Source organism: Cotesia glomerata, linkage group LG8, assembly GCF_020080835.1.
Source record: "Cotesia glomerata isolate CgM1 linkage group LG8, MPM_Cglom_v2.3, whole genome shotgun sequence".
Classification (NCBI taxonomy): domain Eukaryota; kingdom Metazoa; phylum Arthropoda; class Insecta; order Hymenoptera; family Braconidae; genus Cotesia; species Cotesia glomerata.
The window spans coordinates 14,892,870-15,037,048 of NC_058165.1; the positions used below are offsets into that span (position 1 = coordinate 14,892,870).

At 32.8% G+C, this 144,179-nt stretch overlaps 6 protein-coding genes, 1 non-coding gene and 1 pseudogene across 14 annotated transcripts in view; 2 read left to right on the top strand and 6 right to left on the bottom strand.

Moving 5' to 3' along the window:
- Positions 1–21,348: 21,348 nt before the first annotated feature.
- On the bottom strand, positions 21,349–22,674 carry LOC123270164. The gene has a single exon (XM_044736105.1). The coding sequence runs from the start codon at positions 22,672–22,674 to the stop codon at positions 21,349–21,351; it is 1,326 nt and encodes a 441-aa protein (XP_044592040.1).
- Positions 22,675–24,744: 2,070 nt separating this feature from the next.
- Positions 24,745–24,867, top strand: LOC123271108. Its single transcript, XR_006510785.1, has one exon. It is a non-coding gene; the product is annotated as a 5S ribosomal RNA (ribosomal RNA).
- Positions 24,868–53,451: 28,584 nt separating this feature from the next.
- On the bottom strand, positions 53,452–83,464 carry LOC123270346 (gem-associated protein 8-like). Its single transcript, XM_044736345.1, has 2 exons — positions 82,972–83,464; positions 53,452–54,070 (listed from the first exon to the last, which is right to left on the bottom strand). The coding sequence occupies exons 1-2, from the start codon at positions 83,211–83,213 to the stop codon at positions 53,515–53,517; spliced, it is 798 nt and encodes a 265-aa protein (XP_044592280.1). The 5' UTR covers positions 83,214–83,464; the 3' UTR covers positions 53,452–53,514.
- A 4,239-nt stretch (positions 83,465–87,703) lies between these two features.
- On the bottom strand, positions 87,704–95,768 carry LOC123270539 (TBC1 domain family member 15-like). Of its 3 annotated transcripts, XM_044736642.1 has the most exons (9): positions 95,619–95,756; positions 95,374–95,385; positions 95,123–95,215; positions 92,007–92,514; positions 91,664–91,938; positions 90,220–90,418; positions 89,910–90,127; positions 88,290–88,604; positions 87,704–88,216 (listed from the first exon to the last, which is right to left on the bottom strand). In XM_044736642.1, exons 1-9 carry the CDS (start codon positions 95,643–95,645, stop codon positions 87,884–87,886), a joined length of 1,980 nt encoding a protein of 659 aa, XP_044592577.1. In that variant the 5' UTR covers positions 95,646–95,756; the 3' UTR covers positions 87,704–87,883. The 3 variants fall into 3 exon arrangements, with proteins under 3 accessions (XP_044592577.1, XP_044592578.1, XP_044592579.1); XM_044736643.1 differs by lacking the exon at positions 95,374–95,385 and having other exon boundaries at positions 95,619–95,768; XM_044736644.1 differs by lacking the exons at positions 95,374–95,385; positions 95,619–95,756 and adding an exon at positions 95,319–95,363.
- A 15,071-nt stretch (positions 95,769–110,839) lies between these two features.
- LOC123270547 (syntenin-1-like) lies at positions 110,840–119,117 on the bottom strand. 4 transcript variants are annotated; one of them, XM_044736656.1, is made up of 9 exons: positions 118,911–119,110; positions 118,471–118,526; positions 118,150–118,356; positions 117,949–118,056; positions 116,747–116,982; positions 116,058–116,211; positions 113,093–113,202; positions 112,260–113,030; positions 110,840–111,984 (listed from the first exon to the last, which is right to left on the bottom strand). In XM_044736656.1, exons 2-8 carry the CDS (start codon positions 118,519–118,521, stop codon positions 112,979–112,981), a joined length of 918 nt encoding a protein of 305 aa, XP_044592591.1. In that variant the 5' UTR covers positions 118,522–118,526; positions 118,911–119,110; the 3' UTR covers positions 110,840–111,984; positions 112,260–112,978. The 4 variants fall into 4 exon arrangements, with proteins under 4 accessions (XP_044592591.1, XP_044592589.1, XP_044592588.1 ...); XM_044736654.1 differs by having other exon boundaries at positions 118,858–119,110; XM_044736657.1 differs by lacking the exons at positions 110,840–111,984; positions 112,260–113,030 and having other exon boundaries at positions 113,089–113,202; positions 118,858–119,117.
- Positions 119,118–119,896: 779 nt separating this feature from the next.
- On the bottom strand, positions 119,897–123,883 carry LOC123270532 (trafficking protein particle complex subunit 12). Of its 2 annotated transcripts, XM_044736632.1 has the most exons (4): positions 123,793–123,883; positions 123,149–123,700; positions 122,803–122,952; positions 119,897–120,850 (listed from the first exon to the last, which is right to left on the bottom strand). In XM_044736632.1, exons 2-4 carry the CDS (start codon positions 123,610–123,612, stop codon positions 120,088–120,090), a joined length of 1,377 nt encoding a protein of 458 aa, XP_044592567.1. In that variant the 5' UTR covers positions 123,613–123,700; positions 123,793–123,883; the 3' UTR covers positions 119,897–120,087. The 2 variants fall into 2 exon arrangements, with proteins under 2 accessions (XP_044592567.1, XP_044592565.1); XM_044736630.1 differs by having other exon boundaries at positions 123,149–123,864.
- Positions 123,884–127,847: 3,964 nt separating this feature from the next.
- Positions 127,848–127,966, top strand: LOC123271109 (annotated as a pseudogene).
- Positions 127,967–143,670: 15,704 nt separating this feature from the next.
- Positions 143,671–144,179, bottom strand: part of LOC123270533 (bone morphogenetic protein 7-like) — a 3,837-nt gene continuing 3,328 nt past the window's right edge. For both annotated transcript variants that reach the window (XM_044736633.1, XM_044736634.1), the window contains exon 2: positions 143,671–144,179. This exon is cut by the window's right edge and continues 748 nt beyond it. In XM_044736633.1, coding sequence (XP_044592568.1) covers positions 143,726–144,179 — 454 coding nt within the window. In that variant the 3' untranslated portion in view covers positions 143,671–143,725.

Below are 144,179 nucleotides of genomic sequence, written 5' to 3' on the forward strand. Positions count from 1 at the left end.
AGTATTTGCCCGTTCGGGCATGACTATTCCATAGGCAGCACTCATCGCCGGTGACTTCTTGACACCAGACTCCGGAGCTGTTCCTCTCGGCGGCAAATTCTCATCATTTTTTAGCAATTCACGAGATTCTTTGGCACCAGACTCCGGAGCTGTTCCTCTCGGCGGCAAATTCTCATCATCCTTCAGTAATTCACGAGATCCTTCGGCACCAGGCTCCCCAGCTGTTTCCGTGGGCGGTAGACCTTCAGGCACTTCAACCAATTGATTAAATATTTCTAACTGTGACTCATTTAATTCTAAAATAACCTGATCCACTTGTTCCAAATATTCTTCTTCAAGTATGTTACTATTCGGTGACCTTATTTGTTTATTCATTATCGGCTGATCAGAATATTCATGTTTTTCAGGACTTTGAGGCTTTTCATCTCGATCATCAAGACTTTTTAGTCCCTCATCTTCATTCATCTTATTGTCGTTTGATATTCCTGGGATTATATTTTCTTTCTCCAGATTATTTGATTGAGGATCTGACTGCTTAGGACGTTTCTGATTCTTCCCTTGTTTTTCTACCGGCTGTAGAGGGTGATTGTGTTGGTCATTAAATTCGGTAATGACCAACGTGTTTCCATCTCTCGAGGCTTTTAAAAATAGCCTCACTGGACAATCTATTTTTTCGGATCTAAAATTACAAAAATTTTTTAAAATATCATTCAATTTTTTAAATATATATATATAAATATATTCGACGTGTCTGTTCATGCGTAAAAAGCCTTCATAAATCCACGCCGCGTGAATGGAAGGCCTTAAATCCACACCGCGTGAATGGAAGGCCTTAAATCCACGCCGCGTGAATGAAAGGCCTTAAATCCACGCCGCGTGAATGGAAGGCCTCAAAATCCACGCCGCGTGAATGAAAGGCCTTAAATCCACGCCGCGTGAATGGAAGACCTTAAATCCACACGGCGTGGATTTGTCGACTTACTAACGTGTGAACAGTTGCCTCTATATTTATTAAAAATTGTCATTAATTTAATTACTTACTGGCGTTGTCTTTTGTTATTCCCTTTTGAAGAGAAAATTCCAGCACGAGTACATTTATAATAACGCTTGTAGTACTTAAGGTCATCATTGATATGCATCTTTAAATTTGCCGCCTGGATGGTTTTGCTGTCTGATACTCCAAATGTTTGATGAGTTTCTTTACAATATTTTTTAAAAATTTTCTCAAAATCTTCCCACACATGGAAGGTGTCTCCAACCGCATACTTTGGGGATTCCATTGTTATAATGGAAAAATTTTTTGCGAAATTACTTTTAACTGTTTCTTTCTTCTTATATTTTTATTATAATACTGTTATAATATTATACTTTTATTATTAATAACAGTAGTAACTGCTTTTTGTTTAATTAATCTTGCACCGTAATTTTTAATACGGTTTATTTTATTTCACCAAGTAATATCACTATTAGAGGTCTTTGCAGAATGGCGGTTGCTCAACGAATGAGGTTTCTTTGTTCTTAACTATGTACGAGTTATCAGTATGTCGACGTTTTGCTTGTAACACCACGAAACCACGAAAAGCAGTAATCAGTATAACCAACATACACAAAAAAATATAAATTTAGAAATCACTGCATTTTAGTAAAAGTTACGAAGGTATAGTTAACTTATAAGCACATTACAGGGGAATGTAGCGGGTAAATTACTACTACTATTAAATAAATAGGTGATCAGTAAATTCGTGGTCTAATAAACTTTATTATAAACGAACACTTAGTTTAAACAATTACATTTGAATAAATAAACTTTTAGTGAGCCACAGCTGTAGCGCGTAATGTCGGTTGGTAATTAGCAGCAGAATAATAATAATAATAATTTGTAGGCGGGAAAGTCTGTAGTTTTCTCTCTCGTCGTTGGTGGTGTTGAGGTGTGTTTAGTCCAGTGTAAGGCCGCTGTGGCGTGAGAGAGGCGACCGGGCCGCCACAACCACTCCCCCCTGAGTAAACTTCCGCGGGAACTTTGAACGTTACTTTGCGTTGGTACGTTCGTTGAGGTTTGTCCATGACGGAGCCCCAGTGTTCTTGCGGTTGAACAGGTTGTGAAGTTGACGTCTCAGGCTCGGGTGGAAAATCGTCGTCGTTCTTGGAAATGTAAGCTGGTTTCAGTCGTTCGATCGAGATATTTTTTTCCTCTCCATCGATGTCCACCTTGTATATCCGATCCGTGACTCTTTGGATTATTTTATAGGGTCCAATGTATGGTGCTTCAAGTGGTGCCTTGACATGATCACACCGTACGAAAACATGTGAACATGTGTCGAGGTTCTTGAGAATAAAAACCCGGGCTTTGTTATGATGAGCCGTCGTAGTGGGTCTGAGTCCACGCATGTACTCTCGATGTCTTTCTACGAATATTTGAGGATTAGCTGGTAGTTCGGCTGATAAAAAGAATTCTCCAGGAACACGTAAGCAGGTTCCGTAGAGTAGTTCGGCTGGAGTTGCTTGAATATCTTCTTTAAAACTCGTCCGAAGTCCTAGTAGAACGGTTGATAATATTTCAGTCCACGGTTTTGGCGAACTCATGAGAGCAGTTTTGAGAGTGCGATGCATTCTTTCTACGATGCCGTTGGACTGTGGATGATAAGGAGTAGTGCGAGTTTTGCTGGCACCAACTAGTTTTGCTAGTGCTGAGAATAAAGCTGATTCAAATTGTGTACCTTGATCTGTGGTGATTTGAGTTGGAGTTCCGTAGTGAGCTATCCAGTGATCAAATAAAGCTGTCACTACAGTCTCAGCAGTCATGTCTTTAATTGGTACAGCGACTGGCCAGCGGGTGAAACGATCAATCATTGTTAGACAATATTGATATTCTCCAACTTTAGGCAGAAAAATGATGTCTAGGTGCACGTGGTTAAATCTGTTGTCTGGAGCATCTAGGTGATTTGGTTTAATTCTGTTGTGACGATGTATTTTGGTTCTTTGGCATGCCATGCACTCACGAGACCATTTTATCGCGTCTTTACGAATACCAGGCCAGATGAATCTTTCTCGTAGATTTCTTGATGTTGTTTTTCCACCAGGATGCGATGGACCATGTACTACGTTGAATGCGGTTTTTCTTAGAGTTTGAGGAATGTACGGCCTGACAATGCCGGCGGTTATATCGCAGAATATTTTTACTCCTTCAATGGTAAGTTCTTGAAGTTTTAGCGACGTTGAATTTTGAACCAGGTTCTTTAATTCTTCATCTTTCTGCTGAGCTTGATGAATTTCTAAAGGAGTGAGGACTGATGGCATGTCAATAGCGTTGATACGTGAAAGAGCGTCTGCCACAGTGTTATCTTCACCTTTTACGTAGACTATGTCAGTAGTAAATTGTGAAATGTACTCGAGTTGACGTGTTTGACGCTCAGAAACCTTATCTAACTTCTGTTTGAAGGCGTAGATGAGAGGTTTGTGATCAGTGCAGATGACAACTTTACGACAGTCTAGGAGATGATGGAAGAATTTTACTGCAGCGAAAATGGCGAGGAGTTCTCGATCGTAAGTACTGTAACGAGTTTCAGTCTGGCTGAGTTTGCGTGAGAAAAAACCGATGGGTTTCCACGTGTTATTTTCCAGCTGTTCCAATTTTGCTCCAATGGCTGACGATGACGCATCGGTGGTAAGAGCCAACGGGGCTGTTGCTGAGGGAAAAGTCAGAAGTGTTGTTGATGCTAGCTGCTGCTTGTATTTGTTGAACGCTTCTTCAGCTTCAGAAGTCCAAATGATTTTTGTTTTATCGTTTTTAATCGACTCTTTGAGGTAACTGTTGAGAGGTAGAAGTAATTGAGCAGCATCAGGTATGTTTTGCCGGTAGTAATTCACCATGCCGAGAAATCTACGAAGCTCGACGATGGTTTCAGGTTTTGAATAGTTGTTGATGGCTTCCACTCTGTCTGCCTTTGGTGTATAGCCGTCTGCGGTAATTGTGAAACCTAAGAAGTCAATCTGTGGCTGAGCAAAGACACATTTTTTTAAATTAATTATTATTTTGTGTTGCTTGAGTCTCTCGAGCAGTATGCGAATATGTTCTTCGTGTTCTTCTTCACTGTCAGAGAATATTAGATAATCATCGACGTAAAGAAATACGAAGTTGAGATCGCGGATGATGGAGTCACCGTAGCGCTGGTAAGTAGCTGATGCATTTTTTAACCCAAATGGCATGCCAAGATACTCGTAAAGCCCCCAGGGTGTTGTGATAGCAGTTTTTTCAATGTCGTCTGGATGCATTGGTATTCCTAGGTAGGCTTTCTCTGCGTCGATTTTGGAGAAAATTTTTTTCCCCGCTAGGCGTGGAAATAAATCATTTATGTGAGGTGGTGGATAATTATCTCGTTCAGTGATGGTGTTAAGGGGTCGATAATCACCGCACATTCTCCAAGTACCTTCTTTTTTTCGCACCAAGTGTATTGGGCTGGCGTACTTGCTGCTCGATGGTCTGATGATACCTGCGTCGAGGAGTTCGTTGATTTGTTGTTTAGCTGCTGCTGCTTTTTCACCAGCAAGTCTACGTGGTCTTGCTGTTGGTGGTGCACCGTGTGTAATAATTCGGTGAGCATAACCGTTTTTATTGATACACGATCTTGTGAGTGGCTTGGTGATCTCAATGTATTGCTCCAGTAGTCTTGCGTATTTAGGAGGTATTTCATTGCTAATAGTAGAAATATTGTAGTGTTTTATTGGTATTATTTCACCTTTTGTAGACAGCTGGGTAACTGTGTCTATGAGCTGACGGTTCCCAAGATCAATCAATAGATTATAATGTGTCAGAAAGTCCGCGCCTAAGATTGGTGTTGATACATCAGCAATGATAAAAGACCACGTAAAGTCTCAGCGTAGATTTAAATTTACTCTGACTGTAGTTGTGCCATATGTGGCTATTTCAGATGAATTCGCTGCGTAGAGTGTGAGAGAATCTGGTTTACGGTTGTTGCGAAACTTGTTAGCAGGAAGTATCGAGACAACCGAGCCAGAATCGATGAGAAAATTTTGTTGTGTTGTGCTGTCGAATATATGTAGACGGAGCTCTTGAGGTTGTGAAGACGCGCTGTCACCGACCGCTCCAACCGATGGCAGCGACGTTAATTTTCCGACTGGCTAGCCGGTTTCAAGGTACCAGAGAGCTTGCATGGCATCGTGCACTTGCGAGCTTCTGCCCCGAATTTTAGATGATAATAACAAATACCATTACGTGTAGGAGTATCTGACCTGTTCCTTGACCTGTGACCTTGGTTCTGATTTTGAATAAGCTGCAGTTGTTGCTGACTTTGATTAGCTGCCAACGGGAATTGTTGCTGCAAGGTTTGCTGTTGTAGTTTGAGGTCGCAGATCTCTTTAATACACGAGGCCAATGTTTGTTGTATTTCCACAAATTTTGCTTCGTGGTTACAAGTGTTGGTTTGCGAAAATGGTCGTGCTGAGGTGGCCGAGACCTGTAGACTGGGCCCCATTACTTCAACGAAACGATCTGCGAACTCAGCTACAGTGTCTAGTCCCAATTTGTCGGTGGTGATCAGGTGTGGTCTGATTTGGGCAGGAAGACGATCTAACCACATTTGTTGAAGCACTTTGTCGTCAATATCACCAGCAGCGAGCTCGCGCATCTTGCGCAGGAGTTGAGACGGTTTTTGTCCATCAAGAGTGAGGTCCCTAAGTAATCTTTTTAGTTGATTTTGTCTGGAATCAGATAAGCGTGAGAGAATGGCATTCTTTATGGTGTTATACTTATCTGTCGCAGGTTCCTGACGAACGACGTCTGCAAGCTGTTCAATGATCTCAGGTTCAAGTGCACGTATGACGTTGAGATATTTTACTTGATCATCTTCGGTGTTGGTGGTGTTAAATTCTGCTTCAACCATGATGAACCACAGGTCTGGTCGTGCTTTATTAAATGCGGGTAATTTTGGTTTTGTCGTTGCGACTTGCAGGTTTTGTTGAGCTGTGCGCGCCAAACCGGTGAGGATTTGCTCCAAGGTTGCAGATGAGATTGAATTACCTGGGCTCTGCTGGCCGAACGTTGGAAGTTGCCAGTTTAGATTTGGATTTGCTGCAAATGGGACAAATGTTGTCTTCGGCGTTGTACCAGTGCTTGTTGTTGGAGGCTGAGTAGTAAATAAAGTTTGATCCGATAACGGAAGACCAAATGCATTGTCCTCAGAAATTATAGGATTTCCATCTCTGTCGAAAAGCGGCGGCGGGTTTTCCTTTGAGGGAGAACGGTTCAAACCCATGACGCTGATTATATTTATCAGTCGTTTTTTATAAAAATATTTTTATGTAGAAGACCGTAGGCTTCGATTTTTTTTTAGGTTAGGCGTTCTTTGGCGCGAAAGTTTTTTTGGACCACTTTGATCACGTCGGGGTCACCAAATGTAGCGGGTAAATTACTACTACTATTAAATAAATAGGTGATCAGTAAATTCGTGGTCTAATAAACTTTATTATAACGAACACTTAGTTTAAACAATTACATTTGAATAAATAAACTTTTAGTGAGCCACAGCTGTAGCGCGTAATGTCGGTTGGTAATTAGCAGAATAATAATAATAATAATTTGTAGGCGGGAAGGTCTGTAGTTTTCTCTCTCGTCGTTGGTGGTGTTGAGGTATATTTAGTCCAGTGTAAGGCCGCTGTGGCGTGAGAGAGGCGACCGGACCGCCACAGGAACTTGTATTGAGGCCCATCTGTTGAGCTAACATATAACTAATTCAAGTGATGCAGTAAATTTTTATCGGTCAGTTTTATATCTATTAATTCTATTAACGTATACGTGAAATTCACTTGTGCATTGAGTTTTTATCCAAGAGTTATTGTACGCGCTGAAATAAATAATGGATTTTACTTTAAAAGACAAAGAATTTGTGATTTTTGAAGAGATGGAGATTTTTATTGATCAATATCAACAGCATGTACGACATTGCTATATCGTAAATGACAGTAAACTATTGCAACAGCAAGAAGCTTCACGAAAATTAAGATCTAAGTCTAGAAAAGATGTCTGTCGACAGCCAGAAAGTAATTTTGCTAGTGATGATGACATTGAGAGACTTAAATATTACATTGATCAGTACGATTGCAAAATGGGCGGTCAGCTGAAAAGCACATCTATTGGACAGAGGACCCTGAGGTGAGAATAATTATCTTTCTTAGATTTACATATCAATTTTTTGGTTAGAAAATAGTTGTGATTTTCCATTAATATTGATGTACAAATAATCAAGTATCTATTCACACCTGGAAAATTTTCGATAGATTAACGTTGATTGAACATTAATGTCTTTTATATGGCCGTGAAGTTAATGTCTTCGTATTACCACTTTGTAAGTTAAGGCAAAGTAACCTAATGTTGCTCCATATAATTTTATTAAAATTTCGATTTAAATTAATTTATTATAAATAACTATTCACTCGTACAAAAAAAAGTCCTAATAAATCCACGCCGCGTAAATTTTAAGGCGTTTATATTCAAGCAGCTTGGATTTATCAGGACTTTCTACGTATGATGTATAGACATGTCCTAATGTATGAACTTATTTTTATAGCACGTACAAAAATGACTGTCCTGCTTTCATACGGATTATTGCATCGAAAGATCGAAAGAAATTGGCCGTTAAAAGTTTCGATTAGAATCATAATCATAAGGGCACACAGGTAAATAATATTTAATCAAATGTTATGTTAATATATTAATAAAGGATAGCTCTATAATATTTTTATTTGCATTATATTGATTTGATATAAAAAAATCAAACCATAAATAACGGTTGAATTCTCATATAATATTATTTTTATAGTAATATAGTAATTTTTTTAATAATATTATTTTTCTTTTTTAATAAGGACATGTTTATTCATATACAAAAAAAAAATCCTGATAAATCTACGCTGCGTGAATGTAAAGGCCTTTATATTCACGCTGCGTGGATTTATCAGGATTTTCTTATGTGTGAATAAACAACTCTTTCTAATAATTATAAAATGATCAATCATGAAGTATAAGAACTTTTAATCGACTAAATCACTCTATTTTCAGGATTATTTTGAACATTATCCTAAAAATAGAAATATGGATGCTGAACAGAAGAAATCTGTCCTAGATTTAATCAGTATGAAAGTTCCGATACGTCTTATACAAAAAAAAATTAATGTCGAGTTTCAAAAGAAAGTAGGCTGGAAAGACCTTTACAACCTAGGTTCTTCTTTAAAAAAAGGGGATGATGATACTTTACCTGCAGCAGAAACTTTATTGAGAGAAAAATATGGTAATATTCTAATACATTAATTGTTATATTATTAAAAATTCTAGTGCACACTCAAGTAATTAGATTTTTAAAAAATAATCGCTTTGCACGATTTTTTTAAACCCTTCTACAATGTATAATTGGGATTCTGACATAATCGTATTCTTGTCAAAATATAAAATTATCTAAAAACAGAATTTAAAAATTTTTAACTTTTTTCATTATTTCGATATATTTATCTGATTATTTTTTTCGAAATTAATTTTAACATTATCAATTTTGTTCTCAAACGAATAAATTTGATTGAAATTGAATCTGTAAAATTAATAAAGTAAGTTTTATTTTATTATCAAATTATCATGTCATGCATATCAAATGTTTGGAGAGTGGATTCATTTTGATCTTGATAAAAAAAGAGCATTACTTTTTTTCAAAATAGAAGTGACTAATACTCACACGTGAAAAAAATCTTGATAAATCCACGCCGCGTAAATATAAGGGCTTTTACATTCGCACTGCATGTCTTTAAGACCCTTACACTCACGCTACGTGGATTCATCCAGGACTTATACGTGTAAATAGATATGTCCTTTCAAAATTAAAGCCCTATATTCTTTGTGGAGTTTCAATCACACGAAATCCGCGTTTAGCTCATGTCTACGCGACAAAAAAAAAAATATCCGACAAAAATTGAAATCTGTTCAAATTGAAAGATATTTTTTTTGTTTCAATTAACACCCCTACTATATTCTGTAAGCTAAAATTTTTTTATTTTGTTTTTTTTAGGAGCCGATGTAGAAATATTAAAGAACGACAAAAATGAGTTCATTGGTTTATTTTTCATCACTAATGTGATGAAAAATTGTATGAAATTATATCCGCAAATAGTTTTCATCGACGGAACTTACAAACTATTTAAGCGAAATTTTGTTTTATTATTAATCGTTGTGGAGGACTGTTATGCACAAACTAATATTGTATCAGTTGGAATATTAGCTAATGAACAACGAGATACCATGAAATGGATGTTAGGCTGTTTTAAAAGCTATAATGAAGAAGCATGTTCTAAAATAAGTTGTTTTATGACAGACAAGGATTTTGTTGAGCGTTATGTTCTTCACGAACTATTTCCTTCAGTGCCAACATATATATGTCTTTTCCATACACTAAGAACCTTTAAACGTGAAGTGTCAGTGTCGAAGATGGGAATAAAGCAAAAAGAAAAAGACACAGTCCTACAATACTTAAATAAAATGGCAAAAAGTAAGACCGCAGAATTGTATGACAATATATATGAAGAATTTGCAGCAACAGTTCCAACTTCGGTATTGCAATACTTCAATTTAAAATGGCACAATATCAAGGAAGAGTGGACTACCCATAACATGGTCGATGGTACATTGGGAAACGAGACCAACAATCGTTTGGAGTCGCTCAATGGAAAAATAAAATATGCCTTGGATCGATATAATACTCTTGTTAAGTTTATTGACGACTTGTCTGAATTTGAGGAATGCCGAGCTTATGAAGCTCAACATAAAATAGCAAAGAAGATTTTAAGGCAAAAAAAAAAACCGATATTGATTTGAATTCTGATGAGCGATTATTTAGAATGTGTCTCACTGAACCAGCATTTAATCATATAAAAAAACAAATTTCATTAAGTTCCCGTATTACTTATACAGTTGAAGATGTCGAAGAAATGAAAATTATGATTAAATTTTATGATGAAAAAATATTGGCAACACCACATGAATGCAGCTGCAAAATTAATAAATCGTGGCTTGTGCCGTGTTTACACATTTTTGCAGCAAGAAGACATTTCGGTTTACCTCTGTTTGGTCAAAAATTATGTCCAGAACGTTGGAAACAAAATAAAAATGTAGCCAAAATTAAAGAAGAACAGTTAAAATTTGGTTCAAAGACAGGGAGTCTAAAAATCAGCGGAATTGAAAGTCCAAAAAAATTATCGGAAGCTCAAAAAAAAGTCATGCTTTCTCAAGTCTGCAAAGACATCATCTTCACTGGATCCAAATCACCACGCCAGATGGCGGCACCTCCTGGGCGAATAAATTAAAATTTATTAGAAATAAGATTTAGTTTTAAGTTTATATTATTTACTTGTATTTTATTTCAGCCCAAAACGCGATCAAGGTGATTGCCGGCGACTGAAATTACTAGTGGACAAATTTAATTATTTAGTTTAAATAATTAATTTATTTAATTAAATTAATTTATAAAATGTGCGGGGCCCAATTAGACGGTCGACGGGCCTGAAGATGCCTGAGGTCCCCAATTTGGAGCACACGAGCCTGAAGCTCGGCTCAAATTTATGCATAAAACTCACGTTTGGGTATTTGTCGTACGATTATTTGAATAATGGTTATAATTGTTGTTAAATTGATATTTCATGCGGGTGCCGGCTCGATTCTTGCCCTAAAAGAGAATCATTTATCACGCGGTGGAATTGGATTTTTGAAAATAATACTGGCAATAGCCGAGGTGACAGAAAGTCCCTCGAGAGGGCAGGTCAGTATCTGCAACTGGTTGCATGCTGCCGGAAAAAGTGAAAAACAGTCACAGGCGTGAAATTGCATAGAGTGCATCGGTGTGTTCAAGCCAGTGCACAGTCTCATTTCATTAATAAAGCAATTGCTTATAAATATTTATTTGTTCCATCGAAATTGTTTGACCTGGTGATTGAACGTAATCTGGTAAGTCCTTGATAATTTTCCACCGTGGTGACTGTTGAGATTCTCCTGGGCAAGATCCAGCGCCGGTTTCCCACGTGAGGCGGCCATTTTGGCCACGTGGCTAATTGATAATAAATTAATTGCAGTGAACTGTTCGATAATAAAATTGAATTTATTAATAACCAAACGTGGGTTATATCGTTGAGAAACTAAATATAGGCCTCTCGGGGGAAATTTGCGGCGGTTAATCACCTGATTGCGTCCTGTGGCTCGTGCCGAAATTTTATTGCGCACTTACTAAGATCAAAATTTAATCATGCGATAATTTTATGATTACTTTTCTATATAATTATTATCATTATTGTTGTTCATGCTTTGCGACTAAGTTTGTTTATGTTATAATTACTAGTAATTTTTGGAAATTATAATTTAGCTTATAATTAGCGAAGCAAATCTTATTTTGCAATATTTATAGAGATTATTTCGCATTATTCGCATTGATTATTTTGCGCTGTTTATAAATAATTATTTGCAACATTTATAAATATTAGTTTGCATTATTTACATTTATTATTTTGCGTTATTTATAAATAGTTATATGCAATATTTATAAATCTTAGTTTGCATTATTTACACTTATTATTTTGCGTTAGTTGTAAATGATTATTTGCAATATTTGTAAGGATTATTTTGCATTTTTTATAAATAATATCATATTCGATATTATTTAAACTTGACCATTGTTAGAATTATTTTTGCGATTATTATTATATCCGAAGGCAGACATAACACATTTGATATTAACAAAAGTTAATTGTTGATTAAGATATTCAAAAAGAATTTTTTTGTATACAAAAATAGGAATAAGTCGGCCTGCGAGGATCTCAACAATCTCAACCTCTGAGGCCGTAATTAAAATAAATTTATATATGAAAATTTATTTAGTTAATTAATCTGATAATTTTTCAAATTACTATCTTTCTGCTAACTCTCAATTTCCTGTATCTTTCCTAATACTTATTTGCCTTATGCTAAGTACTCGATATAAAATATTACTCTGCCGTCTATTATCTATTACTACCTTCATTTGATCTCAATATTAGCTTTAACTATTTCGTAATTTATTTTTCATTCACATCCTTTCGAGTTGTTAATTGATCGTCCGGTAAGGCCCTTGGCACTTTATCATTTTGGTAATTTTTATACAAAATTACCTGGCGCCCTCATCGTGCACTAACCCATCCTGGGTAGTCTCGGGTTCATTTTGTTAATTTGTTGATTAGGGGCGAGCGTAGAAAACCGTACCCAGCCGGTATCTCCGCCTCCGGTGGGAATTCATTTAAAATTCAGGGGAAAGTTTTGTTACAACGGTACCGTAGGCAGTTCATCAAAAAAGACGCAGGATGACGGAGAAAGTGAAATATTATCGCTCAGTGACTTAAGTATTGACAACATTTAGTTATCAACACCTCTAAAATTGATAAGACGTTCCAAAACTGCTTTTTCAAAATCTCAAAATGTTCCGTAAATTATGATTTTCATGGATACTAATTATGATTGTTATTTACTGCTTAGAAACTTTCAAAAAACTATTTATTAACAAAGTGAACTACTTATGAATTGAACTACGTTTGAATATTAAACCGAAATCTTTAAAAAAAATGATAGTAAGATAAATTTATTCATGGCTAATAGAAAATTGAATTATTTAATATTGCTAGCATAATTTGTTTTTACTACAAGCCTCAGATCCACGCAGCGCAAATTAATACTTATATCTAGACGGCGACGCGAGTATGTATAAATTAAAAAAAAGTAAGAACGTTGAAATATTACTCCGAAATCTTTGAAAAAAAAAAATAATAGCAAGATAAATTTATTTATAACTAATTAATAATTGAATTTTTACTTATTGCCAGCATAATTTTCTATTTAATCCAAGCCTTAGATGTCCGCAGCGTTAATGGATGTAGATGCACGCTGGTAAATCCACGCAGCGTGGATTAACACTTACATCCACGCGGAGATGCAAGTATGTATAAATTAAAAAAAAAATAAGTACGTTTAAATATTACTCCGAAATCTTTAAAAACGAAAATTATATCAATTTATTTATGATTAATTAATAATCAAATTCTGTACTATTGCTAGCATAATTTGTATTTATAACGAGGCTTAGAGATACGCAGTATAGATCTGAGTATTAATCCACGCTGCTTACCTCTAAGGATTGTTATAAATATAAATTATGCTAGCAATAGGTAAGAATTTAATTATTAATTAATCATAAATAAACTGATCTTGATTTTTTTTGGAAAAATTTCGGAGTAATATTTAAACGTACTTACTTTTTTTAATTTATACATACTTGCATCTCCTTGTAGATGTAAGTATAAATCCACGCTGCGTGGATCTAAATCCATTCACGCCGCGTATCCCTAAGAATTATAATTTGAGTATGAATCCACGTAGCAAGGGTTAGTAGTTAAATCTACAGGGAGATGCAAGTATGTTTAGATTTAAAAACGTAAGTACGTTTAAATATTACTTCGAACTCTTTAAAAAGAAATAATAATATTAATTTATTAATGACTAATTAAAAATTGAATTATTTACTGTTGCTAGCAAAATTTGTATTTATTACAAGCCTTAGAGATACGCGGCGTGAATGAATTTAGATCCACGTAGCGTGGATTAATACTTATATCTACACGTAGACGCAAGTATGCGTGAACTCAAAAATTAAGTACATTTGAATATTAAACCGAAATATTTATTAAAATAATAATAATAATAATAATAATATACTTTTATTTATTCCTAAACTTATTAACTTACTAACTTATTATTAACTTTATTTCAAAACACATTTTATTTACTGACTCATACATGTTATTAATATCATGTAATTCTAATTATCAATTTCTATCAATTCGAATATTTAAAGTTTTGTTTTGTTATAAATTTCGCTTGGCGGCAGTAATTTAATTCAACTGATGCCATACTCGGGTGCTTTCGGATTTTTTCGATTCTCTTCGTTTTTCGTCAACACCAATGATAAGGTAGTTATTTATGTTATTATACTATTCGTATTTTTACTAGTTATTTGTGGGTTATATTTTTTTTTTTTAATATATTATTATATATCGTTACTACATACATACATTATTATTAAATAAATTTTGATTACAATTTATTACATTTATGCTCACAATCATTGATGATCATCAACTTTCAATTCGAGATTTTGCGTTAATTGTATTATTTTTTTATGGTTTTCCTGCATAATATATATATATATATATATATGAGTAAATACTCAAGTTCAATTTATTTTGATATTTTATCTCCCGTTCGATGTAGTAAACTCATTTTAAATTTACGATATCATCATTAGTGTTTCAGTATATAACTAATTTCTTATAGTCACGCCTAAGCTTATAGTCACGCTTAAGCTCAAAACAAGCTCATTTTTCCGATTTTCCTGAGTTACAGTATAGCCACGCTAGAGTCACGCTACAGACAGTTTTACGTGTGAATAGACACGTCCTATTAACATTCACAAACATAAATTTTAAATAACTTATTTAAATTATTTATTGATACTTAGTATGAGGAACTTATTTTAAGTAAACAAAATAGATTTTAGTCCAAAAACTCCGTACTCTGATTTACTTCATATAAAAATCTATCTCCGTTTTGGCATCATCTTAATTTTCACATTCAATTTTCTACAGTGTACACATAAACAATTCCCTTAGATATATATTATATAAACGTTCTGGGCTCAAGTTCTTTCATGAGGATGAAGACTATAAACATAATTTTATAAAGTCTACTTGATAACTGTATTTTTGTGCTTTTTTTTTTTTTTGTTATTTTATTTATTTATCACATGATTGTCCGAAAAATTTAAACATATCATGAAACTTATACATTTTTTGATGATATCATTAAAATTTTTTTTCAATCTATATACGAATTTTTATATCCATAATCTATAGATTATGTCCATTATCTATAGATTATCTATGATTAATAATCATAGATCCGCAAAAAAACATTCAAGTTAATGATAAAAAAAAATTAATAATAGAAAAAAGTAGTCAAAAAATTGTTTGATTAAACGATTTGCACGCATTGTATGCCAAGTTGAGATAGTACATATAAAAAATAAAATATAACTTTTCTAAGGAGGTTTTTTTCTTATATCGGTAACTTTTTGAAAAGAAATATAAACTTTTTGGATGATAGCCTTATAATTTGTCATACCACATATATCGTATAAAACGTCTTTTATTATAACGTTTATAAAAAAAAAATAAAAATAAAAAAAAAATTAACGATATACACGAAAAAATTAAAAGTAACATTAGAAGTATGTTTTTTTTTTTTACGAAAAGACACGTTAGTCTTCAGTAATTACTTCTGGCAGTCTTTAATACAATCATCTTTAGGATGTATATAATTTGTTTATTGACCATATAATCATCAATCTAATATTTTTCTGCTCATATAAACATCGCTTTACTAGTATTAGAAGGGTATATAAAAAAATTTTCTTTAACCAATCGATAAAAAAATGTGTTCAATGTATAAATCTATAGAAAAAAAGAAAAAAAAATGTTATCGTATTTTATGCGCGTACCTTCGACTGTGAGAATTTTTTCCCTAAAGCCAAAAGGGTGTAAGTCAAAAAAAAATTTTGTTACCATTTATTTACAAGCTGATGAATTATACAAAGTTTCTAATTGGTTAAAAGAAAAAAAATTTGTCATTATTACTAATCCGAAATGATTTAAAATTTAATTTACGGACTAATTTATTTAATAAATAAATTTTCAACAGCGAAAATGCGAGCAACTGCCAATTTTGAAAGTCGATCAAAGCAAGAAAAGATCAAGAGAAGACCAAGATCAAGGGATAGAACCATTAGAAAATGAAGAACAGTTAAACTTTGAACGATCACCACCGTTACACGAGCAACCGCAGGAAGACGATCAACAGCAAGAAGCGCAGCGATTGCAGAACTTCAGCGACAGGAAGCAGAGCAACAACAACAGCTAGAAGCGCAGCGACTACGAGAACTTCAGTGACAGGATGCAGAGTAACAACAACAGCTAGAAGCGCAGCGACGGCGAGAGCTCCAACGACAGGAAGCAGAGCAGCGACAGCAGCAAGAAGCTCTATGACAACAGCGTATACAGTTGGCCGCAAGACAGCAACTTCGACTAAATGCTCTACAACGAGAACGAGGTCTAAATCGAAATATAAATCATCTTCAAAATGATCAGTTCCTAATTGGTGATGCTTTATATATTCCAAGTGCTGCACAAAGAGAAGCCGCTAGATCTGATCGACCATCTGAATTTATCACGAAAATGACACATGCTATATGGCCGCGAGAAGAACTAATTAATAAAGTAGTCCGTAGGCAGAAAAATACAGGGGATAAACAAGCTCTGACACCTAGGAAAGTAGAGCTTCTAACGTATCATTTCGAAGAATTTCTCACCGACCGTAATTACTCGGAGGAAAAAATACAAATCGAGTTAAAAAAAATGAACACCTATTTGGGTCGAGCAATTACGACAATTGTGTAATTGTGCAATATTTACCATTGGAATATAAATTATTATTATTTTATTTTTTTTAAATTTAAAATATGTTCAGTGAACAGGCCCAGCCGCGATAAAGTCGCTCCTGGGGGACTCCCAATTTCACGAGCCGCACCTGTCTACCGCTAGTTCCCGCAAAAACTAACCGCCTATGAAAGCTTAGCTTGACATCACGCCATGGCGTGATTGGCTGATTGCTCTGCAGACATGCGCAATAAGCCTTCTTTCCCAAGTCGACGAGGAAGAAGACGCATTATTATTATTATCTTTCGCTTCCACGCTTTCGCTGCATCAAGTCGCCATTAGTATTTCTTTACTTTCGCTTTTTGTTAATAAACCGCATTTCGCTTATTTAATAATTTAATTTGCTTAAATTAATTGTTATTAATCCGCTTTAGTTTGTTACAGATAAATTGTGTTATTTGTGCAATTAATTCTCCGCTTTTCCAGTGCCGGCAGTGTGTTCAACCACGTGTCAACCGGCTTCGCTTTATTATTCACTTAGTGCTTTATTTATCCGCTTTTATTTAAACAATACGCAAATTAACATATTAAATATAACTTGTATTTAGTGTAAATAAATTTATAGTGTTAATTTTTAATAAGATAGATAAGGGTTTTATTTGTATCACAATTATGTGTTTTACAAAGTTTTTAACAATAATGTTAAATTAAATAATTTTTAGAATATAAATTATTTTATTTTTTGATTCTTAAATATATTTTTCCTTATAAGCTACAACTTTAAGACCACTTTATATTATTATTATTATTACTATTTCCATCTTTGGTATTAGTCTTTGTTAACAAATCATATTTTTTAAAATGATTTTTCTGCCTGACCAGCATTTTTGTTAATTTCCTAATACCCTAATATTTTTATATTATTGCTCTAGCTATACTTTTTTATATATTTCTTATTATTTTTATTATCACTTTTTGTTATCACAGACGAATCATTCCCCCCCCCCTTTTTTTTGCTTTCTTTCACTATTTGTCCCCACTGCTCTCTTTTATTTTTATATTCCAAACTGACTCTCACACTCGCCAATCTCATCCCCTCCTTTTAGCTTCTTTTCCATCTCTCTTATTACACTACATAGCTTTTTACATATTTTTCCCTTCAGTGCCCGTACTATTTTTTCCGTCACACTATCTCCCTCGTTCATTTCTATCCATCCCTCTAATTCATTTTTTACTTCCGCGCTTAAACTGTCCTTCATCACTTCACAACTCATTATATGCTCGATGGTTTCATTTTCTTTTTTACACATTCTGCATTTCCATTCTTCCATACCAGCTTTCCCTGCTCTTGTCAGGTTTCCGCACCTGAACCTTGTCCATACTTCTTTCATTCCCCCGCTGATTTATTTTTCATTCAGATATTCACTTCCCTCTTCCAGTAAAATTTCCTTGTGCAATTCATTATATCTTGATTTGTTGATTTTTTCTACTTCTACTTCTCTCAGCTTTGCTCTATAACATTCTAGTCCAGTCTTGATTTTTTCTTCTATCTCTTCTGTTTCCTTTCTGTCGTATATCATTTTTATTATTTCTTCGCACTCCATTTCCTCTGCCAAACCCTTCATTTTTTTGCCCCATTTCGTCGGGTTTTTATTTATAACTCCTCTTACCTCTTCTCTCAGACATATCCTTGGCCATCTTTCCTCTTCCATTTTTGTTATTTCCATAATGTATCGCCAGAATCTTTCGACTATTATCCATTTAATTTCTTCATCTCCTATTTCCCTTCTTATTATGTATTTCGGTGTATTTCTTGCTACTCCTAAAGTTGCCCTGTCCAGTTTATTTTGCAGGACTTCAATTTTTTTTACTTTCTCACATCCCCAGGTCTCTACTCCGTACATACATCCTGCTCTGACTAATGTACTGTACAAGTATCTTCGGTCTCTCATGTTATTTCTTTCCGTTCTTTTTATTAATCCCCAAGTTCCGTTTGCTACTCTGTTTGCTTTGTTCTTCATCTCCGTCATATGTTTCTCAGCACTGTTTTTTGTAGTAAATTTATATCCCAGGTATTTAAATTCATTAACCACTTCTAGTTTATCTTCTTTGTACTTCCAATTTTTCTCTATATTTTTTCCTCCGTTTCTGAAAATCATAATCTTCGTTTTCTCCGCATTTACTTTTAGTTTATTTTTGTCCACATATTTTTCAATTTCTCTTATCATCTCTTTCAATCCTTCCGCTGTGTTTGCTACTGCCGCTCCATCATCTGCATATTTCGCCATGAAGATTTTTTCTTTGCCTATCACTGTACCCCCAATGTTCTTCCTTACTATCTCATCTTCCATGTCATCAATGAATATATTAAATAGCACCGCACTTAAAGCACATCCTTGCCTGACACCTTGGTTTATCCCAAATTCCTTCGTCTTCGCACCCTCAATTATTATTTCACTTGTCGTATTTCCATATATCTCTTCTATCATTTTGTGCATTTTTCCTCTTATTCCTACCTTCCATAGCTTTTCCAAGATCATTTTTTTATCCACCGTGTCAAAGGCTTGTCTCAGGTCAATGAAGCATGCAAACAGTTTTTCTTTTTTTTTTCAGTTGGTTGTTAATCAGCGCATTGAGCATAAACACATGATCTCTTGTTCCCCTTCCTTTTCTAAAGCCAGCTTGGCTCTCTTTTATTTTTCCTTCTCTGTCAGTCCACCGCATTATTCTCTCCGCCATCATTGCTGTGAGTATTTTGTATCCTATGTCCAGCAAAGATATCCCTCTGTAATTTTCCGTCTTATTCTCGTCTCCGGCTTTGTATATTGGTATTATTCTTGCTTTTTCCCATCCCTCTTGTACCTTGCTATCTTCCCACATTTTGTTAATCACTTCCCTGACCTCTTCCAACACATCCCTGGGTAGATTTTTTATAAATTCCGCCGCAATTCCATCTTCCCCTGGCGCCTTCTTGTTTCCTAGCCTTTTCACTGCCTTTATGAATTCTATTCTCCCGAATGGTTCATCCAGCCTCACATCTTCACTTCTTTCCCCTTCTGTACCTTCTTCGTTATTTATTTCCGTTCTTATCACTTCATCTTGCTCATTTTTGTCTTTGTTTAGTAATTTGGAGAAATGTTCTACCAATCTATCTCCGTCAATCTTCATGCCTTTGTTCTTTTTCCTTTTGCTCCTGAATATATTTATAGCCTCCCACCACTTACTCATATCTTTTGCTTTCGATATTTCATTCTTTTTTTCTCTCCACCATTTCTCTCTAGCTCTTTTCACTGCACTTTTAAAATTTTTTTTTGCCTCGATAAATTCTTTTTTACTTTCTATGTCCTGCTCTTTTTTTAGCATATTTTTTAACTTCTCCCACACCACTGATCTCAGCCTTTTGCACTCATTATTGAACCATTCTTTCCTAACTTCACCGCCTTTTCTTTTCCCTCTGTTTGGTTTCTTGCTCATTCCCGCAGCTTTCGCCGCATTATGTATTAATTCTTTTATGTCGTTCCACTGTAGCTCATCATTGTTTTCTCTTCGTCTTTGCCATTCTTCATACGCCGCCTCCGCATAGTCCATCACATTGTCCTTTTTCCACACTAATCTTTCCTCCTCTAATTTTCTCAGCCCCTTACACTTGTCTTTATTCTCTTCCACTCCCACATTAAAATTATTTTTTCTCTCCAGCTCCAATACTATTGGTAAATGATCTGATTCTATTCTCTTCAATATTTTCAAGCTTTTAACCCCGTCATCATCCCCGCGATCTAGTGTTAGCACTACGTCCAATACCGAGCAGCAATTTTCACTTTTTCCCCCAATAAATGTTATTTCCCCCTCTTCATCTCCCTTTTTTACTCGATTTAGAATTTTCATACCCAATTCTTCACATAAACTCAGTAGTTTTTTTCCCTCTGCGTTGAGCTTTTTGTCTTTCGACTTTCTTTGCTTTTCACTCGCGTTAAAAATTTTAGTCACATCACTTTCACCAAGCCTTGCATTCATGTCGCCCAAAACTATTATCTTTTCTATTATATTCTCCATTTCTCTAACTTCTTTTTTTATTTTTTTTTCTATCGCATCCATCCCCACATTATTATATACTGTTACCAACATTTCACTCTCTTTTTTATTTATCAATTTAAAACCATAATCCCACTCGACCACTTCCCAGTCCTCACTCAACTTCTTTTTTATCCCAATCATATGTCCCCCACTCACCCTTTCTTTTTTACTTTGTTTCTTTCTTTCTGCCACCTTTGTATACCACACCTTTTTTTCACTCATTTTTTCCAATATTGCCTTTTTATTTTTTTCTTCTACCCACGTTTCTAGTAGCGACACTATATCATAATCTTCTATTATATTGTTTAGTTCTGCATAATCTTTCATCCCCGCAATGTTCCAGCAAAAAGCTTTACAATTTGTGTTATTTATATTTTTGCTTTTGATTTTATTTTTATTTTTATTTTTATTTAAATTTAAGTTTAAATTTAAATTTAAATTTTTATTTTTATTTTTGTTTATTTCTAAATTTTTATTTTTATTTTTATTTATGTTTTTATTTATATTTTTATTTTTATATGTGTGTTTATCCACATCTTTTTCACCTTTATTTTTTTCGGCTTCCTCATTACTCTCCATCCTGTCTATTTGCTCATCACTGTCATCATTTTCACTTTTTCCCCTTATCTCCCCACTCTTTTCTCCGCTGATGTTTTCTGCCTCACTGCTTTTGTTGATTTTTCCCCGCCCTGCTTTGTTGCGTCTGTGTTCGCTCCATTATTGATTCCCTCTTCTCACCTCCACCAGGCCTCTCATGTCATCCCAATACCACCATTTATCATTTATACCAATTTTCAAATAGCCCTTTTTTACTTTCACTCCTCTTTCTTTCTCTTTTTTTCCGAGCATTCTTATCCAGCTCTCTACCTCTTTCTCTCTCTCCGTGTAGTCATCATCTAGGTATATCTCCGTCCCTTTCAGCATATACCTATTCCTCATAAAATTTGACTTACTTTCCTTGTCAACCATGTTTATCAGTATCCGTCCCTTTATGGCTTTTATTTGCTTTTTGTTGTCTAAATCCACTTTCATCTTATCTTCTAAAATCGCTAGCGCCTCTGCGTTGCTTTTACATTTGTGTGTTATATAAACATTGTATTTTTTTTCTTCTCTCCTCTTGTGTTCATCTCTTAGTTCCTCTTCGCTCAGATTTCTCGTTCCATCAATTTCCCATCTACTTTCCGGCCTTTCGTTCACCCACTCCTTTCTAAATCCGAAACGCTCTGTGTCTTCAAAAGCGCCACTTGTTGCACCTCTTGCTAGCTCATTTGTTACCTCCTTAGTTACATAACTTGCATTATCGAATCTCGGTTGATTTTCTGTCTTCTTTTTCATCTCACTCATTCTTATTTTTTCTTCCGCCTTCATACATCGGTCCAACAGCTTCTCTTTCTCGTTGTCCCACTTTCTTTTGTCAGCTCTATATTTTTCTCTAATTGTTATTTCTCTTTCCTCTATATTTTTACACATCTCGCATGGTTTTTCATTGTACTCTCCAACTTTTTGGTTTATTTTGTCGCATATTTCCTTTTTTGCTATTTCGATGCTTCTCATCGTCTCTCCGATTTCATCCATCGCGCAACTTAGCATACCCTCCCATCCTACCTCTCTTCTTCTGTTTTCGTCATAAATTTTCTGGCTCACTCTCTCCGCAATCGTTTCTATCTGCCAGTCGTCAAGTATCATTCCGTCCGCTCCACCTATCGAAAAACTCTCTGAACTAACTGATGTAGTTTTGCGCGACGCGCTGCTCTGCTGCGTTTTCGTAGTATCCCCGCTATTTTTCTCGTCCGCCATCTTCTCCATGATTTGCGATCCCGCCAAAATCTTTTCATTTCGCGCCAATTTTAGCGTCTGATCCAATTCACTTTCAAAGCCCCCATTCTCATTTTCTTCATTTCCCTCGTTTTTTTTGTTTTTGTCGTCATCCATACCTATTTTGTTAATTATGCTTAACGTAAAATCCCTTATGTCTTGTTGACTTGTGCTTCTTGTGTAATAGCCGGGTTTTTTTGTCTTACCGGCGTCCACTTTCTCCGACATAACCTCAAAATTATTTCACTGCCTTTTCTTACCCTTCGGCTTTTAATATCACTCTTTCCCCACAATATTTTTTGTTATTCCGATTTATTTTTTTCTCCGCTTTATTTATTTCGCCCACACTTAATTATTTATTTCGTTATTTTAATCAAAAACTTATTAAATTCACACGCGACTGTAATTTTGCGTCTTTACGCTGCTAATTTTTAATAATATTTCCGCGTTTTAATTGAGATATCCAGACCAAAACCTGATCCTCCGCTTGCCCGCATTTTCAGCATTTTACAAAATATTTAAATGATTAATTTTTAAGCTTTATTAAGTTTATTGTCAGCTAATTTAAATTAATTCATTATTTATTGAATTATTCATTATTCATTGTTTATTGTCAATTAATTTAAATTAATCTAGGTGTCGCGCTTCATTTGATTGAAAGGCTGGTACATTAACTAAGTCATATGTTTGTTGACTCGCTAAATCCGAATATTCCAAAAGTTTTTGTGAAGACCCGGGTCTTTAATTATTTAAGAGAATTTGCTAGAATAATTGTTTAATTTTTTAAAAATTGAAAACAATCAATTTAGAAAAAATTTGATTATTTATTACAGGGTGAAAAATTTATTGGTGATAGTCTTATTGTGCAAAATTAGAAAGCGAATCCGTCAACGATACGCAATAATATATTTAAATTCTCATTTTGTTAACTCAATAATAAAAATAAAACATCAACTAATGTTGATCTATTTTTGTAAAAGTTGATACACTGAATATATATCAATATTTTCCAAATGAATCAGCTGCAATAGATATTTTATTATTTTTAAATTTGAAAAATGGCCACTTAAATATATCAAATATTAATTTTTGAAGAATTTGTTTTCTAATCAAGCCCAATAAGCTTATCATCATCAATAAATTTGTACTCCTGTATCAATATAAACCTCAATCAATATAAACCTGTACGTTTTTTTTTGCTTTAAAAACTGCGTCGAATACTTCTTAAAAAATGAAAATCGAACGACGCATTCAAACGTTACAGTTATTTAATAAATATATTTTGAGCTCGAGGAGCTCAAAATGTGAAAAACTCCATGGTTAAGAATACTGATTGAAAAGAATTGAGAAGCGGCCACTCCATGCAAACTGTATATCTATATATACAAACAAAAAAATTAAAATTATTGAAAAGAATTCAAATTTCATCATTTTTAATTCTTTTCAATCAATGTTTTTAAATAGGGCTGTGCTTCGAGTTTGAAAAGCTCAAATATTAACCAAAAAAGACTTTTTAAGGTGCTTCAAATGCAAACTTAGCGAGAAGTTCTCGGGTTGGCCTGCGCGGTCAACCGATTTCCAGATTTTTTTAATTATGTAGAAATAATTTTTTTATGATATTTAAATAAACTGTATTTAACTAGATAATGCATTATAATAAAACTTTCAATGTATTAAATACTTTTTTTTTCTATTATTAGTGTCGTTTTTTCTACAAACGTAGGATAACGCGAAAGATAAAATTTTTAGAAAGATTTTTATCTTGTAACGCCAAAGAAGTATAACTTCTTACGTGCGTACATAAGTACACACACTTTTATTTTTTATTGTGACTGGTGAGACAAGTACAAAATGTGCACATGAAGTTGTTTATTAAAAATACTTTTATATTATGTCAACCTTAGAAACATTATTGTTTATATATTTAACTATAAATTATTTAGGATAATTATAAAAAAACTAATTTAAAAACACAAATAAAGCTGACAACACGATCTTGGTAAACTTAGGTGTTAATTAATAACGAACATAAAAAATTTGTTCTTAAAACTATAATAATCAATATTCTAGTTGATAACAAACATGAAATGAATTTGTTCTTAAAACTATTAAAACAACATTTGATCCGGATACAAGTCAATACGGCTGAAAAGTTACTAGGAGAGAAAAATTTCACGAAGATTTTTAGCAAACAATTGTGTAAAAATAATGAAGGAGTAAACTCCAGTTGTGCGTCGGAGCTGACACACACGATTTTTTATTGACTTATTCAAGTACAAAGATAATTGATTAATGTTCGTCAACGGCCATATCATGCTGAGTTGAAACACCAGTTCTCGTCCGATCACTGAAGTTAAGCAGCATTGAGCGTGGTTAGTACTTGGATGGGTGACCGCTTGGGAACACCACGTGTTGTTGGCACACATTTTTTTTTCTTCAGAAATCAAAAATTCTTTTGTCTCATTATAAAACTCTATATAGAATAAAAAAGTAAATAACAAATTTTAATAAATATAAATTAAAAATAGTGTAAATAAGAAAAAGATGTATTTTATTAATTTTTTTTTTTTTTTTAAAGCGTGAGGTGCATGGTACCAATAGTTATAAATATTTTATTGAAAGATTATTGAAAGATTATTAAGTAGAAGGATTATTATTTCGATAATATCTTAAGAAGCACCCCACGCTTTTTTAAAATTAAATACATTTTTTTCTTATTTACAATATTATTAATTTATATTTATTATAATTTATTTTTTATTTTTTAATTTGGTTTTCTATATGAAGTGTGTTTTTTAGTTTTTTTAAACTATTATTTAAACTATTACATTTCATGATAAATATAATATATTAATCATATGGGTCATTCCACCAAATAAGAACATTTTTACGGGGCGACCCTCGCGGATTATGTTTAAAATTTATGGAGGTGTTCTCTATCATAAGACAAAAATTCTCTGAGAGTTTTAGCTCTTAATACGTAGCGGTCTTGAAGTTATGATTTTTTGAAATTTTGGAAAAAATTTTTTTGCAACTTTTTCGTCAATTTTTCTGATATGAAAAACATTTTTAAACAAAATCGACAAACATTGTATTTTGTAGGAAAAATTCTCAGCTTTTGAATGAAAATATTTATTTTTTCATAAACTCATCAGAAGACCCTTAAAAATCGAATTAAAGTGGAAAAATTGATTTTTTTCGGTGTGCAGCCCAAAATTCTTCAAATTTGAATTTTTTTTCTGAAAGCTGAGAGTTTTTTACACAAAATATAGCGTTTTGCCGATGTGCATATTTTTTGTTTCGTCACAATTAAATTAAATGTTAGATTCACTATGCAGTAATATAATTCAGAATAGTAATATAATTTCCTCTTTAATACTAAAATTATAGTACTCAGAAATTTTGAACCACCTGCTTAAAAGATGAGTCTATACTTCGTCACTTATCATGCAGATGGCGCTCACAACTCCCTCTATTTACTTTCATTTTGTGATTCTTTCTTGAGCGATTTCTTTTCGGATCGTTTGTTCTTAACAAAAATATAATTGCTCAAGTTTTTAAGTAATAATTATTGCGTTACTTTGATATTTCATCACCATGAGTAAACGTATACGGTCAATAAATTGTTGTAATCCATTCAATGAGTCACGTAAGTAACTAATACAGTGCACTTGACCTCTTATGTATAACCTCTACGTAGAACCAATGAAATTAATGGCCTTGTGTTTAATATTGACTTTTGACATCTATTTAAACGAAACTTTTAGATAAAAAAGGAGTTGAAGATTTAAGAAAATTTCCCGACGAAGATCGTTGGAAATTTCCTGACTTAGATGACACTTCAATGTTATATGTGCGTTGTCGATTCCGTGTCAAAGAATATATTCCGCCGGCATCAGAGGAAGAGGAAATTATTTCAAGTCAAATTAGTGTTGAAAGTCTGAGTATATCAGCTGAAATTTGTACTCAAGGAATCAGTTTATCTCGAACTGTCAGTAATTTTAGCGACAATCTATGTGATTACAATGATCATTCTTTAGAGCGATTTTTGAAAATTCCTCTTATTGAAAAAGGCAGGTAAAAATTTTCTATTGATTAAGATTTTCATTTACTGAGTGAAAACTTACTTAATTATTTTTCTATGCGTTTAATTTAAGGATTGGGTTGTAGAATCTCAGCCAATTTACAAAAATTTATTAAATAAATTAGTTTGTAACAATCCAAAAGATACGTGCTTTTCCAGAATGTGCAATAGTTATCCAAATAATGAAGAAATCGCTGATTATTTTCGTGTGTCGTTTAATGAATCTGATGTTAATGAAATCCAATATAAAATGTGGATATCAACAGACCGTTGTACTATTGTGAATGTTACTTCAGATTCCGAAGACTTCATCGAGACTTTAGTGACGCAACTTGATAAGCTTTTGAAACATGATTTTATTGCGAAAACACAAAGTCGATTTTTTTCTGATACAAAACTAAATTTAAAGAGCGGCGAATTCGCCGTAGTATTTGACTTTGCGGAAAATTATGCATTCGTTGTGCAGGAAGCAGCTCAAGGCTTTCATTGGAATAATGATCAAGCTACTATATTTCCAATAGTGATTTATTATAACGAAAATAATACTATTAAGCATTTGAGCTTTGCTGGTATTTCAGATTGTCTTAAGCACGACACAGTTTTAATTTATTTATTTCAAGAGCAATTGATTGCCTTTCTTAAAAAGAAGTTGCTGTCATCAATACGATTTTTTACTTCTCTGATGGAGCTCCACAACAATTCAAAAACAAGAAAGCATTTACAAACTTATGTTATCATTATGCTGACTTCGAAATCAACGCTGAGTGGCATTTTTTTGCAACTGCCCATGGCAAAGGACCATGCGATGGTCTTGCGGGTTCATTAAAACGATATGCTGCTAGAGCTTCATTACAAATGAACAATAAAGAGCATATACTGAAACCACAAGATTTGTTTTCCTGGGGAACGAAAAATTTTACAAGCGTTGACTTTACTTTTATAGCTAATGACGATTATTTAATAAAAAAATTAGGAAAACGGTTGACCCTGAAGGCCATCCCTGCAACTTCCCGCTAATTCCATACTTAGGCGCTTAAAATTGCACCAATGACGTTTTTGAGCTCTTCGAGCTAAGATGAAAAATTAAAAAAAAAACACACACACACACACACACACACACACACACACACACACACACACACACACACACACACACACACACAAACGGCGGAAAAAAGGAGGTGAATGAATGGCAAAAAGTCCAGTCAAGGAAGTCCAAGAGAGAGCAAGCAGTAGAAAAGCTCCAGAAGCAACCGCCGGAAGAGTCCAGGCCAGAGCCTAATCGGAAAGAACCGCGCAAACGGATTAGGCCGGACGCACTGATCATCCGCCCCGCAGAGACGGCAAAGTATGCTGAAATTCTGAAGCGAATAAAGCAGGACGTCCCTGACGAACAGGTCCGTACTACAGTGGATAAGATCCAAAGAACTAGGACCGGGAGCTTGCTGATTACGCTTTCGAGGAAGAGCGCTGACCGAGGCCAAGCCTTACAGAAGACCATCGCGGACATCCTCCAAGAAGACGCGAAGGTAATCTGCAAAGGGCCACAGGAAGACGTCGAAATCCGAGATCTTGACGGTACCACAACCAAGGAGGATATTCAGGCTGCATTGCAAACGGAAATCGGAGAAACCTGCGAGATACCACTAGGGACAATTAAGATTCATAAGGCCTACAGAGGTACTCAGACAGCTGTTGTGACACTACCAGCAGCTGCAGCGCGCAAGATATTGGCAGGAAGCGGTAAAGTCCGGATCGGCTGGACCAACTGCCGAATCAGAGCTACGAGGAGACCAATCCAATGTTTCAAGTGCTGGCACTTTGGACATCTTGGATCCCAGTGCAAGAGCAATGTGGATCGGTCTAAGCTATGTATTAGGTGCGGACAAGAGGGACACAAGATTGCTGAATGCAAAAACCCAGCGAAATGTGTATTATGCGCGGATCAAAGTGCGGAGAACTCGGCTCATCATGCCGGCGCATCCAGGTGCCCAGTATTTAAAGAGGCACTCCAGAAGATAACAAACAAACAGACATGAAGATATTGCAGCTAAACCTAAACCATTGCGAAGCTGCACATGATCTGCTTATGCAAACAGCAAGAGAACTAGAGTTAGACTTAGTAATGATAGCAGAGCCATATAGATACCTGAATACCCAGCCTTGGGAATCTGACAGCACCACCAAGGCTGTCATCTGGTCTTGTGGTAAGCATCCCTTCCAGAGTGTAGTTAACAATGATAATGCCGGCTTTGTAGCAGCAACAGTTAACGGCATCCGTTTCTACAGCTGTTATGCACCACCTAGCCTATCCATTGTTGAATTCACTGAATTCTTGGACAAACTGACCGAGGACGCCAAGCAGCATTATCCGGTCGCGATTGCCGGTGACTTCAACTCCTGGGCAGTAGACTGGGGCAGCAAGCAGACAAATGCGCGAGGAAAAGCACTCCTCGAAGCTTTCTCTACACTAGATGTAGTCCAGCTCAACAGTGGTGATACGCCAACCTATACTAAAGGGGAAGCAAGCTCTATTGTAGATCTCACTTTCGTCAGCAGCAGCCTCATCAGTGGGAAATACGACTGGAAGGTGATGGATATCTACACAGCCAGCGACCACAAGGCAATTCTCTGGGAAATATTACATGACCGGAATACAAGAAGACCAATCAAGTCACTCAATACCATTGGATGGAAAGTGAAGTCTTTTGACACAAGCACATTGATAATAGCCCTGAATAGTGAACCGATTACTACTGGACCCGCAGAAGAAATGACCAAGGACCTGATGAAAAGAGTTGTCCAGGCCTGTGACGCAAGTATGGTCCGGAAATGCAGCATAAGCCAACGCCCGGCAGTACACTGGTGGAACGACCACATCAGCGTTCTTCGGAAAGAGTGTCTAAAGAAAAGGAGAATATCCCAGCGTGGCTATCGACGACCTAACTCTGCGGAGCTGGTCGCAGAGTACAAAAAAGCCCGTCGATTACTGAACAAAGCCATCAAGGATAGTAAGAGGCAATGCTGGAAAGAGCTCATCAACGAGGTGGACAAAGACCTGTGGGGTAGGCCGTACAAGGTGGTCATGAATCACCTAAAAGTCAAACAAATGCCGGCACCCACATGCCCACAACTTCTGCAGAGAATCGTTACCGCGCTGTTTCCGCAGCAACGCGAGCTTCACTACCAGCTAGCTCAAGGAGAACTGGAGGACATTCCAACTGTCACGGAAGAAGAACTGACGGAGGCTTGCAACCGCGTAGGGAATAATAAAGCACCGGGATTAGACGGAATCCCTAACATTGCCTTAAAAACAGCTATAAAGGCAGCACCGGAATTATTCCTGGATGTTTACAACACCTGCCTCAAAGAAGGGATTTTTCCTCGAAAGTGGAAACAGCAACGGTTAGTGCTGCTTCCTAAAGGGAAAAAGCCACCGGATGAACCGTCATCTTACCGCCCACTTTGCATGCTAGATACAGCGGGTAAGATATTCGAACGCATAATTCACCAGAGAATTGAAGCAGTAGTCGACCCACTCCTGGCAGACAATCAGTATGGATTCCGGAAAGGACGATCAACCCTGGACGCAATCAAACTGGTTGTTGATACGGCCAAGGAAGCAATCGCAGGAACCAGATGGAAGGGTGGAACGAAGAAGTATTGCCTGGTGGCGACCCTAGACATCAGAAATGCCTTCAACTCCGCCAATTGGGAATGCATCATGCAGGCCCTCAAAGAGAAGAATGTACCAGAATACCTTCTTAAGATCGTAGCAAGCTACTTTGAAAACAGGGTCCTGAAGTATGACACGAAGAACGGTCCAAGGGAGTATGCTATTTCTGGAGGTGTACCACAAGGTTCAGTTCTAGGCCCGCTCCTGTGGAATATTATGTATGACGGCCTATTAAGACTAACTCTGCCAAGAAACGTCAAACTCGTAGCATATGCAGACGACGTAGCCGTAGTGATCGTTGCCAAACATCTTGACGAGATAAACCATGTGTTCGATCTCACTTTCGAGCGCGTTAACCGGTGGATGGACGCAGTGAACCTGCAACTGGCGCAACACAAAACTGAGGCAGTGCTTATTACCAGCAGGAAAGTGGTAGAGACAATTAAGCTGAAAGTCGCCGAACAAGAAATCACATCACAACCTTATATTCGATATTTAGGAGTGATGCTTGATGCCCGACTCAACTTTAAGCAGCAGGTAGAACACGTCAGTGCCAAGGCGTCAGCAGTGGGAACAAGTCTAGCACGACTGATGCCGAACATCGGAGGGCCAAAGCAGAGCAGAAGGGTACTGTTATCATCTGTAGTCACATCGGTGCTTACATATGGTATATCTATTTGGACCAACGCTCTCGAGATGCAAGAATCATGGAGGAAGGCTGGACCAGTATACCGACGGTGTGCCTTAAGAGTCGCCAGCGCCTTCCGCACAATATCCGAGGAAGCAGTGTGCGTTATTTCCGGAACTCTGCCTCTCAGAGTCCTCGCTGAGGAAAGACGGAACCTTTATCATCGTAAAAGGTCAACCATACTAAGCGCTGAAGAGCTCAGAACTGAAGAACGGCAAAACAGCTTCGACCGATGGCAGCTCCAGTGGGACGCTGCAGAAAAAGGAAGATGGACGTATCGTCTTATACCGAGGATCGACGACTGGCTGAACCGGAGTCATGGAGAGGTTAACTACTACCTTACGCAGATGTTGTCAGGACACGGCTGCTTCCGAGCCTATCTTCACCGCTTTAAGCACGACGATTCTCCGGAGTGCCCATCCTGCCCAGGTGTCGCTGAAGACGTGGAGCACGTGATCTTTGCATGTCCTCGTTTTAACCAACAGCGCGATGAATTAGAAAAGATTCTAAAAAAGAGAATTCAACCGGAGACAATAGTAGAAGAAATGCTGTCATCAGAAGCTGTCTGGAACGCCACGAGCACCTTTGCCACTGAAGTGCTTACAGAGTTGCGGTCCATCGAGAGAAAAAGAGCAGAAAACAGAAACTAGAAGGGAGATAGAAATAAAAAACATCTTAGCCACCAGAAGGAAGAGCGGCAGCTAATTCCTCCCCCCGCGAAGAAATGCCTTACGGCGGTACCATGGGGGATCAGAGGATAGAAGAGAAAGGGGTTTAGGGTTTAGTGGGTAGGGGCGTTAGTGTCGAGTTAGTATGACGCTGCGTCGAGTCGCCACATATCCAGGCCAAACAGCTATGCCTAGAATCCGTAAAAAGGATTCCCCCCCCTACAAAAAAAAAAAAAAAAAAAAAAAAAAAACACACACACACACACACACACACACACACACCAGATGGAAGGGTGGAACGAAGAAATATTGTCTGGTGGCAACCCTAGACATCAAAAATGCCTTCAACTCCGCCAACTGGGATCGCATCATGCAAGCTCTTCAAGAGATGATCGTACCAGGATATCTACGAAGGATAGTCGCTAGCTACTTCACGAATAGAGTCCTTAGATATGACACGAAGAATGGTCCAAAGGAGTATGATGTTACTGGAGGCGTCCCGCAGGGTTCTGTTCTCGGTCCACTTCTCTGGAATATCATGTACAACGGATTGCTGAGACTGAAACTACCAAGAAATGTCAAACTGGTAGCGTACGCGGACGACGTAGCCGTAGTAATCGTCGCCAAGCATATTGATGAGATAAATCATATGTTCACGATCACCTTTGAGCGAATTAACCAGTGGATGGACACAGTAAACCTACAACTGGCTAAACAGAAGACCGAGGCTGTACTTATCACTAGCAGAAAAGTGGTGGAAACGATCAATTTAAACGTCGGAGACCAAGAAATCACATCCCAACCATTCATTCGATATCTGGGAGTGATGCTCGATTCCCGACTTAACTTCAAACAACAAGTTGAACACGTGACCGCCAAAGCATCAGCAGTAGTGGCTAACCTAGTACGATTGATGCCCAACATCGGTGGCCCGAAGCAGACAAGGAGGTTATTGCTATCATCAGTAGTTACATCGGTCCTCACGTATGGGATATCCATTTGGTCCGACGCACTTGAGACCCAAGAATCATGGAGGAAAGCATGTCCGGTTTACCGACTGAGCGCGCTAAGAGTAGCCAGCGCCTTCCGAACAATATCAGAGGAAGCAGTGTGCGTCATTTCTGGAACTCTGCCGCTTAGAGTCTTAGCTAAAGAAAGACGGGCCCTTTACCATCGAAAGAGGTCAACTACACTGAGCGCTGAAGAACTAAGAACAGAAGAACGGCAGCACAGCATCTCGCGATGGCAACTTGAGTGGGACGCCGCAGCAAAAGGAAGATGGACACACCGCCTCATACCAAAGATCGACGTTTGGCTGAGCCGAAACCATGGTGAAGTCAACTATTACCTAACGCAGATGTTGTCAGGACATGGGTGCTTTCGAGAGTATCTGCACCGCTTTAAGCACGACGATTCTCCGGAGTGCCCGTCTTGTCCAGGGGTTATTGAGGACGCAAGGCACGTTTTCTTTGTGTGTATGTATGTATGTATGTATTTATTTAATATGCCAAGGCAATTAGCCGAATGGCAAAGGTTTGTACATAGTTTTATAAATTTTCACTTAGAATTTTAATACAAAGTAATAAACTTAGGTGTAGGTGTACATCAAAATCTTATTTATAAAATAACAATTATAATTTTATTTTAGATTTAACTTTTGTTTTAATTTAGATTTAAATTTAAATTTGATTTAATAAATAACAATGTAATATTTATTCTAATCCACGTATTTAACAATATAATGGTAGTTGCTTTGACTAGTAAGTAACAATAGTTTGTAAGAATATTAGAATATATACAGAAGCCAACGTGAAGGTAATTTACTGAAAGTCAAGTTCCAAGAAATAGTCATAGATCTTTATTTTAAACACTTCTAGACTGCTTGCATTTGCAATTTCTGCAGGTAAATTTTGCCACAAACGTATTGTAGTTACTACAAATGAATTTTCAAGATAATTTGTAGAAAAATTTGGCAATTCAAAATTTACATTATTCGTTTTTATAGCTAATCTTTCAGAACGTCTAGCTTCATCTTCAACAAATAGTTCCCTAAGGTAACTAGGTTTTCCTGTTTGCAATAGTTTATAATAATAAGTGATTAAATAATATAGACGTCTTGACTTCACAGATAACCAATTTAATTTACGTCTGTACGGAGTAATATGTTCATCTTTCTTTAGATTATAAATAAATCGTATTGAACTATTTAATGCTCGCTGTAATTTTAAATTGTTGTCAGCTGTGGCATCAATAAGCACTACAGTACAATAATCAATAAGAGGAAGAATAGTTGCAGTGACTAGAAGTTTTCTGATAGCAGTAGTATAAATATTCTTCCGACTTTTTAATGTATATAGAGCAGTATTTACTTTTCTAACAGTTTGTGAAACATAATTTTTCCACAAGAGATCATTATTTAACGATAAACCCAGACATTTTGTTTGGCTTACATACGGTAAAGGAACATTGTTGATAATAATGGGTGGTAGCGAGTCAATGTTTAATGATTTTAGTTTACTGTTTGACCCTATTATCAAAGATTTTGTTTTATTTAAGTTTACCTGTAATCCATGAACTTTAGCCCAATCAGCTATCCCCTGTGCATCAATTGTTACTAATCTAATTGCTTCGATTACTGAAGTAGGTTTAAAATGATAATATATATATTTGTCGTCGGCAAACAGACCATATTTACAGTGAGTAATTTGTCGTACTACCAGATTTATGACTATTAAAAATAATATAGGCCCTAGGACTGAACCTTGGGGTACGCCCGATGTTATATCAAGGAACTCTAATGGGTGGTTTAGATCGTTTAATATTGATTGTGAGCGATTTGACAAGTAAGAGAGAAACCAAGTCACAGTTTCAATCGAAAAACCTAGTTCAAATAACGCTACTAATATCACCTTCGGGTTGACATAATCAAAAGCCTTGCTAAGGTCAAATAATACCAACAGAGTTAATTCACCTCTATCTATTGCACATCTGATATCCTCAGTGAGCTTAAGAAGGGCTGATTGAGTACTATGGAACTTTCTGAATCCAGATTGATATTTGTCAAGCAAATTATTTTCTTCTAAGTATTCAACTACTTGATTTGCTATAATACGTTCGAATACTTTGCTTAAGTGCGATAAATTTGCAATTGGACGTGTATCAGACGGAGACTTTGGTGGACTAACTTTGCTTAGCGGTATAATAAAAACCATTTTCCAAATATCTGGGAAGATACCTGACTCAAGTGAACGATTAAACAGAAAAGTTAAGAATAAAGATATTTGCGGTATATGATCACGTAACCAACTCAGATTTAAGCCATCAGGACTTTTCCCTTTTGTCTTTTGAAGTGTTAGATGTAGAGCTTTTGTCACATCAACAATATCTATTTGGTGCCACTTAAAGGAGCAATCAACTTTTTTGTGATATAGGGAAGATAATGAATTTACAAAGTTAATATCACAAGGTGGATGTTTCCTTACTATATTAGCATAATGTTCATTTAAAAGACTCGCATCAAAGTAATTCAGGGGTGAAGTTTGTTTTGTCTTTATTAGTCCTAGGCGTTTGAGTTTATTCCAAATTGTTTTACCAGGTGATACAGTAGTTAGTTGACTTTTTAAGTAGTTTTCACGAGCATTATTTAATTCTAATTTTAGTTTCTTTCTCATATCCTTATAAAGAGCAAGTAAATCTTGATTTTTAGTTCTTTTTGCTCTCTTATAGAGAGAATCACGCTCATGACATTTATATTTAAGTTCTTTGGTAATCCAAGAGTTTGAATTTCCAGTCACTTTAATGGTAATTTCAGGGGCATATTTGTTTAATATCTCTAAAACTCGACTTAAAAATAGATCAAGCAATTCGTTTGGATCAGAATTTTTTATAATAATATCATCAAATTTTAAGGCAATAACTAAGGCATTTGCTAAAGCATCATGATCACAATTTTTGTAATTTCTAAAAGTTATAAATTTATCTGGTAGTTTAGGACAGTTTAGATGATATTCACAATACAGATAGTCATGACCTGCAATAAAGGGAGATGTTGACTTATGAAAGGTACCTAATTTACTAATATTGTCTACTAGGATTACATCCAGCCATGAATCGCCATGTCCACTATGATGTGTAGTATTATAAGGTATACAATATAGGGATGATTCATAAATGAATGTCTTTAGATGATTTGCTGTCCAAGTGTTATCTAATAGATTACAGTTTAGGTCTCCTGCTATAATTACATTTGTAAAATTTGTTGAAAATTTCATGAAGGTATTGAAAAATTCATGCAGCGTATGGCCATTTGGACGTCTGTAGACACCAGCTAGTAACATATGCGAACCACAGGACAACATAACGTCTAACATTATATATTCAGGTGAATTTATGTCATCAGAAACAGAAGAGTACAGTAATTTAGCTTTAATTGTTTTATGGATGTAGCAAGCTACACCCCCACCCTGTACATAACGACCCGTGGCTGGATGTATCAGATTTCTGTCTCTTCTGAATAAAGAATAATCATTAAAAGTGAGTAGATCATTATTAATGCCAGGTTTTAGCCAGGTTTCCACTAAAACAATGATATGAGGATTTTTTTCAATAATTTGCTGAGTTAATTGAGATATATGGCCAACAATACTATTTATATTAAAAACGTGTGTCCACGTTTCGATCCTCAGCGTGAGGAGTTAGAGAGGATCCTGAACTGGAGAATCCAACCAGAGACAATAGTAGATTGTAACAGGGAAAATCGAACTTCCCGGGGTCATTATCGACCCCGATAATTGACGCACGGTAGGTAAGGGTTTTCCCTTACTTTTCGATTTTTGACAAGAGTTTCGACTTGTCACCGGGCGTGCTAATCAAGATTCCCCACTACTGTTCCCGGAAAATGAAGCGGGGCGTAACAATAGGAAAGTTCGAGAGCCTGAGCTGAGGGTTATAAAAGAGCGAGCACGAAAAACATCGAGGCTTTTTCCCTTCTGGAAGCCAGTGGCCTTTTGCCTTTTGTGAATCAGTGACCTTGTTGAGATTAGATAAGTCAAGAGAGTGCAGTTTTGAACGCCGACGATAGAAAGCAACTACTGAGGAGTTTATTACGGTATTTGGAATTGGACAAGCCCTGACCGGAAGCTAACATAGTGGTTTGAGACGACAAGACGTCAAGCGGCGGAGCCAGCCAAGTTGGACCGGAGTATCAGTCGTCGTTGGATAAAACAATAATTGAGTCTCCAGGTATTTTCGATTTTTTTAGGCCAAAATTGATTATTAATTTAATTAAGAGGCTGAAATAATTAAAATTAATTTCTCGAGCGGTCATTTTTATATTAGCAAGTTTTGTACTTTAGAAATTCATGCGCCAAGGTCATTTAGCTAGTTTTTGTTATTGGATATTTATTTTAAAAGAAGGAGATTAAGAGTTTATTTGTGAATTTACTGTAGAGAATTTATAAGTAATTTATTATAGGCCTGTTGGCTATGATAAATTAATTTTAGTTAAGAATTTTCAAGATACAAAGAAAAGTAAATTTGAATAAGAAATGAAAATGCGTAATTAAGTCAGTGAAGGTCATTCTAGAATGTATGTAGTTAAGAGTTGTATTGAGACGCTTAGGATTCGAATAGTTGATGTTTAGAATTTTGTCTAGGAAGATTAAATTTAGTAAATCCTGTAATGAGTTCAGTAGAATTTATTAATTGAAAATATTAGTAGAAAATTTAGTAAGTGAACTAGTACAGAAATTTAGTGATTATGTAATGTAGTAAAATTTATTTGCAGTAAACAAGTGTTGGCGTAAAATTTAGTAGATTATGATAGTATTGTAAAGTTTTGGAAAATTAAATTTAGGCCGGTGGATAAATGTAATTGAATTGTTTAAGTTAGAAAAGTGCTAAATCAATTATTAAATAATTGATTGAATTAAGGATAATTTATTAGATAAATTCGATAAGAAAATTTGGTGAATTTGGTAAATTTAGTTAATCTGGAGATTAAATTTATTTAAGGAAAATTGGTTAAAATTTTATTTAAGAAAATTTGAGAAATGAAGTTAACGTCCGGTGGATGATTTTATATGGAATTGAATAAGATTATATGGTATTCCGTCAGGTAGACGAGGTTGTTTATGTGAAAGTAGTTCAGATAATTGAATAATTAAGAAGTTTTTATTGGGTAAAATATGTTGTTTGTTATTCCGTCAGTTGGACGAGGGTTTAAGAAATTAAGAATCTAGATGCGTAATGGTCTATGATTAAATTTAGAAATTAGGAATCTAGATGCGTAATGGTCTATGATTGAATTAGGAAATTAAGGATAGATGCGTAATGGTCTATGTAGAGTTAAGAAATTAAGAAGATAGATGCGTAATGATCTATAGTTGAAAGAATTTAAGGATATTTAGTTATAAGTTTTGGCAAGTGCCTGCGTAGGTGAGAGGTCCTCACAATTAAGTAATTGATAGGTTAATTTTAAGGGTAATATTATTAAGGAATTTTGTTAAAATAAAATTGTTTATATTGAATAAATAATTAAATTGTTAATAATTGTTTCTCAGTATTAATTTTTCAGCCTTTCTCAACTTCTCACGACCCGATCTTTCCTTCTCATGCTCCCCGGTTTCTGGGACACCGAGTATAAAATCCCAGTGGCGCCCTTTTCAAAGAGGAAAGGGGTGACCAATTGGACAGGGCTAACCACCCCGTTACAAGATGCAATGTTGTCGAATCAAACTGCTTGGAACGCTACAAGCACTTTTGCCACAGAAGTGCTTACAGAGCTGCGTTCCATTGAAAGAAAAAGAGCAAATGACAGAAACTAGAAGGAAGGAAAAATAACACCTTAGCCACCAGAAGGAATAGCGGTAGCTGGATCCTCCCCTCACGAAGTAATGCCTGACGGCGGTTTCCATGAGGGATTAGAGGAAAGAAGAAAAGGGGTTTAGGGTTTAGTGGGTAGGGGCGTTAGGGTCGAGTTTTAGTATGACACTGCGTCGAGTCGCCACATATCCAGGCCAAACAACTATGCCTGGAATCCGTAAGAAGGATTCCCCCCCCTAAGATAAAAAAAAAAAAAACACACACACACACACACACACACACACACACACACACTAGAATTCCATCTAGTTCCTGCGATTGCCTCTTTGGCCGTATTAACAACCAGTTTGATTGCGTCCAGGGTTGATCGTCCTTTCCGGAATCCATACTGATTGTCTGCCAGGAGTGGGTCGACTACTGCTTCAATTCTCTGGTGAATTATGCGTTCAAATATCTTACTCGCTGTATCTAGCATGCAAAGTGGGCGGTAAGATGACGGTTCATCCGGTGGTTTCTTCCCTTTAGATAACAGTACCAATCGTTGCTGTTTCCACTTATGCGGGAAAGTCCCCTCCTTAAGGCATGAATTATAAACGTCTAGGAATAATGTTGGAGCTGCCTTTATGATGGTTTTCAAGGCTATATTAGGGATTCCGTCCAATCCCGGCGCTTTATTATTCCCTACACGGTTACAGGCCTCCAGCAGTTCTTCTTCAGTGACAGGTGGAGTGTCATCCAGTTCGCCTGGCGCGAACTGGTAATCGAAGTTGCGTTGCTGTGGGAATAGTGCAGTGACGATTTTCTGGAGAAGTTGAGGACACGTAGGTGATGGCATTTGTTGTTTTTTTAGGTGGGTCATAACCACCTTATAAGGCCTACCCCACACGTCTTTATCCACCTCGTTGATGAGCTCTTTCCAGCATTGTCTCTTACTATCCTTGATAGCTTTGTTCAATGATCGACGGGCTTTTTTGTATTCTGCGACCAGCTCCGCAGAGTTAGGTCGTCGATAGCCACGCTGGGATATTCTTCTTTTCTTTAGACACTCTTTCCGAAGAACACTGATGTGGTCGTTCCACCAGTGCACTGCCGGGCGTTGGCTTATGCTGTGTTTCCGGACCATACTGGCGTCACAGGCCTGGACAACTCTTTTCATCAGGTCCTTGGTCATTTCTTCTGCGGATCCAGTAGTAATCGGTTCACTACTAAGGGCTATCACCAATGTGCTTGTGTCAAAAGGCTTCACTTTCCATCCAATGGTATTGAATGACTTGATTGGTCTTCTTGTATTCCGGTCATGTGATATTTCCCAGAGATTTGCCTTGTGGTCACTGGCTGTGTAGATATCCATCACCTTCCAGTCGTATTTCCCACTGATGAGGCTGCTGCTGACGAAAGTGAGATCTACGATAGAGCTTGCTTCTTCTTTAGTATAGGTTGGCGTATCACCACTGTTGAGCTGGACTACATCTAGTGTAGAGAAAGCTTCTAGGGATGCTTTTCCTCGCGCATTTGTCTGCTTGCTGCCCCAGTCTACTGCTCAGGAGTTGAAGTCACCGGCAATCGCGATCGGATAGTGCTGCTTGGCGTCCTCGGTCAGTTGTCCAAGAATTCAGTGAATTCAACAATGGATAGGCTAGGTGGTGCATAACAGCAGTAGAAACGGATGCCGTTTACTGTTGCTGCTACAAAGCCGGCATTATCATTGTTAACTACACTCTGGAAGGGATGCTTACCACAAGACCAAATGACAGCCTTGGTGGTGCTGTCAGATTCCCAAGGCTGGGTATTCAGGTATCTGTATGGCTCTGCTATCATTACTAAGTCTAACTCTAGTTCTCTTGCTGTTTGCATAAGCAGATCATGTGCAGCTTCGCAATGGTTTAGGTTTAGCTGCAATATCTTCATGTCTGTTTGTTTGTTATCTTCTGGAGTTCCTCTTTAAATACTGGGCACCTGGATGCGCCGGCATGATGAGCCGAGTTCTCCGCACTTTGATCCGCGCATAATACACATTTCGCTGGGTTTTTGCATTCAGCAATCTTGTGTCCCTCTTGTCCGCACCTAATACATAGCTTAGACCGATCCACATTGTTCTTGCACTGGGATCCAAGATGTCCAAAGTGCCAGCACTTGAAACATTGGATTGGTCTCCTCGTAGCTCGGATTCGGCAGTTGGCCCAGCCGATCCGGACTTTACCGCTTCCTGTCAATATCTTCCGCGCTGCAGCTGCTGGTAGTGTCACAACAGCTGTCTGAGTACCTCTGTAGGCCTTATGAATCTTAATTGTCCCTAGTGGTATCTCGCAGGTTTCTCCGATTTCCGTTTGCAAGGCAGCCTGAATATCCTCCTTGGTTGTGGTACCGTCAAGATCTCGGATTTCGACGTCTTCCTGTGGCCCTTTGCAGATTACCTTTGCGTCTTCTTGGAGGATGTCCGCGATGGTCTTCTGTAAGGCTTGGCCTCGGTCAGCGCTCTTCTTCGAAAGCGTAATCAGCAAGCTTCCGGTCCTAGTTCTTTGGATCTTATCCACTGTAGTACGGACCTGTTCGTCAGGGACGTCCTGCTTTATTCGCTTCAGAATTTCAGCATACTTTGCCGTCTCTGCGGGGCGGATGATCAGTGCGTCCAGCCTGATCCGTTTGCGCGGTTCTTTCCGATCAGGCTCTGGCCTGGACTTCTTCGGCGGTTGCTTCTGGAGCTTTTCTACTGCTTGCTCTCTCTTGGACTTCCTTGACTGGACTTTTTGCCATTCATTCACCTCCTTTTTTCCGCCGTTCTGTGTAACTGCGTTTTTCGGGGGACTTGGTTTAAGGTCCTTCTTCTTCTTTGTACGGCTGGTCATTGAGTCTGGGGAATTTCGTTCTTTCCTTTTCCCGGGCCTGATATCAGTTCCAGTTTCCTCTCCGTCTTCAACAACTGACTCGACGTCACCCTCGCCACCTGTGTCCATCTCCTCGACAAACGTGTCGGCTTTTGCTGGTGAAACCGCTGTCACACTCGTCTTCATAACGATATTACCGTGTTGTTGTTGGATCTCCTGCCATTCTTGGTCCAGTTTTTTGAACCTTCTCAGGGCACTGCAGATGTTCGTCGACTTCGACTTGATCTCCTTGTGGACATTTTGCTTGGTTTGGAGAAAGTCCTGCAGTCCACTGACTAGCTTCTCCAGATGTGCCAGCGCATCTGTCCTCTTCATCTTTGCACTAAGTAGCAGTGCGTCTTGCTGGGCATGAGGCCCGTTTTCACTCTTGTTTGTTTCCTGTGCATTACTCATACTCTTTAATTTACTAGCGCATCGTACGGAGTGGAGCGGGTTGCCATAACTAGGAACGGGTGTACCCTCGGAGATAGTACTCCTACCCCAGTTCCCTGAGGCCTAGCCGACACTTAGCCAGTCCCGGAATACACGGACGGACTAGACTCGCTCGGAGCGGTGAAGATTCCGATCTCTAACACTCACTGCGTACTTCCTGATCAAGGCCCGAAGTGGCTGGCTCCTGATCCACTGCTGCAACTTACACCTCGGTAGAGCAAGCTCACATCAGCCGTGGCCTGCATCGTCGGAAACTACGATACAGGTTCCGGTCACTCCCAGTGGGTCACAGCAGAGAACGATCGTCTTGTTAGGTCAGTTAGTGTGACCAACCCATTAAAGGGGAGTTTTGTCCACGGGAGCGTATTTTGTTTGGTTATTTTGCTTGGCTCCTACCCGCTGTACCTCATCAACTAAGAGATTAAGTGTCATCCAAGGACAGCGAGCGTTCTCCCATCCGCTCGGGGAGACGCGCCCGGTAGCAGTATCTCTTCTGCCCCGAGTGAGTGTGTGTGTGTGTGTGTGTGTTTTTTAGGGAGGGGAATCCTTTTTACGGATTCTAGGCATAGCTGTTTGGCCTGGATATGTGGCGACTCGACGCAGCGTCATACTAACTCGACACTAACGCCCCTACCCACTAAACCTAAACCCCTTTTCCTTCTTTCCTCTAATCCCTCATGGAAACCGCCGTCAGGCATTACTTCGTGAAGGGAGGATCTAGCTACTGCTCTTCCTTCTGGTGGCTAAAGTGTTAACTATCTTCCTTCTATCTTCTGCTATTTGCTCTTTTTCTTTCGGTGGAACGCAAGTCTTTAAGGACTTCTGTTGCAAACGTGTTGGTAGCGTTCCAGGCAGCTTCTGATGACAACATTGCTTCTACTAGTGAATCTGGTTGCATTCTCTGGTTCAGGATCCTCTCCAGTTCTTCACGCTGTGGATCGAAACGAGGACATACAAAGAAGACGTGCTCCGCGTCTTCAGCAGCTCCTGGGCAGGACGGGCACTCCGAAGAGTCATCGTGCTTAAAGCGGTGTAGATACTCTCGAAAACACCCATGTCCCGACAACATCTGCGTAAGATAGTAATTGACCTCACCGTGATTCCGGTTAAGCCAAATGTTGACCCGAGGTATGAGACGGTGCGTCCACCTACCCTTCTCTGCAGCATCCCATTGTAGTTGCCATCGGCCTATGCTCTTCTGCCGTTCTTCAATTCTAAGTTCTTCCGGGCTCAGTGCAGTTGACCTTTTTCGTTGGTAAAGGGCCCGTCTTTCCTCTGCTAGAACTCTAAGAGGTAGGGTTCCAGCAATGACGCACACTGCTTCTTCTGATATAGTGCGGAAGGCACTAGCTACTCGTAGGGCACTCAGTCGGTATATTGGTCCAGCTTTTCTCCATGATTCTTGGGTTTCCAGTGCATCAGCCCAAATGGATATTCCGTAAGTGAGCACTGATGTGACTACTGATGACAATAGTAGCCTCCTGCTCTGCATTGGGCCTCCGATGTTAGGCATCAGCCGTGCGAGACTAGCCCTCACTACTGACGCTTTGGCACTGACATGTTCCACCTGCTGTTTGAAGTTGAGTCGTGCATCCAGCATCACTCCCAGATAACGGATAAATGGTTGTGATGTGATTTCTCGGTCACCGACATTAATCTTAATTGTTTCAACTTCTTTTCGGCTGGTAATAAGCACTGCTTCGGTCTTCTGCTTGGCCAGTTGTAGGTTCACTGTATCCATCCACTGGTTGATCTTCTCAAAAGTGATGTCAAACAGATGTTGAATCTCGTCGAGGTGTTTGGCGACGATCACTGCGGCAACATCATCCGCATACGCTATCAGTTTGACACATCTTGGAAGCTTCAGTCTCAGGAGCCCGTCATACATGATATTCCACAGAAGTGGACCAAGAACAGAGCCCTGTGGCACACCACCGGTTATATCATACTCTTTTGGACCATTCTTTGTATCGTATTTCAGCACTCTATCTGTAAAATAGCTAATCACTAGTCTGCGAAGATATGTTGGCACGTTCTTCTCGTCGAGAGCTTGCATGATGCAGTCCCAATTAGCGGAATTCAAAGCATTTTTGATGTCCAAGGCAGCCACCAGGCAGTACTTCTTCGTTCCACCCTTCCATCTAGTTCCTGCGATTGCCTCTTTGGCCGTATTAACAACCAGGTTGATCGCGTCCAGGGTTGATCGTCCTTTCCGGAATCCATACTGGTTGTCTGCCAAGAGTGGGTCGACTACTGCATCTATTCGCTGATGGATGATACGCTCAAATATCTTACCCGCCGTATCTAGCATGCAGAGTGGTCGGTAAGATGACGGTTCTTCTGGCGGTTTCTTTCCTTTAGGTAAAAGTACTAACCGTTGCTGTTTCCACTTACGAGGAAAAGTCCCTTCCTTGAGGCATGCGTTGTAAGCGTCTAGAAATAATGTTGGTGCTGCCTTTATGATGGTTTTCAAGGCTATATTAGGGATTCCGTCCAATCCCGGCGCTTTATTATTTCCTACCCGATTACAGGCCTCCAACAATTCTTCTTCAGTGACAGGTGGAATGTCGTCCAGTTCATCTTGCGTTGACTGATAATTGAGACTGTGTTGCTGTGGAAACAGCGCAGTGACGATTTTCTGAAGGAGTTGGGGACACGTAGGTGACGGCATTTGTTGTTTCTTCAGGTGCGTCATGACCACCTTATACGGCCGACCCCACACGTCTTTGTCGACCTCGTATATGAGCTCTTTCCAGCATCTTCTTTTGCTCTCTTTTATGGCCTTATTAAGTTCACGACGAGCTCTTTTGTACTCTGCGATCAGCACTGCAGAGTAAGGTCGTTGATAGCCACGCTGTGATATTCTTCTCTTTCGATGACACTCTTTACGGAGGTTGCTGATATGATCATTCCACCAGTGTACCGCAGGTCTTGAATTCATAACACGTTTGCGAGGCATACTGGCATCACAAGCTTGTGTTACTCGCATCATCAGAGCCTTAGTATGTTCTTCTGCACATCCAGTCTCTATCGGATCACTATCGAGGGCTGTTAGCAATACTTCTGGGTCAAGAGATTTCACCTTCCAACCGACGGTGTTAAATTGCTTGATAGGCCCCAGGAGGTTCTGGTCGTTTGACGTTTCCCAGAGTATCGCATGATGGTCACTGGCAGTGTAGATGTCCAGTACCTTCCAGTTAGTGTTACCTTTAGCAAGGCTGGTACTGACAAAAGTGACGTCTACAATCGAGCTTGCGTCACCTTTGGTGTAGGTCGGTGTGTCACCACTGTTGAGCAAGACTACGTCTAGTGTAGAAAGAGCTTCTAGCAGCTCTCTTCCTCGTGCATTAGTCTGCTTACTGCCCCAGTCCACTGCCCAGGCGTTAAAGTCCCCGGCTATCGCCACTGGATGATGTTGCTTCGCGTCCTCGGTCAGTCGATCCAAGAAGTCAGTAAACTCAGCAATTGAGAGGCTAGGTGGTGCGTAGCAGCTGTAAAAACGGATGCCATCTACTGATGCTGCTACAAAGCCAGCGCTGCCATTGGTAGCTACACTCTGGAAAGGGAGCTTACCACAAGCCCAGATCACAGCTTTCGTGGTGATATCCGTCTCCCAAGGTTGTCCAGCTAAATGTTTATATGGCTCCGATAAAAGCACAACGTCGAGCTTTAATTCCCGTACTGTCTGCATAAGCAGGTCATGCGCAGCTTCGCAGTGATTGATGTTAAGCTGCAGTATCCTCATGTTCGTTTATTTGTCAGCTTCTGGAGTGCTTCTTGGAAGACTGGACATCGGCCAGAACCAGACCGGTGAGCAGTGTCCTGAGAGCCAGGTTTTTCCGCACATAACGCACATTTCACTTTATTTTGGCATTGAGCAGCTTGATGACCTGTTTGCCCACATTTGATGCAAAGCCCAGATCGGTCGACTTCGCTTTTACATTGGGCAGTAGTGTGCCCAAAGTGCCAGCACTTATAGCATCGTAATGGTGTCTTAATTGCTCTGACACGGCAATTTACCCAGCCAATCCTTATTTTGCCTGTCTTTCCAAGTATCTTCTGCACTATTGCTGCTGGCAATCGTACCGAAGCAGTTTGAGTACCTCTGTAGGCCGGACGAATTTTAATGACATCTTCAGGTATTTCATAGTCATTTCCAGCTGCCTCTTGTAAGGCCTTCCGGACATCGTCTTTAGTTGTTTCGTCGTCAATGTCCCGGATTTCAAGCTGTTCCTCTGGGCCTTTACAGATGACTTGCGCTTCTTCTTTAAGGATGCTCTTGATGGTCTTCAGCAAAGCTTGTCCTTTGTCTGCGGTCTTTCTGGAAAGCGTAATGAGCATATTCCCATCATTCGTCTTTTGAACCTTGTCAACGACGTCACGGGTGATCTGGTGGGACATCTTTTTTAATCCGACGCAGTATCTCGGCATATTTTGCCTTCTCAACGGGTCGAATAATTAAGGCATCTGGTTTGGTGAATTTTCGCGGTTTTTCCCGCTTAGGCTCCGGCCGAGATTTGTTCAACGGTTGTTTTGGTAACCGCTCTCTCGCTTGCTCCTTCTTCTCCTTCTTGGATTGGACCTTCTGCCATTCAGTCACCTCTTTTTTTCCGGCGTTCTGCACTGCCGTGTTTTTCGGAGGGCTTGGTTTCAGGTCCTTTTTCTTCACAACTTGGCAGATCGTTGGGTCGGGAGAAGATCGATCTTTTCTCTTAGTTGACTTGCTGCTAGTTCTGATTCTGTCTTCCGCGACTGATTCACCGTCACCTTCGGCTCCAGTGTCCATTGCCTCTTCATTGACGATAGTTGCTTGAATGCTTCTCTCCGGTGTAGTGCGAGAAGTGCGTCGTACTGTTAAACACCATTCTTCATCAAGTTTCTTGAATCTCTGGAGGGCATTGGCTACGCTGGTCGTCTTGGTCTTAATCTCCTTGTGGATATTGACCTTAGATTGGATGAAGTCATTTAGCTCACTGGTCAGCTTTTCAAGGCGTTCAAACGCTTGCGACCGCTTCATTTCAGCGCTTGCTTCAATCGCTGCTTGTTGGGCATGAGGCCCGTTTTCACTATTGTTGTTTTCCTGAATTTTACTCATACTTTTAAATTCACCAGCGCATCGTACGGAGTGGAGCGGGTTGTCATAACTAGGAACGGGTGTACCCTTTGAGATAGTACTCCTACCCCAGTTCCCTGAGGCCTAGCCGACACTTAGCCAGCCCCGGAATACACGGACGGACTAGACTCGCTCGGAGCGGTGAAGATTCCGATCTCTAACACTCACTGCGTACTTTCTGATCAAGGCCCGAAGTGGCTGGCTCCTGATCCACTGCTGCAACTTACACCTCGGCAGAGCAAGCTCACATCAGCTGTGGCCTGCATCGTCGGAAACTACGACACGAGGTTCCGGTCACTCCCAGTGGGTCACAGTGTGTGTGTGTGTGTGTGTGTGTGTGTGTGTGATTCCTAATACTTTTCAATCAATATTATCTACTGAATGACGATATACGATCGATGAGGACCAACATAAAAGTTTATAACAAAAACTAAAAATCAGTGATACTTGAAGGTATCCGACAATTCACTGTTTAGCTTATTATGACGAAAAAGTGGTGCTTACTGCTCTTACAGTTCTCTGACCAAAATCTGAAGTCCTGCGAAGATGATATTGATGATTTACGAAATCGAGTTTTCGATGGACTCGGAGAGATAACGCCTCGAATGTTTGACAACTGCCGAGTGAAGAATCCGAAAAAACAGTTTTAACATTTTTAAAAAAATAAATTGTAGATTAATAATTTATTGAAAATTGTTTGCATTGATCATTTTGTGAAAAGTAATAAATACATAACCTTACTATTAGCATTAGACGAAATACATTTACTGGAAAAGGTAAAGTTTTCATCTGGTGAACCGCTTTGCTAAAAATTTGCTAGTGATTTTAATTTTTTTCTCGCTGAAGATCATATTGATCATCCTGCTGATCGCCATGTTTAAGTTTCTTTCTGATTGTTTAACTGGTAATCATACTGAACATCTTACTGTTTATGTCACTGAACGTCGTACTGATTACCTCGTTCACTATATTACAGACCGTTTTACTAAATATCTTGCTAGTGATTCTGCTGACCGTGTTACTGGAGATTTTGCTAAATAGCAAAATAATTCAAGGCAATATCCAGTGGGACCGTCAGCGCAATATAAAGCAAGATTTAGCGATATATCGGAAAATTGTCTTACACGACCACGCGCATGATTCCCATCAAGATTATGAACACAATGCTTGATTTGGAACTGTCGAAGCAAGGCTTCGATTCCCGTTAAAACCGAGAATTTTGTTTTAACGTTTTTCAGCGATATCGGGCCGTTTTTTGGTCGCCTGTACCTAACCGAGATTTTTCTGCGGTTTTCCCAAATAATCATTTACTATGTCCCTATTCAAAGGGGTACAGGATTAATGGTGGTATAGTTTTCCACCGATAACTCGGCCTTAGCCGCAAGAACTCCCAACGTACCCAAGTTCCATCCCCCGGTCACCGATGTAAGCTTGATAATTAAAAAAAGACATTAAATAATTAAAAATAGAAAAAAAAGAAAAAATAAATTAGGAAAAAGGTTGTCCCTGAAGGCCATCCCTGCAACTTCCCGCTCATTTCGTACCTAAGCGCTTAAAATTGCATTTATGATGTTTTTGAGCTCTTCGAGCTCAAAACTACAGCCTATGTGTTATTTTGAGCTCTCCGAGGTGAAAGGGATAGCTTTCCTATGCTTTTGAGCTCTTCGAGCTCAAAAATCTTATCAAAGTTCGATAAAACACGATTTTATAAATTTTCAAACTGCTATAACTTTTGAATGAATTAACCGATTTGCACGCGGTTAGCGGCAATCGATGTAGTTTTTTGAGCTCTATAAATAATTTTAAACAAAAAAATTGATCTAATGAAAAATTTCGGAGTTATTACAAAAAAACACTTTTTTCGATTTTTTTCGACAAAAATATCTCACGAACGCATCAACCGATTCTGACGCTTTTCGTGGCGATCGATGCAGGTTTTTAAGGTTAACCTTGATTAAAAATATTGATTGAAAAGTATTGGGAATCAGTCACCCCATGTAAACTGTATATCTATATATGGGTCATTCCACCAAATAAGAATATTTTGACGGGGCGACCCTCGCGGATTATGTTTAAAATTTATGGATGTGTTCTCTATAATAAGAAATAAATTCCTTACAAGTTTCAGCCCTTAATATGCAGCGGTTCTGGAGTTATGATTTTTTGAAATTTTGAAAAAAAAATTTTTTTAACTTTTTTATTAATTTTTCTGATGAGGAAAACTTTTTTATTTAAATCCACGAAAAATCTTATCTTGTGGGAAAAATTCTCAACTTTTGAATGAAAATATCCATTTTTTCATAATCACATCAAAAGACCCTTTAAAATCCAAAGTGGAAAAATTTATTTTTCTCGGTGTGCAGTGCAAGGTACATCCAATTTGACTTTTTTTTCTGAAAGATCAGAGTTTTTTACACAAAATATATGGTTTTTACGATGTGCATATTTTTTGCTCAATCACAATTGAATTAAACGTTATATCCGCTAAGTGTTATACGATTATTCGGGATAGTAAAATAATTTTCTGTTAAATATTTAAAATTTCAAACTGCTCGTTAAAAAATTGAGTTTATACGATGCAGATGGCACTCACAACTACGATTTCATTTTCTTATTTACACAGAAAAAAAAATATTGTTAAAATGACTATCCAAAGTATCCTCAAATGACATTTCCTTAAAATAACGATCCGGATTGCTGATTTAAGGATCCATTTGTTTGACTTAAGCATACAGAGTATAGCTCTTGTCAATATATGTAGTTTCGTCAAAACAGGCAACTGTTTTGTTAACGTGAGGATCTGTATAGTTGAATTAACTAAATGTAACGCTAAAATAATGATATGGATCGTCATTTTGATGATCCGCTGTATAGCTGAATTGGCTATACAGCGTATATCTCTAAAAAAAATGACTATACGGCGTATAGTCAGAATAACGATACGTATCCTTTTTCTAACGATATTTTTTTCTCCGTGTGGGATGTAATTTTCCAAAATTTGCGAGAAATACTGATTGGATTACGGAAACTCAACCAATTTATAAAAATTTATTGAATAAATTGGTTTGTAATAATCCAACGGAATCGTGCTTCTTCAGAAGTTGTAATAGATGTCCAAACAATGAAGAAATCATTAATTACTTTCATTCATCGTTTAAAGAATCTGATGTAAATGTCACGAACGGAGTGAGTGATGGGCGCAAGGAATATGAAATAGAAATCTCAAATATCCGAACGTTGTCACTTTGTCCGTTCGGGAGCTAAATTAAAAATTGCGTTGGAGTGTGGAGCGGTACACAAGCTCGAACGTTATCTCTAAGTATTAACTTAGAGAGAGTAAGGATGATGGATCCCGCTAACTTCGGTCACGAGTAACCTATTCTATTGTTTAGTTGTTGCTTTATTTTGTAAAGGAGATCTTATTTTATTTTAAAAAGTAAAAATGAAAGAATCGACTTGTTTATTTGTTTGAATTTACTGAGAAAAACAAGTGAACGTGTTACAAATTTGGGTTTATAAAATGGTTAATAAAGATAGAGATAAAAAATAGGAACACAAATGTTAGAAAAATAATAATGTCTTAAAAGTAGATAATGTTTTGGGCTTACCCTGGAAGTCTGTAGAGAGGCTCAAATTTAATGGGCCCTTTCACCTTCTATGGGTAATTTCACTATCGAAATACCGTATCTCGTGTATCACGGAGAAATTAAATATTTACTAATTATGATATTATTTTTAATCTTCGCGACTTTACGCGGAAAACTTAGCACTCAATCGACGCTCAGGTATTTTCGCTACCGAATTACCGGATCTCGTGTATCACGGAGAAATTGAATAATTTCAAATAATGAATTAACCTTCGCGACTTTAAGCGCAAAAACCTAACACTACTCGACGCTCTTCGGCGGAAAACAATATACTTCGCGATTCTCGCGGAAAAATCAACGCTCAACGGCGGAATAATCAACAATCGACGCTCAACGGCGGAAAATAATAAAAATAAAGACAAACGGAATATAATTATGGCATATATCGAATAGCCGATGAATCTACCACGTTAGTGCTACTAAGTGCAGCCTAACCACGAGCAAGGCACTGTCTCATGTATCACGGAGTACTTTGTGCTTCCGAAGAATTTGATGCCCGGAGCCGATTGACGCGGAGCTAACCAGTGGTATCCTGGTCTAAATCGAACTGTTGAAAAATGATTTTCGGGCAGTTTATATATGGTTAGCGACACCGGCGTCTGTATGGGACTCATAGGAAAATTAATTCAAAAATTGAGGGAGAGCTCAAGGGTATTTTGCATCATCGCGTTTCTAGATTTTTCGAAACCCGGATAAACCTATGCGTAGTTTGAACTATTGCCTTATAGGTCTTACTTTTACGACTTTAAGCGGAAAACGTGATGGTGACTTCACCATATTACAAATTTGAAAGTTAGAAAAACAAAGTCGTTAAATTCTGATAGATACAAAGAGATCCGGGTAACTTGTGTGAGTGTCATCAAATCGTGGGAAAGATAGGCCAGATTTATCTTCTACAGACTTCAAGGGTATGACAAATTGTATACTAAAAATAAGAAGTTACATATATTTAAAAATAAACAAAAAATTTTGAATTTTAGCAGACGTCACATAAATGAAATCGAATTTAAAATGTGGACATCAACCGATCGATGTACCATAGTAAACGTTATTTCAGATTCCGATGACTTTATGATACCTTAACGACGCAACTTGAGAAACTTTTAAAACATGATTTTATAGTGAAAATACAAAGTCGGTTTTTCTCTAATGCGAAATTAAATTTGAAGAGTGGTGAATTAGCGGTAGTTTTTGACTTTGCAGAAAACTGCGTTTGTTGTGCAGGAAGCTGCCCAAGGCTATCATTGGAATAATGACCAAGCTACTATATTTCCAATGGTGGTTTACTAAAACGAAAATGATACTATTAAGCATGTAAGCTTAGTTGGTATCTCAGATTGCCTTAAACATGAAACAGTTTTGATTTATTTATTTCAAGAACAATTGATTTCTTTTTTAAGAGAAAAATTTTCTGTTATTGAAAGGATTTTTTACTTCTCAGATGGAGCACCTCAGCAATTTAAAAATAAAAAAACATTTACTAATTTATGTTATCATTATGCTGACTTTAGAATCATCGCTGAGTGGCATTTTTTTGCGACTGCCCATGGCAAAGTACCATGCGACAGGCTTGCAGGTTCAGTAAAACGACATACTGCTAGAGCTTCATTACAAATGGAAAATAAAAAACATATACTGACACCACAAGATTTTCATTCCTAGGCAATCATAAATTTAAACAGGCGTTGATTTTACTTTCATAACGAATGATGATTATTTAGACAGAAAAAATGTGTTAAACGTACGATATTCTTCATCAAAAACAGTAAAGGGTACACAGGCATTACACACTTTTACCGATAAATGACGAAATTGGATATGATTTTATTAAAACTGTATCAACATCTGAAAAAAGTTCAAAAATAAAAATATTTTAATTATAAAGATTTTACATTTAATTTAATTGTGATTGAACAAAAAATATGCACATCGTGAAAACCATATATTTTGTATAAAAAACTCTGATCATTCAGAAAAAAAAGTCAAATTCGATGTACCTTGCAGCGCACACCGAGAAAAATCAATTTTTCCACTTTAATTGGATTTTAAAGGGTCTTCTGATGTGTTTATGATAAAATTGATATTTTCATTCAAAAGCTGAGAATTTTTCCCGCAAGATAAGATCTTTCATGGATTTTAATATAAAAGTTTTCCTCATCAGGAAAATTAATAAAAAAGTTAAAAAATTTTTTTTTTCAAAATTTCAAAAAATCATAACTCCTGAACCGCTGCATATTAAGGGCTGAAACTTGTGGGGAATTTATTTCTTATTATAGAGAACACCTCCATAAATTTTGAACATAATCCGCGAGGGTCGCCCCGTAAAAATGTTCTTATTTGGTGGAATGACCCATATACATGAAAAAGAATTGAAAGTATTCAAAAGTATTCAAATTTCATCATTTTTAATCCTTTTCAATCAATATTTTTAACCAGGAAAGAGCTGATTAGTTTTTGAGGTCGATCGGTTCAGCCAATTTGGAGATATTTAAAAAAAAATGAAAAAAAAAACAACTTTTTTTTTCACTTTTTTTGCAATTTCTTGAAATCTACTGGTCCGAATCGGTTCCAACTTACCGGAAATCTAAGTTTGGCAAAGGCCTTTCGAATGACACCAACTGCGATTAAATCGGTCAAGCCGTTCAAAAGTTATAAGAGGTTTACACACACACACACACACACACACACACACACACACACACACACACACACACACTCGGCTACACCTCGGGCGTCATGGCGCGCAGTGCAGAAATCTCAAACTTTCTGCCCTAATAGTGTAATATACTATTATTATTTCTAAGTTCTTAAATTGCACGATTGATAATCCTTCACATACAACTCTGTGAAGAAATGAATAATTATTAAAATAAATGAGTACAAATACACAAAAGAACAACTTAGAAGTCTTACCGGAGGCTTAAATTCAGAAAATTGTCAATTTTTTTCAATAATCACAATAAATTACAATTTCAATAAAACAAGTCTTATAAATTCAGACATTTTATTGTTCTGATAAAAATCATCACTTACAAATTTATATTATTATTTAATTACAACTTAAGGGGAATAATGGGCCAGTATTCCGGCTGGTGTTGAGTTTTGTACTGATCAACCTCCACTTGCATCCTCGTTTCGATGGCAATGATCTTGGACTTGTCCTTTCCATACAGCAGCGTAGTTTCTTCTAACTTGATCTTATCGTCGTTTTCATGAGACACCCAAGTGACCTGGGCTTCCTCAGATTCCAACTCCCGTTTTCGCTTCAGCTCCTCTTTATGCCGAGCACTTTGCTCCAGGAACTTCATCATTCCTTCGTCAATCTCAAACTCTAGCTCTATCTCTTCATTATTTTCTTCTACTTCTTCTTCTTCAACTTGTTGATAAAAATTATTCTGATTTTGATACTGATATGGTTCTTGATTGAACTCTGAACGTCCAGCATTTTCTAGCTCTCCTAATCTATTTTCATGATTATGAACTTGTTGATGCTGATAATTGACATGATTGTGATTGCAATTATTGATGATCTCACGGATTTTATTTTTTAGAACCAGATTTTCGTGCTCTAATGCTACGCACTTGGACCTCCACCACGCAACTTGATGCCTGAAAATTGATAATTTATTAAAAATAAAAATTTAATAATAATAAATTTAAAAGATATTTTCAAAATTCGTGCTTAAAAGTTAAAGATGCAGCCCAAGAGCCCACGACGGCCAGATCTTCGTTATTTTATAAAAGCTGAAAGTTTTTCTGTGCATGTCCCCTATACAGGTAAGAACGACCAGCAACTATAGAGTTTAAGTTGTGATTACTTGGGCAGATAACAGATAGTAAAGGTGTATAAAATAGTACCTAAAATTCGTTAAAGTAAAAAGCTCAATTTTTTATATTTTCTTTGGAATAACTTTAGAAATTTCGTCGTCCATTGCCGGACACTTATGACAATTACTACCCCCTGCCAGACACCCCTAAACTTTAATAAATTATAATTATACTTTCGTTATAGTATAAAAGCTAAATTTTATATATGTTACTTGGGGACCCATAAAAAAATGTTACCTCAATAGTCGGACAATTTTAATGGTTTTTACATCTTGCCAGACACATTAAAAGTCCGCTGTAAGTGCGAGCGAGAATGCTTAGTCGATTACGATCTTTTAAAGGGTTTCATGGGTTTTCTCCGGGAAAAAATGGCCTATTTTCAACAATTTTTTCTTTAATATAAAAAATAAAATATTTTATTCAAACTTTTTACTGCCCCTCGCAACCTTGAGTTCACCGTGGAAACACTGTGTTTGTGGGAACACCGTGTAATCTGCGCAGTTTCCACGGTGTTTCCACAGTTGTTTTCCGTTAGACTTACGGCGTTTACACACCAAATCCACGATGAAAACACAATAAATAACCACCGCGATTCCACACTGGATCCACGTTCATTACATATCGAATCCACGGTCAATTCACCATAGTTGCACTGTGTTGATGTCATGGATCCACAGTGAAAATACAATATATTTACGATGGATACACAATATACATGATTATATACAATGATATATAAATATTAGGGTGTTTAAAAAAAAAAAAAAAAAAAATTTTTTTCTTCAATGGTGTTGAAAAGTTGAAAGTACATTCAAAAACAAAAATTTTGGTACCTATGAGAGCCTTTAGTATTGATATTAAGGTTTGCCTCAATACATTTCTAATTTTCCTATTTAAATAACACGGGAAAATATTTTTTTTTATTTTAGAATTTTAATTACTTCGGAATGGCTTGTTTACGCAACATCCCAGAGAAAGGATAAATAGGAAATTTTACGCTCTACAAAAAACGTTTGAAGGTCAAAGTTCCTCAGATTAACCGTTTCAAAGATATCCGCGATCAAAAATAACATTAATCATAATTTTCATATATTTTCCAATAAAACTGCAAAAAAAATCATACTCTATATTTATTTATTTATTTATTTATTTATTTATTTGGTGTAAATGCCAAGGCACAAAGCCGAATGGCAAAAATGATATACATAAAATTATAATTCACATAAGTACAGCTAATATATACATAATGGAAATATGAAATTTGCATGATAGTATAAAATATAGAATTTATATAATGTTCAAATGGACATAATGTTTTTAAACATATTAAACTTATTAACCAGCTCACTATTTTGTCATTGTTCGAGATTTATAAGAAAATCAAATACTTTTGTTTTGAAGGATTCTAGACCAAGAGAATTTGTAATTTCAGGAGGTAGATCTTGCCAGAACCGTATAGCTGATATAACAAACGAATGCTCGTAGATTGTGGTAACAAAGTTGGGTATTTTAAAAGTGACATTATTATTTCTGCTGGCTATTCTTTGTGATCGTCTGATAACAGGGTCTTCTTCAATAAATAAATCACGTAGAAATCACACAAATTATATGAGGCTGTGTTTCAGCAACTAGATGCTCAAATTCAGCTGCATGAGCTAAATAACTATTAATATTAAGACTTAGTAATTTGAGAGTAGTAGGAGAAATAGTAGGCTGGTTTAATTATGGCTATTCTAATTTATTTAAATCATCAACAGTATGAATGACAATTTTTCCTGAATCATCGTTCTTCTTTATATAAACAATGCTTTTATATACCCATGCATATTTGTAGCTTATTTCTCTGGCTCTTGCTTTGGTAAGCTTTAAAAGTTTATAGGTTTCCGTTTGCAAGAATTCATTTATGAAGACTTGTCCTCCAAATGCAGAAATACCATTAATCTTGAAAGTATCTTTAACTAACAGCTTCTGTGAGCGACGTTTGGTATCAATAATATGATCACGGATTTGCGGTGATTTAAGATTGACAATAAATGAAGTGAATGATGATTTTCTTGAATGATCATTCTTTCCTTTTAATATCCGAATGTTCAGGATGTCGTTTTCAAGGTTAGAAAGCTCAAGTTTATCCAGAATTTGTTTTATAATTGTCGAAGATGATAATTCAGACACCACTGTCTCAGGAACACCAGAAACCAATAATTGAGACGAAGAAGAAGAATCAAGTTGTTGATGAGCATTAGGTACAATTATAAGCGAATCCATTTTAGAATTTAGAGACACAATAGAATTGAAATTTTCTTCGCATTTCTTGGTATTTGAAGACACATTATCTGTCAGTTTCTTGATTTGTCTTACGGAAGAAGCATGTTGTTCCGAGACCTCAGCTAATATTCCATTTACAGTAGTTAAATCTTCTGATAGCTTGGTAATTTTATCGTTGCTCATTTCAAATTTCTCAGACAACTTCTTTATATCTTCACTATGTTTACTTAAGCTATCTGAGAAATTTTGTATTTGTTGACTGTTTTTAAACGAAATGTCAAGCAACAAATTCATTTTTTCGTCCATATTTAAATTAGACCAATCTGGTTTATTCTGTGAGGATTCAGTCATTTTTGGAGAATTTGAGATGATTGTTGGAGAAAAAACAGAATCCTCTCCTACAGATACTATAGGCGGTGTTCCTGGTGAGGAAGTTAACGATTTGAAGCTAGACTGAGTCGATGTGCTAGACAAAGTCGATTTTCGCAGACTAACACTAGAAACACTGGGCGGTCTTTAAAAGTTGAAACGTGAGGGCTGTATATGAGCAGTAGAAGTTGATTCAATCGGTGATGAAGGCGTAATACACGCTGTAATGCAGCAACTATTTGGTAATTTGGTTTTTAGTGCTTCTTTGTGACAACTGGGATGATATGCGGACTTGCAGATTTTGCAGAAAACAGATTTAGTTACAGCTCTCTTACACCTAACACAAATCATAACAGGGCCATAAGAATGAAAATGTAAACAACGAGCTGTCAAATTTTGTAGATAACAGTTTATGATGTGTAGTGACACCTATGAGGTATTAGCGGTACGTTGGCAAGTGGCGGTGACAGTAGATTTTCGTAACACTGTAGGCTGAAGTCACTTAAACAGAATAATGATCAACTAAAATCAACTAAAATCACGTCCAGATAGAATATAACCTCAACACAATATCTTGGGAAAATAAAAATTGATCTCCAGCTCCAAATTGAAAATATTTTGATAATTTTTAGCAATCTCAGAAGATTGCAAAAAGGCGCTTGCAACTGATATCTGTAACAAAAAGCCCGAAGGCAAAAAAAGCAGAAAAAGTGTTCTAAACGACGAGCGAAAAAATAGACGTGAGTTCAGTACTTACGTGAATTCAGAGGATGATTTATATTATTTTTTTTTGGAAAATCACTTAAATTCTGTTAATCTGAGACTTTAAACTTTTTTTTTGATTACTTACTCCATACGTAACTCACAAAAAACACAAATACATAAATATAAAGGTTAAAAATATCAAATAAATGATTTTTGGGTCCCCGTGAAAAAATAAATCCTTTAGTAAAAAGTTGATGTAATGTTTTCATTGTTGTCGCTTTTCGTTGCCATGGTAATCGTTGCTATGGTAACCGTCGCCATAGTAACCGTTGGTAGGGTAACCGTTGCTATGGTAACCGTTGCCATAGTAACCGTTGCTATGGTAACGGTTGCTATGGCGAATTTTTTCCATGAAAATAATCATAACTTTTATTAAAAAGTTGATGTAATGTTTTCATTGTTGTCGCTTTTCGTTACTACGGTGACCTTTTTTGGCAATGGTTATCATAGCAACGGTTAAATATTAATGAGTAAAATTTGTAAAAATATTGATTAATTAAATTGTCGATAATAAACATTTTGACAGAAGCGCGCAAAGCGCGTTCGATTTTCTAGTCATATTAAAAAAGTCGCAAAAATGTCGTTATTTTAAGATCTTAAACGTGACAAAAACTAAGACTGTTTTGAGACTCTTTTAAGACACCGAAACCCAATTCCGAGAGCAGATTTTTCAAATTTGGATCTCAAATTTGTTATGAAAATTAATTTTTAGACATTTTTTAGACGATTTTGCATGTTTTTAACCACAACATTTTTGAGTACGCTCTTTTCAAATCGACTTTGAAATTGTTGAAAAATTATTATCCGACAATTTTAAGACTCTTTTAAGGAGGTATTACGCCAAGAAAAAGACACTAATAGGTTATGGCTATTGGTTTCTTTCTCACATACTAGTGCTGCCTCTTTTTACAGACTATCGCTCACTTACTTCCACTCACGTAAAATATCGAAAGTCACTAACTTCAAACATTTCTTATAAAAAAATGAATACCGCTCGTTTGTGTTATTTTTGATAAAAAATACTTGTTATAACTTCAATTAAATATTTTCAGTTTTTCAAAAAAATCCTAAGAAAAAAATGGTTGTTATTCAATGAAATGTTTACTCTAACTACGGTCAGGTTAGGGAATACATGTTGAATATACGATTTTTAATTGCTAATATTTCGAAAATTAGTACCGCAAGGACTATTAAAAAAAATTTATTCGTATAGAGGACACTTAAAAGTACGCGTATTCAAAAATTGCAGAATATTGTAAGAAAAGTGATTTTGCACAATACTTCCTTGAGACGCTTAAATCTTTAAAAATTTTCTTAAGACTATTTTAAGATGATTTCATAGCGACAGAGCTCCGGAAAATTATTATAGAGCGTCTTTAAATAATGTTAAAAGGATTTTAAAATGGTCTTTAAAGAATCTTAATAAAATTTTCAAAGACTAATTTAAGACGAGCTCACAGCAACAAAGCTCCGGAACATTATTGTGGAGCGTCTTAAAATAGTCTTAAGAAAATCTTAAAATAGTCTTGAGAAAATCTTAAAATAGTCCTAAAAAAATCTTTAAAAAATTTTTTAAGACTATTTTAAGATGAGCTCAAAGCGACAGAGCTCCGGAAAAATTACTATAGAGCGTCTTTAAATAGTTTTAAAATCATCTTAAGATAGCTTTAAAACAATTTAAAAAAAATTTTTAAAGGCTATTTCAAGATGAGTTCATAGCGACAGAGCCCCGGAACATTAAAACGAAGCGTTTCAGAAAAGTCTTAAAATTGTCGGATAACAATTTTTCAACAATTTTAAAGTCAATTTGAAAAGAGCGTACTCAATAATGTTGTGGTTAAAAACTTGCAAGATCGTCTAAAAAATGTCTAAAAATTAATTTTCATAACAAATTTGAGATCTAAATTTTAAAAATCTGCTCTCGGAATTGGGTTTCGGTGTCTTAAAAGAGTCTCAAAACAGTCTTAGTTTTTGTCACGTTTAAGATCTCAAAAAAACGACATTTTTGAGACTTTTTTAATATGATTTATTTTTTCACGGGGACCCAAAAATCATTTATTTGATATTTTTAACCTTTATATTTATGTATTTGTGTTTTTTGTGAGTTACGTATGGAGTAAGTAATCAAAAAAAAAGTTTAAAGTCTCAGATTAACAGAATTTAAGTGATTTTCCAAAAAAAAATAATATAAATATAGAGTATGATTTTTTTTGCAGTTTTATTGGAAAATATATGAAAATTTTGATTAATGTTATTTTTGATCGTGGATATCTTTGAAACGGTTGATCTGAGGAACTTTGACCTTCAAACGTTTTTTGTAGAGCGTAAAATTTCCTATTTATCCTTTCTCTGGGATGTTGCGTAAACAAGCCATTCCGAAGTAATTAAAATTCTAAAATAAAAAAAAAAATATTTTCCCGTGTTATTTAAACAGGAAAATTAGAAATGTATTGAGGCAAACCTTAATATCAATACTAAAGGCTCTCATAGGTACCAAAATTTTTGTTTTTGAATGTGCTTTCAACTTTTCAACACCATTGAAGAAAAAAAAAATTTTTTTTTTTTTTTGAAACACCCTAATAAATATATATTGTTTTATATAGTTATCAGCAATTATACACAATCATACATAACTATATGAGAAGCTGAGTTTTGGAAGGGTATTTTTCACTTATTTTTTAATACAGAGCAATGACTATTTATTTCAAAATTTATTCTTTTTTTAATTTAAATGTATAGTGCTCTCGGTTATAAATCGTTATTTAATTTTCATGAAAAAAATTCCATAATTCATAATTTCATAGAAAAAATTCCCTGATAGTTTCAGCTCTTTTTTTCAATTTTTACTATTTTGTTTTCTAATTTTCTAATTTTTCAATACATAAAATCGAAATTCAAATTTATTCCAAAAATTAAAAAGACTTCAATCATAATCGATGTTATCGTAAGAAATTTAATTTTCTACAAATATTCAGGTTTATTTTTGCTGTTACTGCAATTGTTTTACAGTTGCATTCCATGTCCTCAAGTGGAAAGAAATTTCCCGGGAAAAAATGATCAGACCTGATCAGACATGAACAGGCATGAGTCTTCAAGCCTGATCAGACATGAAAAATAACCATGCCTGATCAGACATGGTCAGGTCTGAAAGCCCATTGTTACTTTTAATTAATTATTTTGTTTATTTTATGGATATAGTACTTGATAGAGCCATACGCAATTCTCTATAATGAATTAAAATAAAAAAAAAATGATTACATATAATTGTACGGCTGTAACACCAGCAGTCATTCATCCAACTACTAACCACGCTCAATGCTGTTGAACTTTGGTAATATCCGTTTGCCTTGAAGTTCCCGCCTGCTGTGCTGCTATCTTATGTGACAACAATTGGTTATGAAGTACACAACGTATCAAATAAGTTTATCATAAATATAATATAAAAATTGATTTTATAATATATTTTGATGGTCCTAATTTATTTATTTAACCGAATCTCATTATAACATCACATTTATTTAAATAATAAAATAAGTAATGATTTTATAATGATTTTAATATTAGGCAGGAGCATAGCAGACTAAAACATCCCATAGGAAATGTAACAAATTTTTTATTTCAAAATTATTCAAACGTAATGATAAAAATAATTTTGCACATTTTGAGATTAACAAAAAAATTTTTTTCGTCAAAGAAAAAATTTTTATCACATCTATGACTATGACTATGGAAGTCTGATCAGATCTACCCAGAAAAAAATGATCAGACCTGATTAGGCCTGAAATTAGACCTGGTCATGCCTGTTCATGTATGATCAGGCCTGAAATTAGACATGGTCATGCCTGTCCATGCCTGCTCATGTCTGAAACGTCAAATACGCTCAGGCCTGTTCATGTCTGATCAGACCTGTTCATGCCTGAAGGGTTAAATACGCTCAGATCTGATCAGGCCTGTCCATACCTGTTCATGTCTGAAAAGTTAAATACGCTCATGTCTGATCACGCCTGTCCATTCCTGTTCATCTCTGTTCATGTCTGAAGCGTTAAATACGCTCAGGCCCGATCATACCTGTCCATGCCTGTTCATACTAATAACCAAATATGCTAAGAAAAAATTTTTGAATATGCTCAGTGTATGTACATTAATTCCGACTAATAAATTTGTATCTTATCAATAAACGGTATATTTTATTATTCAATAAATAAAAGTATTTTGATTATCATTAAAAACCTACCGTAGAGTAAATTTAATTAACTTTTCTAGGCATGGACAGACATGAACAAGCCTGAGGATATATAATGCTTTAAACATGAACAGGCCTGAGCGTATTTCCCGCTTCAAACATGAACAGAGATGAACAGGGATGGACAGGCGTGATCAGACATGAGCGTATTTAACTTTTCAGACATGAACAGGTATGGACAGGCCTGATCAGACCTGAGCATATTTAACCCTTCAGGCATGAACAGGTCTGATCAGACATGAACAGGCTTGTTCAGGCCTGAGCGTATTTGACGCTTCAGGCATGAGCAGGCATGATCATGTGTAATTTCAGACCTGATCATACATGAACAGGCATTATCAGGTCTAATTTCAGGCCTAATCATACATGAACAGGCATGGTCAAGTCTGATCATTTTTTCCCGGAAAATTAAAAAAAAAAAATTCCAAATTTCCTATAAATTTTAAATGAAATAATTTTGAAATTGTAGAAAAAGAAATCATAAAATTTAAATTAACTTTTAAATCAAAGTTTAAGGAAATTTTTTTTAAATATATATAACAATTATCACAAAATACATGTCTTAAAGATACATGTTTAAGGAAGTATGGGACGTACAGGGACGTACAGTCCGTTCACTGAGTTTCATCTCACAATGCATATGTATAGTTATACTATAATACGTGACTTGAGAAGGATTAATTTTGCTCGAGACTGTACTTTCAGAAAACGTAACAAGTTTTTACTAGTGATTTAATAACATTTAGCTTACCGAAATAATTTTTTTATGCATTAAATAACTATATTATTATCAAATAATTGATAATTTATTTTAAATTTAAATAAAATAACAAGGCTTTAATTTTTAATATTTTTTAAAAAGTTTGGCTACGCAGTACATTTTATCGCGGTTGCGCAAGCGTTGACTACTCTATTCGCGTTTGTGATGTGTACGTGAGTGTTATGTTCACAAGTAATGCTATTCAGTGATATTTAATTATAAAATCTTGGAAGAATAAACAAATAATGAGTGACGGAAAAAAGCGTTATTTTTAGAAAGGAAGGCGAGTAAACGAAAAAATTTATAACTAACGTATTTCTCAATGCAAGAACGGACAAAAAAGAAAGAAAACATGTGATCTAACCTCTTCTCTGTTTGACATTGTACCGGGAAGGAGAATAATAGAAGTTACTCATTTAGCTAAACAACTAAAATGCGTACAATTGATTCAAAAACCTTCGAAAAATATGAAAATGAGATGGGAACAGCTGTTGAGGAAATAGCTAAAGAAAGTTGTCATAAATAGGCCGAAATTGAACGTAAATTGACGATTGGAAACATCAAGCTTCTCTAAACAATCTGATATTCTTCAAATCGCGGCTCAGTACAATAAATCTAAATTTTCAGTTTATGTAAACCCTATTCAAAAAATTGCAGCGTCTGAAGCAAATGGTTTAACAAATGTTAGAGGTGAATTAATGCTCAATGGTACCAGAGTACCATCAATTCCACTAAGATTAACTTAGGATGCTTTTCGTAACTTTCTTACGAAACTGAAGCATTCAGTGGTCTTAGTTGCTCACAAGTGCAAATTTGATGCTCCTATTCTTATTAATTCTGTAAAAAAAATTACTATGACTGATGATTTTGAGTATGTCGTTGTAGATTTTCCAGATACACTACCTCTAATTAAATCAGTAACAAATCGTAAAAAAAAAGGAGAGTGCACTCTAACTGGTCTAGCTTCGTGGCTTCAAATTTCTACGGAAAGTGCGCATAATGCTGTAAACGATGCTTTAATGCTAGTCAAAATTATTCAGAATCTTAAAATCAAAACGAAGCAATTAATCGATCGTAGCATAACTTGGACTGATAAAATTGCGAGTGTTTGTAATGCTGAAAAATCAGCTACACAGTTAAAAACACTTGATAAATTAGGAACTTGCATATCTAGTGACATAAAAAAAAATTGCTGATGCTGATATTAGCTATGAAGACTTAGTGAAAACTTTTTGTGAAGATGAAGATGCTGGAATAAAAAAATTATTAGCAAAAGATAAAAATAACAAAGTACGTGTTACTAAAACTAAAACTATTATTGAAAAGTTATTGCATCATTTAAAAGCTAAATCTTTATAAAATATTTAAGTTGTTGCAATATTAAAACTATTAGCATTAAAATATTTATTATTTAATTATGTTATGTTTTTTAATAAATAATAAAAATTTTATAATACTTTTCTTAACCTATTGGATAATTCATGTAACCCATTTGAATAATTACTGAAAGAGCGGAAAAGCGGGGATCAGGTTTAGGTCTGGATATCTCAATTAAAACGCGTAAATAATTATCAAAATTAACACTATAAATTTATTTACACTAAATACAAGTTATATTTAATATGTTAAATAGCGGATTGTTTAAATAAAAGCGGATTTATGATACACAGCGTGGTTAGCACAAGCGATACCGGTTGACACGTGGGTGAACACTCTGCCGGCACTGTAAAAGCGGTGAAATAAATGCACAAATAACACAATTTATCTGTAACAAATCAGAGCGAATTATTAGCGGTTAATTTAAGCAATTTAAATTATAAAAATAGCGAAATGCGGTTAATTAACAATAAGCGAAAGTAAAGCGGAATTAATGGCGACTTGTTGCAACGAAAGCGTGGAAGCGAAAGATAATAATAATAATGCGTCTTCTTCCTCGTCGACTTGGGGAAGAAGGCTGATTGCGCATGTCAGCGGAGCGATCACCACTTAGTCAAGCTAAGCATTCATAGGCGGTTAGTTTTTGCGGGAACTAGCGGTCGACAGGTGCGGCTCGTGAAATTGGGAGTTCCCCAGGGGCGAGTTAATTGCTACTGGGCCTTGTTCACTGAAAATTCTCCCCCGGGTTGGCGGCTGCGTTGACAAGATCATCTTCTTCATGCGTTAGCGGCAGGATACAGAGCTTTGTAATTGGACGAACCAGCTCTGTGTTAACTGTCTTAACCGTTACCACGCGGATTTGTCCATCTTCACCTGGATGGACAGCAATTACTTTGGCTAATGGCCACTTGGTTGGCGGGAGATCCTCAGTGGTGATCAGTACAACTGAACCCACCTTGATCTGGTTGCGTCGATGATGCCACTTTGAAATGGCCTGGTAGCGGTGGATGCAGTCCTGGTAGTAGCGTCTCCAGAAATGTTGAACCATTTGCTGGACTTGTTCCCAGTGCGAGAGCCGAGCAGGTTGTAAATCTGTCAGCGATGGCTCTGGGATAGCGGTCAGTGACTGTCCGATTAAGAAGTGACCTGGAGTCAGTACAGCCAGGTCAGCAGGATCTTCATTCAGCGGTGTGAGCGGTCTGGAATTCAATATGGCTTCAATTTGAGCCAGTAGCGTTGAATATTGCTAAAGCGTCAACAGCGAGTCTCCGATTGTTCTTCGAAGGTGAAATTTGATAGATTTCACAGCGGCTTCCCATTTTCCTCCAAAATGTGGAGCTCCAGGCGGATTGAATTTCCAGTTCGTGCCATCTTGAGCGGTCAAGGTTAATAATTCTCGTAATGTGCGGGATCCTGCAGCGAATAGTCGTTTCAGCTCTTTATCTGCTCCTACAAAATTGGTTCCACAGTCTGAATATAGCGTGTAGCAGATACCTCGGCGACTAGTGAAGCGGCGATGAAAGCGGCAGCGGTGTAGTCAGTTACTAGCTCTAAATGTACAGCTGAACTGAACATGCATACAAAGACTGCAATCCAGCCTTTGTATGTTTTTGCTCCACGTCCTTGAAACGTTTTCAGCGTGATAGGTCCAGCGTAGTCGAGTCCTGTATGCAAGAAGGCTCGAGTTGGCTGTACTCGTGCGGCGGGTAGTTGACCCATCAACTGTTGAGCGCGTTCTCCACGGTGTCTCGTGCAGATAACGCAGCGTAAAATAAATGATCTGACTGGAACACGGCCTCCAATGATCCAGACACTCTTGCGTAAATCAGCGAGCGTAAGCTGAGTACCTCCGTGAAGCGTTTTGCGGTGCGAATCATCAATCAAAATTGATGTAAGCGGTGATTGTCGCGGTAGAATCGCTGGATGCCTCTCTTCTGGGTCCAGCAATGCGTTTTTCAAGCGGCCACCGACTCTCAGGACCCCCTGATGGTCGATGAACGGAGTCAGCTTAGTGATGCTGTTATTTTTAGGCAGACCATCACCATCTTGTAGCGTGTGAATCTCTCTAGCGAAGTATTGTCCTTGAGTGAACTTAATCAAGGTCAATAGAGCGCGCTCCAGGTCTGATGGAGTAAGCGGGTAGGCCAGCGAAGATTGTGGAACTCTTTTAAAGCGGTCGATGGCACGATGCCAGATGCTGAGTTTCCGTAGCAGTGGAAACAGATGCGTGTAATGCGACAGTAATTGTTGGAGCAGGCAATTTTCTGCTTTCCAAGTTACTAGTGTCAGACCTTGGCGTTCTTCTCGATGCGTTGCGTTGTCGGTTGGAGGTTCCAGAGTGGGCCAAGAGGATTCTGGTTCATGAAGCCAAGTTGGTCCATGCCACCAGAGAGCGTGTTGTTTCGGTTTTAGCGTAGGTATACCTCTTGAAGCGCAGTCAGCGGGGTTTTGTTTTCCTGGAATAAATTTCCAGGAGACATCTCGAAGCGTTTCTTGGATTTTTCCCACTATATTGCGGACGAATGTCTTCCAGCGGATTGCTGGACTTTTAATCCATGCGAGAGTCACAGCGGAGTCAGTCCAGAGATTGATCCTGACATTTTCAAGCGACTGAACTTCTTTGACATGAAGTATCAGTTGTGTTAGCAACCATGCGGCAAATAATTCCAAGCGTGGGATTGTCATGGTCTTCAGCGGTGCTACTTGCGTTTTTGAACACAAAAGTGAGACCTTTGTGTTCCCATCAGCGTCAGTGACTCTCAAATAAACAGTGGCAGCCATAGCGTTTTGCGAAGCGTCTGAGAACCCGTGCAATTCCATAGTTGCTCCAGGTGCTATATTATTCCAGCGTGGAATGCGGATGGATTCGATGTTTCGAAGATCCTCGCGGTATCCAGTCCATTTATGAATGAGTGATGGTGACAATTGTTCGTCCCATGACACTCTATTTAGCCACAGATCTTGCATAAAGATCTTGGCTTTGACGACTATTAGTGCGAGAAGTCCTAGCGGATCATACAGCTTAGCGATTTCAGACAAAATAGCTCTTTTTGTCTTGGGCGTCTCTGGCGGTAGCGTGTACTTGAACTGGAGAGCGTCAGTGCGTGGATTCCAGTACATGCCCAGGACTTTTACTGGTGCATCACTGATTTCTTTAAGCGGTGTATCCAGCTGCTTTTCTGGAGCGACTTCAGCGAGTAACCATGGGCTATTGCTAGCCCATTTGGCAAGCGGGAAGCAGCCTGCTGCACACAGAGCTTTTGTTTGTACTGCAGCCTTGATAGCGTCTTCTTCGTTGTCTGCTCCACCGTAGATGTCATCTACGTAGCGTGTTTTCAACATTGGAGCAACAGCTAGCGGAAAGCGGTGTCCTTCATCCTTTACTAGTTGGATAAGCACACGTACTGCGTCAAAAGGTGCACTAGCGGTTCCGTATGTGACTGTCTTGAGACAGTAAGCGTCTATTGAGTCATTCTCATCTATCCAGAGAATGCACTGAAGCGGCCAATAAAGCGAGTCGACCTCAATCTGTCTGAACATCTTGGTGATGTCAGTAGCGAATAGAATCCTGTTGCAGCGGATTCTCAACATCCCGTCAAAAATGTCAATTTGCGTTTTGGGTCCTGCGTGAAGAATGTCGTTCAATGAAATTCCTGTAGATGTTGCACAGGAACCATTGAACACTGTGCGAAGCTTCGTAGTGGCACTATCAAGCTTCAATACCCCATGGTGAGGCAAGAAGTAAGCGTTTGCGGGCAATTCGTTGACAGGTACTCGTACCATGTGTCCTAGTTGAATGTATTCTGCCATGAATGCACGATACATGTCAGAATATTCTCTTTCTCGCGACAAGCAAGTTATTAATCTGCGGAGTGACCCCATAGCTGCGTTGATAGAGTCGCCAAGTTGACTCTCAAGGGCCTTAAGCGGTAATCTCACTACGTAGCGTCCATCAGGCTGTCGATAATGCGTTTGACGAAAGTGAACTTCACATTCGTCTTCCTCAGCGGTGTTGAGCGGTGAATTACCTGACGGAACCTCTTCCTGTTCCCAAAACTTAGCGATAGCGTCTTGTAATTCTGTATCTAATGACGCATGTAATGCTGCGTGTGACGTGGAAGCGTATTTAGCGGTGACAGCTCCATAGACAATCCAACCAAGCGTGGTGGATTGTGCAATAGGAGCATTGCGAGGTCCTCGTTGAATCTCTGCGTTCATGATCTGTGCGGCTGGTGATACACCTAGAATAATATCTACAAGGCGTGGCTGTAGATACTGCGGGTCAGCGAGCTTGAGATTCTCAAGATGCGGCCATTTCGGATCAGCGATCACGAACGATGGAAGATCTACCGTCAGTGTCGGTAGCTGTTCAATGAATGTGTATAAACACAAGAGAACGGCGGTTTTTCCTTGCCCGCGAACTGGGCTGTGATCTCGTTATGGTGGGAGTAGGACAAATATACGTGCGTGTATAGCTCTTTTGAGCCCAGGAAACGGCCTCTTCGGAGGTAGGCGAAAGCCTCGCCATATATTCTTCGTCAGTGTCGGTAGAATATGCATGGTGACATGCATTGATGCGGTCGTACACAGCGAACGAAGCTCAATTGTGCTCACACCTAGTGAGCTTCCTGCGGAGACATTGCCAATGCCCTTGAGCATGACCATGTCACGAGAAAGTGACATAGTCATGCCATGAAAGAGAAACGGAGGCTAGCCAAAGAACAGCTCCCAAAGGAGCCTCCAAAGAAGCCCAGGCCGGAACCTAAGCGCAAAAAACCGCTCAAATGGATCAGACCCGACGCACTGATCATCCACCCGGCCGAGAAAGCAAAGTACGCCGAGATTCTGCGTCGCATAAAGAAGGACGTCCCTGATGAGCAGGTTCGCACAACGGTGGACAAGATCAACAAGACCAGAAGCGGGGACTTGCTGATTATGATTTCGCGGAAGAGCGTGGTCAAAGGCCAAGGCCTGCAACAGACCATCGCAAACATTCTTAAGGAGGAGGCCAAAGTGATCTGCAAAGGGCCACAAGAAGACATCGAGATCCGAGACCTAGATGACACCACAACAAAGGAGGATATTCAGGCTGCCCTGCATACGGTAACCAAGGAGCTCTGCGAAATACCACCAGAGACAATCAAGATCCGCAAAGCCTACAGAGGTACCCAAACCGCTGTCGTGACACTACCGGCTGCAGCAGCTCAGAAGATATTAGAAGGAAGCGGTAAAATCCGAATTGGCTGGGTCAACTGCCGAATTAGAGCCACGAGGAAACCTACCCAATGTTACAAATGCTGGCATTTCGGGCACCACGGATCCCAGTGCAGAAGCAAGACAGATCGATCCAAGCTATGCATCAGATGCGGCCAAGAAGGACACAAGATTGCGGACTGTAAAAACCCAGCGAAGTGTGTATTATACGCGGAAAATAAGGCTGGCATTTCGGGCACCACGGACCCCAGTGCAGAAGCAAGACAGATCGATCCAAGCTATGCATCAGATGCGGCCAAGAAGGACACAAGATTGCGGACTGTAAAAACCCAGCGAAGTGTGTATTATACGCGGAAAATAAGGCTGGCATTTCGGGCACCACGGACCCCAGTGCAGAAGCAAGACAGATCGATCCAAGCTATGCATCAGATGCGGCCAAGAAGGACACAAGATTGCGGACTGTAAAAACCCAGCGAAGTGTGTATTATACGCGGAAAATAAGAGCGCAGAGAACGCTGCCCATCACGCCGGCACATACAGGTGCCCGGTATACAAAGAGGCACTCCAGAGAATGACAAGCAAGCAAACATGAGGATATTACAGCTTAACCTCAATCACTGTGAGGCCGCGCATGATCTGCTCGTGCAGACCGTGCATGAATTAGAGCTTGATTTAGTAATAATAGCAGAGCCATACAGACACCTGAATAACCAACCTTGGGAAACTGACAGCACCACCAAGGCTGTCATCTGGTCCTGTGGCAAACTTCCCTTCCAGATCATAGTGAGCAATGATAGCATCGGCTTTGTAGCAGCGTCTATTAACGACATCCGTTTTTATAGTTGCTATGCACCACCTAGCCTTTCCATTGCCGACTTTACTGACTTCCTGGATCGACTGACCGAAGACGCAAAGCAATACTACCCAGTAGCTATAGCAGGGGACTTCAATTCCTGGACGGTAGACTGGGGCAGCAAGCAGACTAATGCGCGAGGCAAGGCACTACGTGAAGCAATGACCTCACTGGATGTGGTCCTTCTCAACATCGGTGAGACACCAACATATACCAAGGGAGAGACTAGTTCGATAATAGACCTCACATTCGTCAGCAGCAGCTTATTGAAAGGAAACTATTCTTGGGAAGTCTTAAACACCTACACCGCCAGCGACCACAGTGCAATACTTTGGGAAATATCGGCTGGCCGAAACCCTCAAAGAGCAACTAGACAAAATAATGCAGCTGGATGGAAAGTGAAAGACTTTGACTCGGAAGCTTTGGTAGTAGCCTTAGACAGTGACTCGACCATCATCACAGGAAATGCTGTAGAGAAGACGAAGGACTTAATGACGAGAATTGCTCAGGCGTGCGACACCTGCATGCTCCGTAAGCGTGGCATCAATAAAAGACCATCGGTGCACTGGTGGAATGATCAGATTAACGCCCTTCGCACAGCCTGTCACAAAAAGAGAAGATTATCACAGCGTGGCTACCGACGACCTAACTCTGCGGAGCTGGTAGCAGAATACAAAAAGGCCGGACGAGAACTGAACGAGGCCATCAAAGATAGCAAAAGACGCTGTTGGAAGGAACTCGTCGATGAGGTAGAAAAAGACCCATGGGGCAGACCGTATAGGGTGGTCATGACCCACCTGAAGCGCCAGCCAATGCCATCACCTACGTGTCCACAGCTCCTGGAAAAAATAGTTTCTACGCTGTTTCCTCGACAAAGTAAGTTCGGCTATTCTTCATTGCCAGTAAATCGAGAAGACATTCCACCTGTCACAGAAGAGGAACTGATGGAGGCGTGCAACCGAGTAGGGAATAATAAGGCGCCGGGATTGGATGGAATCCCGAATATTGCATTAAAAACAGCTATTAAAGCAGCGCAAAATCTATTCTTAGATACCTACGATTCGTGCCTCAAAGAAGGGATTTTTCCTAGAAGATGGAAACAGCAAAGACTTGTACTTCTCCCTAAAGGGAAGAAGCCACCAGACGAGCCATCATCCTACCGACCACTCTGCATGCTGGGTACAGCGGGTAAGATATTAGAGCGTATAATGCACCAACGAATAGAAGCAGTCGTCGATCCACTCCTAGCAGAAGGCCAGTATGGTTTCCGGAAAGGACGATCAACGCTGGATGCGATCAACCTGGTAGTCGATACAGCTAAGGAGGCAATCGCTGGAAAGAGATGGGAACGTGGCAGAAAGAAGTATTGTTTAGTGGCTGCCTTGGACATCAAAAATGCCTTCAATTCCGCTAACTGGGACTGCATCATGCGAGCTCTCGAAGATAAAGAAGTACCAGGATACCTGCGCAGAATGGTAGCAAACTACTTTACAGACAGAGTCCTCAAATATGACACGAAAAACGGTCCAAGGGAGTACGAAATAACCGGAGGAGTGCCACAGGGCTCGGTTTTGGGTCCTTTGCTGTGGAACATCATGTATGATGGTCTCCTGAGAGTTGCATTACCATCAGAGGTGAAACTTGTTGCATATGCCGATGAAGTAGCGGTAGTGATTGTCGCGAAACACTTGGAAGAGATCAATCTGGCTTTCGATATCACATTTAGCCGGATTAACCTATGGATGGAGATGATGAAGTTGGAGTTAGCCAAGCACAAAACTGAAGCTGTGCTCATCACCAGCAGAAAGATCGTAGAAAACATCAAGCTAAATGTCGGCGAGCAGGAGATCGCATCGCAACCATTTATCCGATATCTGGGGGTGACGCTGGATGCCCGACTGAACTTTAAGCAACAGGTCGAACACGTAAGTGCTAAAGCATCAGCGGTGGTAACTAGTCTATCAAGACTGATGCCGAATGTTGGAGGCCCGAAGCAGAGCAGGAGACTTAACCGGAATCACGGCGAGGCCAACTACTATTTGACCTAGATGTTGTCAGGACACGGCTGTTTCCGGGAGTACCTTCATCGCTTTAATCACGATAATTCCCCAGAGTGTCCGTCTTGCCCAAGAGTTGCTGAAAATGCGGAACACGTTTTCTTTGAGTGCCCTTGTTTTAACCCACAGCGTGATGAGTTAGAGAAGATCCTGAACAAGAAAATCACACCAGAGTTAATAGTAGAAGAAATGCTGTCATCCGAAGCTGCCTGGAACGCCACAAGCACGTTTACCACTGAAGTGCTTACAGAGCTGCGTTCGATTGAAAAAAAAAGGGCAAATGACAGAAACTAGAAGGAAGGAAAAATAACACCTTAGCCACCAGAAGGAATAGCAGTAGCTAGATCCTCCCCTCACCAAGTAATGCCTGACGGCGGTTTCCATGAGGGATTAGAGGAAAGAAGAAAAGGGGTTTAGGGTTTAGTAGGTAGGGGCATTAGCGTCGAGTTTTAATATGACGCTGCGTCGAGTCACCACATATCCAGGCCGAACAGCTATGCCTGGAATCCATAAAAGGGATTCCCCTCCCCTAAGTTAAAAAAAAAAACACACACACACACACGCACACACACACACACACACACACACGCGCGCACGCACGCACGCATACATACAGCCGCACGGACACCATCGCGGGAGTAGTCAGGAAAGCTTCCTAAGACCTCAAAAAGTCGAGATCTGATAACAACTCGATTTTCGAAAAATGGGGTAAAAACAATAACTTCCCGATTTTTTTTAATTTTTAATTTTCTTAGCGGGAAGTTAAAAATATTAAAAACTCTGCCATTGTGAATTAAGACTTCAAACTAGGTCTTGAACGAAGGAAAAAAAAATGAAAACTGAAAATGATTTTTGGCCGAGGTTTTTACAAAAAAATGAAAAATTTGGATAAAATTTCACGGCATTTTTTTTTTTAATATTTAGTTGTCATTGGAAAAAAAAATTCTCCGTCTCAGATCTTGTAAATTATATCTCGAAGACCTATCTAAAATTTTATCAATATCGGTTGAGTAGTTCTCGAGAAATCTTCACAACTGTCTTTGAAAACATAGTTTTGAGAAAAACGCGTTTAAAATTTTGAGTGACAATACAACAGTGCCTTGAATCATTATCTTCACTAACATCTGGTTCACAAATTTCAATATTTTCTTGAGAAGTTGTAGATTGAAGTCCTATTGATTCAGAAGTTAAACTTGATTGCAGTATTATTGAAGATTCTGTAGAGGAAGACTGTAAATGAGATAGTTCTGTGGTCACCTTAGGAATCAACGAGGTTGTTGAGCTATTGTCTGTAGGTACACTGGCTGATTTTTGTTTTTTACTGTTTTTTGTTGAATTTTCAGGTTCAGAAGTTACGTATTTTTTCATAAGTTCTGTAAACGCTTTATAACATCCCCGGTGATACCCATTTTCTGTATACTCATCAGGCAAAATAATGTCTTTATATTTAAGGTTATGTTTTTTTCTGATTTTCAGAACAGTTCGACATTTTTTTAACGTTTCCTCCGAGAACAATATTATATTACCATCACTTTTTATTACAAACGAAACAAATTAATGTATCTCCCATGATAACACTTTTCACTAAAGTCACACTTTTATTTCACAAAAAAACTGCTCAAATATCAATTATAAAACGTTGGTTGTACCTACGCATAATTGTTCAATACATCACTAAATCCAGATGATGCGCAGTCGACTAAGCGCATTATTTCACTCGCACCCTCTTTAACAGTTGTTACCTCGCGCTCGCACCTACAGCAGACTTTCAATGTGTCTGGCAAAATGTAAAAACCATTAAAACTGTCCGGCTATTGAGGTAACATTTTTTTATAGGTCCCCAAGTAACATATCGATGATTTTCTAAAACAACCTCATATCTCAAAAATGACAATTTTAGAGATGAGGTAAAAAATAGCTTATAAAAAATTAATATTCATCTAAAAACAATATTTATCAATTGTATTTTCTAAAAATACTATTGTATTTATTATAATCTGGTTTATATTTTTTTTCAGTAACGCGTTTATAATTAATTATTAATTTTTCAGTAGAACCCTTTCATCTTAAAAATCGAGGTGCGTGGTTGCGTTAGAAAACCCTCGATTTATAAAATTTAGCTTTTATATTATAACGAAAGTACAATTATAATTTATTAAAGGTTAGGGATGTCTGGCAGAGGGTAGCAATTGTCATAATTGTCCGGCAATGAATGACGAGATTTCTAAAGTTATCCCGAAGAAAATATAAAAAAAGTTTGGAAAATCCAAAAGTGCACGCCTCATAACGCTCAATCATTTTTTAAGAAAAAAATTAATTGTATAATTAATTAAAAAAAAAAAATTATAATTAAGTAATTTCTTACAGAGTATTTTTTATCTTTTTGAAGTGAAACTTCTTTGCGCGCGTTGAGGGTAAAATTTCAAGGTCGCGTCACAATAATAATAATATGAGCGTCACAATAATCATAATATGAGCGTCACATTAAAGGACGCATATATGTACGTAGTCGAAGAGAAAAAGATAAAGATATAAAGGAAAACTATACTTTTACACTATAGAAATGTTATTTTCATGTGCACATGCGTTGTATTTTAGACTGTAGGTACACTGCTCTTAAATATTATTATTATTATGTATTTTATAACCTCGTGTTTGTTTATACTGTTTTATTCATTCAGATATTTTTATAGTAACTAGTGATAAATATTTATTGTTCGTTGACAGTTAATAATAAATCCTTGTTGATCAAGCAGTTGTTCGCAGTAAGTAATACTTTATTTATTTCTTTTTTCATTAATACTTGTTATTAGATTTGAAATAAATGTATATCAAGTAAGGTATACATTATTTAACTGATGTAATGTTAATAATATATTTATTTTTTTATATTTAATTGAATAATTAATTATTTTAATAATTACATTTTTCTTTTTATTTTGATCACATGAATATGCGCAAAGTACCATGTATAACCTACATTCTCTATATTGCATTCTATATAATATTTATACTATCACTGTTGCCTGTCATTAATTAAGTTCATTATCTATTTTTATTGTTATTAAATTTTTTTTTAGTAATTAAAAATTTCAAAAAATAAAATTATAAATTCTTTTTATTTTAGTTTAGTGTTTAAATAAAATTACTATATAACATAACGCATATGTAGTAAATTCGAAAATTTCTAATTTTATTTTATTTTCAGAAAATTTAACTACATACATTGATCAACAATCTATTAGCTGCACTCCGATGTCACCTAGAAAAAAACGTAAAACACCAGCAGAACGTACTCGTGAATATAGAGCTCGGAAGAAGGCCCGAGAAAATCCTGCAAATCCAGAGCCATCTTGCCCTACGTCGATTGATGTTCAAGTTGAAGTACATCAGGAAAATTCTGTTTCGGATCCACCAAGATAGTCAAAAACACCAGCAGAACGTAGTCGTGAGTATAGAGCCCGGAAGAAGGCCCTAGAAAATTCTGCAATTTCAGAGCCAACCTGCTCTACGTCGATTGATGTTCAAGTTGAAGTACATCAAGAACATTCTGTTTCGGATCCACCAAGAAAGTCAAAAACACCAGCAGAACATAGTCGTGAGTATAGAGCCCGGAAGAAGGCCCTAAAAAATTCTGCAATTTCAGAGCCAACCTGCTCTACGTCGATTGATGTTCAAGCTGAAATACATCAAGAAAATTCTCTTTCGGATTTACCAAAAACGTCAAGAACACCAGCCGACCGTAGTCGTCAGTATAGAGCTCGGAAAAAATCTACGATGATCCTTAAAAACTCAGTACTAAATGCTCCATCTACTGAAATCTTTTCAACAGATAATCCGTGTACTAGGGATCAAGAGGGTGCAATTTTATCTGAAGCAGATTTTATTATTAGAGACATTCCAAATACTACAACGACGCCAAGTATCAACAACGTTACGAGAGGCTTCCAGGCTAATGATTTGCGTGTACCTTATTCTACTTTTTATCATCATAAAAAAGCTCATGAAGAGTTTAAGACTAAATTCATCAATAACCCGTTCGGACATATTTGCTCAGTCTGTGATAGGTTGTGGTTTAAAAGAGATCTCAAATCTGCATCTAATCAACATCAACAGATTTTAAATACAATTCTTCCTCTTACATCTATAGAGAAGATTGCTTTATGCACTACGTGCTTTACATCATTGAATAAAGATAAAATTCCAATGATGTCAGTGTATAACGGGTTTAAATATCCACAAATCCCCGATCATTTACCACTATTGGATATTTTATCTGAAAGACTCATTTCACCTCGTCTTCCTTTTATGCAGATTCGACGTTTAAGGCATGTGAATGGTCAGTACGGAATTTTAGGACAAGTTATTAATGTTCCAGTATGCGTTGATACAATGATGAAAAGTCTACCAAGAAACGTTGATGACGATTACTGTATTAAACGAAAAAAAATTCATAGATCCAGTTATTTACACGGTATGATTAACAAGCGTACTATAAAAGCTTGGTTACAATTTTTGTTAAAATCTCCACTTTATACAATGTATGAAATAACATTGGATCAATCATTTTTTCGAAAACGACTCAATCCCAATTAACGTTCCTCTAGAAGATATAAGTGAACACATACCCATTGAAGAGAGTTTAACTGCTCAACAACATACACTGTTATGGAATGAGGATCAATACTTACGTATTGCACCAGGAGAACAAAATACTCCACGGAGTTTGTTGTTCGATGAACATGCGGAAGAGCTTCCGGTCATTCCCATCCATTTACTTGGGTCAATTTCGGAGCTTCAGAGAAGGAGTTAAGGCAACACCATTCACAATAGCTTCAAGTGAATTACGAAGATCTGATCGTCGAGCTGTAACACCGTATCATCTTTTATATGTTGCAATGAAAATTATGCGATTAAGAGTTCGTGATTCTCTTACTATTGCGTTTAAACATGTTGGTAATAATACAGCAGTCACTCGACAACAAATTGAGGACGAACAATATATTAATAACTGTATCGAAACCAACCTTGCTTTTCTACGATCAATTCCAAACTCGACATGGTATTGGTCTAATCGTAAAAAAGACCTTTTTGCTATGATTAGGCAACTTGGTAAACCAACAATTTTTTTGACAATTAGTGCTAATGAAATCGGCTGGACGGACTTAATTCAAAAATTGTACAAATTAAAACATTGTGGAGTCGACATTACGCTAGAAGCTGCCGAAAACTTGCATTATCTGGAGAAAACGACTTTAATTAATGAGGATGCTGTAACATGCGCGATTCACTTTAACAAGTTAGTGAATGTTTTGGTTGCTATTTTGCAATCAAAAAAATTTAGTCCTTTTGGGAAATATTACGTTGTAGATTACTTCAAGAGGATTGAATTCCAACATCGCGGAAGTCCACACGCTCACATGTTACTATGGTTGAATAACGCTCCGGTGGATGCTCTAAATAATAACAAAATTGATGCTATAGCATTAATTGATTACTTAATTTCAGTCTCATCTGAAGAAGCATCAGGTAACATGAAACTTCAGATCCACAAGCACACATTTACGTGTTTTAAAGAAATTGTTGCCAATAGACCACAGAAGTGCAGGTTCGAGGCTCCTTTTATGCCTTGTCAAAGAACCATTATATTATCACCTATGCAGAAAGAAGAACCGGATTTTCAACATTATTCTAATCATTACAAGAGTATAAGATTAAATCTTGAAAATAAAGACTATCTCGATATGGATGCATTTTATGAAGACAACGATATACATTCAGATGACCACTATCATAATATATTGCGAGCTGGAATCAATAGACCCAGAGTATTTTTAAAACGCCAGCCTCATGAGAAATGGCACAATCCATTTAATCCATTTCTTTTCAATATTGTGAAGTCTAACATGGATATTCAATTTATTACGGAAAAGTATTCTTGTGCCGCTTACGTCGCTGAGTACGTCAATAAAACCAACAGAGGAGTGAGCCATCTTCAACGTCTTATTATCGAAATTATGTATGAACATCCAGAGTTTGATATTGTTGAAGTTACTCAAAAAATCGGAGTCAATATGTTAAATAGTGTAGAGATGACAAGTCAAGAAGCTGCTTGGTATCTTTTACGAGAGCCAATGTCCAAATGTTCCACTGTTGTAACCACTATTCCCACAATGTGGCCTACTGATCGGCAGAGAATCCGAAAAACTCAAAAAGAATTAGACGCAATGGGTGTTGGAGATGATTCAACTGATATTTGGCGTGATGATTGATTCGACAAATATGAAAAGCGACATCAAGACTTGGAAAATGTCACACTCGCTCAGTTTGTTGCAAAATATACTGTTCAGAGCAACGGAACTTATTTAAAGAGAAATAAACAACGTATTATTCGCTATCGTAACTTTGATATGGCACAAGATTTAAACGAATATAAAAGAGAAATGGTGTCTTTACACTTTCCTTTCCGCAACGAAGATGCAGAAATTCTGTCGGAATTGAAATTCATCCAAATATATGATGAAAACGAGGATTTGATTTTAAATCGTCGACGAGAATTTGAATCAAATCTTGACATTCAAAAGACGATTCAAATTTGTCGCAATTTGTGTCGTAATGATATTAATCTTGCAAATGATGATGTTGAAGATGCAGCGACCAGATGCGCTGAACCTGATCCATATCAACATTTGTTTCAAAATGCGAATTCAGATATCAATGCTGACATTCGTTTGGCTGTACTGAACAAACTTGGACCCATTGCCAAGAAAAAAGAAAATTTGATGTCAAATGCAGACTTTTGTAAATTGATGAGAATGTCAAACAGCAAACAAATTGAACTGTTACAACATGTAATATCACATCTATTATCTCCAAATAAAAGTCCTCTTCAAATTTTCTTGACTGGCCCAGCTGGTTGTGGCAAAACATTTGTTATCCGGCTTATCATGGATATTTATAATCGTTTTACAAATACTGATGGTTTATGCAACGCATACATTGCATGTGCTTCGACTGGTAAAGCCGCTGTAGCAATTGATGGTACCACGGTGCATACAGCATTCAAGATTACTCTTTCAAAGTTACTTCCCTTAAGCATTGAAGTAGCTCATCATTATCGAGCACTCTTTAAATTTGTAAAAGTTATAATTATTGATGAAATAAGCATGATTAGTGCTGAATTACTTGGACACATTGATTCACGCTTAAAACAAATTACGGGAAACTTCGACACTAATTTTGGAGGATTGGACATGATTTTAATTGGTGATTTGCGTCAATTACCGCCAGTCAGAGCTACACCGATTTATAAACAGCAAAAACAAACAATTGTTAGTCCAATTCTGTGGAGAAGTCTTAAATTTTACGCTTTAGTCGAAGTAATGAGGCAAGCTAATCAACTATTTTCATCAATTTTAACCAAAATTGGTAACGGTGAACAACTAGAAAGTCATGAATTGGAACTAATACAATCGCGATTCTTTACTGTCGACGAAGCCAACACACAATGTCCCCGTGGAATATGTTTATACAACACAAACCACGCTGTCGAAACTTACAATAAAAAAATTTTAGATGAATCTTCAGAAAAACATATTTCTATAGCTCAAGACATTTATACTGGATGCACATCAACAGAACAACAAGCTTTTGTACGACAGAAATTGCACAAAATGTCAATTATTGACACTGGAGGTTTACCATATGAAACAGTATTTGTACAAGGTATTTTTTATATGATAACAACAAATATTGATGTCTCAGATGGTTTAGCTAATGGCGCTGTCGGAAAATTAGCATGCATTGAACGAGATGATTCAGGAGAGATAACTTTTGCATGGCTTGAGTTTCCCGATTCGCCGAAAACTGGTGAAAAAATTAGAAAAAAAGTTGCTGGTCATGTTGCGGCTAATAATATTAGTAAAACAGCTGTACCAATCGGAAGAAGATCGTCGACAATACCACTAAATAATAACAAAACGATTAATGTTAAAAGGTTACATCTGCCATTAGTTTGTGCTTGTGCGACGACAATACACAAGTCTCAAGGAAGCACATACTCTGAAATTGTCTACGAATACGATAAGAAACATTCTCAATCATTAGTATACGTTGCTTTATCACGAGTTACTAATATCAAAGGATTATTCATTACTACAAGTGGTAATGATTTGACTTTTTATCATGGAAGAAGACCATCAACGACAATGATTCATTTACAAGATGAATTCCGAAGACTTTCAATGAACTGTTTGGAAACAATAGATAAGCAAATTCTCAATTTCATACGCCAAAATAATGGATTAAATGTATACACTCTTAACTGTCAAAGTCTTCGAAGTCATTCTCAGGATCTAACAAATTCTGTTATACAGGCTTCAAACATCGTACTTCTATCTGAAACTTGGTTAAATGACTCTGAAGATATATGTATACCTAATTTCAACTGTATAGTAAAATTTAAACGACCAAATGTTCGAGCAGGAGGAGTACGAATTTACTCTAACGAAAATAATAATACGTGTAATATTGTCACGCCAAATATTCATATGACAGCAATGCAATCATCATCACAGCAATTGGGAGCAACAGTAACTGGTGATATTTGTATTGCTGAATGTCAATCTCTTGATGGAAAAAAAATTATCTTCGCTGCAGTGTATATATCTGTCAATCAAAAGCTTAACAATATTATTTCTTTTCTTCATCAACAATTACTTGCATATAGCCATGGAGGTGCTGCTCTTACTAATACAGATTACGATAAAATACCTCTTCTTTTAGGTGGTGGTTTTAACGTAAACTTTGCATCTGACGATTTGACACCATTAATTAACTTTTTATATGAAAAATTTAGTCTGCAATTAAATAATAATCCTAGCATGTCGACAACTAAATACGGAACCACAATAGATGCCATTTTTACACGTTATTTAGAAAATATTGAAACAAGAACTTATGTTTCATATTTTAGTTACCATAAGGCTTTAGTGACAACCATACCATTACAAATACCATCAGATAATGTTGTACATATTGAAGAAATAAATTGAAAGAATATGTGATATAACTAGTGTAAATTTTTCTCATTTAATCCTTTCAATACTATATATGCATAAATCCTTTATGTTCCTGTCTTTGAAATCTATTAACTATTAATTAATAAATTTTAAATTGAATTTGCCAAAGAAGTTTCACTTCTAACATGTGTACTCTGTACACACGCTCTTTTTTTTAAATATCGGCGCCCTTTTTTCTTGTCATATGCGCACGCAGTCTAAAAAAATCTAGCTTGATCAAGTGGCGCCAAAGTTTTCACGTGACAAATAAGAAAAGTTCGTTTGGCTTTGTACGGTTGTATCCGTGAATTTTAATAAAAATTCAATTTAAAAAAAAATACATAAGCTAGGCCACCGATATAAAATACGGACCCAGTTCATCGAATTCTTAAACTAATAAAAAAGGTCCGGTCTTGAAATATCAATTTGTTCGGGAGTAATCGTTGATATATCCAAAATGGGGTGACATCCGGACGTCCACGTAAAATTTTTTTCAAAACGTTTTTTTTTTTTCAAAATAGCAACATGAAATGATTTTAGAAAGTAAAAGATGGTTTAATTTAAGTGTTTTTCGGTGTACATCTACTTATATTATTGAATAAGTGTAATATGGTTGTGATAGAGGCATTTAAAGATCACAAAATTGCTTGATCTTGACGAGTCGAGTATAAAGCACAACCTCACGCGCTTCGCGCTATGAGGCGTGCAAAATTGAGCTTTATACTGTAACAAATTTTAGGTACTATTTTATACATCTTTACTACCTGTTACCTGCCCAAAGAATCACAACCTAAACTCTATACCCGGGAAAAAATGATCAAACCTGATCATACATGAACAGACATGGCCAGGTCTGATCATTTTTTCCCGGGTAGTCGCTGGTCGTTCTTACCAATATAGGGAATATATATACACAGAAAATAAAAACTTTCAGCTTTTATAAAATAACGAAGATCTGGCCGTCATAGGCTCTTGCTCTAATACGGTAAAATTGATAAGGACTTTTTTGTAGAAAATTTAATTCTCTATAAAAAAGTATTTCTATCATTTTTTTTATCTTCAATATTTTAGCGATAATAAGTACTTAAAACTTTTTAAAACTACAGATAAGTTTTATAATTTTAAATTCAAATTTTGGACAAAGAAAGCAAGCTATATCCAAATTTATGAGTGCCTTATTTGTAGAAAATTTAATTTTCTACAAAAAAAGGTTTCATATGATTTTTTATATTTTCAATATTTTAGCCATAACCAGCATTTTTAACTTTTAAAAGCTATGGATAAGTTTTCAACTTTAAATTCAAATTTTGATGAAAAGACGAGAAATAGGTCAAAATTGATGAGGACCTTTTTTGCAGAGATTTAAATTTTTTATAAAAAAGTTCTCTTACGATTTTTTTGTATTTTAATACTTGACTAAGAATTTTGAATTTGAACTTGAACGATCAAAATTTTGCTAAATAAACTAATTTTTCATGATACTGAAATTAGCAGACATTTGACAATTTTTTGAATTCTTATAACCCATCAATTATTATAAAAAACATATTTAAAAAATTTGCACTAATAATTATTTGAAGTTTCTACATGTGGATTTTTTTTTCTAAATTTTTTTCATTGTAATTTAATTGTTAGATGTCTGTTAAATTCAGTGTCATTAATTTTTTGTTTAATAATAATAATTTTGCAGAACATAATAATAATAAAAAATGATACGTACTTGTGTTGCCAATCCTGAGCAAATTTATAAGTCTCCCAAAAAGAGTCAGGTATTTGAAATCCCATTATATCTATCATATGTTTATTATCCAAATTATCATATAACTGACTATCATTAAACTGTTTATTATAATTATTTTTGATTTTGCATTTATTATAATACTTGTTTCTGTTTTTTCTTCGATTTTTATTTAACCTTTTTCTACGTTTATTAGTCTTTGCACATTTTTCAATTATTTCCATTTTCAACACTTGCCATTATTTAATATTATTTCTTCTTTGTTTCACTTTTCTTCACAAATATTTGATATCAACAAGCAAATTGTTTGTATTGTTAAAAACGTGTTTCAATGTCAACTAAAAATATTTTGCAAACGCAAAGTAGAAAAATTTTCTAGGTTAGAGTTTTAATGTTATTGCGCCAACTTCGGCGCAATGTAACATTTCAACAACTTAAAAAAAAAAAACAATTTTTATTATAATTTAATTTCGTTTATATTTAATAATTTTATAAATTTTTGTAGCAACTAAATCATTGCAAAAAAAATTATAACAAAATTATGAGTGTGAATTCAGCCGACATCCGATAATTGAAAACTTTAACAATCGATATCTTCATGAAAATATCGATTAGCACAATTTTTCAAAGTGATGATGGTGTGTATTTGAATTGTCTGTAAGAGCATTTTTTTTTTAATCTATTAAATTCGTTATTTGAGCTGCAATTTTGAAATTGAATTTTTGTTTGGAAATATTGGAAATATATATTTTTCAAAATCGATGAAATTCAACTATTTTTAAATTTTTTCCTTTATATTCAAGAGCATTTTTTCATATTACTCCCGAAATGGCTAGAATCGATTTTAAGCTTTCACGGTTAAAATAACGGTTAAAACAAAAAAAATAAAAAATTTTCTTGTAGATTTGATGAAAACCTACAAGAGCATTTTTTTATTTTTATAACCTCTCGTGGAAATAATAATTTTTTTCTTATTCGACAAATTTAAATTTTCACATATAAGCGTGCAAACACTCTCTAAAAATATAAGAATATGTAGATTTTGTTTATTTTTTGAAAACTCAAAAGAGCATTTTTGGAAAAAATTTTTTTTTTTTATTTTAACAAAAATATATCAAAAAATGATTTTTTCTCGGTTAAATACTTGTATATGGAGACTAGACACAAATTGGAAATTTTTTTTCTGAATATTTGCACGTTTCAGGCAAAACTATGTCGATTCCCAAAAAAAAATTTTTTTTTACTCTCTCAAGACTCTCAGTACTCACCTCAGGAGCCATAAGAGTGTACGATAAAGTTTTTTTTTTTTTTTTTGGGAATTAACCTACTTTTGCCTGGAACGTGAAAGAATGCCAAAAAAAAGATTCTTTGTCGAAGTTAAAATTTTTTTGGCGTTAGAAATTTTTTGGACTGAATTTTTTCATACTCTCTTACGGTATCTGTAATGTAATGTAACACAGACAAATATTTCATGGAATTAAAAAAATCGACAAACCCATAATTGTCCGGGAAGTAACCGTTTGGCTACCCCTAAAATGAAAATTGACCACAATCAGAAAAAAAATCTCCAAATTTCTACAAAATCATCGTTTGAAGCTTGCAATTTTTTGTGACACGCAAACATCTACCCTATTCAATGAAAAAAAATCGACAGACCCCTAATTGCCCCAGAAGTAACCGTTCAGCTACCCCTAAGACTGAAAATGGGCATAAAAGTCCTAAAAACATCTTTAAAATTTTTCGTTGATACCAGAGATCTTTTATATTACGCAGACAACTACTCCACACATTTTAAAAAATGAACAGACCCCTAACGACCTGTTTTAACTCTAAAAGCTTTCAGATTTTTTTTTCTGATTGTGGTCAATTTTCATTTTAGGGGTAGCCAAACGGTTACTTCTCGGACAATTATAGGTTTGTCGATTTTTTTAATTCCATGAAATATTTGTCTGTGTTATATTACATTACAGATACCGTAAGAGAGTATGAAAAAATTCAGTCCAAAAAATTTCTAACGCCAAAAAAATTTTAACTTCGACAAAGAATCTTTTTTTTGGCATTCTTTCACGTTCCAGGCAAAAGTAGGTTAATTCCCAAAAAAAAAAAAAAAACTTTATCGTACACTCTTATGGCTCCTGAGGTGAGTACTGAGAGTCTTGAGAGAGTAAAAAAAAATTTTTTTTTGGGAATCGACATAGTTTTGCCTGAAACGTGCAAAAATTCAGAAAAAAAATTTCCAATTTGTGTCTAGTCTCCATATACAAGTATTTGACCGAGAAAAAATCATTTTTTGATATATTTTTGTTGAAATAAAAAAAAAAATTTTTTTCCAAAAATGCTCTTTTGAGTTTTCAAAAAATAAACAAAATCTACATATTCTTATATTTTTAGAGAGTGTTTGCACGCTTATATGTGAAAATTTAAATTTGTCGAATAAGAAAAAAATTATTATTTCCACGAGAGGTTATAAAAATAAAAAAATGCTCTTGTAGGTTTTCATCAAATCTACAAGAGCATTTTTTATTTTTTTTTGTTTTAACCGTTATTTTAACCGTGAAAGCTTAAAATCGATTCTAGCCATTTCGGAAGTAATATGAAAAAATGCTCTTGAATATAAAGGAAAAAATTTTAAAATAGTTGAATTTCATCGATTTTGAAAAATATATATTTCCAATATTTCCAAACAAAAATTTAATTTCAAAATTGCAGCTCAAATAACGAATTTAATAGATTAAAAAAAAATGCTCTTACAGACAATTCAAATACACACCATCATCACTTTGAAAAATTGTGCTAATCGATATTTTCATGAAGATATCGATTGTTAAAGTTTTCAATTATCGGATGTTGGCTGAATTCACACTCATAAAAAATTAGCTTCTAGAAATTAAAAAAAATTAAAATTGCAATTTTTTTTTAAATATTTTTTTGAAACAAATTTGTCTGTCAAAAAAAATTAAACAATTATTTTTCAATAAAATCATTCTATCAAGATTGATTAATTTAAAATTATTGATTAAAAAAAAATTTTTTAAGTTTTTATAAATAAGACTTATTAAAATTATAATTATTATATGAAAATTAAATTATCAGACTTGTGACAATTTTTTAGATTTTTCTTAAAAAAATTAATACAAAAAATGAAAAAAAAAATTTGTCTATAAAATTTGAAAAATTAAAAGTGTAATTTTTAAAAAATATTTTTTTAATTCTAATTGACATAAAAAAATATTTTTTTTAAACCAATTTAGTGTAATACATAAATTTGACTTTTATTACATAAATGTACATAAGATAACATTTTTATATTTATATATAAATCTATAAAATACAATAGCTTAAACTTTTTATTAAAAGTAAATAGCATATTCAAAAAACAAATTACAAGTACAAGTCAACATAAAAATGCCTTAATAACATATTTATGTAATTTATATAAATATTAATATAAACTTCACACATTTTTAATAATTACAACCGAAAATGAGAGTTTAAATGATAAACTTTAAACATTGAAACACAAAACTTTTTTGAGTATGAACAATAAACAGTTAATTTAGTAGGATCAATAATTAACCCTGATTGAAAAAAAGTAATTCAGTAAGTTCCTTAATACGATCTCCGTTTCATAAATTTTTTTTAAATAAATAGAAATTTCTAAAAAAATGCTCCAAAATTCTAGAGATTATTTTTATAATTACTTTATAGCAAAGCGTTTTTTTTTTTTTATTTCTATGGGATAAAAAAAAATTGTAGAATTTCTTTTTTAAGAGGATTGAATTCTTCACAAAAAAAAGTCTTTATCAATTTTGCCTTATCTCTTTTTCTCTCTCCAGAACTTAAATTTAAAGTTATAAATCTTACCCGTAATTTTCAAAAATTTTAAGTGCTGTTTATGACTAAAGTATTGAAGATACAAAAAAATTACAAAATACTTTTCTTGTAGAGGATTAAATTCTATACAAAAAAGGTTGTTTTTAATTTTTACCTATCTCACTTCCTTTCTCCAAAATTTGAATTTAAAGTTACAGAAATTACCTTTAGTTTTCAAAAGTTTTTTGCTTATTATGCACGGAAAGAACAAGATGACACTGGATATCATCCCAGATTGTACTTAGTGAAAAAAAATTTCAGATAGTAGCTAGTATAATCCAGATTACAATGAGTATAATCCAGATTATAATGAGTATAATCTGGATTTTTCTAGCTACTATCTGAAATTTTTTTTCACCCTAGATATCACTGAGTATAATCTGGGATGATATCCAGTGTCATCTTGTTCTTTCCGTGTGGCTAAAATATTGAAGATACAAAAAAAATTATAACACCTTTTTTGTAGAGGATTAAATCTCTACAAAAAAAAGTCCTCAATTTTACCATATTTTCAATTCTTGAGCAAGAATTTTAAAAATTCTCAAATTTTCACCGTGTTGTATAAATGAATTCCGGAAAAAATTTTTAAGTTATCAAAAATTCATATTATTTTATTAAAATTATTATAAAATAAAAATTATAATAATTAATAATAATAATATTTTTTCTTTGTAACAAAAAAATGGAGCGATCATTTTGGGGGTACTTGTTTTTCAGGAAAGTTATGGGGGTGGATGTTATAATTTTTATTTTATAATAATTTTAATGAAATAATATGAATTTTTTATAACTTAAAAATTTTTTCCGGTCTATTTTTTCCGATTACCTGTATAAATATATACTTTTAAATTCAAAATAAAAATTTTTATAAATTGTTATTTGTTTAAAAGAAATTTATGAATCCGCAATGTCAGAAACTAGAACGTCTCTTAAAAAGAATTAAAATTTTCATTCATTTTGAATGTTTTTTTTTTCTAACCAGGGAATTAAATAGTTAAAGATCAAGATGCTTAAAAATAAATTACATGTAAGACATATTCAACCCGCGCTCAAATACAACTTCATCATTCCCGATTTTAATGTTACCGCTCTCGTTGCTGTTCTTCCTCTTAGCAGTTTTCTCGCCGTTAAAATTTTCACCATCGGCTGTTTGATCGTTCGTTACAGTAACATCGTTACTCTCTTCATCCAGATCGCTCGTCGAAGGCGACGTGTTGTTCAGTGGCTCCAGACCGATTACTGTCCGTATGTGGTCTGGCAAATTCGGAGCGACTGCCATTAATTGGTGGTAAATACCCTCGGCTTTTGATAATGTCCATGGTAATTCAATGTGAAGAGACAGATCATTAATGTGCTGTAAAAAAATTCATAAATTTGGTTTATTTTTTTAGACTTTTTTGAAAATAAAAATATATTTTTTATTCTACCTTTAAAATTTCAGTAAAGCCATAGCGATTTTCCATGAGCGCACTTTTTTCCGTGTCAAGTATCGCCGTACAGATTAACAAGTGAAAATTTTTACAAGGTAAATCAGTCCATAATACCTCCCAGAGTTTAATTATATCAATAGCATTGAACTCGCGCTTAAATAATACAAGCAGCCAACGGAAACAAAAGAACATGTTTCCGGATTCGTTTTTAATTAAATACTGCGCCAGCTGTGGCTCGGTTATCTGAAGTAAGTTATTTAATTGACATAATTGAGCTTTCATCCCAGCTTGATCCATTTCGAAATTTGAACTCTGAAATTATTATTATTATTATTTATTATACGTTTGAACTTTAAAATTAAAATTCAAAATTTTGGGTCAAATATTGAGAATACAAAAAAATTATATGAAACGTTTTTTATAGAAAATTAAATTTTCTACAATAAAAGTCCTTATTAATTTTGAACTATCTCGCTTTGTTTATTTAAAATTTGAATTTAAAGTTATAATCTCAAATTATAAATCTTATCCATAGTTTTCAAAAGTTTTAAGTACTTATTATGGCTAAAATATTGAAGATGGGGCATTCCATGCAAAATGGGAAAATGATTAAAATTTTAAAATTTCTCCAATTCATTCTAATTTAGTCCTAATTTATTATTAAAAGTTTATATTTTACTAATTTGTAAAGAAAATATTTTTTAATCAATAAGAAAATCGATTTTTCTCTCCTAGTAACTTTTCAGTCGTACTAACTTGTATTCGGGTCAAATGTTGTTTTAATAGTTTTAAGAACAAATTTTTTTTTGTTCGTTTTTAATTAACACCTAAGTTTATCAAGATCGTGTTGTCAGCATGCTAAATCCTTTATTTGTGTTTTTAATTATCCTGAATAATTTATAGTTAAATATATAAACAATAATGTTTCTAAGGTTGAAATAATATAAAAGTCTTTTGAATAAACAACTTCATGTACACATTTTGTATTTGTCCCACCAGTCGCAAATGCCTGTCCCACCAGTCACAATAAAAAAATTTTTTTAATTGTTTCTACATAGGTAATCAGTCTAATTCTTCATAATATTGAATTTTTATAGGATACATTTTGTATTGAGAGGGAGGCATTTTTTAAAAGTTTAGTGGTCGAACTGAAATTCGACTTTAAGTATACCGCGGTAAGAGAGAAGGATTTTTCGATGTCCCACAAGTCACATTCAGTCAAATCATAATAACGAGAAACTTAAAAAGTAATCGAGGTTTTTGACAAAGGGATGTTGTTAATTAGTAGTTATTCTTCTATATTATGAGATAAATTTGACTATAGTATAAGTTTCAGTCACATAATTATAGCTTATAATTGATGGAATTCCAGAGTCAAATGTCCCAGCAGTCACTATAAAATGCCTCAGATACAAAAAAATTATATAAATACTTTTTTTATAGAGAATTAAATTTTCTAAAAATAAAGTCCTTATCAATTTTACCGTATCTATAATTTTTAAGCAAGAATTTTGAAAATACTCAAATTTTCACCGTCTTGTACAAATATAAACTTTGAAATTTAATTAATTTAATTAACAAAGATATTTCTCAATAAATAACCAAGCAAATACTTACAACTTTGTCCATAAATCCAACGAAACTCCAAAAAGCGTCAACTTCACTGTCCATTAAACACAATATAGGACTAAGTAAGTCGCTCATACCTTGTACGTACCCCAAGTCAAAGTTGTACATTATATAAGTCATGAGTATGTCGTACAATTGAGAGAGATGGGGATTATTTTCACCATAGTAATACGGGTGAGTTCTGTCTGTTCTATTGACATCTTTTTCTGTTTTTATAAAATTGTTTTTAATAAGTAATACAATTAATTAAAATTTATAATAATGAATTAATATTATGTAGTAAAAAATTAAAAATTACCTATAAGACTTTTGCGGTCACGATAATCTGAAAATCTCGTTTCTTGATCAGCAGACATTGACTTCCACTGTAATTTCATTCTGTAATACTCGTCAGTTTTTAATTTTTTTAATTCTATTCTTTCAGATACTGTTGAGTTCCATGGATAATAGTTTAATAAAAATTTCCATACTTCATATCGTAATGATGGAATTATTCCCTGAAAAAATTGTATACTGATATTAATTTTTTAAGATTTAAAAATTAAATTAATATTTAAAAAGTATTAAAAACTAAAATTTATTAAAGAAAAATATTACAAACAGAGAATAAAATCTTGAGAGGGTATTCTGGTCTAGAACCATAAATTTGGGGTCATTGTTGAAGTGCCGTAACAAAAAGGGAATCAATATTTTTACGATTTTTTTATATGATATTTCTTATTATTTCAAGAATACAGAAAAAAAAAGTGAAAAAATTCAAATTTCAAAAAGTTATCAGCTGATGAAGTGGAGGCCCTCAAAAAATTGGTACGCGACCATACCCACGATTCCAACCCTCCTAGCAATCGGAAAAAAAAATAACAAATATTATTAATCTAGAGTCATGTCGCAATGTCTGGAACTACGGAAAAGTTGAAAAAAAATTTTTTCAGAAAATGGCAACTGACTGAAGAAAACGTTAATTTTTTAATCACTTTTTTTGAGTTTTCCGAATTTTTTAAAAATAGTATATATTAAAATTCGGGGATGAAGCTAGTTCGGGCGATAGAGAAGTCTATAAAGAAGACTCACATCAAATTTCAAGTGATTCAGTTCAGTAGAACTTGAGAAATCATGGATATCGTTTTAAAAATGTAAGTTTCAAGAAAAACGCGTTTAAAGTCTCGCGTAAAATTTCCCGCAGTCTAGTTCCGGCTGGGTCGATTTAGATGCCGCGTCAGAAAAACAGCTATATCTCTTAAAATGATTCGAATTTTCTAAAATCCTTTTAATTAAGGACATTCTTAAAGGGTTAAGCTTTGAAACTATAAGAAAAATCGATTTTTTCAAATTTCTAGACCAGAATACCCTCTTAAATACAAAATATTAAAAAAAAAAAAGTTTTTAAAAAAACATTCCGAAAAAAAAATGTTAAATAACATTTCAAAAAAAAAAATTTCGAAAACAAAATATTTATGAAAAAAAAAAAAAATTTTTTTAAATATTATCAATATCTATCATATTGATAACGACTATGTTTATGGTTTTACATGTACTTAAATTATATTCTTTATACTTTTGCCATCTGGCTTTTAGCTTTGGCATTTAAATTTGAATAAATAAAATAAATAAATATAAAAAAATAAAATCTTACAAAGAAAATAAAAAATATATATAAAAAAACATAGACAATAAAATATGAAAAAAAAAATATATATTGAATAAAATCAATCTAAAAAAATTTTCAAAATATTTTTACTCACCCCACGAAATATAATTTCACGTATAGCATCTGGATTAGTAATTCTTCCTTCAAAATCTTTACACCTATCCCACTGTTCTTGTGACAGAGGCGCACCACGTGGACAAGGTGGCCTTGGAGGTAGAATTATTTTATGTCCTGGCTGGCCTATAACTTCATATTCTTCCCCAGAACCGCTGGAACCAAGTGCTTGGGATGTCAAGTCGACGGTTAATGACCTATTTAACAAATCAGCAACTGCTTCTTCTACCGGTTGTTTGACTGGCTCTTTATAAACTAAAAAAAAAAAAAAAAAAAAAATTAGTCAATATTAAATAAATTAATTTTGTCAATAAAATACTCACGCCAAATATCAGCAAGTTTGCTAAAAGCTTCTAGAGTAGTTTCATAAGGACGATTGTGTAAATTCTTAACAAACTTCCAAACATAGTCTGAGGTGTTTTCCTGAAACAGGTCCAGCTCGGCGAATGAGCTCTTCAATACTGTGCTGCTGTACTCGCTGTCAGAAACGAGAAACAAATTTCTGTCAGACTTGGCTTTTTCAAACTTAATGAACCCCTTGAGAGAACTGACGAAACTCTCGGCGTTGGACAGCTGGAAAAACGCGACATAGGTCGTCCCGTCTTTCTGCATAAAGATCAACTGCTGTCCACCGTGGTTTATTCTTACTGACTTCAAGTCGAAGAACAGGATACGGACAGTGCGAGCACGCCCCAGAGAGTCGGGTCCTTCCGAAGAAGTACGGGTGCGACGAGTGTGAGACTCTACTACTGACCATTCTGGATCCTGGTCTTGATTTTCTGAGACTACTGATACTTCTTGAGGCTTCCATTCGATGCATTTACCAAAACTCTAGGGAAAAAATTTAAGAATTAGTTTTTTTCTTTAATTTTTTATTTCTTTTTTAAAATTATTTTATTTTATTATTATCAAATAACTGTGTTGAATTAATTATGTTGCATTAGTAATTTTTTTTATAAAAATAATAATAATAGGATTTTATTTGCATGACTAGTGTCTTTTAAAAAATTTTATTTTTCATTTTTAATTTTCTTTTAATTTTTTTATAAAAATAAATTTTATTAATTATGAGACTGAAGATGAATATTTGACAATTTTTTTTCTGAAGAGATAAATATATTAATAAAAAAAATGAATAAATATGTATAAATTTTTGAATTATGTTTTCTTCATAATTATTGTTTCCTTCTTGATTATTATCAAATGGTTTTATTGAACCAATTTTATTGCATTAGTTATTTATAAATTTTTTTTATTATAAGAATAAATTTTATAAATTATGAGACTGAAGATAAATATTTGACAATTGTTTTTGTGAGAAGATAAATATTAATAAAAAAAATAAATAAACATGTATAAATTTTTTAATTATTTCTTCAGTATAATTTATTGAGTATTTTAGAAAACTAATAAATTATTTCTTCTCATTTTAGTGTCGTATTTATTTAAAAAAAAATTGAAATAACTATTCATGAAAAAAGATATTCTTCATGATAATAAATAATGAAATTTTTTTTTTAATTTAGAAAATAATAAATTTTATTTGTTATTTTAAAAATGAATCTATAATTATAAATAAGTATTTTCTTAAAAATTATAGTCATTTTTTAATTTTTGATTAAATAAAATGAAAAATATATATTAAGGGGAAATTTCAGAAAAATGGCGATTGATTGAATATTTTCTCATTATTTTTACTGTTTTTTTTTTTTTGTTTTAAGCTGGCTAAAAAAATCTTTAAAATTAAAATTTTTAAAATTCCGTACGTGCAACGATAACTACATCCTTACTGATTAAAAAGCAATTTGGGTTTTTATTTTCAAATGATCCGTTTTTGAGTTATCAATGTAATCATGGAGAGGGAAATTTTTTCTAGTGCTCTACGAGATTGTTAATAACTTTGTAATAACTAAATATTTCTTAATAAAAATTTAGGGTAATAATCTTCAATGTACCCTTAATAAAATAAAAATAATCCGATCTCAAATTCTTTTATTTTTCCTAGCAAAAATTTCCGAAAATCACGTTTTTTTTCGACCGTCACAGTGGTGTGATTTAATCTTAATCATTGTAAAAATTATGAACATTTATGAAAAATATTCGCCAAAAAAAAAAAATTAATGAAATTTTGTGATACTGAAATTAACAAAAATTTGACCATTTTTAGAACAAATTACGATAAAAAAAATTGTATAAATTCGCACTTATAATTTTCATTGAAATATATTAATATAAAAAATTAATTTAGAATTTGGTTGGCCAAGAAGAAATAAATAAAAAAAGTTTGGAAAATCCAAAAGTGCACGCCTCATAACGCTCATTCCTTTTTTAAGAAAAAAATTAATTGTGTAATTGATTTAAAAAAAAAAATTATAATTAAGTAATTTCTTAGAGTATTTTTTATTTTTTTTATAAATATCGGCGCCCTTTTTTCTTGTCATATGCCCACGCAGTCTAAAAAAATCTAGCTTGATCAAGTGGCGCCATAGTTTTTACGTGACAAATAAAAAAAGTTCGTTTGGCTTTGTACGGTTGTATCGTAGTGAATTTTAATAAAATTTCAATTTAAAAAAAAAATACGTAAACTAGGCTACTGATATGAAATACGGACCCAGTTAATCGAATCCTTAAACTAATAAAAAAAGTCCGGTCTTGAAATATCAATTAGTTCGGTAGTAATCGTTGGTACATTCAAAATGGGGTGACATCCGGACATCCACGTAAAATTTTTTTCAAAACGTTTTTTTTTTCAAAATAGCAGCATGAAATGATTTTAGAAAGTAAAAGATGGTTTAATTTAAGTGTTTTTTCGGTGCTCATCTACTTATATCATTGTATAAGTGTAATATGGTTGTGATAGAGGCATTTAAAGATCACAAAATTGCTTGACCTTGACGATTCGAGTATAAAGCACAACCTCACGCGCTTCGCGCTATGAGGCGTGCAAAATTTACCATTGAAGAAATATACAAAATACTTTTTTCTAAACAAATAAAAAAAAACTTGAAAAAATTTACTTGAAAAAAATAAATAAAATGATTTTTTCTAATGAAATAAAAATAAATAACTTAAAAAAATGTAACTCTGAAGAAATAAAAATAAATTTACCTCTAAAGAAAAAAATAAAAAATATGTATTTAAAAAGAAATAAATAAAATATCTTCTTTATAAATTCACAATTGTAATTTTCATTTAATTTAAACAAGTAGAATTCTTTAGTAAATTTTTTTTTTGATAATTATTTAATTATTGTAAATATTTAAAAATTTTTTTAATTTGTAATAATGTCAGTGTCATAAATAACTATCTAAGAAGAAACAAATAATTTTATATAATCATAAAAATAATTTCTTCCTAGTATAGCAAAAGTAATAATAAAATTACACTTGACATTTTCACCCCAATATATTGACATATAATAATATCAAACGTTCCTTACATATTCGACAATATTCAAAGTCCCAGAACTATGTACTTCATCTTCTCGAACATTTGCACCTCTTAGGACAACTCCAGTGTGAATACACAACTCCTAAAATGAAACAAAAAAAAATTAGAAATTAATCATTAAAAAAAGGATCATTACTCATGTATATATAAAATAAAAATAAAATTGTATATATATACACACATACATGTCAATATATATAGACTAAGTCTAAAGCTGAAACGCAATAGAGAATACTGTACCAGATTGATAACCTAAAAAGCAATTACGTGTCAGAGCAATTTTATTAAAACAACTATAAAATTTAAGTCTGAACAATAAGAACAATAACAATAACAATAGCAAGTAACTCTGATTAGAAATTGAGTTCAGTGCGATGTAAATATACACTTGAATAAACTTTTGGAAATAAATGAATAAAATATTTGAGATTGTTATAATTATATGATTATTATTTTTATTGTAATTTTAATTAATGCAAACAAACCTTTCCGGGTTCCGTGGGTTCGAACATTGTTAAAATTATGACAAATAGTATTTACGGTAATTATATCAATAAAATAGTCACTTGTACCGTACATACTCGTCGTAAACTTTTTTGGTGAATGACAACTTGACACGAACTGTACATTTACGTACTTACAATTACTACATTACACTTATTGTACATTTTATTGATATATTTATCTATATATACGACATAGAAACACAGTTATTATTATTATTATTTTTATATTATTATGATTATTATTATTGACGTTGTTTTTACTGTTATTATTATTTCTTTTTAAATAAATAAAAAAAAACTTACTTGGAAATTTTTCATCGAAAATTAATTTTTTAAACTTAAAAATTTTATATCTCATTTTACAATCAATGCACAAAAAAAAATTTATGCAAATTTTTTGTAGAAAATTTACTGCTCTATAAAAAATTTCTTATAATTTTTTGATAAAAATTGTTTTTTTTTTATAAGTTACAGTAAGTTTAAGTTAAGGTTACAGGTCCTGACTTGAAAAAAATTTTTTTTTCATTTTAGAAGAAATTGTTAAAAATTGAAAATAACAACTTATGTTTTTAATATTCAAGTTTTATAAAAAAAATTAGGTAGAAATTATTTTTTTTTTTTTTTTTTTTTTTTTTTTTTTTATACTAATAGCAACTATAGAAAATATTAATTTTTATTATAATTAAATAAAAAAAGTCATATTTTAAATAATAAAAATATTTACTCTGGGAATATTAAGTGACAGTTTTTAAAAATTACATTTGTTTTTAATTAAATTATAAATTGAACATTTATTCACCTCAAAAGTCGAAACTATGTAATAAATGGACCAAGAAACAGAATCTCCAGCCTGGTGAACTCCCTACATGATTCCGTAAACTTTTTTGGTGGCTCCTTCCAGGCTTTCCGCTCTAATCTCAAAAAACATATATTGTAATAAGTATTATTGATAACACCGTTAATCTTGTTTTTTTTTTCTTTTTAATTTTCTCCAGGCATCGCCAAATGAACCTTTCTGTGTATAATTTTCGAGCCAAAGTTCTCAGATTTAATAATTTATAATTAATATAATTTAAAGAATGTACTGATTATTGTATAATGCCGAATGGCGTCAAATAAATAAAAAAAATAAAAATAATTAATTCCATAATTTTACATCTTTTAATAAATTGCAAAATAAATTCACAATATTTTCGTCAAAAAAATTTAAATTAAGTTAATTAATAAATAAAATTATAAATAACCGGTGACGTTAGCCGAGTCGTCTAAGGCGCATGGCCTATAGAGATCTCGGACTAACTTACCGGCCAGGCGTGGGTTCGAATCCCAAGCTGGTCTTAGAAACCAACTTGGTTGATATTCGGCCCTTGCCGCGTAGGTTAAGATTTACACAATCCAAAAAGACCCCAACGTACCACTCCCAACAGTTAAAGTCGGCGATATGACCTCAGCAGTTAAAACCGACTCTAAATAATAATTAATAAAAAAAAAAAAAAAAAAAAAAAAAAAAATTGTAAATTTTTATTAATAAATATTTTATTAAAAAAATTATAGTGAATACTAAATTAACAATAAAAAATTTTACTATATATTAATTATATCAACTAACTGCAAATAATTATTTAGTTTCACTTGAAAAATAAATTTCTAAAAACACATTTTTAAACTTACATCTATAATTTCTACTAATTAAATAGTCATATATTTACTTATTTTCTAACTCGATAGTAATCTGCATATTTATTCTAATAAAATTTTCAAAGTTACAAACTTTGAAACATAATAATTTACAGATACAAAAAGTACATTCATTTTTCAATTGTAAAAAAATAATTACAGCAAAGACAAAACTTTGACGAATTTCAATTAAAGAAAAAACTTTAACAAATTTTACAAAAAATTTTTTTAATGCACCACTGATTAATTTCTTCAGTCTCAAAAGATGTCTTCTAATTTATGACACTTAAACTTGACAATTTTTTTATTTTTCTTGAAAAATAAACTAGATCTAAGAAATTATTTTTAAAAAATTGCATTTATAATTTTTTTTTCAATTTAAAATATAAAATTTTTATTCTGATAATTATGACATTAAAGTTAGCAGTCACTTAACTATTTTTTAATTTTATTTAACAAAAAAATTATTAAAAAATTTCTCAAATTTTTAAACGTCAATTTTTTTTCTAATTTTTTTGTCACAAAAATTCTTAAAATTATTAAAAATCTGCCAAGTTAATCTTCATTATAATTATTTAATTAGTCTAGTCGAGAAGTCAGTTTTATGTGAAAAATCGTCGTTCCAATCTTAAAAATATGGCGATTGATGCATTGGATTCAGAATTTAATTCTGCAAAATGGGTAATTTTTAATTTTTCCGTCATTAAAAATTTCATTTGTTATAAACAAAAAACGAAGAGACAAAAAGGGAGTCTCCGTTTTTAAGCTATAACTTCAAAAATATTAAAGATATCTGAAAATTGAAGAAAGATCCTAAAAGAGGAGAAAATTTTAGCAAAAGATGTCTCGACTTCCGGAGTTGTAGCTCCATTATTTATAATTTTAATTAAACGTTGAAAGTTAGGCTCCGCGCGGCCGTTTCGGTGCCTAGGCGTCCCCGTTAAGCAAAGTATGCAACACAAAATAATTTTTTTATAACATTCAATATTAATTTAAAAATCTGAATAAATTATAGTGTCATCTAGACACTTGAAAGAATATAGCCCCGCTAAAAAAAATTTGTAGCTTGATTTTTGTTTAAGTTATTCAATTGTTAATTAACTAATTTTTCGTAGACTTGAGTTTTCATAAAATCTCTTATAAATGTTTAAAAAATGTGTCTATAAATTTTTTTTCTTTTAGGAGCTCTTGTTATATAAATAATGAACAAGACCGCGTAGTAAAAGTTTATAAAAGTTTTTTCATTTGTTTATAATAATTTTTCAAAGTTATAAAAAATTGAAATATCCGGCTAATGTTATAAAAAAAATTTTTTTTCCTAAATTTTTAATTTTGGTTGTTTTTGTATTGATATATTGCGTCTAGCAGCTCGGCTAAAAAATTTTTAACATTAATTGTTTAAAAATTTGTTATAAACAAATAGACAAATTGAATATTTTTGAAAATTTTTTTTGCCATATTATTGTCTTAATAAAATAATGATTTTTAAAAAAAAATTTTTTTCTTAAAAAAATTTATTAATTGTTTATAATTGTTTTTTTCATTTATCCACAATTTAAATTATTTATTAAGAAATCATTTTTTTTTTTAAATCATCATTTACAATTCTCAATATAATTATGGAAAAATTTTTTTTTATTTAAATTTTCATTGTCGATTTTATAAACAATTTGTTATAAAAAAATTTTCATTTTCATTATATTTTTTTTCCGTAGCGCCAAAAAATTACAAAAAGTTTGGAAAATCCAAATGAGCATGCCTTAAGCGCTCATGTCATACATAAATTATTTAGATCATAACAAAAATTATTCGTTTTTAACAGCCGAGACCAGTGATTGCAGTTTCAATCGGCTTAGCGAAACGAATGGAAATTTTGAAAAAACGTTTTTAGAGATAATAGATAATTTAATAAACTATTTCACCACAAAGAGGTTTTTTCAAAAATTTCATTCGCTTCGTCAAACCAATCGAAACTGCAATTGCTCTGCTGTTGGGAGTGCGACAGAGATAGTTCCGATGAACTCCGTGAGAGCAAAGCGAGAAAAAGATGGTCTCGCCTGTTAATTTGAATTTTCCCGCAAGTAGTATTATCCCCTCTGTAGGTCGAGCTAAAGAAAAATTTTAACAGATGATAAAACAGTTAGTAATTATACCATCATGTATGCGTATAGTTTCTGCTTATTTATTAATTCCCTGATAGCCACCTTACCTATAACTTACTGTCAATTTACGTCCGCAATTTGAAGCAAACTTGACGGAAAGAGTTGGCAAAGCGAGCGATTACCTATTAGTTACCTATAATTTACTCTGCAAATAGACGTCAAAACTTGCTGTACAAGTATTTTCGTCAAATTGTAGTAAAGTTGAAAGGAAATTTAACTACAAGTTTGATTGTTAACTTGTATTCAAGTTGCGGCCATAGATTTCCGTCAATTTGCTTACAACTGTTGTTGAGTGAAGAATTACCGCCAACTTGATGTATAAATTAACCGTAACTGCTGGAAGTCAACACTTACTGAGAAAGCGCTGGCTATCAGGGATTATTTCAATCCTATTTTATGAAAAATAATATACAATAATGGACAATAATTTATCCCTGCTTGTGTTGCTTTGGTATCGATGAAAGTTTGGATTTATGAAAATTTGTCCAAATAAATATGAAAGTTTGTAAAAATGCTAATGAATCTAAATGAATAAAAGCACAGAAAAATTTCCATATAAATAAATATAAATACAAATGATTATATGTAAACTAGATCATCTGTGCAATTGTACAGTTGTACATATGACCAACTGAACAAATAAAATTCCCTATTTTTAAAAATACGTACAACTAATAATATGTTTATTTGATTTAAATTCCAAAAGTATAAATGGAAAAATGAACATTACTGTAAATGAAAATGTATATATTTAATAGTTAATAAAAAATATCATTTGAATAAATGATTAATAATACAAGTGTATAAAAAATAAATGATACATTGACTTAATGAATTTATGTATTTAAAAAGATATATCCGGATGTAAAAAAGCTATGATAATTATTTGAACAAAAGAAATTGCGGATAAATAATGGTAATGAATAAATGTAGAAATGATTTTATGAATAAACGACATTATGATCATTAGTATTTTTAAGTTTTTGTATAAATGAATATTTGTAAACATGATGATCTGAACAAATGAAAACTGTCCGAATGGATATTTGAATAAATGAAATTCTGTCCAAGTAAATCAATACAAATGAACATCTGGATTAAAGTAAATCTGTAAAAATGAATATTTGTCCAGAAGTTAAACTGCCAAAATGAATATTTGTCCAAAAGTTAAACTGTCAAAATGAATATCGGTGAAAAAAAAAATTTCCACAATATCTCTCTAATAATTTTATTTCATTAGCATGTTGGAATGTATTAAGAACGAACTTTATAACATTCCACCCTCAAACGAGTGTACGGGGACGTTAAAAATTAAGAGAAATTTAAATGTATAACTTGTATAGGTGTGAAAGAAACGGATTTAATGAGTAGAAATTTCACTCACTGAGTACAGTGCGGGGGCGTTAAATATTTAATAAAAAAATAAAAAATTTTTAACTTACAGCTCCTACAGGTTTGAAAGTTGGATGTAGTTCTCGTTGCATATAAGGGATTTAGAAATTTTTATTTTAAAAAAAATGGCAAGTGGCTGAAAATTTTTTCTAAATGAAAAGTTATAGTTTGCAAATGTAAATTCTGTTTAATTACCGGAATAAAAAAGATTGTATTTAATTAGATACGATTATAGATAATTTATATGGGGCATTTCATGCCAAATCGACCACTTTTGAACCGGACCCTTTTCGATTTTTCTGCAATTTTAGTATCTTTCTCTACCGTATTGAAAATTATTATCAGAATTTTTTGCAAATTTTTTTACCCAACCAAAATAAAAGTTACGAGTTATTCAAAGAAGGCAGTTTTTTTTTTTTTAAATAACCATAACTTTATTGAAAATCAACTTATTTGGATGATTTTTTTTTTAATTTTTGTTTTTAAATATATTTTTCAGAAAAAAATTCAAATAATAATTCCCATTGAAATTTAACGTTTTTTTTTTTATGAAATTTTTGTAAAAAAAAAATTTTGGGATTGTTGACATTATTAATTTTCGTTTTTTATAAAAAACTTCAGTACTTTCTGCGAATGTCGTGAAATTATCAGAGTGGTATTTTTTTTTGTTTATATTTTTTTTTTTTAAGAAATGAAAAATAAAAATTTTTTTTAAATGTTTGTTTTTCGTTATACCACTCTGCAAATTTTTTAGCAAATTTACAAAACTTTAAAATCCGAGAAAAAAAAATAAAAACTAAAATTAAAAGTGACAATCATCGATAAGATTTCATTATTTTCCAATAAAGTTAGATAAAATTTTCATTTTTTTCTGAAAAATATATTTAAAACAAAATTTCTAAAAAAAAAAATCATCCCAATAAGTTAATTTTCAAAAAAGTTGTGGGTATTTAAAAAAAAAAAAAAACCTGTCTTTTTTGAATAACTCGTAACTTTTTTTTGGTTGGGTAAAAAAATTTGTAAAAATTCAGATAATTATTTTCAATACGGTACAGAAAGATACCAAAATTTCAGAAAAATCGAAAAGGGTCAGGTTCAAAAGTGGTCGATTTGGCATGAAATGCCCCATATAAATTATCTATAATCGTATCTAATTAAATACAATCTTTTTTATTCCGGTAATTAAACAGAATTTACATTTGCAAACTATAACTTTTCATTTAGAAAAAATTTTCAGCCACTTGCCATTTTTTTAAAATAAAAATTTCTAAATCCCTTATATGCAACGAGAACTACATCCAACTTTCAAACCTGTAGGAGCTGTAAGTTAAAAATTTTTATTTTTTATTAAATATTTAACGCCCCGCACTGTACTCAGTGAGTGAAATTTCTACTCATTAAATCCGTTTCTTTCACACCTATACAAGTTATACATTTAAATTTCTCTTAATTTTTAACGTCCCCGTACACTCGTTTGAGGGTGGAATGTTATAAAGTTCGTTCTTAATACATTCCAACATGCTAATGAAATAAAATTATTAGAGAGATATTGTGGAAATTTTTTCACCGATATTCATTTTGACAGTTTAACTTTTGGACAAATATTCATTTTGGCAGTTTAACTTCTGGACAAATATTCATTTTTACAGATTTACTTTAATCCAGATGTTCATTTGTATTGATTTACTTGGACAGAATTTCATTTATTCAAATATCCATTCGGACAGTTTTCATTTGTTCAGATCATCATGTTTACAAATATTCATTTATACAAAAACTTAAAAATACTAATGATCATAATGTCGTTTATTCATAAAATCATTTCTACATTTATTCATTACCATTATTTATCCGCAATTTCTTTTGTTCAAATAATTATCATAGCTTTTTACATCCGGATATATCTTTTAAATACATAAATTCATTAAGTCAATGTATCATTTATTTTTTATACACTTGTATTATTAATCATTTATTCAAATGATATTTTTATTAACTATTAAATATATACATTTTCATTTACAGTAATGTTCATTTTTCCATTTATACTTTTGGAATTTAAATCAAATAAACATATTATTAGTTGTACGTATTTTTAAAAATAGGGAATTTTATTTGTTCAGTTGGTCATATGTACAACTGTACAATTGCACAGATGATCTAGTTTACATATAATCATTTGTATTTATATTTATTTATATGGAAATTTTTCTGTGCTTTTATTCATTTAGATTCATTAGCATTTTTACAAACTTTCATATTTATTTGGACAAATTTTCATAAATCCAAACTTTCATCGATACCAAAGCAACACAAGCAGGGATAAATTATTGTCCATTATTGTATGTGGCTGCCGAAATCGCAGAAAAAGTCACCGAACTGACAATCGAAAAAAATTAACTGTATCGAAACGGAATTATTTTGACACGCAATTTTCACAAGGGTTTTGACAAACTTCCTCAGGAATAAAACAAAAAAAATTAAATCGTGAAAGTGATTTTTGACAAAGTTGTGGTGTTATCAAGCCCAGTACTCCAGTGAATACCACGCTCTTATTCATTTAATTCATCAGAAAAACGAGTTTTTTCTGAGAAATCTTATTTAATCGATAAGAAAATTTTTTTAACGTATTCTGTAGTTACTATTATTTATTTCAATATGCTTTTTATCCATAACTTTTTTATGACCCTGAAGTTGGCACATAGCCGACAAAAATAATTTTTAGATAAAGATATCTCGAGAGTAGTAATGGAGCTGCGGCAAATGGACGCATGTGAAATTACTTGGCGCAAAAATATCTATATGTACAAAATTTTTGAAGTTTTGAAAATTTTTCAATAATTTATTAGGACCAAAAATAATTTTTGGAAAGCTCTCCAAAAGTTCTGGATGATCCAAATTTCTTAAAAACTTATTATTTTCATTTATTTGTAATTATTTGTATGTACATTTTTTCAAAATGCGTTTTTTCTGCTGGGACCTTTAGTTCAAAATAACTCCTTAAAAAATGATTTTTTTTTTTAAATAAGAATTGTACATACTGTTATAAAAATACACATGTACATTTTTTTATTTTTCTAAAATTTGAATATTTTCAAAGATATCCGTATCCAAAAATTTCGAAAAATTTTTGGATACGGATATGAATTTAAAAAATAATTTTTTTTTTAATTAAAAAAAAAGTACTTGTTTATTTTTACAAAATACACGTGTATTTTAAATGTAAATTAAATATTTTCAAAAATATCCTTATCCAAAAAATTTTTTTAATTTTTGGATGCGGATATGAATTTGAAAAAAAATTTTTTTAGAAAAAAACAAAAAAGTACTTGTGTATTTTTCGAAGAACTATATGTACATTATTTTTCTTCGTACTTTTTCCATTTTTTTCAAATATATTTCAAAATTTTGATTTTTTTTTCATTTTTGTCTAAAATAAAAACTTGAAAAAAAAAAAATTTTACATATTTGCAAATAAATAATTTCATTATAATGTAAAAATATTTTTAAGAGAGAGTCGTGCAAAATATCACTCATTACATTTGGGTCATTCCATGTCAAATCGACCAATAGTTGGAATCGACCCCTTTCGATTTGGATGATTTTTGGTCAGAAGTTTTTCTTTTATTATAAAACGAAGTTCTGCCAAAGGAAAAAAAATAAAAAAATTGTTTTCAAAAGACATGCAAATTCAAAATTTCGCGATTTTTCCAGTGTTTCAATTTTGTTTTTGCAATATCTCGAATGCTATTATAGATACAGAAATGGTCTTTCGTTTGTTTAAAAGGGGACACTTAGAGCTATTGAAAAAAAAAATATTTTGGAAAAAAATTTTGAGAAATGCCAAATTTTGAATTTTTGAAAATCGTCAAAAATGACGCCATTAAAATTTTGGCTCAATTTTTTTTGTATGATACCTTGTACTGATCTTAAAAGATCCTGAAATTTTTGGATAGGGGTTTTTTTTTTTCAAAAATATGAATTTTTGAATTAAAAAAAAAATTTTTTGAATTTCAAAAAAAAAATTTTTTTTGTTTTTTGCAACTTCTATAAAAGGTAAAGTTATGCAGATACATAATATTGTAATTTTGAGCATTTAAAAATCAAATTCACGACGTGGAAATAATAAATAATAAATTTATATCAACTTTTTTTTTATTTTTTGGACATAATCTTGCATCCTTAAAATAAGTCATCCATAACGCATGATAGAATTTCTTAATTGTCCTTTTTTACTTCACTAGAATTTAATTTGCGCGCGCAAGCCGCACCTCATATTTATTTTCATGATATATTTATGTGTCGTTTATGTATATTGTATTCGTTTTCAACCAATCAGAATGAGAATAAATATTTTCAACCAATCACATTACGAATAAATTGGTTTCACATACATTTCATCTCAATTTTATTATGGGACATCTCAATTTTATTATGGGATATTATGGGATATGGGATTTGAAGTTGTTGACGCCACTTGTCGTTTTATTAACATGGAAATAATTTGTAATTTGAGAGTGAGAACTATCAATGTGCAGAAATTCGTAAGTAAATAAGTATTCGAAAGAACGAAAAAAAATTGATATTCTAATAAAATTATTCCTAATTTTTATAGAAAATTAATATCTGTTTGAGTTATTTGAGGTTAAAAACTGTAATTGAAGTGAAGAAACGGACAAAATACACCATGCATTAAAAAAATAAAAAATTATATCATGCGTTAAGCCTGACTTTAAGATTATGTCTAAAAAATAAAAAGAAGTTGAAATTAATTTATTATTTAATATTTTCACGTCGTGCATTTGATTTTTAAATACTCAAAATTACAATATTATGTATCTGCATAACATTACCTATTATGGAAGTTGGAAAAAACAAAAAAAAATTTTTTTTTGAAATTCAAAAATTTTTTTTTAAATTCAAAAATTCATATTTTTGAAAAAAAATCCCTTTTTCAAAAATTTCAGGATCTTTTAAGAACAGTATAAGGTATCATACAAAAAAAATTGAGCCAAAATTTTAATGGCAGTCTTCATTTTTGTCGATTTTCAAAAATTCAAAATTTGATAAATTTGGCATTTTTCAAAATTTTTTTTCTAAATATTTTTTTTTCAATAGCCTTAAGTATCCTGTTATAAACAAACGAAAGACCATTTCTGTATCTATAATATCATTCGAGATATTGCAAAAACAAAATTGAAAAACTGGAAAAATCGCGAAATTTTGAATTTGCATATCTTTCGGAAAAAAATTTTTTTTTTTTTCCTTTGGCAGAACTTCGTTTTATGATAAAAGAGAACTTCTGACCAAAATTCATCCAAATCGAAAGGGGTCGATTCCAACTATTGGTCGATTTGACATGGAATGACCCATTTACATAAACATAATTGTAAATAAAAACTCGACTCATTCCTTATTGGTTCAGGATTAGAGCGCGCAATTTGAATTCCTAGTATGCAATAATAAGTAATTCCATGACACACTCTGTGGATTCTGTAAATTAAGAAGTTAAATAGTAGTTATTTATAATTATTAATAGATATTAGGCATATATAATAGACATTGTTGGTGTTTTTTAAAAATATACATGAAGATTTTTAAGAAAGAAGTAAGTACATATTTCATTTAAACAAAAGAAATTTTTTTTTCAAGTTTTTATTTTAGACTAAAATAAAAAAAAATAAAAATTTTTAAATATATTTGAAAAAAATGGAAAAAGTACAAAGAATAATAATGTACATATAGTTCTTCGAAAAATACACAAGTACTTTTTTGTTTTTTTCTAAAAAATTTTTTTTTCAAATTCATATCCGCATCCAAAAATTAAAAAAAATTTTTGGATAAGGATATTTTTGAAAATATCTAATTTTGAAAAAATCCAAAAAATGAACATGTGTATTTTGTAAAAATAAACAAGTACTTTTTTTTTAATTTCAAAAAAAATTATTTTTCAAATTCATATCCGTATCCAAAAATTTTTCGAAATTTTTGGATACGGATATCTTTGAAAATATTCAAATTTTAGAAAAATAAAAAAATGTAAATGTGTATTTTTATAAAAACTGTATGTACAATTTTTTATTTAAAAAAAAAAAATCATTTTTTAAGGAGTTATTTTGAACCAAAGGTCCCAGCAGAAAAAACGCATTCTGAAAAAATGTACATACAAATAATTGCAAATAAATGAAAATAATGAGTTTTTAAGAAATTTGGATCATCCAGAACTTTTAGAGAGCTTTCCAAAAATTATTTTTGGTTGTAAAAAATTTTGTAAATATAGATATTTTCACGCCAAATAATTTCACATGCGTCCATTTGCCGTAGCTCCATTCCTACTCAAGATATCCTTATCTAAAAATTATTTTTGTCGGCTATGTGCCAACTTCAGGGTCATACTTTTTTCGCTTAAATTATGAAAAACACGTTTTAATCGAAATCACGATTTTTAGGCAAGAGTAGAGCATACCTGCACGCTTAAGGCATGCAATACAGCCATGTACATAAAAGTTGTAAAAAATTTTTTTCTCTATTTTTTATTAAATTTTAAAATAATTTACCCCATGAAAGTTGAAGCGGTCAACTATTTCATCAACTTATAAATTGTTATAACTTCCGAAATATTGATGATACGGTCTTTGACATTCAAGACGATCTTTTAAACAATTTATTGATTTATATAAAAAATTTTTCATATGCTCGATATCTACTATGGTTTAATTTTTATCAACATTTATTTATAAAAAAATCGCATTACTTGAATTTTTAAATAATTATATCTTTTAAAAGATTGAAGTTACGGCTTTTATGATTCAGGACAATTTTATAGAGTAACTATTGGGCTATGCAAAAATAATTTTTTTATATTTTTGATTCCATTTGTTAATCAGATTTTTTTTATTTATTCTAAATATTACACGGTTAAGGGTACATTTTCTGGATTTTATTGTCCTTATTTTCTTACCTAACACCAATAATTTATGTCAAAATTTTTAGTTTTTAGTTTTAAAATTACAATTACTTAAAAGTGCGTGGAAATATATCCTGTCCTATGCATATTTTTCAAAATTTAAACAATAGAATGAACAATTGTTAAAAGTTCATTCAATTCCGTAAATGCTTTTCAGGCTGCACTATTGGCAAAAATTTGGCAAAAATTTTGAGTTTTTGCTTTGACAATCGTTAAGTAATAAATTGAAAATTCCAAAATTAAAAGAAAATAGCAAGAACAACATAAATTATTGGTGTTAGGTAAGAAAATAAGGACACTAAAATCCAGAAAATGTACCCTTAACCGTGTAATAATTAAAATAAATAAAAAAAACTGATTAACAAATGGAATCAAAAATATAAAAAAATTATTTTTGCGTAGCCCAATAGTTACTCTATGAAATTGTCCTGAATCATAAAATCCGTAACTTCAATAGTTTCAAAGATATAATTATTTAAAAATTCAAGTAATGCGATTTTTTTTATAAATAAATTTTTATAAAAATTGAACCATAGTAGATATCGAGCATATGAAAAATTTTTTATGTAAATCAATAAATTGTTTAAAAGATCGTCTTGAATGTCAAAGACCGTATCATCAATATTTCGGAAGTTATAACAATCCGAGCAAAAACAGTTTCACTGTAAAAAAATCGCGCCAAGTCCACGTTCATAAGACTATTAAGAAAAAAAAATTTATTTCTTTACAAAAAGATATAAAATAAAAAATTAAAAAATCCAAGTAACCGATATGGTTGTATATGATTTTCGAAAATTAAAAAAAATTTTTTTGTAAATTTAAAAATTAAAAGAAACAATTTTGGAACGTATTTAATGCGTGGTTACAAAATATTTCACTTTTTATGAAATTCCTAAAATCTATCTACTAGGACTTTTAAAAAAAATTAAAGTTCATAATCATGTACACCAAGTACGTTCCAAAATCGTTTCTTTTAATTTTTAAATTTACAAAAAATTTTTTTTTAATTTTTGAAAATCATATACAACCATATCGGTTACTTGGATTTTTTAATTTTTTATTTTATATCTTTTTGTAAAGAAATAAATTTTTTTTTTCTTAATAGTCTTATGAACGTGGACTTGGCGCGATTTTTTTACAGTGAAACTGTTTTTGCTCGGATTTCAGTATTTTTTGTAATTATAATAAAAATTGACAATTTTAATTTAATACATTTCCGGTGGCCAACTATCCCCTTTAAGCTATAGTTCATGTAAAAGTTATTTTTGCGCTGCCTGGAGTATGTAATTGTAAACTGTTAAATGTCTTTTTTCACTGTAGTTTTCCATCTATTATAAAATTAGCATGTATTCTTATATTATTTAGTCTCTGGTCGTCCGCTTTTTACATAAAAAAAAAAAGTTAAAATCTAAAAATCTGGGTCGCTATAGTTTGTGCTAATTATTTTTAATAATTTTAAATAGAAATTATAAAGATAATTGATAATAATCAAGTAATACGTGTAATAAAAAGCAAGAACTACTATTATAAAATATCATATAAAAAAAAAAATCAAAATAAATTTGAAAAAAAATTTGTAACCTCAAAAAACCGTTCTGCTTACGGTATATACACACTCGGTAGTCTGGCTTGAGAACGGAACTTGGCGCCAGACTCCATCGAGTCTGTTGATCGGTAGTCTGGCTTGAGAACGGAACTTGGCGCCAGACTCTATCGATTCTGTTGATTTATAAGTTGATGAAATAGTTGACCGCTTCAATTTTGATGGGGTAAATTATTTTAAAATTTAATAAAAAATAGAGAAAAATTTTTTTTTGAACTTTTATGCACATGGCTGTATTTGTGATTTTTTGGCGCTACGAAAAAAAAATATAATGAAAATGAAAATTTGTTTATAACAAATTGTTTATAAAATCGACAATGAAAATTTAAATAAAAAAAAAAAATTTTTCCATAATTATATTGGGAATTGTAAATAATGATTTAAAAAAAAAAATGATTTCTTAATAAATAATTTAAATTGTGGATAAATGAAAAAAACAATTATAAACAATTAAAAAATTTTTGTAAGAAAAAAATTTTTTTTTAAAAATCATTATTTTATTAAGACAATAATATGGCAAAAAAAAAATTTTCAAAAATATTCAATTTGTCTATTTGTTTATAACAAATTTTTAAACAATTAATGTTAAAAATTTTTTAGCCGAGCTACTAGACGCAATATATCAATACAGAAACAACCAAAATTAAAAATTTAGAAAAAAAAAATTTTTTTTATAACATTAGCCGGATATTTCAATTTTTTATAACTTTGAAAAATCATTATAAACAAATGAAAAAACTTTTATAAACTTTTACTACGCGGTCTTGTTCATTATTTATATAACAAGAGCTCCCAAAAGAAAAAAATTTATAGACACATTTTTTAAACATTTATAAGAGATTTTATGAAAACTCAAGTCTACGAAAAATTAGTTAATTAACAATTGAATAACTTAAACAAAAATCAAGCTACAAATTTTTTTTAGCGGGGCTATATTCTTTCAAGTGTCTAGATGACACTATAATTTATTCAGATTTTTAAATTAATATTGAATGTTATAAAAAAATTATTTTGTGTTGCATACTTTGCTTAACGGGGACGCCTAGGCACCGAAACGGCCACGCGGAGCCTAACTTTCAACGTTTAATTAAAATTATAAATAATGGAGCTATAACTCGGGAGTCGAGACATCTTTTGCTAAAATTTTCTTCTCTTTTAGGATCTTTCTTCAATTTTCAGATATCTTTAATATTTTTGAAGTTATAGCTTAAAAACGGAGACTCCCTTTTTGTCTCTTCGTTTTTTGTTTATAACAAATGAAATTTTTAATGACGGAAAAATTAAAAATTACCCATTTCGCAGAATTAAATTCTGAATCCAATGCATCAATCGCCATATTTTTAAGATTGGAACGACGATTTTTCACATAAAACTCACTTCTCGACTAGACTAAATAGAGAAATTCCAAAAACTATCTGCACCCACACTCAATAGCTGTCATATTTTTAAACGCTCTCTTAATAAAAACACTATCACTAAAGTAGTACAAAAGCGTCCTATCTTCATACTTAATCGGCGTACAACCAGGTTTTTGCAACCTGGAAACTTCATAAATACTTTCCCGCGACTTCAAGATAGCATGATCAGTAGCATTAGCTCGTTGATCAAAAGGATAACTGCACTGTCCAAGACAATCATTCAAGGGAATCTCCACAGGAGCCACAATAAATTCCATACTGATATCCTTAAAGTTTAGATTAACCTCCCTGATCTTGCACCTTGATCTCTTCCCAGGATAAATCATCTTGTCATATACACCAAGCGAGTTGAAATCAACGTACATTTCTTCATAATCATAATCATGAATATTCGCTTCCCTAGAAAGTCTCTTCTGATAAAGATATTGGTAATCAAAATCCAAGAAGCTGTCAACCAAGCCGTGATAGTGTCCAAGCGCAAAAGGATGTTTGTCCGGGTCTCCATCAAGTCCCACAATGCCCAAAAAATCAGGATTAACCGCAATATACTTCTTGAAATAATTCTTCTTGATCCTCCCGATAATCCTGAAGCCGTCATTAGACTCGTCATGCTTCCTCCACTTTTGGAAACTCTCGGTGACGTTGAAGACTATCCACCCTTCGAACTCCGGGTCAACCATCTTTGAATCAACATAAAAGTATTTCTTACGTTCGCCGCTAGAGTCTGCCATGTAAACAGTCAGGTTGAACCTCCAAACCCGATAACTGTCGAAAATCCTGGACTTGTCCCGAAACAACCTTAAGTCTGCTTTCATCAACGGCTGGTCTTGTATAACCTCGGCGTCGAAGATCATCGCCTGGGTAACTTTATTCTTCTTGTGACTTTTGTGCAATTTCTTCGCCAAGAAACTGGCCACTGTGTCGCTGTTGTTGATCTTCATCAATTCCTGCGGCGTTAACTGGTAATTTATGAAGTTCATGTCCAGTATTTTGTCAATCGTCTGCGAGTAGGCACTCATCAAGTACGAAGGACCCGAGCGAGTCTCTTTTTTACTTGGTTTGAAATTTATCATGTTGTCGTCTTTCAGAAATTTATAAAAATCCATTTCTTCTTCATTTTGGCAAGCTGCGAGACACAACAAATTTAAGGTTAGTAATAGAAAAGTTAACTTAGAACTTAACATTTTTTTTTTGAAAGTAATTTAATTTTTCTATCACTTTTTTACAAAGTATGTTGAAATATATTTAAGCCATAAAATAAAATTGTCAAATTTAGTGATATTTAAAAATAGTTATAATTTTTTGAGTGTATTTTAGCTCTCGTCTAGATGACTAGTATTTCAATACTGAAGTAGACATCTTGGCGACGAAATATTTAAAAGTATATATTTAGTTACTCACCCTTAGTTGTTAATCACCTTGCAATAACTTGGAATTCCAGGTATAAGTTGAAGTAACACGCTTATTGTCTCTTCGGGTTTATTTTGATTCTATTGTTTGTGTTGAAATGAAGAAATCCTGAATGAGACCTTGAATAATTGGGCTTAAATGTGAGGAAAGATATATGAGTAAGTATTGTGATATTGATATATTTATAGGTAGGATTATTTTTGGTATTAAAAATACTTGTTGAAACATGAAATTTTTCATTAAGAAAAATTTTATTTAAAAAAATTTTATTTGTCACAAAAAAAAAATTAACATTAATATAGAATATTTATAGGTCTAATTATCATACGTAGAGATATTTTATAATCAACTGATGAAGTCTATAAATAAATAAAAATCCTTTGTCTATAATAAATTAACCGTAAAGTAGATTATTTATTTATAGACTTACGTCTACTATACTGTAATAAAATATTTATTAACAAAATACGTTATCTAATATATATGAGTAATATTGTAGTTATAACAGTTTAGCACATATATTTATATTTATATGTTGTTATTTATATTTATAACTTTACTTGAATAATGATTGGCGGAATCGATCAGAGATCCAGGGAAGAAATTATTACGTGTAAAAAAGTTGTGCCGTATAAATAAACAGTCAAAATAATTATCAGAGATAAAATCATAAAAAGTAAAAAAATAGTGCTCCGGTGGCGAGGCTTGTCCTAGAAATTTGGCACTGAGTGGTCCATGGCCTTCAAAAGACTGCCAGACATTCTGAAATTTTTTAGTGTTAATATTTATTTTTATTTTTTAAGTAATTTTGTTGAACTGCTTACTTTTTGATCATATGGTTGTAAATGTAAGAAGGAATTACGGTAATTGTGACAACATTGGGGCTGTTGGCTATCTCGGCGACTATTTCTTTGTCTTTCAATCCAATGACGTTCTAAAAAAATTTTTAAATTAATTTAAAGTTAATTTTAATAGAAATAATTTTTTTTTTTCGGGTATCTTATCGTTTTTAAAATAATTGAAAGTGAAATTTTGATAAAGGGGCATTCCATAGTGACTGTTGGGACATTTGACTGTGGAATTTCATGAATTATAAGCTATAATTATGTGACTGAAACTTATATTATAGCAAAATTTATCTTATAATACAGAAGAATAACTAATTAACAACATTACTTTGTCAAAAATCTCAATTACTTTTTAAGTTTTTCGTAATTATCATTTGACTGAATGTGACTGGTTAGGTGGGACATCGAAAAATCCTTCTCTCTTACCGCGCTATACTTAAGGAAATCTAAGTACCCTGCTAGTGTAAAGAATGTCTAAAAAAAAATAATGCGTAGAAATACTTTTGTTATGCATCTTAAAATTAATTTTTAAATTAATTAATAACATTTTTGAGGAAATTTCCGAAAAATTTACGCATTAAATAATTATTAACATTTAATAATTATTTAATTGACTAAAAAAAATATAGCACTCTGAATTACCGGTAAACACTTGACAACACCGCAACAGTTCCCTAACCTTGAAATTTATTTGTTTGTAAACATGTCTCAGATAAACCAGCATAATTTGCGAGCGCATTTTGGAAAATTTTCTACACGTTTTATTAAAACTACTAAAAAAAGAACATACGAGGCACTATATAATAAATCTAAAGTTGACTGACAAAATTCGACGGATTGGGGTCGAAGAATAGTTGAAATAAGTACACTTGCCAAAGAATTGTGGTGTTTTAAATGTAACATTCCCTTATCTCTTATAAATATTCAGAGTGAAAAACAGTTTGGTTTATCAAGTATTTTTTGCATTAAAATGCGTACAAATGTATATTTTTTTATAAAGAAATATATAATTTTATTTATGTAATCCTGTTAATTTAATTATATTCCTTACTCATCGATTAAATGATTTCCAACTTTTAATTGTAAAGGCAAGCTTTTCAATCCAAGATAAAATTTTATCCGAGATAAAAGAACTGCGAATATAATAATAAAAATAAATAATTTAGCACAGTGATATTGCATACGAATAATTCTCCCTGAATCAGTCACTTATTTTTAATTAAAATAAATAAACATTAGCCTATGTCACAGAAATATTAATCTCCACCTGTGACAACTTGTTGATTGTAAATAAATAAAATAATAATTAGGAATACGGATGACCCTGAAGTCCATCCCTGCAACTTCCCGCTAATTCCATATCTAAGCGCTTGAAATCGAACTTATGAACTTATAATTCCACTTGTAACGTTATCGAGCTCTTCGAGCTTCAAATTACAATTTATGTGTTATTTTGAGCTCTCCCAGCTCTGAGCGGTCGCTGTTCTATGCTTTTGAGCTCTTCGAGCTCATATCTTGCGTTTGACATATCTATTATTAATCTATAATTATGTTAATTAATTTAAAATAATTTAAATGACACAATAAGAAGTTATTATTATTTTTATGATATATTTATTTTTTATTTAAATAAATGACCAAATTCATGGAGAACTAACTGAGAGCAATATCACGTCACTAAATTATTTATTTTTTTTTTTTTATTATATTGACAGTACTTTTATCTCGGATAAAATTTTATCCCGGATTGAAAAACTGGCCCTAAGTATCTTTGTATTTTTAACTTACTTTATTAAAAAAAATATGTTTATTACTGTTTAACTAAAATGACTAAGATTTTCTAGCATTTAAAAAACCGTGGTTACTTATGCGCCGGGTAACTGCGCAAGCGGTGTTGCCAAGTCAAATACAAGAATTTAAAGAACGGAAATTCTTTGTAATTTTTCATAAAAAATATAAAATATCTCCGTAAAACGTTCGGAAACCTACTTTTTTTATTGTTTTAATCGAAAGCTTATTAAATTTTCTATCAAATTCAATGAAAAAAAAATTTTTTTTAAATCGTTAATTGCATTGAATTCTTAACCAAATACACGGCTGGTGAAACCTCCATTCAACTACATGTAAAAATTACAATTTTCAAACCTAATTATTTCATTAAATATCCCGGAAACCTACTGTTTTTTAATTTTTTTATTGATTATTAGGCTATGTAGATTAAATTTACAAATTTTTAGGAAGTTTTAAAAACTTGACTACTTCGCGTGGATCTCCTTAAGTTCGACCACTAAACTTTTAAAAAATACCTCCCTCTCAATACAAAATTTACCCTACAAACATTCAATATTATGAAGAATTAGACTGATTACCTACGAAGAAACAATTAAAAAAATTTTTTTTATTGTGACTGGTGGGACAGGCATTTGTGACTGGTGGGACAAGTACAAAATGTTTATATGAAGTTGTTTATCAAAAAGACTTTTATATTATTTCAACCTTAGAAACATTATTGTTTATATAGTTAACTATAAATTATTTAGAATAATTAAAAAAAACTAATTAATAAACACAAATAAAGGATTTAGCATGCTGACAACACGATCTTGATAAACTGAGGTGTTAATTAATAACGAACATAAAAAAATTTGTTCTTAAAACTATAATAATAAATATGTTAGTTAACAAACATAGAATGAATTTGTTCTTAAAACTATTAAAACAACATTTGACCCGAATACAAGTTAGAACAACTGAAAAGTTACTAGGAGAGAAAAATCGATTTTCTTATTGATTAAAAAAAATTTTCTTTACGAATTAGTAAAATATAGAATTTTAATAATAAATTAGGACTAAATTAGAATGAATTAGAGAAATTTTAAAATTTTAATCATTTTCTCATTTCGCATGGAATGCCCCTAAAAAATAATTTTTTTTCTATTACCTTGCCGTTAACTTCCAGGAGTTGATGATCAGTAAGGACACCATTGCGGGCAGCAGACGAGTCTTTAACAAGTGCTATTATTTTACCATCTTTAAATTGGAAACCAATTTGACCTGAGCTGTCTTTATGCATTGTGATTGTTCTTTCCAATGGTCTAAAATTAAAAAATTTTTTTGGTAATTATTTACAAGTGCATTTATGATGAAAAATGTTGTGAAAGAAAAAAAAGCAAAGATTTTGATAGCTTTTTTTACCTTCAAAAGTTGGAAAAAATTTTGGTTCTCATGTTTTTGGATAAAATTTCTATTTTATCTTTTTTTCATATATTTTTTTTGAAAAATCCATAAAAAAATGAACAATTAAAAAAAAAAAGTTAAATATCACAATTTTCTAAAAAATTTATAAATTTTTTTGAAAATTTGTTAAAATTGTGATAATCAACTTTTTTATTTTTCAATTGATCATTTTTTTTATGTATTTTTCAAAAAAAAATATATCAATAAAATCAAATGAAAATTTCGTTCAAAAAAATGAAAATTAAAGTGGTTGACCCCACTTGTAAATATTTTCTTTTTTTTTTTTAATTAAAAAGTGTATAATTGAAATCTTAATTATAAAATTGAAGATATTTTTTTAATATAAATGAAAGATTCTTAATTTTATTATATATTATATGAATAAAATTTTACCTGTCACGGACAATAACTTTAATATTATTGACCGGAGCATTACGGAATATCTTATGAACTTGATCCATGGTGTAACCAGCCACAGAAGTTCCATTGACGTCAAGGATCTGGTCACCGAATCGTAAACCAGCTTTTGCTGCAGGAGAATCAGGGCTCACGAGACATACAAATATTCCGTTGTTTACTTCGTGTACACGGAGTCCAATTTTTCCATCACTGTCTTTGCATAAAGTCAACTGAAATTAAATAAATAATTATTTTCTTTCTTCTTGATTCAATTTTATCTTCTAATGGCAGTTTATTTTTATCAATTTATTTTTTATTTCAAGTTTTAATTATTTTCAGTTAATTCTTCTGGCAAATTAAAAAATAATAATATGAAAAATTAATTAGCATTTTATAGACCAAGAAGAAATAAACAAAATATTTTTTTGCTAACAAATGAGAAAATTACTTTAAAAAATTTACTTTTTAAAAAATAAATAAAAATTTAGTTTTAAAGAAATAAATAAAAATATATCTATAAAAAAATAAATAAAATAATTTTTTCTAAAGAAATAAAAATAAATTTATCTCGGAAGAAAAAAATTAAAAATATGTACTTCAAAAGAACTAAATGAAATATTTTTTTCTAAAGAAATAACAAAAAAGTAATTTCAAAAAATTTGCTTCTGAAAAACATAAAATTTTAGTTTTGAAGAAATAAATAAAACATTTTAATTTAAAGAAATAACATTAAAAAATTTACCTTAGACGAAATAAATAAAAATTTATTTAAAAAAAAAAATAACATGCTTTTTCAAAAGATATAAAAAAAATGGACCTCTAAAGAAATAAAAATAAATTTACCTCTTCAGAAAAAAATAAAAAATATGTATTTCAAAAGAACGAAATGAAATATTTTCTTCTGAAGAAATAAATAAAAAAAATTTACTTCCGAAGAAGTGTACGGAATATTTTTTTCTAAAGAAATAACGAAAAAATAATTTCAAAAAATTTATTTCTGAAGAAACAAATAAAATTTCAGTTCTGAAGAAATAAATAAAATATTTTATTTTAAAGAAATAACGTTAAAAAATTGACCTTGGAAGAAATAAATAAAAATTTATTTAAAAAAAAAAAAATAAAATGCTTTTTTCAAAAGAAATAAAAAAAATTACTTAAAAAAATGAACCTCTGAAGAAATAAATAAAAAAATTTACCTCACGAATTCCATTAGAAACTTGAGCTCTCTGTAATCCCAATGAATCTTTAGACAATGGCGCAATCATGCCATTCATGGTTCCAGAGTCCGGCTTCATAACTTCCATCTGAAATTCAATCATCAAAAATCAATAGACAAATTTCTCCAATCAATTACTCAACATCCATAAAAACAATAACATAACTAAAAATAAAATTACCGATTCACGAAATGCAATTGTATATTCTGGCATATTACTCTCAATAGCTTCAGGACTCAACTCGAGTCCCATGTAATCCCCGAGGGCGGGATACAGTTGTCCTGAGAGATCATCGCACCCTGGAGGAGTCAGCGCGGGTGCTGACGGGCTCACTGAGACCGGCGAGGGAGCACTCGGAGTGAATTGAGGCTCGAGTTTCATCTGAGCCTGCGTTGGGATATAAATAATAAATGACAAAGTACATGCATTCATCAAGGTACTTGGGGATAGGAAAAAGGACAAAAGATTATTGATTTTGGAAGGGTTTCAATTTCTTCTTACCTTCATCATCTGATCCACCTTCATGTCTTCCAGTGACGGGTACAGCGACATTTTTCCTGTGAATAATATTTTTAATTAATATTTCATAATTGTTATTATTATTATTAATCGTCAAGTTGGGTGAACTGGTGCAATAGATTTGTGATAATTACTGATAATGATAAGACTTATGAGTAATCTATTATTAATGTAACTAAATAAAAAATTAATTTAAAAAAATAATTATTTATTTTAGAAGAATTTTTTTAATTAAATTATTCAATTTTGTCAATTATGAGCGACAAGGAAATAGTGAAGGGATTAGTCATAGAATGGAAGCAGGCAGAAAAGGGAATTATTAATGTGGATATATATGTATATATATATATAATATTCTTAAGAACATACTTAGCTGGGTATTAGCTGGCACTAAGTGATTGCAATGGAGGCTGGATAATTACCTGAAGAATAATCGATGACTAAAATTTATTTTAAGAAGTTTTTATTATTCCTCAATCGTCAATTGTCAATTGTTTATTGTGTCCTTCGGTATCTTGGACTGTTTTCGGTCTTGCTGCTTTTAACGGTATGAATTGTACCACAAACTACAATGGGTATTATATGTCAAACTGTACACATACTTATTATTGTTATTATTTTATGCAAGAAGTTGTATGTGTGAGTGTTCACATGGATAATGGAGGTTGAGCTTTACCCGCGAAAATTTGAATTTTCTTTGATACTCATTATCAGTCACAAGTGATAATTTATGAGTTTTTAATTAATAAAATAAAAGTGTCATTTAATGAAACTGAAATCAGCATAATACTAAAGTTAGTCGACGTTTTTGATTTTTTGATTTTTTTTCAATAAAAAAAATTAGATGTCGACTAACTTAATTTTCATAAAATCAAATGATGTCTGATAATTTTGGAAAATTTTTCTGAAAATTAATTGTAATAAAAAAAATATTTAAAGAAATTTGCACCAATAACTTTTTTTAATTTCTGCATGTCAAATTTCTTATATTTTGTTTTATAATTTAATTGTTATAAAATTCCAAAAAATTGTTAGACGTTCGCCAACTTCACTATCATGTAATTTAATTGTATCTTCTTTAATATGTTTATTAATATATTAAAAATTTTTTTAATTAAGGTTGATAGTTTTTATTTATGCTCAAGGATGTTAAAAAAATTTTATATTTTCTTCCTTAACAGGCTTATAAGTATATTAAAAATTGTTAGATAAAATTTTACGATTTCTTCTTTCATATATTTATAAAAATATTAACAAATTAAATTTCATATTTTACTTCTCAATATTCTCATAATCTTAAAAAATAATTGATGAAATTTCATTCTTTCTTCTTTGCAATGTTAATGAAAAAATTAAGAAATTTTTTAACTAATATGCTCAAAAAGATATTAAAAAATTTTTACTAATATTTCATAATTTCTTTCTTAATACATTTTGATACACATAATTTCCATCCAAAATAAAAACAAATAATTCTAATTTATAGTTCACAAAAATCCATCCAAAGATGAATAAAAATAAAAATTTATTAATATGTACATTATCCAATATTACATTATTTAATAAATAACAAACATATAAATAAATAAAATAAAAACTCTAAGTCAGTTTCAAACACGAAATATCAGCAGCATCACCCTTGTATCTATTCATCTGTCTCAACAACTGAAGCTTCGACTGCTTGCAATGAGTAGTATGTAGCTCATAGAGCGTACTAACATTCAGCAAAACATTTTCCTGAAGACTCTTGATAGGATTTCGCATAACCGCGGCTTCGAGCAGTTGAACCGCGGCTTTAAGCTGCCCACTGTACAGCAGACATACTGCCATATTATTAATTAGCATGACATTTGACGGATCAGAAGCTGAAGCGATCTTGAAGCAATTATACGCATCCTGAAAAGAGTTCTGCGCTACAGCCATCAATCCTCTGTCAATCAGCTCCCTCATGGTCGGCGAGTTCCCGTCCCGAAGTTCTTTTATCCCGGCAAAAATTTTCTCTGCTGCTGTTACGTCGCCTAAAAATAAGTAAACTCTTCCGCACGAACTCTTCAGGATCTCCAGCTGCTCAGCTGTCCAATTCCCGGCGCAGAGGTCTTCTAGGACATCAATTGCCAGGGAAAAGTTCTTTACGCTCAACGCGCAGTTCACTATTGAGATCAGAACGCGAGATTTTCTCCCAGTCCAGAGTCTGGTGGAGTCCTTACGCTCATTTTCAGTGAATTTTGCCTGGCCACCTTCTTCTGATAGTCCAAGTTCTAAGTTTTTTAGAATTTTCTCGATTGTTGCCAGTAGTTTGTATAAATTGTCAATTGCTTCTTTGGAATCACCCCAGTAAATTGGTAGTTCTGCTAGCAGTAATCTAAAATAATAATAATAATAATAATAATAATAATAATAATAATATATTTATTTATTTATCAACATACACCTATCGGCAATATACATCAATAGAGAATATTTTTAAATTAAATAACATTAATTTAAAAAATTAATTAGAATTTAATTAAAGGACAAACGAGAAAAAGTTTGTTTAATATCTATATATATATATATATATATATAGGAGCTGTTTTATAGATAGATTGACTCATCACGATATCTCTCGAACTATCAGACCTAGAGACTTGAAATTTGGTAGGATTATTACTTTTGCCATGTAGAGGTCAGCTAAGAACGGATTTTAAGAAATTCTTCCCCCAAAGGGGTTCGCGGGTGCGTTAACAATGAAAAATTCCCGTTTTTAAACTATAGCTCCTATCGACTCCAAATTTGGTAGGAATCTCCGTGTGTAATGTCAAGTTCAACTGAGAATGGACTTTCTCGAATTCTAACTCCAAAAGGGATTGCGGGGGCGTTAACAATGAAAATCTCCCATTTTCAAACAATAGTTTCTATGGACTCGAAGTTTTGTTGGAACCTCTTATTTATAATGTAGAAATCATCTCGAATAGGATCTTACGAAATTCTTCCCCAACATAGGAGTGCGGGAGTGATAATTGTCAAAAAATTCATATTCTTCAAATACAGTTCCTACAGATATAAAATTTGATAGAATCTTAAGAGAAACAGGAAATTACAGGGATGGCCTTGAAGGTCAACCGATTTAAAAATTTTTTTCTTCATGTCAATCATTATTGATTTTTGAAAGATAGCCACGGGAATTTTATAGTGATTGCACATTTATAGTCATTGCACAAAGTTACAATGAATATTAGCCAGAATAATCACATGGATAAAAGGTACAGGCCAATCCGATGAAATTTGGAATCTGTGCAAGTCAAAACAATTATCCAATTAAATTTCAAGTCTAGATTTAAAAATACAATTCTATTCGATTCTAAATATAGTTTTAAGTGCCCAGCGGAGCGGACGGGTAACAGCTAGTTTATTAATATAATTAATTCGTACAATAATTTGTACGAATAATGATCTATGTATTCTAGAACAATTAATAAATATTATTATTATCATAATATAATCAATTAAATTTTTTTATAAATTAATTAATTCCATAGTTTCAAATATTATTTTTTCTAAAATTACATTTATTAAAAAATAGTTTATTGAAATAAAATTAATGTTCAAATTTTTGATTATTTTTAGAAAAATTTAACCAATGTTCTGAACAATAAATTTAAGAAGAAATCAATTAATTACACTTTTTAATGTTTTTAAATTAAATTGATAAAAATAAATAAAATGTTGAAAATGGATTTAATTATTTTATTAATGTTTAAACAATAAAATTTATCAATTGATTTTTTTATAAATCTATTGACCTCACATTTTTAAGTATTATTTTCTCTAAAATTAAATTTATTAAAGTAAAATTAATGTTAAAACTTTTTATCATTTTTAAAATAATTTAACCAAAATTTTAAATAACAAATTAAACAAAGAATCAACAAATTCCATTTTTTAACTATTTAAAATAACAAATTAAATTTTATATTAATAAATCTATTGGTTCCATATTTTTAAAAATTTAATTAATTAAATCATAGTTCATTAAAAAAAAAAAAATTAATTTTATAACTTGTTATAATTTAAAAATAAAAAATATGGCATTAAAGTTAGTAGTCACTTGATTATTTTTTTATTTTATTTAACAAAAAAATTTTTCCAAAAAATTATGTATAAAAAATTGCATTTTTAATTTTTTAAAATTTTCTACGACAATTTTTTTTTTTTTTGCAATAATTTGTGACCAAACTTCTCACAATAATTAAATATCTGCTAAATTAATTTTCATACAAAAAGTCTATGAATTTATAATGAAAAAAAAAAAATAATTTGTATGAAAATACAAACCTGAAGGCAAAAGAAGCCATGGATCCATGCCTGGTCCCATAAAGCTCAGGATAATAAATAAAATACATATCAGGTTTATCTAAATTCCCAAAAGGCTGGGACTCCGCCTTGAGAACTTCAACTTGCCGTAGCTTAGCGAGCAAAGCCAACCTGGAGTAAAACATTAAAGTTAGCAGTCACTTGAAAATTTTTCAATTTCATTTAACGAAAAAATTATTAAAAAAAAATTAGATTTCTATTTTTTTTTTAATTTCTACATACCATTTTTTTTTTAATTTTTTTACCATAATTTATTTGTTATAAAATTCTTAAAATTATTAAAAAAGTGCTACATTAATTTTCATACCTGGTGTACCAAAGCTGCAAAGAATGTGGAGTATGCTTGCTCGGGTAGTTAATCTTTCCATAACCTTGCCCGTAGATCGCGAGCAATCGACCAGTTAAATTGACAGCAGCACGGTAGCACTCGGACTGAATTAAATTTCTCAGTCCTCGCTCGTCCTGAGTAACGTCAGAAGCCGTCGAGATATTCCGGTGAATTGTTTCATCGGCCCCCAGGTAATGAACCGCAGACTCCTTGATAGGGTCTCCCATATCGCTCTGCAAAGTCAAACCGGGCATGGTAAGATTCTCTCTGTCATGACTGTTGTTACCTGAGGTGGCGATGCTCCTGAGGATCTTCCGGGTCTTGTCACAGGGAATCCAGGCGTCTCGGTGGTAGTCCACGGTGCTGGACTCTATTGATCGTTCTGTGCTGAACAAGTCATCCTGCTTGAACAGTTCACTTGCTGGCAGCAGATCTGGGCCCATGGATGTCAACAGTCCTGATGCTGGTGGAAGTGTTCCTGAAGGTGCTCCAGTTCCTGGGGACACCAGCTCGTCGAATATTGTATGCGAGCTGTCAAAATAACGTCCCAAGTTATTATCTGTCACTTTCTCGTTTTCAGACATTTTTTAATTGTCTAAATTTTTAAACTAATATTTTGACACTTTTCAACTTTATTGACAACTTGGTGGAGGTAAATATGGATGACAGTTCAGGAAAGTTGAGATAGAGGGAGCTTAAGCTTGTTCTGAAGGTTGTCAAGAATGCTGACTACCTGGTTTGTTGATCACTTTTTAAAGAGATTTTAGTGAAAATATTTATTTTAAAAACTAAAAAAAGTTATAAAAATATGAATGACATTAAGGTTAGCAGTCACAACCATTTTTTAATTTTTTTTAACAAATAAATTGTTTCCAAAAAATTATTTAAAAAAAATTGCATTTTTTATTTTTTTAAATTTCTACAGGTCAATTTTTTTTTGATAATTTTTTTTTGCCATAATTTTTTTGTTATAAAATTCTTAAAATTATTAAATACTTATATACTAAATTAATTTTCATGAAAAACAGACATCTGTCAGTTTTTTGGATTTTTATAACAAATAAATTATTGTGAAAAAATTTTAATAAAAAAATTCCACATCCAGAAATTAACAAAAACTACAAGTGCAAATTAAAAACAAAATATTTATGACATAAACATTAAAAAAATTGTCAGGTGTCTGCTGATTTCAGTATTATATTTTTTTATCACAAATAAAGAATTTTACTGCTTATGTCAGTATAATATTTTTTATAACAAATAATCAAACCTAAAAAATTTACGACACCGAAATCAGCAAACATTTAACAATTTTTTTTTTAATTTTTATTATGAAAAAAAAATTTGTTTTTTAATTTTTACCAGTGTTTTTTTTTTATTTAAATTTTTTCTTAATAATTTATTTTTTATAAAAACATGACATATCGAAATTAGCAATCTTCACAATTTTTTTTAACAAACAAATTTGTTTTAAAAAGTTATGAAAAAAAAAAAAATTGTAATTTTAGGTTTTTTTGAATTTTTACATCTCAATTTTTTTTCTACAAAAGTAGAAAAAATTTTGCCATAATTTATTTGTTAAGAAAAAATTTTTAAATTACTAAGTACCTGCTAAATTAATTTTCATAAATATGAAAGCTTAAACAAGTTTTAATGATTCTATCATTAGAGTAATAATGATTCTATCAATTGATTAATAATAATTATAAACGATAAATTAATAAAATAATTAATATTGATTATATCAGTTATCAAATTATTATGTCAATTTTCAATTAACAATATATCAATAAGTATTTTTTCTTTGTTGAAATGATTTTTAAATATTTAAAATTTTTTAATTTTTGAATACAAAATAATGATAATTCAGTGATAATAATTCAATTTAATTCATAAAAGTATGCAATTTTTCATAAATATTTCTTTATAACGTTATCACTTATATAAAACTGTCGTCCGTAAACGGACTTAATAAAGCAGACAATCAATTTTTTTTTTCCAACAATTTAAGTACCAAGATATTTTACTACTACTTGTCAACGACCATATCATGCTGAATTGAAACACCAGTTCTACCAGCAAGCTAAGATGAAAACCGACAACAATAAAACCATAAATCAAGAGGCCGAAAAATCCCGAACGAGGAAATTCCAGACTATCAACCCAGACATAAGCTACGCAGAAAATTTAAAAAATACTAAAATACCTCAGGTAAACGATAGTAATAATTATATGACAGTATTAAATTCATTTGTGAACATTGCTAGAGAAAATTCCGAAAAAATAAATCATTTGTTCGCATTGCTAACAAACAAGCTTTCTTACTATAGAAATGGCTAGTTTAATCCCTACGGGTATAATAAATGTAAAGCACTTAAATATTATCACAGTAAATGTAAATTCCATTATCCATAATGAAAGAAGATCATCCCTTTTAAATCTTCTAGTAAAAAATAAGCCTGACATTGTATTAATAAACGAAACAAAGCTTAATGATAAACACAAAATAGAATTCAAAAATTACCAAATAATTAGACGAGACAGGCCTAATAATAATCGAGGAGGAGGGGTAGCTATTCTTATTAAGTCTCCACTTAAATATGAAATTGTAAATACCAAATTTTCTGACAATACTAAATCATCAGAAAACATTATTATAAGACTGAAAATATGTCAAAACAAAAACTTATTTATTGTAGCGACATATGCAGCACATGGTAATTATGACAATTTTAGCGAAGAATTTAATAATTTATTTAAAATTTTAGACCTCGATCACTTAAATAATTATTTCATTATTGCTGGCGACTTAAACTCCAAACACCAAAAATGGAAAAATGCTACGAATAACACTCGTGGCAATTTTCTCAATGAGTGGCTAGAAAATAACCAAATTAATTTCAAAACAAAACTATATACTTCGGATATCCCATCCTATCCTAGAGGTCAATCTTATTTAGATCTTATACTGGCAGACTGTAGGTTAAAAATAAGTACAAAAAATAATAGCAATGACGTAGAGGCAATACCATATGACAGTGATCACAATAATGCTTTATCCTTTAAAGTTTTTCCCTCTACTGACAATATATGGTCTCTTGACACCCGTGAAGAAATACCCAGATTGAACTACGGAAAAACAGACTGGGACAGATTCCAAAATAAACTAAATAAACTTCACAACGTAAAAATCCCAAAAGACAGAAACTTGAACCGCGAAGAAATAGACTCTTCCTTAAATACGCTTGAAACATCAATTACAAACGCAATAGAATCAACAGTATCAACAGTTAAAAAAAACAATAGCATAGAATTTTACAAAAATAAAACAATTAAAGACCTCGAATCATGGAAAAGCTCACTAATAACTAGCATTAATCAAATTTACCGCAAATTTCAACACAATGATAACGAACACTTACGTAATCTGAACGATCAACTTCAAGGTGTCCGATATTTACTCAAATTAGAATAAAATAAATCTATCAATGACTACTGGGCTAATAAAGTCAAAAACATACCAAAAAAACTCGGAAAAAATGTTTCCCATGATAAATCAAATTTTCCGTCCAAAAGGCAAAATAAAAATTGACAACATGGAAATAGACAATAATAGACAACACTTATTAGGTGACAATATAGACGTGACGCAATTAAAAAAGAACGATAATGACAAATACCTAATAACAGAACCGCTAGACAAACTCAACGTATTAGGTAGACACTTTGCAAGTATCCACAAGCAAAATGACCACCTAGGCTCGGAAGGACTAAAAAATATAATATTAAACAAGACAAACTTACTAAAAAACGAAATTCAATCTGACGAACGAAATAATACTAATCTAATTTCATTTTCGGATAAAAATCCTGCGTCTGATCCGCTAGAGTTACCGAATTATTTTACTAATTTCACAGATTTAGCGAAAATTTTTAGAAAATTTAATAACAAAAAATCTTCGGGTCATTAGACATGACAACAAACAACCCACAGTGGCGATTTGACAAGACAATCCCCAGTAAAGACAGAAAGAATAATCACCGCAATAATAAAAAAAAATACTGGTGGCTGGAATAATTTTCTAACTACCTGAATTGTACAAATGTACTGAATAAAGTAGTCAGTACTTGTCTCGGATAGCTTAACTGGTAGAGCCCTTGGCGCGTAACCGAGAGATCTGGGTTCGACTCCCAGTCTGGGCTGTCTGATTATTTTTTCAATTACGGAAAAATTCCCACTGAGTAGGTCCCCCCCTTTCCCCTATCCGTTCTTTCCCAATTTCCCAACTCCCTTAAAAAATTTGCTTTAATATGGCTATATTATATTCTAGATGTAAGTTTTAGTTATAGTTTTTTTATTTTTAGTTATTAGATTAGCATTTAAGGAAAAAAAAAATTAAAAGTATTATTGGAGTTTAACCCTTTTTTCTCCACTACTAATTAAGTGAAAAGTGAATATATTTTATATAAAATGTACATCCTAAAAAAAAAAAAAAAAAAAAAAAAAAACAATTGTAAGATCCATGTAACAATGAAAACAAAAAAAAATAATGTTCACTGCAATGCGATGCCAGAGCTTGCCATATTGTGTTCATAAAATTAAGACTGTAAGATAAGCTATTTGTTTGCTTAAGCATTGTAATATACCTGAAATGTATTTTAATTTTTAAGGGTTCAATAAAACAAACTTATATAAACTAAAACACCAGTTCTCGTCCGATCACTGAAGTTAAGCAGCTTTGAGCGTGGTTAGTACTTGGATGGGTGACCGCTTGGGAACACTACGTGTTGTTGGCACAATTATTTTTTTTAATTTGCCCTTGTCATTGTTTTTCAATTTCCAAATGGGAAACTTTTTTATTAAAATTTTTTAATAATAAGTTAGTTATTTTAAAAACCCAAAAAATTGACAGATCTGCTAACTTCAGCATCATTTATTATTATTTAAACTTAATGATACTGATATCAAGAAACATATGATAATTTTTTATGAAAATTAAGTTAGCCGACGATCAAAAATTTTTAATTTTTTTATTAGTTAAAAATTAGAACTAAAAAACTATTTTTAAAAAATTTCACGTATAATTTTTTACATTTTCTACATGTGAAAATTTTTTTCGACAAAATAAATTATAAAAATCTTTAAATGTCGGCTAATTTAATTTTCATAATTTTTTGGATTTTTTTTCTTAGATATCGACGTTTCTGTGGCTGTAGAGTTGTGGTGGTAGTGGTGAACCGACGTCGTGCACAGTAAAAAATTTTGTGTAAAATCAACACAATCCTAGTGTTAGAATCCGTCAACACAATTTTAGTGTTAATTTTCAACACAAAAAATAGTGTTGAATTTTTAACACAAATATTGTGTCAAAATTAACAGTAATTTTGTGTCAACTGTATCTAACACTAAAATTGTGTTGATTTTACACAAAATAAGTGTTAACTTACTTATTATTTGAGTTTGAATATAAAGGTTAGGGAATTATTTAAAAATAAATAAATTTTTCATGGTTATTAAGAAAATTAGTTTATTTCATTTATTTAAATTTGAGTCAAGTACCAATATATTGGTACTTGAAGACTATAGTCTTCAACTTAAATATATAATTTACTCATCTTAAACTTACTTAATGCTTAATTTATTTTTTATAAATTAATAACAATAATTAGAAATCATCATATAATTTTCGGCATCCAATTCGTGCAATTCCCAGCTTTTAATGTATGGTAAATCTAAAACATTGATGACAAATGTCTGACATGTTTGTTCAGTAGCGTAACCAAAACATAAACATAATATTTCCTTGTGAACTATCAGTCATCTTTATAAAAAACTAGCTGACCCGGCAAACGTTGTTTTGCCATATAAATAATTTCCTAGTAATTTCTAGTGTAGACAAAAAATAGCTTACTTATTGTAAGTATGTATGTATGTTAAAATGTGTATATTGTATGTATGTAAGAATGTGGTATATGCGTGAAATAAGCATGGAGCGCTGTGAACGATGAGGGAATATAAAAATAACAAAAGGCAAACATTATTTTTAAGTTATTATAATTTATTCCTTAAAATTATATATCATTAATTAAACAATTACGACAGTAACACTATTAAACAATATCAATCTCTTAATGCTATAGCGTGAACAATATTTTTTGTTAGTCCATCTTTAGCTAACACAAACAAACTGGATGGTTTACCCACCCGAGAGCATGCCACGTATAATTGTCCGTGTGAAAAACATGGTGTTCTCAAATCTAATCCACAAACAGACATCGTTTGACCTTGGGATTTGTTGATAGTCATTGCAAATGCCAATCTAATCGGAAACTGAATACGTTTGAATTGAATTGGCACATCTGTAGGTATAATAGGAATCCGTGGTATGAGTATATTTTCACCTCAGAACTTGCCATTTAAAATCCTGGCTTCGATCACGTTTTTCATTAATTTTTGAATGACTAATCGCGTACCGTTGCACAGCCGGGGCGGGTTCAAATTACGAAGCAAGATAATTGGAGATCCAACCTTTAATTGTAAATTATGCGGTGGCATGCCTGGCAAACCCAGTGAGTTCAAAAACTCTGTGGGAAAATTTACTGCTTCGCTGTCGTCGCAAACTGTATCAATAGATTTATATGATACCAAGTTCCCTGGCAACAACATTTGTATCTTCAGATTTAAATTGTCAACGTCTACATTTTTTGCCGCTAAAGTCGCTCTTTCTGCAAGCCACTCATGATTTATGTACTGTGTGTGTACATCGGGAAATATTTGTTCAATGAGAGTATCTTGCGAATCAGCGATTGTGCAGAAATCGGTCGGTAATTTTACGTATCCAGTTTCATCTATAGCAAAAATAGTTTGTCACTGTTTTTAATATCTTTCAATGTCTTGTTCAACGCCTCAAGTGAATGTTTGTGTGCCATAGTACATTCATCCCAAATAATAATTTTACACCGTTTCAGCACAGTGGCCATGGACGATTGTTTCTTAATGTTGCATACTGCGTCAGGGTTATTCTGAATATTTAGTGGCAGCTTAAATACTGAATGAGCTGTTCTACCTCCATCCAATAAAGTTGCTGCAATGCCCGATGATGCAACGGCCAATGCGATGCCATTATTTGATCGTATTTCAGCAAGAATTAGCGAAATAACGAATGTTTTGCCAGTTCCACCCGGTGCATCCAAAAAGAAGAACCCACCTTGTCCAGCTGAAACTGCGAGCATAATGCGATCATAAATGGTTCTTTGTTCCTCATTCATTAGTGGGACATTGCGGGCAACAATCGCTGCCATTTCTACAGTACTGTACTGCAGTTCACGATTCATTTCAGTATTCATTAAATCAGATGCAGTTCGATTTGGCGAATTCATACCGAAATTACTAAGTGGTAAGTTGGCAATGACAATGCAAAGATCCTCAATAGCAATCAATGCTTCATTGTACATTTCGTCGCTGAATGTTATGGTTAGATCGTGGCACCGTATACGATGTTGATGCAATATATCATCAGTCATTGAATCTTTGTGATTTTCCCATAATATCTGGGCTCGGGCTGGGAAACATGTAGTCAACACTATAGCGAATAGTCGACGAATTTGTATTGCTGTACAGTTCAATGCAGCTTCAGCAAGCATGCATTCCCACTGGTTGTCGTCTTCCAGCAAGCCGAGTGCAAGGCATGCATCTTTATACGTTGGATATTGTTGCCCATTCACTTTACGTATATCTTGAAATGATAATGGGCCAGTAACATTAACCAACAACAGTCGAAGATAAAAGCACTCCGTGTGTCTTGGATTGACTGTAAATAATCGCCCCGGAGAGGAAAAATGATTAAATTACTAAAATTGCTATTAAAAAATAAGGGTTGATCGTAGAAGGGTGAAAATTGAGGATTGTATGTATTTTTGTATGTTGTATCATAAAAAAATAGAAATTAAAAATTTTGTCTAAAGAATAAAAAAAAAAATTTAGGGGTGGACTACCCCTAACATTTAGGGGGATGAAAAATAGATGTTGGCCGATTCTCATAGATACCGGATAAGCACAAAAAATTTCATCAAAATCGGTCAAGCCGTTTCGGAGGAGTATGGCAACGAAAACTGTGACACGAGAATTTTATATATTAGAGAAGATAAAACTAGTGTCAGAAAATATAAAATAAAAATGCAAAAGAAAAACATAAAATCAATAAATTTTTTGATATTTTTTTTTATGAATTTGTTAAATTAACAGAGAAATTGTTCAAAGTCTGTCATTTTTAATAACTATTATAAATTTTATCGTTAAATAATATTTTATTTAGTAAATTTATTATAGGAAAGTGAGGTTAGTTGAGCATTTTATATGATTATAAATACAGTAAACTTTTACTTACTTTAATGAATATCAAATTTACTTTTTTTTATTGAAAACAACCTGATGCTTTTATCAAATATATTTAAATAAACTATTTTTTACAATATTTAACACTTTAATTTATACGCACGCGTGATTAAATAGCTGTCCGGTAATACAATGCGTTTGGTGCGTAAACTGAAGAAAGAACGCGCTAACAACACAAACTTAGTGTTAATATTTCTCGCTTAGCACTAATTTTGTGTCATTTTATCTAGTAACACACAAAAAGTGTTGATATCGTGAAAACAACACTATTTTAATGTTAAAATTCAGGTAACACAAAAAAAGTGTCAAATTAACACACAAAAATCAACACACAATTTTTCAACACAGACCGTTTTTGACGCAAATACACAATATTTTTTACTGTGATTAGTTAATAAATTATAATTCATTTTCAACTCAACTTTTAACATATTTTCCATACCTCTAATATTCTCACTGTAATTCTACAAATTCGGATCCATTATTAAGGATTTGAGTTTTTTATTAGAAGAAAATTTTAATTTCAAAATTACGGCAAAATTTTTTGTTATCAAGGAAAATTATTATGAGATATTTTTTTTTTTAAATAAATTTTAAGCAATTTCGTTTCCAGAACTTTTTTATACAATTAATAATTTCACCGTAATTTCAAAATCAAGATTTTCATAATCATCAAAAATTTGTATCATTAATTACGATTATTATTTTGAATTTACGGAAGAAATATAAATTTATTTAAGCTAGAGTAAATGATAAAGGATTTTTGGCATTTCAATTGATCGTAATTTAATTATTATACGCTAAAAAAAAAAATTTTAAGTTTATTTAAACTTTAAATATTCAAGTTTTTGATATGTGATGTTATTTATTCGAATTATTCATAAAATTACATATAAATTCACATTTAAATGCAGGTAAGATACAAACACCAGTAGTTGACCGGCTTGATCCAGTAAATTGGCCGGAGTGTTCCAGTAGTTGACCGAATATCAAACATTGGTTATTTTGTAAATTTTAATTAGTTTTTTATGTTTAATGTATAATGTTTTTATGCTTATTTATTTAAATTAGATTTTTATTATTAGTAAACAAAATTCGTTTAGTTTAGAACAAAACTAATAATAATAAAAAAGGAACAGATTAGTAAATTAAACTTCAGTTCAATAATGACAAAAGCAAAACATTTTTTTGAGGTACACGTATGCAATTATTAAAAATAATAACTATTATTTAAAATAAACTATTAATTACTATAAATTTATGTCTATATATTTCTAATATCAACAAAAAAATTCATATTTAAACTTGTTACACTGATAGAAGGATTTGTTTATATTTAATGATGTTTGTTAATATCATAGGGTTTAATAAATATTTATTAACAGTTTATAAATTATTTATTAAATACGATTTATTAACTGTTAATAAATATTCATTAATGTTTAATGAATATTTGTTAACTTTTAACAAATATTTATTTAAAATCAAAAGCAAAAATAGCAATTTTCTTTTGACACTTTTTATAACCCTACAGCTGGAATACATGATAATAATTCAATTCACTAAATAAATTATTGTTTTTAATATTTTAAAATATAAAAGATAATTATGAGCTGTGATAAAATCCCAACAAACGGAAACGGATAGAAACGGATTCGAGTTTCTATCCGTTTCAATCCGAATAAATCCTTTTTTTGAGGGCACTGTTTTTCAATTCGTTTCCATGCGATTTAATCCAACAAAAATTCTTGTTTACCGACGGTAAAATTTTGAAAATTTCAAATTTTCAAATATGAATTCTCCTAAGTTATAAATTTTAAAATATTTATATTGTTATTTTTATTCCTGGATTAAAGGAAAGATAACGACTCTTAAAAAGAAAATTTTATATGTTTTCCGTGTTCAATCAAAATAATTAGTTGGACTTGAGAAGGGTTTTTATTGTTATTATTAATTATTTAAAAGAATAATTATTTTATTATATGTCCCTATTCTTTAGCAAAACTTAAATTTAAAAAGCTTTTAATTTATGAATGCAGTAAAAATGTTTATCTACTAATTTTCAATTTTAATTTTTTAAAACTGTCGGAAAATTTTTTTCTTTTTTAATTTAATATTTTCTAATACCGACAAGAAATTTTGGTTAGCTAAAATATTTTATGTATTGACAATGAAATTTTTTTCAACTAAAAGTATAAAGCACTATAACTATGGTACTTGTTTCAACTTAATTAAATTTAAATTCAGGCTAAAAGTTCCTATTGGTCCAGTCGACCTGGAAAAAAGCAGTTTGTTGAACACTTTTCGACAAAATGGTCGTATTTTGGATATTTTTTTTTAAATACTCAGAAAAATATTTTGAACATTTGTGTGTATGTGGGAAATGTTGCTTTTTTTTGTTTTAAAAATAGCGTTTTATCGTTGAGCTTCAAATTAAAATATCTCAGAAACTACGTAAAAGTAGTCGAGACATGTAGCAAATGAAATTTAGAAAATTAAATACAGAACAAAATGAGCCAAATGCGATGTTTCTGCGACCAATAGTTTACGAAATATTAATTTTTTAATAAAAATAAACTCATAAGAATCGTAGAGGAGACTTTACCGAAGATTTCCAGAAGAACAATAGATCAATTCACCCCATCAACACGAAGAAACAGCCCCATATGAAGCGATGTTCGTTTAAATTAATTTCACTGAAATTTGACATTTAAAAATTCATTCCTTGATGTCAAAATTTTTTGTTTTAATTTTGAATGTATATTATACTTTTTCAGATTTTAGCAAAAAAATTTTTTTGTTTTTTTTTTTTGTTTGACATCAAGGAATGAATTTTTAAAAGACGCATTTTAGTAAAATTAACTGAAAATCGCCTCTTATGGGGCTGTTTCTTCGTGTCAATGGGGTGAATTGATCGATTGTTGTTCTGGAAATCTTCTGTAGAGTCTCCTCTATGATTCTTATGAGTTTATTTTCTTAATCACTAGTCCACATCGAACTTCTAATTTTTTTTTCGTTTTTGTATTTTTTTTTTGCTTGTCAATTGTCGTTAGAGTTCATGGGATGCGTGCGCGTGACAGAGAGGTCCGACCGCTACTCGTCGTTTTTCGCGATATCTCCGAAAATATCCATTTTATCAAAATATTGATAAGTACATTTTTTATCTGTTTTTTAATTTTAAACATTTTTTTTAAAATAAACTTCCCCGTCAAATCAGCCGTTCCTGAGTTATAGCGGTTTAAACAATTTAATTGTTATTAACAATTGTTTGCATCATTTGTCAATAAATTAAATACGATATTCGTAATCCTGGACCTAAAATATAGAAGAATTCGTTGGGTTTTTTTATGAACATAAAATGTACACGGGCTTCCATCTTTAGCCAATCGACTAATTTGTTTAAAAAAATAGTTAAGAATTAAAAATTTGTTTTCACAACATAAGTACCAATCAATTCCAAATATTATGAATCGTCTAGAAAACCTACCGATGAAAGATCGATTTTCAAAATGTTAACTAACTATTTTTTTAAACAAATAGAAAAAAATTTTTTTAAAAAAGTTCTCTACACGATAGGATATCTTTACGACTCATGAAATTCTGAATCGTTTGATACCTATATTGTGGAATCGATTTTTTAAAAGTTAATTAAGACTTAGAAAAAATTACAAAATTATATTATTATTATTTCCCTCAACATTCTCCGACAACGGTTTGAGGAGAATGGCGCACGCGCTCTTCCTCAGATCCGGACACCGAATCCCCGTAAAACTCATATTTTTTAAGAAGGGTTTACATTTTTTCTCTCTCTCGCCCTCTATTGGACAAACGAAAGTATCTCTGTCATACTTGTACAGCAAATGGAATCTTAAAACGCATTTTATGCATAAATAAATGAAAATTTTCCAAAAAAGCGCTTCGATCTTCGATAGATAATTTAATTATCTATCGAAGAGCGAAGCATTTTTTTTTTAGATGTTATCACATATATGAGAAAAACACGTTTGCAAATCAACTATCAACCGCTCTTAAAACTTGTTAACTATATATTTGCATTAAAAAAAAATTTTTCTTTTCATATCGATTCTTTGCTGCCGGAAAAATTTTTATATGAAAAAAAAAATAATTTTTTTTTTTCCAATTTTAACTATTTTTCAATACAGAAATTCAAAAAACTGAAAATAATTCAAAAAAATTTTTTTGAGCTTAGCTGATTTTTTTGCTTATAGAAGAAAACAATAATTATAATTTAAAAAAAAAAAAAAGGAAATCGAATGATTTTTCGCGGAGTTACAGCTATTTGCTTATAAGTGCTTGAGCGAAACGACTACTTTTGCTTAGTTTCCGAGATATTTTAATTTAAAGCTCAACGCTAAAACGCTTTTTTTAACAAAAAAAAATAGCAACACTTCCCACATACACACAAATGTTCAAAATATTTTTCTAATTATTTAAAAAAAAAAAAAATCCAAAATACTTTGATTAGAAATGGTAACTAATTCGGCTCTGTCAGTAAATTCAACTTCTACTTCTAATTTGCCCTATCCGATTCAATACTTTCCAATACGATTCAATCCGTTTCAAAAAACGTATTGAATCGGATTGGATCGCATTAAGCTCCAATCCGTTTTCGTTTGTTGGGAATTTGGTATGTTACAGTAAACGTTATTATAAAATAATATAATTAATGTAAATAATTTGTAAAGATGATTTTTGTTTATAAGCAATCTTCATAACATATGACATTGCAAGCGAAACACAAATTAACTCAAAAAAATATCTATTACCTGTTAATAATATAATAATAAATATTGGTTAAATGTAAATAAATACTTATTAACTATTAATAAATGTACTCTTTTCTGCTAAATAAATTAAATTATTAATAGCTAATAAATCCTCTTCTATCAGTGTACAAATTTAAACTTGACTCAACAATCATCTTATTTAAAACACATTAAACAATAAGCATAAATACTTCTTTATTACTAATAATTTAATAATTATAAATTATTTTAAATAACAACACTTATGTAAACATGAAATTATCACGTAAACATATTTATATTTTTATTTTATATAGGTTAGAAACTTACAACTGTGCATGCGGTCAACTACTCGTATTTTGAAAAATAGCAGGTTCTAATAGATGACCGAAGTCATTTATTGATGGTACAACGGTGTTTTATTGTGCCAGTATCTGACCGGTCGTTGAATTGGTATTTATTTGATTGTTTTTGTCAAATCTTATTAAAAGATTTGTTAAGAAACTATTAAAGAATACTTCAGAATTTAATTTGGCAAGATTAACCTAATAGAAACTTTTTTGTTAACTAAAACATGTAGTCGCCTCTCGGATACTCTACTATAGTAATTGACCGATTTTAGTCAGATCATGCGGTGAAAAATTTTCATGAATTATTTTCGATGTTCTAAAAATTTAATAATATTTGGAATACCTATTCATTGTAATGATTATAAGTTCAACAATAGTTAAAAATAAATTTCAGGGTCATAAAAAATGCAGTTAATAATAATTTTTGGACTTTTTTATGAAAGCGGTCAACTACTGGTGTCCGGTCAACTACTGGAACATTTACCCTATTTTTATCTGTAAAATGAAAAAAAAAATTGACTAAGTTTTGACACCTTATAAGGTGACTAAATAAAATCCTCGGGCAATGTCTCAGATAGCTTAACTGGTAGAGCGTTGGGCGCGCAACTAAACAATCTGGGTTCGAGTCCCGGTCTGAACTGTCAGAAATATTAGTTTTTATCCACAGATTCGGTAGAATCTGGCGCCAAGTTCCGTTCAAAAATCCCGTTGTAAACGGAGCGCCAGACTACCGACTGTGTTTACTGTAAGCAGAACGGTATTTCAAGGTTGCAAAATTTTATTTAATTATATGGTTCTTCTTTTTCCAAAATGATATATTATAAAAGTAATTTATACTTTATTTTACTGATATTAATTAATTATAATCAATTATAACACTTAATTCACTTAAAATTATTAAATTTTATCAGCACAAACTATAGTAAGCCCAGAAATTTCGATCCTGACTTTTTTTCGATGGGGAATATCAGCGCCACAGACTAGATAAAATGAATATGTGTAGTAATCCTTCCTATTCGCTGGGTGCGTGACCCCACCGCCACCTGACGATACAACTTACGGTGGCTTTTTTAAGAAAATTTACATGTATTAGATGCCAAATAGTTATTTAAACAATTAAATAAACTTGAAAAAAATTTGTTTTCTATGTAAAATGTGACATATTACACAGAATGTAGATTAAATTAAAAATTTTTTCTTGGGTCAGTTGAAAATAGTAAGGAAAATAAACACAATAACTAAAACAAATCTCAAGTGAATTAGGTTAATCAGTGTTAAAATCTGTCAAGGTGTTTATTGTTAAATTAATATTAAATGAAAAATCAGTATTAATATTAAATATATAACAATCTGAAATTATATAAAAAATAACGAATAGCTCTATTTAACATAACTTTATATTTACGAATATATCTTAAATTTTTATATTCTTTATTTAATTTTGCAATCTATTACCCATAATATTATTTTTCAACCACAAACTTTAATAAAGGGTAAAAATGTAATCCTGGCTGAACATATGAGAGATGTTGAGCAGCAGCTATCCATTTTTTTCGCTGATTTAATTTCCAATTGGCAACCGGAAACTTATAAAATTTACAATCACTATTTCTACTAGTATTTTTACAATTAACTACACAACAATTTTGATGACCCATTTTATTTTATTTATTTAAATAAACTAACACACGTGTTATTTTCATAGCTTTTAGTAATAAAGAGCCACCCTTAGTTCTGTATTGTCCCGCAGCGGGCGCTGACATCAGTTTTGTGTCCCCCACTATGCCTTACGCACCCAGCGAATAGACACGCAACTACAGTAAAAAAAAGTGATTCGTAGCTTGCATCTATGGCCGCCAGGGTGCACTGGAATTACATCTACATAAACTGTAGCTTCAAGGGGATAGTTTGCAGTAAAAAATGCAGTCAACACGAGATTTAAGTTGTTATCAATTGTAAATTTTCATTATAATTACAAAAAATACTAAAATCCGAACAAAAACAGTTTCACTGTAAAAAAGTCGCGCCAAGTCCACGTTCATAAGACTATTAGGAAAAATTTTTTTTTTTTCTTTACAAAAAGATACAAAATAAAAAAATTAAAAAATCTAAGTAACCGATATGATTGTTTATGATTTTCGGAAATTAAAAAAAATTTTATTGTAAATTTAAAAATTAAAAAAAAATTTTTAGAACGTACTTGGTGTGCGTCATTGCGTATTTCAATTTTTTTAAAGTCCTAGTAAATAGATTTTACGAATTTCATTAAAAGTAAAATATTTTGCAACCACGCACACTAAATACGTTCTAAAATTTTTTTTTTATTTTTAAATTTACAATAAAATTTTTTTTAATTTCCGAAAATCATAAACAATCATATCGGTTACTTAGATTTTTTAATTTTTTTATTTTGTATCTTTTTGTAAAGAAAAAAAAAAATTTTTTTTTCCTAATAGTCTTATGAACGTGGACTTGGCGCGACTTTTTTACAGTGAAACTGTTTTTGTTCGGATTTTATTGTTTGTGACAGTAGCGTGAATTTTCCGTTATTTGACAGTATATTGAGCGTACATTGTCGGTCATAATGTCGTAGATTCACTTGCGTACATCCATCTTTTCTGCACTCACAGTCGGTACATCAACTGTCTTAAAAAATACGTTTATTACTCACTTCTCTATTACTTGGAGGTCCATAACTAATGTTTGCATCGTGAAATCACCGTATATATTTGATAAATTTATAGTATACGTCTTTCACAATGGTATCCGATGCTGGCTGACAAATCGCTCAATAAAAACGAATCTTATACGGTGAAACGACCGTGAATTAACCGTGCTTTCACCGTGTCGCCGAAACCGCCAGGGTTTGAATGATCCTAACCAAAATATCATACCTTTATCAATTATTAAATGGTTTTTTAAAGTGATAATAAATTTCAAACTAATTGTATTTTTGTACAAATGTGTTCAGTTCTTAGCTAATTTTATAATTAATCAACTATTTCATTTTTTTTATAACTTCTACTAATTTTTGAAAATTTAGTGTGTAAAAATAAACGTAAAACTTTTAAATATTTCATTCTCGACTGAGTTTAGGATGCATACATGCGGGTCGCTAGACTCAAGTACCTACTTTTATGACCCTGGCCGTTTGAGGTCATATAAATGCAGCCTCTTGTTCTCTTCGTAACCCGAGCACTCATCTGGTTCGATTTAAAATATTTTCCGTTTTAACTTTCTTTTTTTTTTATATGTAATATTTTTGTCAACGTATTTTTCTTAACAATATTTCTCGGAAATGTATACCCTTAATAACAAAATGAAAAGAGCCTCTGTACTCTGCTGCGCAAAAAATACTACCAAAAGCGTCAGTCCAAAAGAATCTCTCTGAGAGACAACTACGTCAATTTTAGTCAAGTTCCAAGTTCAAATCGATTCTTTTTTCTAAGCACCTCGTCTCTCAACTAAGTGTCAATTTTTAAGTTATAATTTTACGATTTAACCCGCTGTATCGATTTGTAAAAATCTTCAGTTCGCCACAGATCTACATTCACATCATTTAATCGCGGAGTTTCACTGAAAGGAAATTGTGAGATAAAATATCAGTGTTTTTTCATCAATCGGTGATCCAAGTTCACCACACAGTAAAAAATATTGTGTATTTGCGTCAAAAACGGTCTGTGTTGAAAAATTGTGTGTTGATTTTTGTGTGTTAATTTGACACTTTTTTTGTATTACCTGAATTTTAACATCAAAATAGTGTTGTTTTCACGATATCAACACTTTTTGTGTGTTACTAGATAAAATGACACAAAATTAGTGCTAAGCGAGAAATATTAACACTAAGTTTGTGTTGTTAGCGCGTTCTTTCTTCAGTTTACGCACCAAACGCATTGTATTACCGGACAGCTATTTAATCACGCGTGCGTATAAATTAAAGTGTTAAATATTGTAAAAAATAGTTTATTTAAATATATTTGATAAAAGCATCAGGTTGTTTTCAATAAAAAAAAGTAAATTTGATATTCATTAAAGTAAGTAAAAGTTTACTGTATTTATAATCATATAAAATGCTCAACTAACCTCACTTTCCTATAATAAATTTACTAAATAAAATATTATTTAACGATAAAATTTATAATAGTTATTAAAAATGACAGACTTTGAACAATTTCTCTGTTAATTTAACAAATTCATAAAAAAAAATATCAAAAAATTTATTGATTTTATGTTTTTCTTTTGCATTTTTATTTTATATTTTCTGACACTAGTTTTATTTTTTATAAAGATGACTGATAGTTCACAAGGAAATATTATGTTTATGTTTTGGTTACGCTACTGAACAAACATGTCAGACATTTGTCATCAATGTTTTAGATTTACCATACATTAAAAGCTGAGAATTGCACGAATTGGATCCCGAAAATTATGTGATGATTTCTAATTATTGTTATTAATTTATAAAAAATAAATTAAGCATTAAGTAAGTTTAAGATGAGTAAATCATATATTTAAGTTGAAGACTATTGGTACTTGACTCAAATTTAAATAAATGAAATAAACTAATTTTCTTAATAACCATGAAAATTTTATTTATTTTTAAATAATTCCCTAACCTTTATATTCAAACTCAAATAATAAGTAAGTTAACACTTATTTTGTGTAAAATCAACACAATTTTAGTGTTAGATACAGTTGACACAAAATTACTGTTAATTTTGACACAATATTTGTGTTAAAAATTCAACACTATTTTTTGTGTTGAAAATTAACACTAAAATTGTGTTGACGGATTCTAACACTAGGATTGTGTTGATTTTACACAAAATTTTTTACTGTGATGAATTGTTGAAAAAAATATTTCCTGATTAAAAAAAAACAATAGTTATTATTACATTTGTCATAAACAAAAAGTATTATGTTTCTTCATTTAAAACTATGAAAAAAATTCAACACTTGCTGTAGGTCATAAACTCTTCTGAAAAGTATTGAAATGATGGATCTCTGTTGATTGTATGTAATCTGATTAATTTTTTATGATTTTACTTAGAAATAAACAAAATTACAATAATTTAATTTTAATTTTTTTTTTTCAAATTTTTCATCCCGAGTATTTACTGAAAATTCTCATTTGCCTATCTTTTTATATACTTTGAGAATTTTTAATGAAATAAAAAAAAAATATAGTCAGCACTTACTCATCGTTGACTTGTAAAAATTTCTAACTTACCGACATTATACGCTCGTTTCACTCACAGACCACTGTGCATCTACCACCCAGTTACGGTTTTTTGACATTTATATGTTTTCGAATGACAAACGATCGATTGATGATCTACGATTTTTGTTTAGGTAAAAAATCGGGGTAACCAAGTAAAAATTTGATTTTTCGACGAGTGAAGTATAATAACTATACAGAATAAAAATCAAACAAAAGTAACAGTGAAAATTTTTCACAACGATACTTGTCAGGCACTGTCAAACGACGACTAGACGGTCGTTCGATAGTCAAGCGACGATCATTTATCAACACTGTGAATTTACGGTGCATTTACCGTCGTTTGACGATCATTTTATCGTGACCACGAATCCACCAGGGAATAATTTATAATTGGACTATTCCTACATGAAAATCTTAAAAAATAAGGAGTTAGACCAATTGCTAATTAGACCGTCGAAATATTATACCTGAAAAATTTATACAAAAAATTTACATGAAGAAATAGTGATGAAATCTAAATGCCTTTTTTTTTAATTTATATAACTAATTTATTTATTGAATAGAACTCAAGGAATGATCACGTGTCAGCAGATTTCATAAAATTAAAAATTTTTAAATTTAATTGTAATTTACAAATTTATGAAAATTTTCATATATATAGCTATAATTTCATTAATAATTTTTTTTCAATAGAAATTTTGAATAATTACGAAAAAATTAGGAAAACGGTTGACCCTGAAGGCCATCCCTGCAATTTCTCGCTCATTTCGTACCTAAGCGCTTAAAATTGCATTTATGATGTTTTTGAGCTCTTCGAGCTCAAAAATACAGTTTATGTGTTATTTTGAGCTCTCCAAGCTCAAAGAGATAACTTTCCAATGCTTTTGAGTTAGCGGCAATCGATGTAGTTTTTTGAGCTCTATAAATAATTCTGAACAAAAAAATTGATCTGATGAAAAATTTCGGAGTTATTACAAAAAAACACTTTTTTCAATTTTTTTCGACAACGATATCTCACGAACGCATCAATCGATTCTGACGCTTTTGGTGGCGATCGATGCGGGTTTTTAAGGTTAAGAGCTGATTAGTTTTTGAGGTTGATCGGTTCAGCCAATTCGGAGATATTTAAAAAAAATGAAAAAAAAAAAAACAACTTTTTTTTTCACTTTTTTTGCGATTTCTCGAAATTTACTGGTCTGAATCGGTTCCAACTTCCAGAAAATCTAAATTTGGCGAAGACTTTTCGAATGACACCAACTGCGATCAAATCGGTCAAGCCGTTCAAAAGTTATAAGAGGTTTACACACACACACACACACACACACACACGCGCGCGCGCGCGCACGCACTCACGCAGACGTACGACATCATCGTAAAAATAGTCAGGGAAGCTTCTTAGGGCTTCAAAACGTCGAGATCTGTTGAAACCTCGATTTTTGCAAAACGAGGTGAAAACAATAACTTCCCGATTTTTCGAAAATCTTCGATTTTCTTAGCGGGAAGTTAAAAATGTTGAAAAATTAATTTTTTTCTTTGCATTAACAAATTACTAAATAAAAAAAAATGCTTCATTTATTGAAAATAATAATAAGTCATATGTTAATTAGAAACATGACATTTTTTATTTCAAATTTATATTACAAAATGTTAATACAATCATATCAATATAAAAGGTGAATTATTTCATAGTAAAAAAAAATTTTTAAATCAATAATTAATAAATTAATAATCTACCGGTAAATTAAAGAAAAAAATCTTAATCTTTATCAATAATATCAGCCTTGAATAGAGATCAATAAATTAACTTAATTGTAAACAAAAAAATTATCGACACCCGCAGGCACTCGCGCTAAAATTTTCAACCCTCCTGAAAATAGTTTTACTGTCATCCGACAAATACAATATATTTGCAGGAGAATACTTGATGGGTTTACACCTGACCACCATCAGTTTTGACAAGCCATCCAATTTTACGAGCGACTTTAAGAAAGCGTGTATCGACACGTTAACCTGATCACCAAAAGGGTAATCACACCTGCCGATACAGTCATTAGCCTCGACTCCATCTGGAGCAATGATCCAATCACTGTACCCGATTTTATTGAAGTTGACATACATGTCTCTTAATTGGCAGTGTTTCTTCCGGTATTTAAGGACCTTTTTCTCCTGGAAATTAAGTTCTGTCGAGGCACTTCTTTTGTTCTTGAGGCTACCCAAGAAGTCCTGTCTGTTCAAGGTAGTTTGGTAGTACCCAACAACAAACGCAAATTTTTCTGGT

Excerpts from the sequence above, each read along its gene's own strand:
- LOC123270164 (XM_044736105.1), bottom strand. The coding sequence starts at position 22,674 with ATGTCGGAGAAAGTGGACGCCGGTAAGACAAAAAAACCCGGCTATTAC.
- LOC123270346 (XM_044736345.1), bottom strand. The coding sequence starts at position 83,213 with ATGGAAATAATTGAAAAATGTGCAAAGACTAATAAACGTAGAAAAAGG. Across the intron at positions 54,071-82,971 it reads GCTCAGGATTGGCAACACAA|GCATCAAGTTGCGTGGTGGA; the intron begins GTACGTATCATT and ends ATCAATTTTCAG.
- LOC123270539 (XM_044736642.1), bottom strand. The coding sequence starts at position 95,645 with ATGTTCGAACCCACGGAACCCGGAAAG. Across the intron at positions 92,515-95,122 it reads CTTTGAATATTGTCGAATAT|AGTTTTGGTAAATGCATCGA; the intron begins GTAAGGAACGTT and ends TTTTTTCCCTAG. Across the intron at positions 88,217-88,289 it reads GCTTTACTGAAATTTTAAAG|CACATTAATGATCTGTCTCT; the intron begins GTAGAATAAAAA and ends ATTTTTTTACAG.
- LOC123270547 (XM_044736653.1), bottom strand. The coding sequence starts at position 111,964 with ATGGATTTTTATAAATTTCTGAAAGACGACAACATGATAAATTTCAAA.
- LOC123270532 (XM_044736630.1), bottom strand. The coding sequence starts at position 123,753 with ATGTCTGAAAACGAGAAAGTGACAGATAATAACTTGGGACGTTATTTT. Across the intron at positions 122,953-123,148 it reads TTGCAGCTTTGGTACACCAG|GTTGGCTTTGCTCGCTAAGC; the intron begins GTATGAAAATTA and ends GTTTTACTCCAG. Across the intron at positions 120,851-122,802 it reads ATGGCTTCTTTTGCCTTCAG|ATTACTGCTAGCAGAACTAC; the intron begins GTTTGTATTTTC and ends TTATTATTTTAG.